At 43.3% G+C, this 121,896-nt stretch overlaps 3 protein-coding genes across 30 annotated transcripts; 1 reads left to right on the top strand and 2 right to left on the bottom strand.

The window, feature by feature from the left end:
• Positions 1 to 2,915: 2,915 nt before the first annotated feature.
• Positions 2,916 to 8,552, bottom strand: Tspyl2 (TSPY like 2). Its single transcript, XM_075957416.1, has 7 exons — positions 7,623 to 8,552; positions 6,446 to 6,523; positions 6,235 to 6,346; positions 6,015 to 6,160; positions 5,793 to 5,887; positions 4,861 to 5,522; positions 2,916 to 3,647 (listed from the first exon to the last, which is right to left on the bottom strand). Exons 1-7 carry the CDS (start codon positions 8,412 to 8,414, stop codon positions 3,502 to 3,504), a joined length of 2,031 nt encoding a protein of 676 aa, XP_075813531.1. The 5' UTR covers positions 8,415 to 8,552; the 3' UTR covers positions 2,916 to 3,501.
• Positions 8,553 to 9,711: 1,159 nt separating this feature from the next.
• Positions 9,712 to 36,851, bottom strand: Gpr173 (G protein-coupled receptor 173). 5 transcript variants are annotated; one of them, XM_075957098.1, is made up of 7 exons: positions 36,384 to 36,851; positions 35,573 to 35,662; positions 35,274 to 35,422; positions 32,824 to 32,885; positions 27,742 to 27,854; positions 25,580 to 25,639; positions 9,712 to 13,744 (listed from the first exon to the last, which is right to left on the bottom strand). In XM_075957098.1, the coding sequence occupies exon 7, from the start codon at positions 13,646 to 13,648 to the stop codon at positions 12,527 to 12,529; it is 1,122 nt and encodes a 373-aa protein (XP_075813213.1). In that variant the 5' UTR covers positions 13,649 to 13,744; positions 25,580 to 25,639; positions 27,742 to 27,854; positions 32,824 to 32,885; positions 35,274 to 35,422; positions 35,573 to 35,662; positions 36,384 to 36,851; the 3' UTR covers positions 9,712 to 12,526. The 5 variants fall into 5 exon arrangements, with proteins under 5 accessions (XP_075813213.1, XP_075813212.1, XP_075813215.1 ...); XM_075957097.1 differs by lacking the exon at positions 25,580 to 25,639; XM_075957100.1 differs by lacking the exons at positions 25,580 to 25,639; positions 27,742 to 27,854.
• On the top strand, positions 36,782 to 87,337 carry LOC142840608 (protein FAM156A/FAM156B-like). Of its 24 annotated transcripts, XM_075957117.1 has the most exons (6): positions 37,398 to 37,450; positions 38,157 to 38,337; positions 44,134 to 44,173; positions 63,080 to 63,134; positions 75,188 to 75,321; positions 85,408 to 87,337. In XM_075957117.1, the coding sequence occupies exon 6, from the start codon at positions 85,531 to 85,533 to the stop codon at positions 86,254 to 86,256; it is 726 nt and encodes a 241-aa protein (XP_075813232.1). In that variant the 5' UTR covers positions 37,398 to 37,450; positions 38,157 to 38,337; positions 44,134 to 44,173; positions 63,080 to 63,134; positions 75,188 to 75,321; positions 85,408 to 85,530; the 3' UTR covers positions 86,257 to 87,337. The 24 variants fall into 24 exon arrangements, with proteins under 24 accessions (XP_075813220.1, XP_075813230.1, XP_075813231.1 ...); XM_075957105.1 differs by lacking the exons at positions 37,398 to 37,450; positions 44,134 to 44,173 and adding an exon at positions 36,782 to 37,027; XM_075957116.1 differs by lacking the exons at positions 37,398 to 37,450; positions 44,134 to 44,173 and adding an exon at positions 36,867 to 37,027 and having other exon boundaries at positions 38,152 to 38,337.
• The last annotated feature ends 34,559 nt before the right edge of the window (positions 87,338 to 121,896 follow it).

Raw genomic sequence — 121,896 nt, 5'->3', positions numbered from 1 at the left:
TGCGGGGAGAGGGTTCTGAGACAGGGTCCCTCTGTGTAGCTGTCCTGGAACTCACTCTGTAGACCAGGATGGCCTCGAACTCCCAGAGATCCACCTGCACCTGCCTCCCAAGTGATGGGATTAAAGGTGTGCGCCACCACCATCCAGTCCCCTTTTGTAATAGCTTGGTTTTCCTTTTGAGGAATATAGACTATATGGAACGTTTCTATCTTGCTCAGGCTGGCCTTGAATTCTGGGCTTAAGCAATCTTGCTGCCTCAGCCTCCTGAGTACTTACAGGTGAGCAGAACCATGCCTGGCTAAGACATTTCTCCCTCCTGAGTCTCAATTCTGTTTACCTTACTCTGACAAGGTGAATCAAGGTCAGAATCAGAGTCATCAGAATCTATATCTCTTCTCCAAAATATTTACCAAGAACAGCTAGAGCGATGTCTAAGCTCTAGCATTCAAGCCATGTCAAAGAAGAGACCCAGAAAGGGAAGGGTCCTTGCCAAGGATCCCACAGCAACCTGGTACCATCTCTATTCCTTTATTCTCTCTCTTACCATAGGTAAAGGCTGTCAATTCCAGTACCCTAAAAGCTGTTATGGAACAGGGAGATTTTTGTGCAATAGAATTCCAGTAAATTTATGTAGGCACTCTCCTCGCAAGTAAAAGGAGCATGAGTCCTCATTTTTTAAAGCAGGGCTACACTTAGCTTCTCTGCAGAGTACAGGACAGGGTGAAAGATTAACTTTAGGGCAGATAAACCTCAGAGGCATCGCCTCAGCCAGGTGATCAAAGTTAAGATCTACAGTGATGTCCTATTGATAGTGTCTACCTTTGATAGGATGCAATGAAAATGGCATGTAACATTTGTGGTCTTTCTCCCTCAGCCCCATAACCCTCTTTAATAAGCAGAAAATAAGAGATAATTCTCAGTCAGAGGACATTCTACAAAATACTGTTCAACTGTTGACAACTCCAGAGTCTCAAAAAACAAGGAAACTGCGAAAGTGCCATAACCAAGAGGAGACTAAGGAGACAGACAAGACGATTAAGTGCAGTGTGGTATTCTGGGTGAGAACTTGAGATAGAAAAGGGCCATAGGTTAAAGCTGAGGAAGCCTAAATAAGATACAGACTTTGGATAATCACAATGTGTTGATATTGGTTCTTTAATTGACTAATGTGAAGTGTAAATAATAAAGAAAATGGCTGTGAGGTAGTCAAGACTTCTCTATTTTTTTGCAGTATTTCTCAAATCTAAAATTGTTCTGAAACTTATAAAAAAAAGGATCTTTTAGAAATGTCCAAATCCCAGCACTCAGGAGGCAGAAGCAGGCAGATGTCTATGATTTCGAGGTCAGCCTGGTTACAAAGTGAGTTCCAGTACGGAGAGAGCTGTTTCACAAAGAAACCCTACCTCAAAAAAAAATCCCACAAACACAAACAAACAAACAAAATTCTGAATTCAGCTGGGACACTCAAGAGGTAGAGCTAGGAGGATCTCTGTGAGTACGAGCGCAGCCTGGTCTACAGAGCTAGTTCCAGGACAGTCAAGGCTACACAGAGAGACCCTGTCTCAAAAACAAACAAAACCAAAACTGAACAAATTTCTAAATTTGTACACACCGTACCACTCTCATCTGAGGTACAGATAAGCCCACTTCCACAGGGCTCTCCTTCTGTGTCCCTGGCAATCAGAAGAGGGCATTTCCAAAAATGCAAATTTGATAAAGCTGTCCTGCAAAATAAGGCTTTGGATGAAAAGTTTGGATGAAAAGCCCACTAGGGTATATACTTAAAAGGCATCTTTGGAGCTTGAAGGATGGTTCAGTGGTTAAGAGTATGTATTGCTTTTCCAGAGGATCAGAGTTTGGTTCCTAGACCACCATTGGTAGGGTGGTGCAGGGAATCTGATACCTCTTGCCCCCTTGGACACCCACTCTTACGTCTACCTATGTACACTACACATAGTTTAGTAAACTAGGGGCCTGGAATGACCCTCGGTGGTTACAAGCACTTACTGATCTTGCAGAAAACCCAAGTTCTGGTCCCAGCATCCAAATGGCAGCTCACAAGCATCTGTAATTCCAGTTCCAGAGGTTCTGATGTCCTCTTCCGACCTCTATGGGCACCAGGAGCGCAATTGGTGTGCATACATATATGCAAGCAGAACACTCACACACATAAAAAGAAATACATCTTAAATAATAAAAATATTTCAAAATTAGTCGCTATTATGATCGAGTGAATATGGTAAACATTTTTGGTGCGTTGAAATGTTAAGCACTTTCCAAGGTCTCCCAGAGAAAGCCAGATTTTAGATTCCCAGCTCTGGCTGGGCCTGTTCGTCTCATCACATGGCTACACGGTAATTTTCCTTGCTTTTTCGTTATTTTCAATGCAAACTGCACGACCTAGGCCATCTTTTTTTCCTGCCTTCCCCACTGGGCTCAAGGCCAGGAACCCTGCACCCCTCCCCCTTCCCCAGACAGGCGAGCACTTCTTCGTGACTTGGTTGTGCTGTCTAGACTGTTGTCGTGACTTTTTTTTTTTAACTATCTGTGAAAAAAGAAAGATAGCTCCCCCACACCCAGCTCCAACTAGGCCTGAAAAATGGTTTGACGCACTGAAAATTAATAGATGAGTCACCAAATTGATGTTCTAGGACGCAGGATCTCTCTGCGCGTGCGCCAGAGGGAAAGGCGTGGGAAGCTCTCTCCTACCTGGCTGGGTTTCTAAGGTCTCTGAGGGTGGGAGGGGGCGCCCTCAACCGCGTCCACTCATTGGCTAGGACAAGCCGCATTGGTCTGATGCAATGCGTTTGCAGTCTCTCAGAGCCTGGAACCGTTCAGTACCACCGTCGTGTCTGGGCGTTTCCTGCTGGCGAAGGGACGGCGCAGTGAGGCGGACAGAAGACTCCAAGTGGCACTTTTAATTTGCTCAGTTTTATTAGGATCGTCAAGGGTCACGGGGAAAGGGGCGGAACTTCTGGGGAGCAGGAATATCACAAAGGCGAAGCTGCCTTGCAAAGACACTGAGGCGGGCTAGCGGTCAGGGCCGGTAAAGGGAAGAAAGCGGTTGGAAAGAAACTTCGGAGAAGGGGGCGGCAGCAGAGTCTCGAGGCCACTGTGCAGTTGTGACGAAGGTCACGGTGGCCCTCCTCACTTACACGATGTGATCACGATGTTTACACAGCACGGGGAGAGAGGGGGGGGGCTTGGGCCTATGCTCACTCACACTAGAAGGGGGCTAGAGGGGCCCTGACCAAGGCATCACAATAAATAAGATTAGCAGCACACAGAAGCCTGCAGGGAGGAGGGCCAAAGGGGAGAGTAATTCCTCCTCCAAATAAGAACTCTGCAATTACTAAACCATAAAAATAAACTTTAAACCCGTGTATTAAGTCGGTCTGCCCCCAGAAGTGCAATGTGGGGCCACACAGCCCTAGCTGAAGAGGAGGACAAATGGGATAGGGTATAGGGGTATATAGAGAGAGCCCCCAAAGGGTAAGACGTTTATCCCATTTTCTCCTTGTTCCCCAGGCTGGTCCAAGCGTTTGGGACCGGCAACACCTCCTGGACATCAGAATCTTCTGAGTTCAGTTCACTTCCTTCTTCCTCAAAGATTTGCTCCTCTTCGTAGCTGTCCTCGCTTAGCACACCTGTGAAGGGGAGGAGGAGGAGCCTGGTCGGACGCCCCTCGGAAAGTGAACAGAGCAAATAGCTGTGGCTTTTGAGGGGCTGGGACCACTTGCCAAGTGCTTTTGCTTGGAACAGGGAGGGTGAGAGAGAGGACACGGGGTTGGGAGCAGGAGGGAGAGGAAGTGCCACTGAGTTGTTTGTATTCAAACCCAAAGGTTAGAGGAGTTGGAGGGAGGCAGGAAAACGGGAACGCAGGAGGCAGAACATTTATCTTTGCCTGCTCAAAATGGACACATTCCTTGAAAGGAGCTTTTTCTCCCTCTGTCCGCCCCCATCCTCCTCAAGTGTGTCTCTTTTTCAGCGAGGCCTTGGGCTTACGTTTATCAGTCACTTTTTGCCCCTAGTGCGACCCAAACAAACTCTAGTTTGTCTTCTTCTGTCCAATTCCCCACCCCCACTCCAGAGCTAGGTAGTCCTGCCTCCCATCCTTGGAGAAAAGAGATGCTATCAGGTAGGAGGCAATGAAGACTGGCAATTCTCTTAGTTTCCCTAGCTTACCCCAAATCTATGTATGTGGCTGGCTGCTCTCTCACTAAATGCTTCACTTTTCTCTGTGCTGGGCACCTTTCTTCACTGGAAGTTTGCCAGGAAGCCCATGAGCAAACCTTCAGTCAGGGTTTCCCCTGTTTTTGACCTCCCTCAGGGGCTCCTCTCTCCTCTGACTGCCCGTAGCCAGTTTCAAACGGGCTCTTTTAGCAGTCTTTCAGGCCAGAACTAAATGGAGGATCACCTTAACTACTGCTTTATCCCTCAGACTTCCATGAGTGTTCCCCAAATGCATACATTGTTGGACAAGAAACATGGTCTGTGGTCAAAAAGTTTGGGAAATGTGGAGTTCTGTCAAGTGAAATATGGCTTTTAAAGGCAGGGTTTTCAGAACTGGGAGAGGGCGCTGTATGCATTTTTTTTTTTTTTTGCCTAATGTATTTACTCAGGAAACCTTTCTGTGAGAAGCAGCTTTCAGAACATTCTAGGTTACTGATCTATTCTGTGGAAAGGGCTCAAATACCTCCTTTCTCTAGCTCTCCCTCTCCTTTTCCACATCTTGAGATGAAATTAACTGCTCTATTCTCTGAGTGTAGAGAACATACATTCTCTTTACCTCACCACTAGTTGCCCAAAGAAGCCTGGGCATTCTCAGAAGAGAGAGGAAGGGGGAGGGGTCTAGCTCACCTTCCTCACGGGCCTCCTCCTCTTCTTCCTGCATTGATTCTTCAGAGATGATTTCGACTTCCTCCTCATAGCCATCCTGGTTGGTGCTGTTCTCCAGAGTCTTATCAAAGACTTCAGTGCCGTTCTTATAGTACTTAATGTCCCTGTCATCATCATCACTGCCCTCGTTGTCACCCTCATTGCCATCATCATCACTGCCCTCACTGTCACCTTCATTACCATCATTATCTTCATCATCACTGCCCTCATCTCCATTGTCACTATCACTGCTCTCTTGGATATTATTACCCTGCTGATTGTCACCATCAGCTTTCTCAATGCTGGAATCCTCACTGTCATAGGTGCTCTTTTCTTCTGGGGTCTCACTGCTGTCATCTGTACTTGCAGCATTGCTCTCTTTGTTGTAAAAGATCTTATTGTAGGGGCCCTCATTACGGTCAGGGTTCTCGCTGTCACACAGGTTCTCATTGACGTCAGTTACCTCATTATCAGTGGTCTCGAAGTAGTCGGTGGTCTCCATGAAGTCAGAGATCTTGATGTCATGAATGGTCTCACTGTCAGTGATCTCATCAATTTCTGAGATTTCACTGAGAATGCCTTCAGTGGCATAAGGGTGATGAATGTCTTCCATGATCACCATTTCATATGCATTCCTGAATTTCCTGTAGGGAAGTTTGAAGCTGAGTATAGGGTTAATGGGAGAAACTGGGAAGGCAGTAGGGTACTAGGGCTTCTAAGAATGGGGGAAAGTCCCATTGCCACTTCTGATTATGTAACCTCAGGCATGATTGCTCATTTGCAAACAATGCATTAGATTATCTCAATGGTCCCTTGCACTTCTCTAAATCCTGTGTGATACTAGCTTAGTCTCTGCCCCATTAAAAACAAACAAACAAAAAAAAAACCCTCTCAGGCACCAATTCTTGAATCACCTGTGCCTTCTTTCATACTTCTTTCTGCTTGTCCTGTAGCCAATTCCTCTCATGTAGTAGCGTACTGGGTTAACCCATAGGTCATTCTTGATAATCTGTTAAGAGACGGGGGAAAAGAGAAAAGAGCCATGAGTATAAGCCCTAGAACCCACCCCCAATTTCTCAGGCACCCAGAGGCAAGTCTGCAAGGCTTTCCTTGGCAATGCCAGAAGGGGGCCTCACCTCAGCAATTCTGTCAGCTTCAGGGAGGCTGTGGTTGGAAAACCAGTTGAAGAAGCTTTCTCTGGTGTCATAGCTCCTGCGATTATAGGCCCGGGGTTCCTGGCCTCGGTGCCAACGTATTGGGGTAGAATGAGACACCAGCCGGCCTAGAAAAAGAGGAAGAGATGAAGTAGAAATGATAAGATGGGGGCCACTGATTTATTCTGGGACTGACGCTTACCTGAGCGATTGCGCTGGAACTCCTTGACGATCACCATGTTTGTAAAGTATGGGTTGGTCTGGAAGTACAGCTTCATCTTGTAGCCCATGGAGATATGTCTGAGATCCTGTACCTGCTCAGGGTGGGGGTAATGGTGGTATGTATCCCTTCCGTGGCCCTTCCCACCCCCCCCTCACCTCTAAGGATCCTTGGCTTTCCTCCTTGGTCTGACCTGAAGATTGGTCAAGTAGCGGAAAATGTCTTCATCACGTTGGTTGATCAAGATTGAAATTTTGGGGTGGTTGAGGAACTAATGAGTGGAGCAGTTTAGGTCAAGGATTTACTATTCAATATGAAAGAGGACAGACCAAAACGGGTCGGAGCAGGAGGGTTCCTTCTGTGTCCGAGTGACAAATGTGGAGTAAATGAGTGGTTATGCAATGCTCAGCCTCAGTGCTAGGCTGCCACAGTTCAGATTTGCTGCGTGTCTGGATGCTAAGGCTCTCTGACCATGTTCATGTGATCCGTGCCTCTTGGTGACAGGTGCTTATGTTCACAAAATGCTGTGTCTGGGAGCTGAAAGCCCAGGTCTAAGTAATAATGTATCTGGTTACCAAGAACCTGTATTTACATGTTACATGGACAGGGGTTGATGGTCAGTATGCACACGATAGATAAATGGTTCTGGTGGTTGGTATGCTTACGCCCTGTTGCCTCACATTTAGGTATGGAAACTGCTGAGGGCCTGTGATCATGTGACACTTTGCATCATGGGCCAAGTATTTCTATCTAAATAAATTCTATTAAAATGGTGAACCTATGCATTTCAAATGTTATATATATATATGTTTCCTGGGGGTGAGCTCAACAGTCCCCAATAGTAGATTGAATTCTTCCTGTTCTATCTTTTCTTTCATTTAACCACTTGACCTCCACATCAAAGTGGTCTTCTGATTCTTCAAGTGTTCTACCCTCTCCCCTCTAAGGGAGGTACTGTGGACAGCTTTGAGGTCTCTATATATCTAAGCAGAGACTCGTGCGTAGAGCCTTTTGTGATTTCAGCACTTTTCATGAAGTTCATTTGCCCTCCCTCCCAATGGTCAGTTCATTACCTGTATCCCCCTTTTCACTATCTGTGATCCTGTTTACCAGTTATGTGTCTTCTCTGTTACCCCCCCCCCCCTTTTACTGTCTGTGATCCATTTTCTTTAATGTTAGGGTGCTACCCTTTTCCTATCTGCAGTCCAGTTTTTATTCTATTTTGTCCTCTTGCCATCCCACTCAATCTAGAATCTTCTAATGGAGATTCATTCCCATCTCCGACCCTCCCCCACACCCCTTGTTTCTCTTCTGCACATCTCCCCTTCAATCATGGGCTTCTGGCCCATGAATATCGATGAGAAGGATACTGCTTTGACCCAGAAGCCTGGAATGTGCTGGATGATGAGGTCTCTGCGCTCCAAAAAGGGTCTTCGCATCTGGATGAATTTGCGCTTGAGACGCAGGAAGGCCTTGCCTGCCTTGATGTTCACCGCCTCCAGGTCCATCTGAATGCTCTCCAGGGCCCGCAGTATGCTTTCCATCCTCTGGGCACTCCTCTCTCGGCTCTCCTTCACCATCCTCTGCTTCCTCCTCCTCCTCCTGCGCCATCGCAGCCGCCTCCTCATACTTTCCTTTTCATCCTCATCCTCATCTTCCACTATGATGATAGCCTCTTCCTTCCTCTTTGGACCTACTAACATCTGGGGCCCCCACCCCCCTAAGCTACAGGTTTCTAGGGCCTTCTCTCCAGCAAGGCTGCTGGGCTCTGCAACCTGAAAGTCAATTTCCACGCTTCCCCCCGAGGTTTCTGAAGAGGGGAGTGTTTCCATGATCCCTGTGGGAGGGGGCTCCCCGAATCCTGAATCCACTGCAGGATCCCAGCCGGGACTCTCAGTATCCAGGGTGAAATACGCGCGGATCCCTCCCTCCTCGAGAATGACATAGGGCAGTGGTGGGGGCACCGTGGGGCCCACCCCCCTCATGTCAGCCAGCACCTGTGCAGCCTCGGTTTCTTCCAGGGGTCTCGGACGCTGCTGGGGTGGAGGCAGGGGCAGTCGCAGGAGCGGCGGGGGTGGCGGGGGCGGCAGGTCGCGCTGACAGGATTCCGAGATGCTCAGGCGGGGGGTCTTGGCCGGAGGCCCCTCATCCGGGCGGTCCATGGTGGCCGCGCTCAAAGCTCAGAGAATCGCACGGGCTCTTCTCTGCTCTCAGATGAGGCCGACGCCACCAGTCGCACTTGAAGCGGAGCCGCCACACCTCACGCGACAAGCTCTGCGCACCACCTCGCTCTGACGTGCCCTCCCACAGCGCCAGTCGCCGAGGCCCCGCCCACTCCGTGACAGGGAGTCTGTTCTGCCCACCATTGGCTGCAGGCCTCGGAGGAGGCGTTAGCGTTCCCTCAACCCCTGCCTTCTCTCACGCAATCCGCTTGCCAACACTACACATCATCGCTTTCTAATTGGCTCCTTTCGCTCCCACCAATCATCGGGCTGACTGCCTCAGCGATGAGAGGAAAACTGCAGGGCGATTGGCTGTGAGGAAAGCTAGGGGAAGAAACCCCTCACCCTCGTTCTTGCAGTGTTTTATCCAATGGGAAAAGTACCAGCGATTCGGAAGACCAAAAGACTAGACCGGGGGCGGGTGGCTGGGAGTGCGCAAGCACCAGGGAACGAGATGTGCTCCAATGAAATCAGAGAGCCTCGCTATGGTTCTCCCCGCCCCGCTCTCCAGATCAACTACGCACTTCTTAAAAATCCGTCCCTTCCCCCACCAGCTCGTGGCGCCGGGAAGCGGGGGGGGGGGGGGGGTCGGGGGGGGGGGAAGTGCTGTAGCCCCTCAGATGCAGGTTGCTTTGATGTACTAGCAATTTAAGTATCTGAGGGCTTTGGTTTGGTGGTCAGGTTTTGACATGGCTTTTTCCATCTCTGCAAAATGGCTCCAGAAATAATCACAGACGCAAAGAAGTAACTTCCTCTGCGTCATAAAAATTGATTGCGATTCAACTAATCTGCTAGATTTTTCTAGAACTTTAAAACTCTTTGTCTACGCAGTATTTCTCCTCCCAGCCTTTCCTAAGTGAATGATGCTATTAATCATACCCTAAGGTTTTATTTTATTTTATTTATGACCAGAGATAGCTGGTCTTTGAGGAGGCATGATGGTGGAGTTTTGGCTTTGGTTCTATCGACCACTGTGACGCTAGCCAAATCACTGCCCCTCTCTGAGGTTGTTTTCCTTTAAGTTAGGCATTCCTGAGGAGAGGAGATAATTGCCCATTGCAGCCTTGCTGTGGTAGCAGAGGGAAGGAACCTAGGAATCCATTACCAGGAGAATGGATAAAATGTGAAATATGTTTTAGATGGACTACTAGAATGAATTTGATCTATGTATAGCAACATGGCTGGATCTCTCCAAAACAGAATGTTGAGTGAAAAAAGAAACAGAACAAGATTTATAGTACAATACTGTTTATGTAAATTAAAACATCAATACCATATATTTTCCACAGATACACCTAAGTAAATAAACGCATGAACGGTGGTTTGGAAGGACACACGTTAAGCACAGAAGAGTGGTGCCTGTGTGGGGAAAGATGGGATCGGGGATGGGTGATGAAGGGGACAAACAATAATAAAAGGACCTTGCATGGACCGATGATGATATAGTGCGCCGAGAATTGAGGAATATGGTCAGCTCAATTCTGTGCAACTGAAGGAATAAATAAATAAATAGTAAATGAACTGAGCGCCTAGGGAGTAGGCCAGCTGGGTAGACCCCCAGACTTGGGCTTTTTCTCCATGTCATCCTTCCTTTTGAATTTAGTCAAAGCTGAACAAAGTCCCAGCTGGATACAGTGGAACCTTAAGAAGAACTCCCAGTTCAGATGGAGCAGTTCCTCTAAAAGCCATTACATTGCAGGGGACCATCTCTTAACCTCATTACCTCCATGTTTGACACCCCCATTCCCAGTTCCTATTTCCATGGTGGTCCAATTTCAGAAATACCTTATTTGAATTTTGGGGTGGGGGCTGAATCTCCAGACATTCGGAAGAGATGAGGTTCTAAACTATTCTCTCCTCACCTGGTGCTCAGAAGCTGGGCCAAGGGAAGACAATCTTATGAGATGGGAGTTGACCCTCTTGACACATACATACATAAAACTTTTCAGGTTCATCTCCTAAGCACTCTATTTCCTGCTGCAGGCACATACTAAGTTTTGTCTCCTCTCCTTCCTGTGTCTCCTCTCTTCCTGTGTCTCTCTGTGTGTATGTGTGTACACGTGTGTGTACTCTATTTCCTCACATATAGGTATTTGCTTATATATGTGTAGCAGGCAAGTTTTCCTCAGGGTTTCCTATTCACACAAAGTCACACAGACACACACTGTCTCACTTAATCATACCTCCCCACACGTGATCATACACAGATAGGACACACAGACACAGACACATACACACACGAGAGAGGGGGGGGGAGAAGGGAGGGAAAGAGAGGGAGAGAGAGAGAAAGAGAAAACATCCAATATAACATTGTTCATTTCAGTTTTTCCATTTACAAAATCCAATGATGAAGCCAGGCAGTTAGAAAAAGGATATGGAGGAAAAGCCTCCTGAATCTACCCTATGTGCCCTCCCACCTTGCTCTTTCCACCCCTGCCCTCAGAAAGGCATTCCTGTCATCATCACTGAGAGTACAGCCCCACCCACAACACATTTCCAGCCTCTCAGCTACTCTGGCCTGCTTTTCCAGGGCCTCTCCACAGCCAGGGTCACCAATATCTTTTCTGTCTAGAGCACCTCCTTCATTGCTTTTGGATCAAAGCTTCCTCAGTTCACGGGCTATCTTGGGGGTAGGGTTGGAGTTTAGGATAGGAGTTTCTAAGGAAAGAAAGGGGATGAGGAGATCACAGCCCCAAACTTAGGCAGAGTTCCAGCTTGGCTCACCAGTCTACGGAACTGGCCTTGAAGTCACTAAGTCCAGGGTGGTCTCTGTCTGTGGAAAAGAGGCTTGGGACCTTCCACCTGTGGAATTGGGTACAGTTTGCTCCACTTTGGGTATAGGTAAGGGTGGAGGGAGGAAAAACTACAGGGAAGGATGTTTGTGGCACGGAAGGACAGCTAAGGAAGGGGCTCAAGGCCTGGGAGACCTAGAAGGGACAAAAAGAGGTCAGGCAGGATTGGACCCAATTCCTGGGTACCTTGAAGTTTGTATCACTATTGGTTACCAAGGCTCCCAAAGAAGTTTTGTTTCCAGAAGAATAGTGTGAGCCCAAGAAACAATTGTGGGGTTGAATTTAGCTCTGACCCCAGGCTCTGGAGTCCAGCCACTCTGGGGAGTTCAACTATCTCCCTCTACTTCCATGGGTGACTTCCCCGCCGGCATGTATCCACATCATCCCTGGTGGGGACAAGCAGAATGCATAGTCCTAGGAAGAAAGGGTGGGGATCCAAGAGAAAGCTTGAGAGAGTGTAGCTAACTTTGGATTTTGGTTGAGGAGCTCATCTACCATTTGACTCTTCATCTAGTCTGGGCACATCATGGAGGCCCTTCTTTGTATGCTCTTGGCTTCTCAAACAGAGCCTCCAGAAACACCAGCAAAGTCTGGACACGATAGGGAGGGATAAGGAGACCAGGCTTGGGATCAAGGTTAAGCCAAAAACAACATTGCACACAACGTAGCAATTTAAACGTCCTTGCTCCCCAGGAGGGCAGGACCCCATTTGGTCCCTCTTGTGTGAAGCCTTAAATCAGTATTTCCTAAACATCCAAGTCTTGCTAAGGGACTCAGAAGGGGAGGGTGAATGGGAACCCGGGGGGCAATAAGATCTCTGGAAATCTATTTTACAGGAGAAAACTTCCATTTCTTGACAATGTCAAAAGGGGGGGGGTGACTTTTAAGCAAGAAAGCTTGTTTCCTCAGCTGTTGTTATTAAAAACCCTGCATTTTCAGTTTGTTTCTTTTACTGAACCGTTACTTTAGAAAGAGGAGAAGGGAGAAGGATAAGGAGGCAGGGAGGCATGGGAAAGAGATTGTAGAAGTGGAGGAGGCTGCGGGACAAGCCCCACAAAACTAGAAATGCCTCTTTCCCAATTCCTCACCCAGTTTCCACCCCTAGGGAGGTGTTTGCAAAATGCCTCAGTTATGGATGGTTTGAGAGCCTGGGCTGAAGCTTAAAAAAGAAGGCTTCTGTGTGGGTCCCACTCTTCCCCTGCTGTTGGCCCCAGTATGGTGATCACAACTTTCCCCCTGCCTATCACCTACTGGCTTGCTTCACATGACACAGTAGGGTTCCCTGGGAGCTGGGGCACCCCCTGTGCCCCAGCAAGGGGCATGAGTCCTCAGGCACTTCTTGAGGTCCTTGTTAAGCAGGAAGCAGACGATTGGGTTGACGGCAGCCTGGGCGAAGCTCATCCAAACAGCAGTGGCCAGGTAGCGGTGGGGCACAGCGCAGGCTTTCACAAACACTCGCCAGTAGCAGGCCACGATGTATGGCGACCAGAGGAGCAGGAAGAGCAGTGTAATCGCGTAGAACATTCGGCCCAACTGCTTTTCACCCTTGACCTCGTCCATGCCCAGTAGCCGCCGGCTAGCTGCATGCCCATTCTGCCGGATACCCAGCAGAGTTGGTGGCATGGGCCCACGGCCAAAGCCAGCGATCCAGTTGGCAGCAGCCTGGCCGGTAGCCCCAGGGCCATGGAATGTCCAGTTTTGGCTGATGGCTGGCACCATCTGCACTGGCTTCATCTTGCGGTGACGGTACTCGAAGAGTAGCAGCTTGCCATAGACAGCATGTGTGGCTGCCATGAGCACAGCCAACATAAGCATAAAGCCCAGTGTGTCATTTGCTTTGAAGTAGCGATGCTCAAAGATGCACTGGTCTTCCTCTCGGATAAACTTGTAGGTGCCCACATCAAAGACAGGTGGGAAAGCCATGGCCACAGACAAGGTCCAGGCCATGCAGATGACAGCTGCGCATGTCCAGAGTGTCATGCGCTTGGCATAGAAGCGGTGGTGGGCGATGGCCATGTAGCGGGTGACGCTGATGCAGAACAGCATGAAGGCCGCATGGAAGCAAAAGAGCACAGCCATGAAGGCCACAATCTTACAACTGAGTGCACTGAAGGTCCATGAGGAGCCATGGCGCACAGAAGCCAGTACAAAGGGGAAGCAGATGGCAGAGCGTATGCCATCAGCTAGGCACAGGTCCAGCAGAAAGTAGTAAGGAGCCTTGTGCAAGGCACGCTCCTTGAGCACCAGCAGGGACAAGATGGCATTGCCTGCCAGGCTTACACACATGATCAGTCCCAGCAGCACCAGCTTCACGTAAGCCGATGCCGATGGCAGGGACAGTGCGCCGCTCACCTCCTCAGGCTCTCCGGTGGTGTTGGCCATACTGAGGGGCAAGGGCTACCCCAACCCTAGGGGGTCGGCCAGTCCGGTATTTGATGTGCCCTGGGGGACTCCATCAGTTGTCTTGCTGAGCTACACCTGCAAATGAGGACAGTGGAGGGAGATAGAGACAGAGAGATGGAGGTAGAAGACAGAAAAATGAGGAGACAAGAGAGGTAAATAATGAGGTTAAAAAAATGGAGGCAAGAATATAAATGGATAGAAAACAACACAGAAATGGAAGGAATGGAATGGGGGGGTTGGAGAAACAGGTGAAAAAGAGACAGAGAGGGCAGATTAGTGTGTCTATGAGCCCTTCCCGCCAACTCCCCAGATATTCCTGCTCCTACCCCTCCTTGCTGGGCATAAGTGCTTTGTCTCCTAATGTCCTCAGGCACCTCTTTCTTTCTCCACTGGTGGGTCTGCAGGGCTGCGGATATTTTCCAGCTCTCCTTTCCTTTTACAAGCCATAAAGCTGTATTCAAGCATTGATTTTTTTTACTGCTACCCATAAACCAGTACACATAGGTGAACGCACACACACACACACACACACACACACACACACACACACACACCCCTCAACTAAAAGTTGCACACAGTACTAATCCTAATTGTAATATACTTATTCATTTCTGTTGTTTTTCATGTTTTATTTTGTTAAACTATTGACAGCCAGCCACTCATTAGATTTCTTCCCACCTTTTGCTCTCTTCCACCCCCTCCACCTCGTACTTTGTTTTTTCTTCTCTCTGGCTTTTCTTCTCACTGTACTGTTTGGAGATTGAATTTACAGCCTCAGGCCTGGTAGACAAGAGGTCTGCCAATGAGCTATATCCCTACACCCTTTAAAAAAGTTACTATTCAAACTTTTAATTTTGTAATAGGGTCTTGTGACGTTGACCAGGCTGGCTATGAACATTTTCCCCAGCCCAGGCAGGCCTTGAACTTGGGATCATCCTGCCTCAGACTCCCATGTGGCAGGATTACAGCTCTATGCCACGGTGCCCAGCAAAATATCTTTATTTGTGGTCAGGAATGTGCGCAGCACGTCTCCGAGCGTGAGAGGTGAGAAGACTGATAGTAAATGGTGTATTTTGGAGACACAATAGTGGGAGATGAAGTCACAGAAGACCAAATGTAGGGCTGTGGATTATGAGAAAGCCTCTGGTTTTTGTTTTGTGTGAATGTAGGATTGTATATGACTACACAAATGTAAGTATGCTTTTTGTGTTGGCTCATTGAAAAAAATATTTCTTTACCTTGGGTCATTCACGGTTTTAGGCACCAAGGATGCAGTTGTGAATCAGACAGATAAAATTCCTACTCTAGTACTTGGGAGGCAGAGGCAGGTAGATCTCTGTGAGTTCGAGGTCAGCCTGGTCTACAAAGCTAGTTCCAGGGCAGCCAGGGCTACACAGAGAAACCCTGTCTCAGAAAACAAATAAACAACAAAGAAAGAAAGAAAGAAAGAAAGAAAGAAAGAAAGAAAGGGATAAAGATTCCTAGTTTTGTGTAATTGACAAATTAGGTAATAAGATGAGACGGGTGAAGTTAGTATAGCAAATGATGACAATAATCTAAAATCTAATCATGGAGTAGGGGAGGAGGATTTAAAGTGTCAGAGGTGAGGGGCGTATTGCAGTTTTTGATGAGCAGGATGGGGAGGGCTTCATGGAGGAGGCATCTAAGCAAACAGGCGAGGATGTAAGCCCTGTGACTGTTTCGGAGTGGAGAACTCTAGGCAGAAAGAACAGCCAGAACAAAGGCTCTGAGATGGAGCTACTTGTGGCACACTGAGAAGGAGCACGGGAGCCATGGTGAGGGGATACTGAGCACAGGGCAAGCATTGGGAGGTGAACTTAGAGCATCAGCTAGGACATATCATAGAGGCCATAGTGAGGTCTTTGATTCAGAATTGCTTGGGAGGGTTTTGAACAGAGGTAAGATGTGATTCACGTTCAGGGGTGAATGTGATTCTACTTGTTGCTGTGAGAACAGGGCATGTTCCATGAAGGTGGGAAAGAGTAGGGTGATTGGGCTGGAGAGAAGGTTCAGAGGTTAAGAGCACTAGCTGCTCTTCCAGAGGTCTTGGGTTCAATTGCCAGCAACCACATAACGGTTCACAACCATCTATGATGAAATCTGGTGCCCTCTTCTGCTGTGCAGGCATACATGCCAGAACACCGTATACATTAATAATAAAATTGAAAAAAAAAGAGTAGGGTGATTAGTGAGACTTCAGTAGTAATCCAAGTAAGTGGTCATAGCATCCCCAAGCCCCTCTCTGTTTTCGCCGGAATCTCTCTCTTTTATCTCTATCATTTACTCTTGAAATTTAGATTATGACCTGTCTCATCCTATCAGAACAGAAGCCCTATAAGGGCAGGGTAGGCTCCCTCTCCTCTAAAAGATCAGTAGTGTGCACACAGCACACAGTAGGTTCCTGGGGAAAAGATACCAAGGGCTCCGTGGAATTTTTCACACTGGATTTGCTGAAAGCACAGCCTGGGGAGTTGGAGAGTGCCTGTGTGTGCATTGTCATGTGGGGTCATGACAAAATGACAGCATTTCCCAGAGGGAGGGCAGCTGGGCTGACTCATATGAAGCGGAAGCAGGGAGGTTGGAGAGACGGCTCAGAGGTTAAGAGCACTGGCTGCTAGTCCGGAGGTCCTGAGTTCAGTTCCCAGCAACCACATGGTGGCTCACAACCATCTGTAATGAGATCTGGCACTCTCTTCTGGCGTGCAGGCACACATGGAGCCAGAATGTTGTATGAATAATAAATAAATCTTTAAAAAAAGGGAATTTAAAAAGCCTCCATTAAAAAAAAAGAAGTAGAGGGGCTGGAGAGATGGCTCAGTGGTTAAGAGCATTGCCTGCTCTTCCAGAGGTCCTGAGTTCAATTCCCAGCAGCCACATGGTGGCTCACAACCATCTGTATTGAGGTCTGGTGCCCTCTTCTGGCCTTCAGGCATACACACAGACTATTGTATACATAATAAATAAATAATTATAAAAAAAAAGAAGAAGCGGAAGCAGGAGAGGTTCAGGATTACCAACTCCTTCCTAGTGAAGTTGTCCCGTTTGTGTTGTTTTCTAGGTCAAAACAGTCACCTAAAAGCAGTCATTTTTTTGACAGCACTAAGAAGTCTCATAGCCAATGGCCTACTGAAATGAGAGGGAGCTAGGGTAGGGGTTGGAGAGAAATGCAGAGCATCTGGTCTCCTTCAGTTCCTCAAGGTCTGATGTCTTCTATCCTTCCCAGAACGCAAACAGCCCTCCGCCGTGTATGTTCAAAGGCACACACACACACACACACACACACACACACTCACACGCGCACACACCATTGCCTTAAGGGGAGTCAGAGGGTAAAGATTAGGCATAGAGACGGAAAAAGTGTAAGAGTCAGATACACAGGGGATGACAGAGAAAAAGAGACATATTTGTGACAGGAAGATGGTGACACAGAAGGAAAGCCAGAAAGCCAGAAACAAGGACAGGGGAAGAGATAGAAATGGAGAAAGAGAGGGGAGAAAGAGTGACTTAAAGAGGCATATAGAGGGGCTGGAGAGAGGGCTCAGTGGTTATGAGCACTGGCGGCTCTTCCAGAGGAGCCCCCTTCAATTCCCAGCACCCCCATGGCAGCTCACAACTACCTGCAATGCCAGTTTCACGGGATCTGATACCCCCCACAGACAAAACATGAATGCACATGAAATAAAAATAAGTCAATTATTTTTAAAAGAGACATATAGCTAACACAGGGAAACAGTGAATGATCAAGGAGGAGACAGAACAGGCAGTTAAGGATAGCCAAAGGGGGGGAGGACACATCTAGAACACAGCTCGTTAAACTATGGGTTGTAACTCCCCATGGGCCTGCATAGCTGAATGTGAGGGTTTCGAGGAAGTTTACAAAATTTCTGGGAGTGTAATGACCCAAAATTAATTTAGAATCAAGGTATGACGACTCGCACATGTTTCTGGCAGCAGTTGCTCAGGTTGCATCATACGCACAATATTACCGAAGCCGTGGTTCTGAGCAATGACACGCGCACTTTGCACTGCACATGCCACCATACAACCCAACGACAACAAATGCTCTCTGAAATACCCTAGCTCAGACTCGAGATGGCCATATGCTGTGAAATGCAAGGTTTCTGTTGTACATATATTTTTTCTTTTGTAAACCTAATGGTTTAAGTACAGAAAATAAAAACTTTAGTACTTCCCTCCTGTCATATAAGTATTAAATTAGCATGCCATTACATTGCATTGTATTAGAATGTTTGCTTTAAAAATGTTGCCATTTCAGGTGGTTCTCTGTGAGTTCGAGGCTAGCCTGGTCCATGTAGAAAGTTCCAGGGCAGCTAGAGTTACATAGATCCTGACTCACCCCCCCCCCAAGTTAAAAAAATTAAAAATGAAAAAAATTGCCTTGAGTTGCTGACTTGAGTGTCCTAAAAAATCATTAGATGAATTTTGGCTTGGAAATAGGACAGAATTTCCAACAATTTTTGAAATGTCTCTAGCCATACTTTCACCATTTTGTATTGTATGTTACATGAAGCGGGGTTCTCAGTATTGACAGTTATAAAATCAAAATACCAGTCAGCTCTTAAAAACATTGAAGATGCCTTATATGTTGCAGTATCAAACATTCAGAAAAGATTTATTTTTGTGTGTGTGTAAAAAAAGCACATCTATCTCAGTATGCAAATTTACCTTTGTCTTTAATGAACAGTAAAATTGTATGTATGCCCTAGAATTGTTTCAGATAAATTTGTTAATTAATAGTAAATGTTTTATAACCCCAGCAGCACAGACATTAAGGGCCTCATTGAATAAATGGGCCCTCCTGAGACTGAGAAGCTTCTGTAAAGCAAAAGACACTGTCACTAAGACAGAAAGGCAACCCACTTACTGGGAGAAGATTTTCACCAACCCTGCAACTGACAAAGATCTGATCTCCAAAATATATAAAGAAATCAAGAAACTAGACCGTAAAAGGCTAATCAACCCAATTATAAAATGGGGCACTGAGCTGAACAGAGAATTCTCAACAGAAGAAGTTCAAATGGCCAAAAGACACTTAAGGTCATGCTCAACTTTCTTAGCGATCAGGAAAATGCAAATCAAGACAACTTTAAGATACCATCTTACACCTGTCAGAATGGCTAAAATCAAAAACACCAATGATAGCCTTTGCTGGAGAGGTTGTGGAGAAAGGGGTACACTCATCCATTGCTGGTGGGAATGCAAACTTGTGCAACCACTTTGGAAAGCAGTGTGGCGGTTTCTCAGGAAATTCGGGATCAACCTACCCCTGGACCCAGCAATACCACTCTTGGGAATATACACAAGATATGCCCTACCATACAACAAAAGTATATGCTCAGCTATGCTCATAGCAGCATTGTTTGTAATAGCCAGAACCTGGAAACAACCTAGATGCCCTTCAATGGAAGAATGGATGAAGAAAGTATGGAATATATACATATTAGAGTATTACTCAGCAGTAAAAAACAATGACTTCTTGAATTTTGCATGCAAATGGATGGAAATAGAAAACACTATCCTGAGTGAGGTAACCCAGACTCAAAAAGAGGAACATGGGATGTACTCACTCATATTTGGTTTCTAGCCATAAATAAAGGACATTGAGCTTATAATTCACGTTCCTAGAGAAGCTAAATAAGAAGGTGGATCCGAAGACAAACATATAGGCATCCTCCTGAATATTAACCTTCAGCAGGTGATGAAAGGAGACAGAGACAGAGACCCACATTGGAGCACCGGACTGAAATCTCAAGGTCCAAATCAGGAGCAGAAGGAGACGGAGCACGAGCAAGGAACTCAGGACCAAGAGGGGCGCACCCACACACTGAGACAATGGGGATGTTCTATCGGGAACTCACCAAGGCCAGCTGGCCTGGGTCTGAAAAAGCATGGGATAAAACAGGGCTAGCTGAACATAGCGGACAATGAGGACTACTGAGAACTCAAGAACAATCGCAGTGGGTTTTTGATCCTACTGCACGTACTGGCTTTGGGGGAGCCTAGGCAGTTTGGATGCTCACCTTACTAGACCTGGAAGGAGGTGGGCGGTCCTTGGGCTTCCCACAGGTCAGGGAACCCTGATTGCTCTTCGAGCTGATGAGGGAGGGGGACTTGTTCGGGGGAGGGGGAGGGAAATGGGAGGCGGTGGTGGGGAGGAGGCAGAAATCCTTAATAAATAAATAAATTAAAAAAAAACAAACAAACAGCCGGGCGATGGTGGCGCACGCCTTTAATCCCAGCACTCGGGAGGCAGAGGCAGGCAGATCTCTGTGAGTTCGTGACCAGCCTGGTCTACAAGAGCTAGTTCCAGAACAGGAACCAAAAGCTACGGAGAAACCCTGTCTCGAAAATCCAAAAAAAAAAAAAAAACCAACAAACAAAACAAACAAACAAACAAACTAAACTAAAAAGAAAACAGAAAAATCTTAATAAATTTCATTTAACCTGAAAAAAAAAGTAAATGTTTGATTTGTATACTTATTTTATAGAACTATATACCGGGGTTGCATAAAAAATTTCTTAGGTGGAAAGGGGTCATAAGTAGAAAAAAATCTAGGGAACCCCGGCTGATCTAGAAGACTAGGGAGAGACAAGAGGGCCGGGAGAAACAGGTAGCCACAGAGACAACACGTAGGGAGGGAAAATATTAGTAAGATGTGTACTGAAGTGTAGCTCAGGGGCTCAGTAAAAGCAAACGTTAAAACCAACTCCCTTAAAACAAACAAACAGCCAATACAGTAACAAGCAAAGCCCCGGTGTTGCTGAGAAAGCTTGAAGAGATTGCATAAATGAGGTCAGGTGCTCCTAAGCACAGCCTAGCAGCCATAACTGAGGCCCAGTGGAGGCAAAAGGTAAGTGTGTGTGCACAGAGCACACATGCCTGTGCCTGGACACCCTTGTGCACAGACCTACATACTCACAGGCGTTTGAAACACACACACACACACACACACACACACACACACACACACACACACACACACACACACACGGTCACAATGTGCATGCACAGATGGAAGTAGTTCTGGTACCCGGTCTACCTGGTCTTAGTACAGGGCTTTGTCCTTTTCAAAGGCATTACTGCCCCCTAGGGGACATTTTGGAAATCTACAGGAATGGGGGAGGGGCTGGATGGGAAGGGGTGTAGGTGACTTCATGTTAGTGCAAAGATGCCGTAATTTTTGCCCTAATATTAATGTAAGATATCTTAATATTCAGGGGTGGAGAAAGGGAGAGAGAGAAAGAGAGAGAGAGCATTAATCACTTAGCCAGATGTGGAGTAGTCTGACATTACTAACACATTGTCCTGTAACTCCTAGAATTTTGAGCTTATAATTAGCTGAGCCTATATTCTCTTTTATTAAGATAAATGAGATTTTCTTTCTCCTAGTTTTAGCATATCCTGAATTATCCAGGAATATGGCTGTCATGTGATCAAGAGGAGACTATATTTTGCTTTTTGGTGCACTTCACTAGTTTGTAAAATCTCAGTATGAAGCCTCTGCCTGCCATTTTCCTGTACTTTGTGAACCTGATTTGTCTTCTAAACTACATTTACTTATTACAAGCACTTACAAGTCTCCAATTATTTTCTTTAATCTCCTGAAGTGTGCCACACCTACGCACTTACATATCCAAATAAAATTATTATAAATCATTCTTATTTGTATTATAGTTAATATAATATGTATATTGTGTAAGTACAGTATGGACTTCCTTTGAAATGACATGTGCAGAAATATTATATTATCGAAAAACTCCATTTTCAGATAGTAAAGGACAAATTTTATGTAACAAACTTGTTACATAAAAGGCACACTAAGCGAGGGCTGAGAATTGGTCATCAATGCAGACACACTGACACACTGTCTCACACATATCACAATCCTGCCTCCCCTTAGGTGCTCCTAGTACACACATACACACACACACACTCACACACACACTCAAACAATCGATGAGTAAACACACAAAGCAAACCTACTGTCATTTTAGACCTTGACTCCCGTATACTCACTGAGCTGATATATCTGACTGTTCAAATACTCCCACATATTAAAAATCTCACAACAGCATATCTATAGCATCACGTATACAATCACTGCTCCAAAACTAACATTCAGATTAAATATCACTCACATCATCAAATTCACAAACCCTTGAAATGTGCTCCCCAGGTATGTATACAGATATAAGCCCCGAGATACCTACAAGTGTATTTGCAGGCAAGCAAAAAGTTGTTTGTATATATGAGTATACTCTACCGCAACGGAACCAACTTGCCTCCCCTCACATAGACTAGCTACACTCAACAATACAGTGCATCCTGGCACACATATGCCCCTCTTCATTAACTGATAAGCTTTCTCTGATAAATAAAAGTGTAATAGCTCTAACATGCTCCCAAAAGAATAGCGAGCGTCACTCTCTCTCACACATTTCAGCAACGTGCAAGCGCAATCAAATACAGAGACAAAAACGCGCTTGCATGTGCAGACACTGGAGTGTAAAGAGACACTTGCACCTGGGCAAATGTGTGTAAGCATACCAATTTGCTCTCACATGCATTACCTGATATACATAGCCAACAGCAGTTATCTACTCGTGTGCACAAATGAGCTAACTCCTGCAGGTATATGTGGAAACCTGAGCAGAGCCGCCCGGCTCGTAGGTGCTTGCCACACCAGGAAACTCAAGTAAGAACAGGTGCAGGAGGCTGTGGCAAGAAGTACACTGTGTTTTAGATGCTTCTTATCAAAACATTCCAGAGAGTTTGATGGTTACCTCCCGCTTATTTATCATGAGGTTTTTGGTTTGGCCGATATCTACATGTGTGGTGTTTGTTTTCTTTTAATTTACTCTTGTTCTTATTTTTCCTCACTGACAAAAGGAGAAAGTTGGGGCCTGGGGTGTGGCTCAGTGGTAGTGCACTTGCTTAGCATCCATAGGCTCACAGGAGGGAGAGGGGAGGGAGGAAAGGGAAGAGGATAGGCAGGAGTGCTATATGAGTATTGTTATGGACTACAGTTGGCTTATCTCTTATCCAAAAATGCTTGTGAGTATCAGATGCTGGACTTTTTCAGATCCTGGAATATTTGCATAGATGCAGATGATGATCTTGGGGATGAGACCTAAATGTAAACATGCATTTGTGTTTTGTATATACCTTACACACAGCATGAAGGTAATTTTATGCAATATCTTAGTGCATCTACATTTTGTCTGTGACCTATCACAAGATGGGAAACTTATTCCTTGTGATGTCATGTTAGCAGTAAATTTTTTTTCAGATTCTGGAGCACTTCAGATTTTTTTTTTTTTTGGTTTTTCGAGACAGGGTTTCTCCGTAGCTTTTGGTTCCTGTCCTGGAACTAGCTCTTGTAGACCAGGCTGGTCTCGAACTCACAGAGATCCTCCTGCCTCTGCCTCCCGAGTGCTGGGATTAAAGGCGTGCACCACCACCGCCCGGCTAGCACTTCAGATTTTTGATTATGTATTTCTTTGGTATTCTTAAATAGAATATAATCATTTAGTTAATTCCCTTGATTGTTATTTCTTTATAAAAAGAACTCTTTATTATAGTTACCTTAAACCTAAAGCTGCAAGCAGGAACATCGCAATGAACCTTGGTGGATTCAATGTCCAGATATACCAATTATGAACTCAGAAGCCAGGCTTCTTCTGCCCATATCCTATCCACTTCTCTTAGCCTTCAGGTTTGTAAACCATATTTATTATTCTATGTCACCCATAGACATTTTGCTATCTGTTTTGAAAAGATGAGGGTCCCTTTGTAAACATCATAACACAACAGTTTTTTAAATTATTTCCTATTCTATTTATCGTCTTACTCACTATTGGTATCTCCTATTAGGAATTAGGCAAATCTGATTCTTGATGGTATTTTATGTTTATGGCCTCATAGTTTTAGGTAAAACTATTTGTTGATGAATCAGTGAAGCCGGATGTTGGTTGTGTTGGTTAGTTTCTTTGTCAGCTTGACACAGCTAGGGACTTCTGGGAAGAGGGAACCTCAACAGAGAAAATGCCTCCAAAGATTAGCTGGAAAGAAAGTCTGTTGGGACATTTTCTTGATTAATGATTGACGTGGGCAGTGTCCTCCCTGGGCTGGTAGTTTTGGGTTGTATAAGAAAGCAAAACTAGGAGGAGCAAGCCAGTAAGCAGCACCCCTCCATGGCTCTGCTTCAGTTTCTGCCTGCATGTTTCTGTCCTGGCTTTCCTTCATCACGGACTGTAAGATCTAAACGGAAACAAACCCTCTCCTCCCCAAGTTGCTTTTGGTCATGGTCCTTCTCACAGCAATAGAAAGCAAACTAAGATAATGGTTTAACTGAATTGACGCATCAAAGATCAGCCTAGGATTTTTATGATTTTTGTCTCAGTATTCCTTTCTAAAAATGTAATGAAAATTCAGTTTCAGAAGCCACAGAGATCTGCTGTCCCCTTCAATAAAAAGATATAAGGGCTGGGCATGCCGCTTAAAGGTAGGTAGAGTGCTGGCTTGACATGTAGGAGGCCTTGAGGGTTGGTGAGGGAGATAGGAAAGGAGGGAAGGAGAAGCGGGGAGGAGAGAGAAAGAGAAAGGGGAAGTAAAGAGGGACGAGTAGAGAGAGATGTTAATTTGGATTTTTTTTAAACCAGGTCTGGGTATCCATGGATGGGCTGGTAGTCACCATAGTCACTACACAGCCTCAGGTGCAGGTGACCTTAAACTCCTAATAATCCTCCTGACTCCTGAATACTAGGATTACAAGCATGTGCCCCCACGTGAGTTAAGATTCATTTTTTTTTAAATTAGTCCCAGCTGTCCTGCAACTCACTCTGTAGACCTAGCTGACCTTCAACTCAGAGATTCACCTGCCTCTGTCTCCTGGGTGCTGGGATTATAGGTATGTGCCACCACTGCCCAGCCAGATTCAGATTAAAAACATTTAAATTTATTTTTTAATTTTATGATCATTGATGTTTTGTCTGCATGTATATGGGGGTGTCAGAAGCCCTGGAACTGGAGTTACAGACAGGTCTGAGCTGCTTTGTGGATACTGGGAATTGAACCTGGGTCCTCTGGAAGAGCAGCCAGTGCTCTTAACCTCCGAGTCATCTCTCCAGCTCCAGATTCAGATTTTTTTAAAAAGCACTTGGGGCTGGAGAGATGGTTCATATTGGAAGCACTAAGTAGACTCTGCGAGTTTTAAAAAAAGAAAGCAAAGGGCTGGAGAGCTGGCTCAGACATTAAGACCACTTGTTGCTCTTGGAGAGGACCTGGGTTTGGTACTCAGCATCTACACTGTGGTTCCAGAAGATCTGACACTCTATTACCTTTGTGGGCACCAGGTATACACAAAGTACTCATACACACACACAGGCAAAACACTTATACATGTAAAATAAATTTTAAATAAATTTTTTAAAGTACTTGGGAGTACAAATGAAGAAACCAAAGCTGGATATGGTGGTGCATGCCTTTAAACTCAGCAATTGGGAGGCAAAGGCAGGCAAAGCTTTGAGATAGAAGTTAGCCTGTCCCAGGATAGACAGAGCTGTTACACAGAGAAGCCCTGTCTTTAAAACAAGCAAACAAGCAAAAACAACAATAACAACAAAAAAGAAAAGAAACCAAGATTTTTTATGAGATGATTAGACTATTCTTATACAGAGCTCAGTCAGCTAGTGACAGCGTTGCAAGGTTAACAAGAAAAGCCAAGCAAAATTTTACATGCTAGCATTCTGCAGAGAAATTGTCCACAATGTGTTTGGGATGGATGAGCTAAAGGAAATAGGCCAAGGGACAGTTTCAGTTATTGCTGTTAGGAGACACACTGGTGACAGGTCAGAGATGGCACTAACCTAAAAACTGTTGAACTGAAAGGAGTTTCACTATATATTGATTTCTGGATGTGTCTGTCCCTGTTAGGTCGATAGTAGTAGTCAGAGACCCTGAAGAGAAATGCCATTAGTACAAAAATAAACTAAGACTAATATATGCAAATTTATCCAAGAATAGTTTGAAGTATTATGGAAATTGTATAGATCTATGGATCGGTACTACTCTTATTTTGTTTTGTTAAGAGACAGGGTCCCATTATGTAGCCTTGACTGACCTGGAGCTCGATTTGTAGACCAGACTAGATGCTGCTGATGCGATGATACCAGACTCACTCGTAAAACTTTGTAAGTCTGATTTCCACAGGAAATGATGAACTAAGTGATGAGTTTAACTAAGTCCAAGACTGTTTCCATGGATCTTTTAGTTTTGTGTGAAGAATTGAAATCATACATGTTTTTCTGTTTTAAATCTAAGTGTGTAGAAATTTTGTAAACAATATGAGGGGTGGTAAGATAGTTCAGAAGGCAAAGGCACTCGGTCTCAAGCCTGAAGGCCCGAGTTTGACTCCTGAGAGCCACATGGTGGAGAGAATGTACTCCTGCACGTTGTCCTGTGACTTCCATATGTGCTTAGTGGCATGTGTGCGCCACCCTTGTCAAATGTTAATTTTTAGAAGGTAGGAGGAGTTAAAAGAAGCACCCAGTTACTTTTTTGTGTGTGTTTCTTGCTTTGCAGATTTAATACTTACAGGCTTCAGCATGTTCCTCTTTGAACACACGAGACTAGGATTCCATAGAAAACAATAGCTATCTGGTTTCTTTTTTCCTTTGTGTAACAGGGTGTTGTGTAGCCCAGCTTGGTCTTGAACTCTAAGTAACTAAGGATAACCTTGAACTTCTGAACCTCCCCATCCCTACTTCGCCAGTACTGGGATTACAGGCGTGTACTACTACACCTGGTTTATAGGCTGTTGGGGATTGAACTCAGGACTTTATGCAGGATAAGTGAGCACCATTCCAGCTAAGCTACATACCCGGCACTGCACTGCACTGCAAACACTCAAAATACTGCATATCAAGGTAGACAGCACTGACATGGCTTACAGGGTCAAAGTAAAATTTCAAAGAAGGAAAACGGTGATTAAGTATGGCTCCTGGAGTTATGTCTACTCGGTGTTGCAATCCGAACGACAGAACATGTATAGAGCCAAGTTTATGTGGACTTAGAAGAAAAGTTTCTTCATAATTTTGAAATACTGAAAATTATGTTAGATTCACAATTCACGAACACTTGTTACAAGAATTTTATGCATATATGTGTGTGCATGGTGTGTGTAGGGGTACATGTGTGTGGTGGTTAGAGGACGATCTTATGGGTCAATCTTGCTTCCTTTTTTTCCACTTTGAGACAAGGTCTTTATTGTTCGTTGCTGTCTGTGCAGTGCTAGCTATCCCTAAAACTTCTGTAAAGTTCTCCTGTCTCCACTCCCTACCTCGTGGAGGTACACTGGGATTCAGTATGCACACTGCTGTGTCTGGCTTCAAGGGGGCTCTGGATAGCTGAACTCAGGTCTTTGTGCTGGCATGGCAAGTGGCTTTTTTTCTAGAAGGCTTTGTTGACCTACAGATTCATAGAGCTGTGTTCCAGACATTCAAGTAGTTGTTGTTGTTTGGAGCTTTCACAAAAACATACAATTGCCTGATGTAGCACCAGCAGATTTAGCAAGTCCAGATTAAAAAATGAGCAAAAAATGAATGAAACAATAAAACAAGCCATGGTAGTAGTGACCAAAGGTTCAAAAAGAGTGGCCACAGATGCTGACCACTGTGGACTCCCATTAGTGAATAAAAAAAGTTATACTCTCAGCTGAGTACTTTGACCCCAGCACTCAGGAGGCAGAGACAAATGGATCTTTATGATTTTTAAAGCTAGCCTGGTCAACATAGTTAGTTCTAGGCTGGCCAAGGCTAAGTAGTGAGATACTGCCTCAAAGTTGTTGTTGTTGTTTTTGTTTTTTTTTTAAATACTGAGAGCTGGGCACATTGCATGCCTGTAAACACAACATTTGGGAGGAAGAAACAATTGTTTGTTTGTTTTTTGAGACAGGGTCTCGCGACGTGGCTCTGGCTGTCCTGAAACTTATGATGTAGACCAGGCAGAACTCAAATGTACAGAGACCTACCTGCTTCTGCATCCCAAGTGCTGGATTAAAGCTGTGTGCCACCATGCTCTGCGAGGAAGCTGCAAGTTTAACGCAAGCCCAGGCTACACAGTGAGCTCTAGGCCAGCAAGATCCTGTTGCAGAAAAAGAAAGAGAGAAAGAAAGGGAGGGAGGGAAGGAGGGAGGAGAGATGTTATGCACTCCTGTATACCATGAACTAATCTGCAAAAAGATTTTATTTGAAAGCTGCATACATTCAATATTTAATAAATCCCCTAAAACTTAGCAATTTTTCCTTATAATTGTATAATATGAAGAAAAAGTAAGGAATTTCTTTTCATCAAGCTCCTATACTGCTACATAGCTTACTCTAATGTGCCGTACAGATTTTACTTACTCTGGATGGTGAGTTGTGTGTATGCCCTAAACCACTCACATCTAATCACATTGCATGTAAACACTAACACACACTGATAAATATATACATATGGGCACAGGACATTCAAGTCTGATCTCATACTCAGAGTTAAATCGACTGATAAATACAATTAGTCTCTCTCTCGAGGAAAGTAGAGATGTGATCTGGTACCCACTTAGCAGCGAATCACTCAAGGATATACAATGCACAGACAGCATAGGCAAAGGCAGAGACACACTCACCATTCAAAGGGCACTTGGAAGACAGATGCGGTGGCACGCACCTTTAATCCCAGCACTCGGGAGGCAGAGACAAAAGGATCTCTGTGAGTTCAAGGCCAGCCTGATCTACAAAGCAGGTTCCAGAACAGCTAAAGCTGTTACACAGAGAAATCCTGTCTCAAAAAAAGCCAAAAAAGGTACATCAAAGGGAACTTGGAGATGCACATATACACAAACTGAATTTCATGGATTTACACTGAGACACAGTCTTGCATGTGCAGGCATAAAAACTGACATTAGACAGGGGTCAAGTTTTGCTCATGTCCTATAGATCTAGACTTTCTCTGCCTCACACCACCAGCTCTTACTGAGACACTGAAGCTATTACGTTTTATTTTTAAAGAATATTTATTTATGTGCTTCCCCTGTGCTTCATGCACACAAACAGGAGTATGAGAGCAGCGTATGGCGTTAGTTCTCTCTGTCTACCATGTGGGTCCCAGGTGTTGAACTCCGGGTGTCTGCCTTGGTGGCAGGCACCTTTTTCCCCACTGAGCCATCTCACTGACCCCAAACCTACTATTTTCTAAAAAGCCACATTCACAAATATGCCCTGGCACACAGTCACTTACATATAGATGGCATAGACATACTTGCAGGCATATTACTCAGTCTTCACAGCTGCACAGAGAAGCAATCAAGCAGATGAAATATTTCAGACTCACGCATCCTCAACCTACATAACCACTGAGGCTTAGAAACATACAAACACAAATCTTCAGATGCCCACACATCCATTCACGCATACACATTCCACCCTCACTGAACAACACAGATGCACACATTCTAATAGATGGCCATATAGACACAAACCCATACCACATAAATGCTTCCACTGCACTCATCACGTACAGCAGCCTTCTGAATTCTACAGATGGAACAGAGACCCTCTCCCCCACGCATGTACATACTGGTAACTAGAAACCTAATTCCCTAATTAGATAAAAATACACTGGCACATGTGTACACGGATTCATTCATGTTCACGCATGTCGATATACCTGCATTCTCACAGATACTGCATTATCACACATATGGGATGTGTGCACTCATACACCCAGAGTATATGAGCAAATATACACAAAAAGCTGAATGCCCTTCCACTTGGCCTTGCGCACATTTTTCCTTACCAGTTTGTGTTTCTATATGAACACTGAGATACTTTATAAACTAATTTTCATGTATAAACATACTCTTACATAAGAAGAGGCCAGGCTCATTTTCTTGGACATACATGTGGGCACATATGAGGCAAATATGCACATGAAAATCTTCTTTGCACTTGTAGATGAATGCAAACCGTTAGCCACCAGGACAGGGATAATTGTAATAGGTATATACACAGGTGATACAGACAGGTAATATACTGTAGTTACTTTTAATAAGCAGTTCCTCACGAGAGGGCTAATTACATGTTAGGCACTGTTACAAGCACTCCTAGTGTATTAACTTTGCCTATCCTAACATTACATGATAGGGAGTTTTATTTCTTCCATTTTATAGACTGGAGACTGGGGCTTTGTTGAGGTTATGTGATTTCCCCCCAACTACACATCTAATAAACACTAGCCGAAAGGCTGTCTCTAGAGACCTTGCAGACCCAATTCACAATTAGAAATATATTCACCCCAGGGGCTGGAGAGATGGCTCAGCCAGTTAAGAACACTGGCTGCTCTTCCAGAGGACCTGGGTTCAATTCCCAACACCCACATAGCAGCTCATGTAACTCCAGTTCCAAGCGATCTGACACCCTCATACCAATGTACATAAAATAAAATTAAGTAAATTATTAAAAAATAAGAAAACAAAGAAATATATTTACCCCAAACATAAATTTTATAATATAATGTATATGCATATATATTATAAAACCATATAGCACTTGCACACACAAGTTAGTTCCCATTTACTAATAAACTTAGGTACAAATGGTCATTCATACCGAGTTATAGACAAGTTCACATTACAGACATTTTACCAGAGATATATATGTCCTAGAAAATATATTCTTGTGTGATCACAATTACAAACTTTGCTCATAAATAACTACACTATTGGATATACCAAACATCTAATACAGCCCCCATAAAACAGCCACATAAATCCATGTTAGTTATCTTTCCAACTGAAATACATGCAAGCACACACTATCCAGATATACCTTCACACATGCTAGATTCACTCTTCACACAAACAAATATTTTCTTTCTCTCACACATACCACTTAGATTCTCTCTTCCCCATCCACCCAGAGAACTGCACATATCCTAGTCAGATATACCCACATTCTCACAAGCCCCAAACCCAGATATACACACATTCATTTTCCTTCTCACACACACTGCTTAGAAACACCCACTGTCACACATATACCCAACACCAATACACCCACACTTTCACACACATTCAATTTCCATACATCCATTCTCATATATAATCACCTCAAATATGCTTACCCTTACAATCACTCTAGCCAATTAATGCCACACTTATACAATCTCTAACTCAGCATACATAACTTAACCCCACCCCAACTTGGAGTCCTCATACCTATCTTAGGTTTACCTACAATCTCTTTCAAATGCACACAATCCCAGAATATACCCAAGGTGACATACGTACCCTCCAAAAGACACTGCACTTAGACACACCCCACCTAGATATATTCACAATTTCTCAAGCCAAATATATGCACACAGAGACACATACATTCATATATCACCCAGATACTAACCTAATTTAGAGAACTCACATTCAAACACAAATTTTGTCCAGATGTGTACATTCATGCTTTCTCACGTTATCCGTTTCCTCTCTCTCTGTCTCTCTCACACACACTTTGCCACCTAAGTATATTCACACTTTGACCTGCTCACTGTTCAAACACATCTACATTCAAATCCTTTTCCAAATGCACCCACATATTGTCTCACGAACAGCCTGAATGTATCCATACACTTTTTCTCATATACCATCAGGATACATCCACATCTCATAAACATGTGCCATCCCAATACACATGCTCACTGAGTCTACTGATGAAAACTGGATTGAGTGTATGAAGAAAGTGTTTAAGGCACATCTGTGTGGGAAGTACTGTGCAGAGTGTGGGTCGGGTACATCCATATGGTGTGGAGGAGATAAAAGCATGGGTGGATTTGGATAGTAGGTTTGTGTAGAGGTATACGCAGATTGTTTGTGTGACAGTTGAAAATATTTGGGTGGGATGTGTGTGTGTATCTTTGTGTTTCAAAAAGTCCTTCCCTCCCTAATATACACAATTATCTCACATGCACACCCTAACCAGAAACACATATAATTCCTTACATATACATACTCTACACACTCATGCCCCCAATACCTACTACTTTCCTAAGATATACTTTCTCCTAAACATATTTCTTAACATCTAGATTTCTGCCTGGTGCCATAATTTGCTGCTGTATGCGAAATGTCCAGATGCTGCACATTCAGACTCTCTCACATTATTTGTCTGTCTCTCTTCTCTCTCTCTCTCTCTCTCTCTCTCTCTCTCTCTCTCTCTCTCTCTCTCTCTCTCTCTCTCTCTCTCACATACACACACACACACACACACACACACACACACACTCCAACCAAAGCTCTAACTAACCCTAGGCACTATTATGATGCCATTCTGCCCTATGCCTTTGGCAGTGGTGGGATGGGAAGGGAGATTTTTATGTTTCAATGTTTTAGCATGTCCCCCAGTGCTCGTTAGCGAGCACGCGCAGAATGCTGTGCAGAAAGTAAGCGCACTCGTGTGGTGTGAGCGAGATGAAAGGTGGGTGGGTTTGGGTAGAAGGTTGGCATAGAGGTCAGTCTGCACAAGGCCAAGGCCAAATCGCATATCAGACAGGCAGAGGCACAAATACCTTTATTTACCCCCCCCCCACAGGCACATTTCCATTGGACTTAGTCCCAAGTACATCCATTTATTCTTTTAAATGTACTATATTCACATGATTTACTCATGAATGACGTGCATTCACTCCCAAACACAAGTACACGGACATACTTTTACATATCTACAGAGATATGTAAAAATATATGGATCATATCTGAAGAGATAATAAGGAAATGGGGGCACAGAAGGGGGGCTCCCAAACATGTATACGTATACACTCAAACATAATCACAGAAGTATATTTGCATGCATGCATACATACAGACATATATGTATAGGTGTGCTCACACATATCTATACCCAGATGTGTCAATGCTTGTAAATGAGATTATGTATACATATGCAGGTATTATAACACATAGACTTGTATGCATAACTGACCATGTACACACACAGCATATTCGTATGTTTATAGACTTGTACATACATTAATTCATTTTTATATGTATACAATGAACTATAGAAATAGATATACTCACAAAAGCACGCGATCACAGTCAGGAATATATACACCATTATGTCCATACACCCTTCTGAGAAGCTACATAAATAAATGAAAGAAGAGTAACTTATATGTACATTGGAATAGAATACAAAAGCATATTTCAATACATGCACATATAGAAGTACTCTCATGTATTCTTGCACATACACCTGTTGATCTGCATAAGGTTTGGTCAACTTATCACATACATACATGCAAAGGTATCTAAATGGATGCACAGACACACATACATACACAAATGTGCTTGTGAACCAAGAATGGCATGCACAGAGATTTATATGCATCATTCTATAACATATGCTTTAGACCAAACAAAGATAAATACAAACATACAAATTCAAACCAGAACTGTGCAAACTGGTACTTCACACATTTGTGTATTCAGACAGGCACACACACAGGCCTATTCAAAGATATACACTTAATTGTGTTTGATCACACATGCCTATGTACAGATATATTCATGTGAATGTATGCATAGTTAGGTATTAACAAATAATAGCATATATATGCACAATCATTCAAAGCATATTCAAATATACAGTCACACTCAAAAATAAAAATCCAAATAAAAACATAGTAAGACACATGCACCCAAGTATTATGAAATGTGGCTACTCATGCATACCATAATCAGATATACACTTACACCAAATTAGACATTATACAAATGAACCTATTCACCTATGCATACAACCTTGTGAGCAGTGTAAAACTCCACAGTCATATTTAAATATGTAGTCCAGTGTGCACACATAAAATATTTTTCATTCATCCACTCTTCCCTTATCTCAGTGTGCCTATTTATACTTACATTTCTTTAAATAGATATGAACACACAGGTCTGTTGAGAGACAGTGGGCATTCAAACATGCACATACAGACACAGACATGATGAAAAATGCTATGAATGAATTTATACAGACTTTCATACATAAGCCTATTCATACAAATATACGGCAGCCACACCCACAACACATATAAGCACACATCCTCTCCTACATGCATGGGACACATGTATGTCTTTATGCTCACACATATTTAGATGAACCCACATTGAAAGGCACATGTGGGAAAACAGGACTATTCACAATGAGATCCAAGTAGGCTTTCATTTACTCATACATATGATCAGATAATGTGTGTTCAAAGACAAATTGATACCACACACACACATAAACAAACATTCAACAGGCCTAATATAGGCTCAGAGAAACACACCAATATTCAATATTTGGGTCAAAATCAAACATGACCATTTGCTTACCAGATATGCAAAACCATACCCTCCAGGAAAGACACAAAGCTATCCAGATACCCACACAATCCCATATGCCATCACATAGTCTGTTCTCTCTTTGTCCCTCTGTCCCTCCCTCCCTCCGTTCCTCCCTCCCTCTCTCTCTCTCTCTCTCTCTCTCTCTCTCTCTCTCTCTCTCTCTCTCTCACACACACACACACACACACACACACACCACACTCCTATACACCTACAGTGCAGTGATGAGACACGGACTATACACTTCTTTTCATGTATATTCTTAGTTTTAGGTCCAGATGCCCCTGGGCAACAGGCTAGATTCTCTCCCTTCCACATCAAATGCTTCTTCAGGAAAGTCTACTCATGTCTAAAGGTCCTGGCCCTTCCTGGCCCTCAGCAGAAATCTGTCTTCAGTCTCTCCGCTCTTGGCTCCTCTGCTGATCTCCATCCCCTTGATATTCTACCACATCTCCCTATCTAGCAACTAGCTGAGAAACTCCAATCTCCCCAGCCCAGGGTCTAGATGGACAAACTCCACTGCAGGTTTGGCTACTGCATGGACCACACCCCAGCTCTACTCAAAGCTATAATCTCAAAAGCTTCAGCCTTGTCTCCCGTCCCTGCCAGCCACTGACCATAAGCCAAACTCTTGCTAATTTTCCCTCAACAGAGGGACACATACTAGGGCCAGGAATGCTGCAGGCTGTAAGCCAGGCCTCTGCTGGCTCACAGTCTGGTGTGTGTGTGTGTGTGTTGTGTATGTGTAAGTGTGTGTACATAAACAGGGACAAATGCAGGAGGGGAAGAACCCCAAGTAGGATGAGAATGACTGCCTACACTACCCATCATTCCTGACAAATGAGAAGTAACAGCAATAATGCCATTCTATTTCCCTCCATCTTTCCACCTGCTGCCTTCTCTAGAGCTCTGCTGAGCCCCTGGAGAAAAGGTGCTAATCCTTTCCCTAATCAATAGCAACACTAATCACGAACAACCAGCAATAATATTGACCCTGAGCTTTGCTGACACTGCTTGGTGCCATCCTATGCACACGTTTAATTATTTGCATGCATCAATTTATTTAATCCCCGCACACACTCACAAAGAAAGGGTTACCAGTCTCTTTGACAAATGGGAAAAACAAGGTTCAACAAGTGACATGCCTCCACTAAAGTTGTGAGCTTAGTAGTTAGGAGATGTGTCCCTAGTAGAATCCATGTTCTCCATATACCAGGTTTTCCTGCACTTCCAGCTACAGGGACCTCTGGCTACTGTGTCATTGATCTGGAGGTCCCAAACACATTATGGGAATCTGAAACAGAAACAGAGAGCCATGTGATAGAAGCCAGGGCCCATAGTGTGGGAACCATTATGCTGTTCCTGTCCCTGTGTATTGTCATGGGGACATGTTCAAGCTCTCTCAGAGCCCATGGTCTGAATGTGCTCCCTACCCCCACCTTACCTTCCTCTATTCCTATAGCAGCTTCCTCCCACTAGCTGGGACACATCTTCCAGGGTGAGTGAGCAAAAGTATATTACCTGTGGGTAGAAACTGGGAAAAGAATAAAGGAAGGAATGAGGGCTGGTCTGCTCTAGAAGCGGCTTTCTTGCCATAGCTACCCACCTGCTTGCTGACTAGGGTCTCTGTCTCTATCTCTCTTACACAGACACACACACACACACAGAGAGAGAGAGAGGGAGAGAGAGAGAGAGATAGAGCGAAAGAAAGAAAGAAAGAAAGAAGGGAGGAAAGAAAGAAGGAAGGAAAGAAAGAAAGAAGGAAGGAAGGAAGGAAAGAAAGAAAGAAAGAAAGAAAGAAAGAAAGAAAGAAAGAAAGAAAGAAAAGAAAGAAAGAGCGAGCTCACACACAATTCTGCAAGCCAAGGAACCTGGAGAAGGGTGAAGGAGGGAGGAAAGGAAGCTGCAGGCATTGTGAGAACAAGACTCACTGGGCACCCAGGTACCCCTTCCACAGCTAGCACACAAGGAATTGTCTTGTGTCTAAATGTGACCACGCGGATAGAAACAGACCCTGTTAGGGGTTGGGGGTGGGGAAACAGGTGGTGGTTCCCTTTCTTACGGGACGGATTAAGGAAGATGGGGAAAGATCAGCACTCCTGGGGCTTGAGTGTTGTCATAGTCAGTGATGAAGCAGAGAGACTAACAGACAGAAAGCATGACAGTGATAGAGACTGAAATATGTGGGGGAACAGAAGAGAAGTCCCAGCTACCCTCCTCCCCGGCTCCTTCACGGAAGGATACAGACTACTTACCTGGGTTCTCTTAGCAGGACCGTCTTGGAATTCAGGAAGGGAACTCACTTGATCTCAAGCAGGATAAACCACAGTCCAGGCCACATTGTGGGACCCTCAGTGATCTGGCAGCCAGTGACACTCCTGCTTCTGTTGCCGTGGATACAGCCTGGTTGGTCTAAATCGCTGGCAGCAGGGGAAGCAGGTGCCAGAGGGGTGCACTTGGTAGAGCTGGAGATGCTGGGGAACACCAGGTGGGCAGCACACAGCTTTGGGGTGCCCAAGTAGTGGGCAGATGGGGGTCCTGGTAGGTGCTTCTCCCGCTACAGACTCCCACCCCCATCTTTATGCCACCACCAGTCTGGGAGGGGGCCAGAGCTAGCTCTGCTACTGGTCTGCCTGCCTGCCTGCCGGTTCCCCCCCACCCCCCACCCAGTCTGCCTGCTGGCCGCAGCCTTTTGTCCTCAGAAGACACGGTCCCAGCGGGGCCTCTGCCAAGCTTCTAGCAGAGGCTCAGGGTCCTGGACTCCTCCCTGGGAGCACACGAGCCATGGCCTGGGAGGGCCCCAGGTTAGGGGCACACTCTCATCCAGGCTAACCCCACTCTCCCGGCCGGGTGAGGATGGAGAAGAGGTGCAAGTCCACAGCCAGAGGCAGCAGCAGAGGTGGTGTTGGGGAGGGGATGGACGCCAGAAAGAGGGGGAGGGGTGGAGGGAGAGAGAGGCTGGCCTGATAGCCGTGTCCCAGGTTTTAGATCCGGGTTGAGAAGGGTGGCTCAGAGCATCCAAGGGGGGTCCTGATGCGAGACGAAGGTATGGTGGACCTGCCGGAAGAACCTTCCTTGCCCGAGAATCACCCCGCTCCACACAAATCCAGGTTCCACGATGCGGGGAACACCTAGCTTGGATAGGGTCTCAGTGAGGAGTCGTGGCCCCTTAGCTGGACCCTGTGTAGCCTGTTGGTCCTCCCCTCTCCTCGATTTGCACAGTCCCTGCCCGAGGGGCGGGTGGAGGAGGGAGGGAAGCAGGGAGAGCAAGGGAGGGAAGAAGGGAGGTTGAGCAGCCGGGAGACTCCCAGCCACCAGCAAGGTCCTCCCTGGGGCGGGGCGGCTGGGGTTGGGGGAGGGGGCTGGCGAGACCAGGAGAACTTGGCTGACTGGCTGACTGAATGGGGATGCTTGGTGTGGTGGTTGTTCTTGCCAGGACAATAGCTGGCTGACAAAATCAGGCTCAGGCCTTTCTGACTTGAGAGAAGCCTGCGTGGAGGTGAGGAGAAGTAGCCAAGTAGCTTAGGCTACTAGTGTAGAGAGGGCAGGACTTGTAACGGTCTGGGGTCTGATTTTGAACAAAGATTTGGTGGAAGTTTCTCAGGCTTGACATGGGAAGGCTTGGAAGATAGGGTAGATAACCTAATTTAGAATGGGGTTTTATGGGCCTGGTCTGGAAGCTAGCTTGGAGGGAGGTGGAGGAGGAGTGTAGACACCCAGCTCAGAACAACCCCTGTCAGGCTATCTCCGATGCTGCTTCTACCTTTTCTGGGCCAGGAGGCAGGATGAATCCATACGTAAGATTGCATTCCCGGACAGAATAAGGCGAAAGATGAGAAGAATGCATGGTGAACAGAAATGTGAAGACCAGGGAATACATTTCTGTTTTGAATCGGTTGAATTGGGACCAAACGATGCTGTAGTGGTTCCTCTAACTCACAGCATTCAACAAATCCAATTCTCTTGATATAAAAAGTGTATTTTATTTGTCTTCTTCCCCCATTTGTTGATTCATTCATTAAGCACAGCTTTATGTAGGTCCAGTGCTGGCCTCAGATGACTCGGGTGGATCAGACTTGCGGCCTGCTCTTATGAAGCCCATGATCTGCTACCAACCTGTGGGCCTGGAAGCCAAGCACCTGCGACTGCATCCCTCTGGGACTTGTGAGATGTAGGTCCCAAGGCCTGCTCCCTGGAAATATAAATCTGGTAGGTGGGAGAGGTGCGAAACATTTTTTAGAAAACCTTTTGGTGGCTATTTTTATATCTCTCAAATTTGGGCACCATGCTTTGAAAAGGATAAAATCCTATGGACTGAACATAAATTCTCAGTGGAAATTAGGAAATGCTTTGGACCGACCTAGAATGAAAATCTTCACCTGAAATCTTGTGAGATTCCTCTAAGGCTGTGTGGAGGGGGGATTTCATAGCTTTAAATTCATATATTTTTAAAAAGGAAGAGCTAGATTTCTGTCTTAAGTTAGAAAAGGAATAGAAAATAGAGCCACACCAGAGAAGAAGATCAATAAAGTTAATGGTTCTTTGATGAATCCTTGAGACATCAGAGAGTAAGAAAGCATGTAAAAAGTGTCAGGAACAAAGGGGTCACTACACCGTATAACACTGCGTTATAATGAGAGGCTATTAGTATTATAATTTTATGCTTGCAAATTTGAAAATTTTGATATGGCAGAAAAATTCTTGGCATATAAAATTTACTAAAAGTCACAGAAATTATAGACGATCTGAGCAATCGTAACTACTAAACAAACCGAATTTATAAGTTTAAAAGGTTTATACAGAGAAATCTCTAGGAGGCCAGGGAGATGGCCTCAGTGGATAAGAACACTTGCTCTGCAAGTGCAAAGACCTGAGTTCAAATCCGTAGCCACCATGTAAAAGTGTGGCATGGCTGTGTCTGCCTGTAACTCTACCATTGGTGGACAGAGGCAAGTGAATCCATAGAATTTGCTGGCCAGCCAGCCTAGCCAAAACACAGTGTGCTTCCAGTTGAGTGAGAGACCCTTTCTCAAGGTGTTTATGTGGAGAGCAATAGACAGAAACATCTAAAGTTCTCCTCCAGCCTCTGTGTGCATGATTGTTCAATGGTAAGTTCTGCAAAATATTCAGAGAGCCCCCAACTTTCTAATTTTATAAAATTCTTCAGGGGATTGGAGAAAAATTATGATTGGTCAACAGGCACAAAAGAAAAGCAACTTAACAAACAAGCAGAAAAAAATCTCATAACAAACTTAAGTTTACTAAGAATTTAAAGAAGGTTATTAAAATACCATGCTTTCAGACTTCATACCTAATGGGGAAATATTGAATGCTTTCCGTGCTGGTTAGCCTTTGTCAAGATACAAAGTAATGTCACCTGGAAAGAGGGACCTTCACTTAAGGAACTGCCTGGAGCACACTGGCCTGTGGGCATGCCTATGGGGCATTTTCTCCTAGGCAAGTGGTCCTGGTTTGTATTAGAAAGCAAGCAGAGCAAGCCATGGAGAGCAGGCTGGCAAGTGGCATTTCTCTGTGGTCTCTGGTCCAGCCCCTGCTCCTATATTCCTATCCTGACCTCCCTCAGTGATGGACGTGGAAATGTAAGACAGAATCAATCTGTTCCTTCTCAACTTGGTTTTGTCCAGAGTTTATTGCGGCAACAGAGAAGCAAAGCTTGGGAACAGGACTCTAATCAGTTTCATTCAAATTGTACTGAAGGTCTTGGCCAGGGCAAGAAAAATATAAATAAGGGCTCAAGATAAAAACTGCAGTGCAGGGCACAGGCTACCTCCCTGTGAGTTTTTAGTCAAGGAAGCCCCAGGTGGCTCCAAACTAACACAGACTATTGCTCTTGCTTGCCCGCGGTTACCCACTATAACTATCCAGAAAGATCCCACCACACACTTTTGTTGCAGGGCATAGAGAAATCAATCTCAAACTGATCAGGAAGCGTTTTCTTCCTTTCTGGCCAGTTTTCGTAGTGCCAGAAGATGCTCACTCGCTGGTAGCTGAGGGAGAAAAGCTATCAGTGGGCTTCCCAAGTGTGAATCTTGCATGCTGCAATTATGACCTACCTGCCAGGCAAGAAGTACCCGCTGGTGCGATAGCGCTACACTTTTTATGCGGTAATGAAGCACTTTCTGACTGGACTTAGGCCTGCTCCATTGAAGGGATTTTCGTTCCAGGTACTGTAATTCGCGTCAAAAGCTCAGGGCTGGGAAGGTCATAGACCCTAGGGTAGAACCTGCTATTGTTATTTTGCTAAATGGTCATGCTGTCCAATTGCTTTCTAAATATGAATATGTTCTACTGCACACATATATATATATGTTTTAAAAATAAAGAAACATTTTTAATTTTAATTTTTATTAGCTCTTTGTGAGTTTCATACACCATGTTTTGATTTGTTTCTTATTCACCCAATTTTGTACCCCTTTGGAAAACATTCCTCAAGACCAATCTTGGAATGTGTAGTCTTTCACTGGAGTGTAGTCGACTAGCTAAGGGTAACGCTCTTAGAGAAAACTTTTTCTCCCTCTTCCTGAAGCTCATAGTAAGAGGTTCTCCCCTAGGGCCTATGACCTGTTTAGTCATAGGTTATTGGCCCAATAATGATGCTAGGTATGCGTTTCATCTTGTGGAGTGGGACTTATATCCAATCGGAAATTAGTTGGTCACTTGCATCATGCTGCTGAAGTCATTACTGGACCAATGGGCGTATCTTTCCAGACCAGTTAGTATTGTAGCTGATAGGGTTCACAGCTGAGCGTGACTGAGGTTTACTTTTCTACTCCGGTAGTATGTATAGAATTTTCCATCACCATGAAAGCTAGCCAATAGGGTGAGGGTTCCAGGTTAATAACAACTTGATTTCTCTATGTTCAGTGATTCAAGTATGTGGTATCTTCAGCAAGAGAAGCTTGCTGTCAAGTTCTGGGGGATAACCAAGAGCCATAGCCATGGCCTGTATTGTTTGTGGGGGTGGTCTGTGGGACCTCACTGGCTAACAACTCTGAATAAATTCCTGACACTGAACATCTTTCATTGTTTTAGTTTGTATGTGTTTATTTTTTAAATTTTTGTTTAAAAATATGTCCTTATTTTAAATTTTTATTTTATTATTATTATCTTTTTGGTTTTTCGAGACAGGGTTTCTCTATAGCTTTGGAGCCTGTTCTGGAACTAGCTCTTGTAGACTAGGCTTGCCCTGAACTTAAAGAGATCCACCTGTGTCTGCCTCCTGAGTGCTGGGATTAAAGGCATGTGCCACCACTGCCTGGCAAATATTTTATTTTATGCACATTAGTATTTTGCCTGCATATATATATATATATATATATATATATATATATATATATATATCTGTGTGAGGGTGTCGGATTCCCTGGAACAGGAATTACAGACAGTTGTGAGCTGCCATGTGGGTGCTGGAAATTTAACCCGGGTCCTCTGAAAGAGTAGCCGGTGCTCTTAACCACTGAGTCATCTCTCCAGCCCCTAAAAATTATTTTCATACAATATATTTTTATCATATTCTCCCCCCTCCCCCAGCTCCTCCTTAACCACACAACTTCATGTGCTCTTTCTCAAAAAAAAAAAAAAACGGAAAAAGCAAAAAACAAACATGAAAACAAAGAAGAAAATCAATAAGAGAAAACCCAGACCAAATCAATACAAAACCCAAAATAAAAAAAAAATGCGCCAAAAATCCATGGAGCTCGTTTTGTGTTGGGCAACTATTCCTGAGCATGGGGCCTGCCCTGCAGTGTGGTTGATATTCCCAGTGATGCTCCATTGGAGAAAACTGATTTTCCCTTCCCAGCAGGTATTGACTGCAAATAGTTTCTTGGTTAGGGGAGGAATTTTGTCTCTACTTCCCCTTCTCAGTGCTGGGTTCAACTTTGTCTGGGTTGAACTTGCATAGGGCATGTACATGCTATCCCAGTCTCTGTGGGTTCATATGTGGATCAGTTCTGCTGGGACTATTTCCTAGGAGCCATCCACCATCCCTGGCTCTTACAATCTTTCCTCCTTTTCTTTCCCACGGATCACTGATCCTTGAGAGGAGGGGTTCAATAAAGACATCCCACTTCGGACTAAATGCTCCAAAGCCTCTCTCAGTGCATCATCCCACTGTAGAGCTCTTGGTTAATTGGTTATTACCTACTTCAAGACGAAGCTTTTCTGATGAGGATTTAGTGATTCTATGCTCTATGACTATAGCAACCTGTCATTAGGAGTCGTTTGATTGCTATGTTCAATTAGCAGAATGTTAGTAGCTTTCCCCTGGGCTCATGACCTGTCTAGTCTCAGGTTATTGGCCACTTTAGCAGTGTCAGGTATGGGTTCTATCACATGGAGTGGGCATTAAATCCAATAAAAAAAAGTGGTTGGTTACTCCTATAACTTTTGTGCCAGTGTTGCACCAGTGTGGCAACAAGTCTCTGTTTTAGGTCACAGGGTTTTTAACTGGGTGAAATTGATGATTGCTTTTCTCCTCCAGTAGCATGCAAAGTATCTTGCAGCACTGTGAATGCTAATAAGTAGGAGTGAAACTTCTCATTAGGCACCAACTTGATTTCTCCCATGTTAGATGACCTAAATCAGTGTTGTCTTCAGCAATAAGGACTTCCCATCAGGTTATGGAGAGTAACCAATAATCTTGACACTAGCCTATGATAGTTGGGAGAGTCTATGAGACCCATTTGGCCAATGACTCAACAAGATGTAACCAATTCCTGGCACTGGAGGTTTTACTTGGTGGCATAAGACATCTAGTTGGGGCATTGTCTCCATGGTGACTCCATTTAAATTCTTCCCACATTTGTGTATATTTTAGGAAGCATCTTTAGGAGTAGGAGCCCATATGGTTTTTCAAGTGGCCTTTAGTGTTAGTTGTCAGTCTCTATATTCCTTCCTTTACCCTGCATTCTCATTCTCCTCTCCATTGAATCCTCCTGTTCTAGTTTCCCCTTTATTTCTTTATAACACTATACTATTTATTTCACATGTCTTAAAAGACCTTCCCTCCCGTGACTACGTACTAGATATTTAACTTCTGTGGTTCTTTGGATGGAAATACACATATAGAAAGTCTAAAAGCTAACATCAGCATTTAAGAGAAAAGTTGCAATATTTTATTTTTTTTGTTTTGTTTCGGTCTGGAGTACCTTAGTCACGATGGTTTTTTTTCTAGTTCCATCCATTTACCTTCAAATGTCATAATTTGATTTTTCTTAACAAATGAATAGCGTTCTGCTGTGTAAATGTAGCACATTTTCATTATCCATTCATCAGTTGATGGGCGTCCAGGTTGTTTCCAATTTCTGGCTATTATGAATAAAGCAGCAATGAACATGCATGAGCAATTATCTCTGTAGTGGGATGGAGAGTCCTTTGGGTATCTGCCCAAGATTGTTAAGAGCTGAGCTTGTGGTAGATTGATTTTCAGCTTTTTGAGAAACCTCCGCACTCATTTCCATAGTGACCATACCAGTTTGCACTCTCACCAATAATGGATAAATTCTCTCGTTCCTGCATTCAAACTACCATGTGCTGTCATTTGTTTCATTGATCTTGGCCATTCTAACTGGGGTAAGATAAAATCTCAAAGCCATTTTAATTTGCATTTCCCTGAAGGCAAAGGATGTTGAGCATTTCTTTAAGTGTTTCTCGGCCATTTGAGTTTCATCTTTTGAGAACTCTGTTTAGTTCTACATCCCGTTTTTAAATTGGGCTATTTATTTTTTTGGTGTTCAGGTTTTTTTCTCCTTGTTTACTCTAGATATTAACCTTATTCCAGTTGTATAATTGGTAAGGATCTCTAGGCTGCCACATTGATAGAATGGTAGTGTCCTTTGCTGTACAGAAGCTTTTTAGCTTCATTAGGCTCCATTTGTTAATTGTTGGGCTTAATGCCTGTGCTACCACTATCTTGTTTAGAATTTCTGTTCCTAATCCTTCGAGTTCAAGCTTATTCGCTGCTCGCTTTTCTATCTGTTTCAGAGTATCTGATCTTATGTTGAGGTCCTTGATGCATTTGGAGGTGAGTTTGGCAAAGTGATAAGTGCAAATTTATTTGCATTCTTCTGAGGCAGCTACTCAGCTGAACCACCACCATTTGCTGAAGATGCTGTCTTTCCCCCTGTGTTTATTTTTAGCTTCTTTGTAAATAATCATGCGTCTGTAGGTATATAAAATTATGTCTGCTTCTTCAATTCTATTCCACTGATCAATGTGTCTTTTTTAAAAATCACATTACAATTCTGTTTTAATTACTATAGCTGTATAGTTTGAAATCTGTGATGGTAATACCTCCAGCAGTTCGTTATTCAGAATAATTGATCCTAATTTTGTTGTGTTTCTCTAAGATTTTGAAGATTTTTTTATTATAAATAATACCATTCAAAATTTCCACTTCCTCCCTTCCTTGCATTTCCCTCCCACTCCCCCACTCATGCTCTCCCCTCCCCCTCCAGTCCTAAGAGAGGGCAGGGTACCCTACCCTGTGGGAAGTCCAAGGTCCTCCCCACTCCATCCAGGCCTAGGAAGGTGTGCATCCAAATAGACTACGATCCCCAAAAAGCCAGTACATGCAGTAGGATCAAATCCCAGTGCCATTATCATCGGCGTCTCAGTCTGCCCCAATTGTCACCCACATTCAGAGGGTTCAGTTTGATCCTATGCTCATTCAGTCCCAGTCCAGCTGGCCTTGGTGAGCTCCCATTAGATCAGGCACACTGTCTCAATGGGTGGACCAACCCCTCCTGGTCCTGACTTCCTTGCTTATATTCTGCTTTCTGCTCTTCAATTGGACCTTGGGAGCTCAGTCCAGTGCTCCAATGTGGGTCTCTATCTCTATCTCCATCCATTGCCGGACGAAGGTTCTATGGTGATATTCAAGATAGTTATCAGTCTGACTATGGGACAAGACCAGTTCAGGCATCCTCTCCTCCACTGCCCAGGGTCCTAGCTGGGGACATCCCCGTGGACACTTGGGAACCCTTCTAGAGCCAAGCCTCTTGCCACCCCCAAAATGGCTCCCTTAATTAAGATATCTTCTTCCCTGTTCCTATAGCCATCCTTCCTCCATCTCAACCATCCCACTCTCCCAAGCTCTCCCCAACCCTCCCCTTCTCCCTTCTCTCCCCCTTCCCCCCACCCCACCCCACCCCTACCTTCATGCTCCCAACTTTTGCCTGGCGATCTTGTCTGCTTCCAATTTGCAGGAGGATCTATATATGTTTTTCTTTGGGTTCATCTTATTACTTAGCTTCCCTAGGATCGCGAACTATAGGCTCAGTGTCCTTTATTTATGGCTAGAATCCACTAATGTGTGAGTAAATACCATATTCATCTTTTGGGGTCTGGGTTATCTCACTCAGGATAGTGTTTTCTATTTCCATCCATTTGCATACAAAATTCAAGATGTCATTGTTTTTTTTACCGCTAAGTAGTACTCTAATGTGTATATGTGCCACACTTTCTTTATCCATTCTTCCATTGAGGGGCATCTAGGTTGTTTCCAGGTTCTGGCCATTACAAATAGTGCTGCTATGAACATAGTCGAACAAATGCTTTTGTAGTATGATTGGGTATCTCTTGGGTATATTCCCAAGAGTGGTATTGCTGGATCCTGAGGTAGGTTGACTCCCAATTTTCTGAGAAACCGCCACACTAATTTTCAAAGTAGTTGCATAAGTTTGCATTCCCACCAGCAATGGATGAGCATTCTCCCTACTCCACATCCTCTCCAGCATAAGCTATCATTGGTGTTTTTTATTTTAGCCACTCTGACAGATGTAAGATGGTATCTCAAAGTTGTTTTGATTTGCATTTCTCTGATAGCCAAGGACGCTGAACATATCCTTAAGTATCTTTTGGCCATTTGAAATTCTTCTGTTGAGAATTCTCTGTTCAATTCAGTACCCCATTTTTTAACTGGGTTATTTAGAATTTTAATGTCTAGTTTCTTGAGTTCTTTATATATTTTGGAGATCAGTCCTTTGTCTGATGTAGGGTTGGTGAAAATCTCCCATTCAGTAGGATGCCTTTTTGTCTTAATGACAGTGTCCTTTGCTTTACAGAAGCTTCTCAGTTTCAGGAGGTCCCATTTATTCATTGTTGCTCTTATTGTCTGTGCTACTGGGGTTATACATAGGGAGTGGTCTGCTGTGCCCATGCATTGAAGACGACTTCCCAGTTTCTCTTCTATCAGGTTCAGTGTGGTCAGATTTATATTGAGGTCTTTAATCCATTTGGACTTGAGTTTTGTGCATGGTGATAGATATGGATCTATTTTCATTCTTCTACAGGTTGACATCCAGTTCTGCCAGCACCATTTGTTGAAGATGCTTTCTTTCTTCTATTGTATATTTTAGCTTCTTTGTCAAAAATCAGGTGTTCATAGGTTTCTGGATTAATATCCTGGTCTTCGATTTGATTCCATTGGTCAGTGTCTCTGTTTTTATGCCAATACCAAGCTGTTTTCATTACGGTAACTCTGTAATAGAGTTTGAAGTCAGGGATGGTAATGCCTCTGGAAGTACTTTTATTGTATAGGATTGTTTTGGCTATCCTGGGTGTTTTGTTTTTCCATATAAAATTGATTATTGTTCTCTCAAGGTCTGCGAAGAGTTTTGTTAGGATTTTGATGGGGATTGCATTGAATCTATAGATTGCCTTTGGTAGAATTGCCATTTTTACTATGTTGATCCTACCAATCCAAGAGCATGGGAGATCCTTCCATTTTCTGGTATGCTCTTCAATTTCTTTCTTCAAAGACTTAAAGTTCTTGTCAAATAGATCTTTCACTTCCTTGGTCAGTGTTGAAATACGAGTGGAGGGCTGCGTCCTGCCACCCGGCTAGCTTTACCTGAAATAATTACACCAAAACTGTATTCTTTTAAACACTCTTGGCCCATTTCTATCTAGCCTCTTCTAGGCTAGCTCTCGCACCTGGACTAGCCCATTTCTAATAATCTGCTATAGCCCATGAGCTGGCTTACCAGGAATGATCTTGACCTGCGTCTGCCTGGAGTGGGAGAATCATGGTGACTCACTGACTCAGCTTCTTTCTCCCAGCCTTCTGTTCTGTTTACTCCTCCCACCTATGTTTTAACCTATGAGGGCCAAGCAGTTTTTTTATTGCTTAACCAATGAAATCAACAGATTGATATATGACACTCCCACATCAGGTCAGAGTTACCCTGAGATACTTTATGCTATTTGTGGCTATTGTGAAAGGTGATGCTTCTTTGATTTCCCCCTCTGCTTTTTTATTCTTTGTGTATAGGAGGATTATTGATTTTTTTGAGTTGAACTTGTATCCTGCCACATCACTGAAGGAATTTATCAGCTGTAGGAGTTCTCTGGTAGAGTTTTTGGGGTCACTTATGTACACTATCATATCATATGCAAATAATGAAAGTTTGACTTCTTCCTTTCCAATTCGAATCCTCTTGATCTCCTTATGTTGTCTTTTTGCAAGAACTTCAAGCACTATATAGAAGAGGTATGGAGAGAGTGGACAGCCTTGTCTTGTTCCTGATTTTAGTGGAATCGCTTTGAGTTTCTCTCCATTTAATTTGATGTTAGATGTCAGCTTGCTGTATATTGTTTTTATTGTATTTAGGTGTAATCCTTGTATCCTAATCTCTCCAAGACCTTTATCATAAAGGGGTGTTGAATTTTGTCAAATGCTTTTTTGCCATCTAATGAAATGATCATATGTTTTTATTTCTTTCAGTTTATTTATATGATGGATTGCATTGATAGATTTTTGTATGTTGAAACAGCCCTGCATCTCTGGGATGAGGCCTACTTGATCATAATGGATGATTTTTTTTTGGTGTGCTCTTGGATTTGGTTTGCCAGTATTTTATTGAGAATTTTTTGCATTGATGTTCATGAGTGAGATTGGTTTGTAATTCTCTTTCTTGGTTGAGTCTTTGTGTGGTTTTGGTATCAGGGTAACTGTAGTTTCATAAAAAGAGTTTGGTAATGACTCTTCTGTTTCTATTCTGTGGAACACATTAAGGAGTATAGGAATTAGCTCTTCTTGGAAGTTCTGGTAGAATTCAGCACTAAAACCATCTGGTCCTGGACTTTTTTTGGTTGGGAGGTTTTTGATGACAGCTTCTATTTCCTTGTGAATTATAGGTCTATTTAAATTGTTCACCTGGTCTTGATTTAATTTTTGTATATGGTATTTATCTAAAAAATGTCCATTTCTTTCATATTTTCCAATTTTGTGGCATACAGGCTTTTGTAGTAAGACCTAATGAGTCTATGAATTTCATCAGTGTTTGTTGTTATGTCCCACTTTTCATTTCTGATTTTGTTAATTTGGATGTTCTTTCTCCGCCTTTTGATTAGTTTGGATAGGGGTTTGTCAATATTGTTGATTTTCTCAAAGAACCAGATCTTTGTTTCATTGATTCCTTGGATTGTTTTCTGTGTTTCTATTTTGTTGATTTCTCAACCCTCAGTTTGATTATTTCCAGTCTTCTACTCCTCCTGGGTGAGTCTGCTTCATTTTTTCTAGAGCTTTCAGGTGTGCTGTTAAGTCTCCAATGTGAGCTTTTTCTGTTTTCTTTATGTGGGCACTCAGTGCTATGAACTTTCCTCTTAGCACTGATTTCATAGTGTCCCATAGGTTTGAGTATGTTGTCTCTTTATTTTCATTGAATTCTAGGAAGACTTTAATTTCTTTCTTTATTTCTTCCTTAATCCAGGTATGATTCAGTAGTTGGCTGTTCAGTTGCCATGAGTTTCCATGAGGCTTTCTGGGGGTGGAATTGTTGTTAACTTCTAACTTTACTCCATGGTGATCTGATAAGACACAGGTGGTTACTCCAATTTTTTTTTTTATCTGTGGATGTTTGCTTTGTTACTGAGTATGTGATCAATTTTCGAAAAGGGTCCACGAGATGCTGAGAAGAAGGTATATTCTTTCCTGTTTGGGTGGAATGTTCTATAGATGTCTGTTAAGTCCATTTGATTCATTACATCTGTTAGTTCTCTTATTTCTCTGTTAAGTTTCTGTCTGTTTGACCTGTCCATTGGTGAGAGAGGAGTGTTGAAATCTTCTACTATTAGTCTGTGGGGTTTGATGTGTGATTTGAGGTCTAGTAATGTTTCTTTTGCATATGTGGGTGCTTTTATATTGGGGCATAGATATTCAGGATTGAGACTTCATCTTGATGAATTTTTCCTGTTATGAGTATAAAGTGTCTTTCTCCATCTCTTCTGATTGATTTTAGTTTGAAATCAATTTTGTTAGATATTAGGATAGCCACATCTGCTTGTTTCTTAGTTCCATTTGATTGGAAAACCTTTTCCCAACCCTTTACTCTGAGGTAGTGTCTGTCTTTGAGGTTGAAGTGTGTTTCTTGTAAACAGCAGAATTTTGGATCCTGTTTTCATATCCATTTTCTTAACTCATGCCTTTTTATAGGTGAATTGAGTCCATTGATATTAAGCGATGTTAATGACCAGTGGTTGCTAACTTCGGTTATTTTTTTTTGGTGATAGTGTTTGTGTGTTTCCCTTCTTTGAGTTGTGTTGGTGGAGAGTTGTGTCAGGTGTCTGTGTTATTGTGGGGGTTGTTGGCTTTCTTAGGTTGAGGTTTTCCTTCTAGTACTTTCTGTAAGGCTGGGTTTGTGGATACATATCGTTTAAATCTGTTTTTGTCCTGGAATATCTTGTTTTCTCCATCAATGTTTAAAGGAAGCGTTGCTGAATAGTATAGTTGTCTGTTCTTGCATCCATGGTCTCTTAGTGTCTGCAGCACATCTATCCAAGGCCTTCTGGCTTTCATGATTTCCATTGAGAAGTCAGGTGTAATTCTGATAGGTTTACCTTTATATGTTACTTGACCTTTTTCCTTTGCAGCTCTTAATATTCTTTCTTTATTCTGTATGTTTTGTGTTTTGATTATTATATGACGAGGGGATTTTTTTTTGGAGCCAGTCTATTTGTTGTTCTGTTAGCTTCTTGTACTTTCATAGGCATATCCTTCTTTAGGTTGGGAAAGTTTTCTTTTATAATTTTGTTGAATATCTTTTCTGGGCCTTTGAGCTGGAATTCTTCTCTTTCTTCTACCCCTATTATTCTTAGGTTTGGTCTTTTCATGGTGTCCCAGATTTCCTTGATGTTTTGTGTTAAGAATTTGTTGGATTTGCTATTTTCTTTGATCAATGAGTCTGTTTCTTCTATAGTATCCTCAGCACCTGAGATTCTTTCTTCTATCTCTTGTATTCTGTTGGTTATACTTGTCTCTGTAGTTCCTGTTCATTTACCCAGATTTTCTATATCCATCCATCCCTTGGTTTGTGTTTTTTTTTATTACCTCCATTTTGATCTTCAAGTCTTGAACTGTTTCCTTTACCTGTTTGATTGCCTTTTCTCGGTTTTCTTGGGTGTCTTTGTGGAATTTATTAATTTCTTCTAACTTTTTGTTTGTCTTCTCTTCCATTTCTTTAAGGGAGTTTTTCACTTCCTGTTTAAGGGTCTCCATCATTTTCATAAGGTTACGTTTAAAGTCAATTTCTTCTATTTCTTCTGGGTTAGGATGTTCAAGTCTTCCTGTTGTGTGTTCGCTGGATTCTGGTGTTATCATGTTGCTTTTCAGGATGTTGGAGGAATTTTTGCATTGGTGCTTGCCCATCTCTTCCTTCAAATGAGGCCAGCAGAGTCTTAGCATCTTAATCCAATCTTTGCTGTGGCTGACTGTGTACTTGGGAGTTTTTCTTGGTCTGCCCTCTCTTAGGTCCCCTCAGCACTAGAGCAGGCTCTCAGATCCCCTCCACCCTAAAGCAGGCTGTTCTGGGGTATCTCAGGACCCCACAGATGAAAAGGAGTTCTTGGGGGCAAGGGGACTGGGGTAAAGAAAGCCACCATTCAGGAACACATCCCACTGGACAGCCAGAAAAGCTTAGGAAATTGAAGGGGATCCTCCCGCCGTGCGACCACTCACTCACCTCTCTGGATCCCCTCAGCACGGGAGCAGCTGAAGATTTTTTTAAAAACAATATCTGTGAAGACATCTATTGAAATATTGATGATGATTGCATTGAATCTATAGATTGCTTTTGATGGGATGGTCATTTTACATTATTAATTCTATTGATCCATGAGCATGGAAGATCTTTTCATCTTCAGGTGTCTTATTCTATTTTTTTCATCTTCAGGTGTCTTATTCAATTTGTTTTAGTGTCTTAAGTTTTTATTATACAAGTCTTTCATTGCTTGATTAGAGTTTTCCCAAGATATATTATTTTTTGAGGCTTTTGTGAAAAGCACCATTTTTCTGATTTCTTTCTCTGTTTGTGTTTAATATTTATATAGGAGGACTACTGATTTTTATGTGTTAATTTTGTAAATTGCTACTTTTCTGAAAGTGTTTATCAGCTGTAGAAGTTTCCTGGTAGAGTCTTTGGGGTCCTTTATATGTAAAATGGTATCTTCCTCAAATAAAGATACTTTGACTTCTTTCTTTCCGATTTGTATCCATTGATTTCTTTCAGCTGTTCAATGGCTCTAGCTAAGATTTCAAGTAGTATATCCAACAGGTGTGCAGAGAGTAGACATTCTTGTTATGTTTATGATTTTAGCAGAAATGCCTTGAGCTCTCCATTTAGGATGATGTTGGTTATGGGCTTGCTGTAAACTCCATTTATTACGTTGAGGTATGTCCTTTGAATTCTCAGTCTCTCTAAGGCTGTTATGAAGGAATGTGGGATGTTGTCAAAGTTCTTTTATCTATCCAATAAGATGATCATGTGGTTTTTGTCTTTTAGTCTCTTTATGTAGTGTGTTACATTTATTGATTTATGCATGCTAAACCATCCTTGTATCTTTGGGATGAAGTCAACTTGATGATAGTGGATAGTATTTTTCCCTTTTATTGAAAATAATTTTTTCTCATATAATATAACCCAATTAAGCTTTCCCCTCTGCTCCTCCCAGTTCCTTCCCCATCTGGGTCTATTCCCTTTTTGTCTCTAATTAGAAAAAAACAGGTTTCTAAGGGATAATAATAAAGTAAAATGAGATAAAATGAAGCAAAATAAGATAAAATAAAAGAAAAACTAACACATTGGAATCGAACAAAATAGAAAAAGAGTCCTGGATAAGGCGCAAGATTCAGGGACACTCATTTCCACACTCAGGAATCCCATTAAAACATTCAACTGGAAGCCACAATATGTACGCAGAGGACATGATGTAGACTCATGCGAGCCCTGTGTAAGCTGCCTCAGTCTCTGAGTTACATGAGCTTTGCTTGGTTGATTTAGAGGGCCTCATTTTCTTGGTGTCCTCCATTCCTTCTGGCTCTTACGGTCTTTTTGTTTCCCCTTCTGCAAGGTTCACTGAGCCCCGAGGGGAGGGATTTGATGGAGACATTCCATTTAGGACTGTGTGTTCCAAGGTTTCCCACTCTGTATAATGTTTGCCTGCATTTTTTTTTGTATTTGTTACCCATCTGCTGCAATAGGAAGCTTCTCTTATGATGGCTGAGAAAGGCATTGGTCTGAGTATAGCAGAATATCGTTAGGAGTCATTTTATTGCTATTTTCCTTTAGTAGAACGATAGTTTTCCGTTCTACCCCAGGTTTCTGGGCTGTCTAGTCTCAGGTTCTTGGTCCCCAAAGCATTGATGCATGTGGGTTCTAACTGTGGAGTGGGCCTTAAGTTAAATCAGATATTGGTGACTCCCACAAATTTTGTGCTTACTGCACTAGCCTATCATACAAGCAGGGCACTGTTGTAGATCAAAGGCTTTGTGGCTGCATTGATGTTTATGTTGTTCCTTTGGTGGTGTGCAGAATACCTTCCTGTATCAAAGTCACTAGAATGTAGGGGTGAAGACTCTATGTAGAAATGAGCTCAGCTTCTCCATGTTCAATGAGTAGTGTTAAGTGTTGTCTTCATTAATAGGACCTTGCTGGCAGTTTGGAGAGTAACCTGTAGTCTTGGCAACAGTCTGGGTTGTTTGATGGGAGCCCTGTGGGAGCCCTTTGACCAACAACTTAATTAGATGTAATCCAATCCTGGGACTGGAAGCTTTATTTGGTGATAAGATATCCAGCTGGTGCTCTGTCTGTCCATTATTTGGCAATTTCATTTAGATCACCTTCATATATGTATATATATGAAAGTTTCTACTCTATTAGGTTTCCATGCTACTCCACAAATGGCCCTTAATTTTAGCCATCTCTCCCTGTATTTCCTTCTTCATCCCACTTGCTTTTCCCTGTATTTCCTTCTTCATCCCACTTGCTTCTGCCCTAGTCAACTTGATCTCCTTTTCCAGCAACCACCACCCATCTGTAATTATCTATTCTATTTCCCTTTCATAGGGAAATCTATCTGCTCCTTCCCCCAGTCCTTTATGTATAACCTCTGCGGTTCTCTAGAGTATAGCTTGGTTATCATTGACTCAACAGCTAATTTCCACATATAAGTGATTACATGCCCTAGTTGTCTTTCTGGGTCTGAGTTACCTCACTCAGAATATTTTTTTCTAGTTCTTTTCATTTATGTGTGACTTTCATGATTTCATTTTTTAAAAAAAAATGGCTGAGTAATATTTCATTGTGTAAATGTACCACATTTAAAAATCTATTCATCTAGATGGTTTCCAATTTCTGACTATTATAAATAGAGCATCAATGGATATGGTTAAACAAGTGTCTCTGTGGGAGGATGAAGCATCCTTTGGGTATATGCCAGAGAGTTGTGTAGCTGGATCTCGAGGTAGGTTATTTCCTTTCTTCCTGAGGAACTGCCACACTGATTTCCATAGTGACTGTACAATTTACACTCCCAGCAATGTGCTAGTGTTTCCCTTACTCCACATCCTCACTAAATGAGCTGTCACTTGTGTTATTAATCTTAGTCATTTTGGCAGGTATAAGATGAAATTTCAAAGTAGTTTTGATTTTCATTTTCCTGATGGATTCAGAATGTTGAACATTTCTTTTAGTGCTTCTCAGCCATTTGAATTTCCTCTGTATAGATATGGAGAACAGATATGAATAGATGTGGAAAGATTGAACTTCCTTGGCTTGTCTTTATTTTTGTTGATGTTGGTCATGAGCTTGCTGGACACTGCTTTTTATGTTGCAGTATGTCCCTTGTTTCCCTAATATCTCCAGGACCTCTATCATGAAGGGGTGTTGGACTTTATCAGAGGCCCTTTCTGCATCTAATGAGATGATCATGTAGGTTTTGTCTTTCAGTATATTTATATTTCATGTATTTTTCCTATTTCTTTGATTTCAGTCTCAGGTTTAACTTTTTTCTTTCCATCTAATCTTTTTGGAGTTTATTTCCTCTTGTTCTTCTAGAGCTTTCAAATGTGTCATTAAGTTATTAATATGGGAACTCTCCAGTTTTTTAAAATATAAGCACTTAGTGATATGAATTTTACTCTTAGAACTTACTTCACTTTGTCCTTTAGGTTTGGGTATATTGTATTTTCATTTTCATTCAATTTAAAAATGTTTTAAATTTCCTTCTTGATTTCTGTCTTAACACAGTTTTCATTCAGTGATGAGCTTTTTCAGTTTTTGTGAGCTTGCATACTTTCTGCTATGTCCACTCTTCTTATGGTATGGGTATCATTATGAGTATAATTTTAATTTTTTTAAAAAATATGTCTTGAGACTTGCTTTGTGTCCTAATATGTAGTTAGTTTTTAGTATGTTCTATGGGCTGCTGAGAAGAAAGTATATTCTTTTGTGTTTTGGATGTTCTTTAGGTGCTTTAGGTGTCTGTTAGGTATCTTTGATTTATTATCTAATGCCACGATTTCTCTGTTTATTTTGTCTACATGACCAGTCTATTGGAATGAGTTGGGTATTGGGTATTGAAATCTACCAGTAACAGTAGGTGAGGGTCAATGTGTGATTTAAGCTGTAGTTGTGTTTCTTTTACAAATGTGGGTGCCCTTGGGTTTGGTGCATAGATGTTAAGAACTGTAACCTCTTGATGGATTTTTTTCCTTTGATGAGTATGTAGTAGCCTTCCCTACCTCTTCTGATTAGTTTTGGTTTAAAGTCTGTTTTGTTAGATATTAAAATGGCTACAACAGCTTGCTTCTTAGATCCATTTGTTTGGAATATCTTTTTCCAACCCTTTACCCTGAGGTCTTTCCTTGATGTTGAGATGTGTTTCTTGGATGCAGCAGATGGATAGACCCCAGTTTTGCATCCATTCTGTTAGTCTGTGCCTTTTTATTGGGGAATTGAGAATGAGCAGTGTCTATTTCTTTATATTATTTTGTTTTTGTATTGTGAATTTTTCACTCCCTCTTTTTGATTTACTGCTCTTGGATTATTTATTCTTTGGGAACTCTTGAGTGTAATTAGACTCTTAAGACTGAAATTTTCCTCTAGCTTCTTCTACAGAGATGCATTGGTAGATAAAAATTTCTTAAATTTGGTTTGCTCTCGAAATGCTTTTCCTTCTCTGTTAGTTGTGACTGATAGCTTTTCTGATTACAGTAGTTTGGACTTGCGTCTGTGGTCTCTCAGAGCCTCCATTGAGAAGTCAGGTGTAATTCTAATAGGTTTGCCTTTATACGTGATTTTATCTTTTTCCCTTGCAGCTTTTAATATCCTTTCTTTGTTTTGTACATTTAGTGTTTTGATTATTATGTGCTGAGTGGACTTATTTTTCTGCTCTTGTCGATTTGGTGTTCTGTATGCTTCTTGTACCATGTTAGACATTTCCTTTGGTTAGAAAAATTTTCTTTTATGATTTTGTTGATAATGCTTTCTATGCTTTCTACTTGGATTCCTTCTCCTTCCTCTAAACTCACTTGTAAGTTTGTAGTAATATGGAGCTGTGGCGGGGCTGCGTCCCCAACACCCCAGCCGCCTGCTCGGCTAGCTTATGCCCTGAAATAATTACACAGACACTGTATTCTTTTAATCACTGCTTGGCCCTTAGCTCTAGCCCTTACTGGCTAATTCTGATATCCCAATCAACCCATCTCTAATAATCTGTGAGCACCGGTCTTACTGGGAAGATTCTAGGTCAGAGCTTCATCGCGTGTGTCTGCCCGGGATTGGGGCATGGCGTCTCTGCTGAGGCGTCTGCTCCCGAGAGGAGAGCTGTGGAGTCTGAGCTCACTTCCTCTTAGCGTTCTGTTCTGTTTACTCCTCCCACCTATCTCCTAACCAATGAGATGGGCCAAGGCAGTTCCTTTATTAGCCAATGACCTTCCTCCATCATAAGTTTGGTCTTTTTATAGTGTCACAGGTTCTCCAGATGTCTTGTGCCTGAACCTTTGTTTTGATTTAACATTTTTTTGTCTTACCTATCCATTTTTTCATCTACAAACATTTTTATTTTATTTATTTATTCTTCTCTCATACAATACATCTCCACCACAGTTTCCCCTCCTACCATTCTTCCCAGTCCTCCCCTTCCACCTACCCTTTCCCCAAGATCCACTCCTCCTCCATTTCCCTTCAGAAAAGAGCAGGCATCCCAGGATAGCAACTGAAATATTGCATAACAAGTTACAATAATACTAGGCACAAACACTCATATCAAGGCTGGACAAGGTAACCTAATAGGAGGAAAATGGTCCCAAGAACAGACCAAAGAGTCAGAGACACTTCCCATTTGCACTGTTAAGAGTTTCATAAGAACACCAAGCTACAGAATCATAACATACATGCAGAGGACCTAGCACAGGCCCGTGCAGGCCCTGTAGTTGCCGCTTCAGTCTCTGTGAGTCCTTATGAGCCCTGCTTAGTTTATTCTGTGGGCCATGTTCTCCTGATGCCCTTGACCTCTCTGGCTCCTACAGTCTTTCCTCCCACTTTTCTGTGGAGTTCCCTGAGCTCCACGTAATGTTTGGCTGTGGGTCTCTGCATCTGCTCCCATCAGCTGCTGGCTGAAGCCTCACTGATGACAGTTGGGCTAGGGACAGTCTATGAGTATAGAAGAATAGCATTAGGAATCTTTCATTGACTTTTTCTTTTTAGCCAGTTGTGTTTGGTTCTATCCCAGGTCTCTAGGCTATCTAGCCTCTAGTTCCTGGCCCTTCAGACAGTGTCAGGAGTGGGTTGCCTCTCATGGCATGGGTCTCAGGCTGGACCAATCATTGGTTGGACAATCCTACAAGTTCTGTGTTACCTTTACCCCAGGACACCTTATAGGCAGGACAAATTGCAGATTGAAAGTTTTGTGACTGATTTGGTGTCCCGGTTCCACCACTGAATCCTTACCTGGTTACAGAAGATGGCCTTTTCAGGCTCCATATCCCCCACTGCTAAGGGTTCTCTCTGGGGCCACCCTCATAGATTCCAGGGCATTTCCACTACACTAGATTTCCCCTACCTGATCTCTTCTGTTCCTGTCCCCACCCATCCTCAGTCCACCTGCAAAATCTATTCTATTTCTCCTTCCCAGGGATATCCATGCATCCCCACTCCCCACCTCTATTGCCATGTTCCCATCCCCAACTCAGGCAGATATCCCCTGCTCAAATGCAGGCCATATCAGTCAGAAGAACAGGTAAGCAAACTCAGAGAGAGATTCCCTGCTGGACTAGAGGCCACGCCTCCAACTCCCAGAATTCCAGATGGTCCCCCTGCCCACTGACCTCCACTTTCTCAGTGTCTCCTCCTGACACTATCCTTAATCCTCCCTTCCCTCCCCTTCGCCATATCCAAGGCCCTGCTTAATCTCTGACAAGAAACCCCCAGCTCAATCAGATGCCAGGTAGGCCTCTAACCCAAGAACCTCCCCCCCAGCTCTTATAGTACTCCGTCCCTATCCCCAGTCCTCTCTCCCCTCATTGTCACCTTGTCTTAGCCCTCGCCCCCAACTTGGGCAGAGACTCCCTGCTCAACCACAGGCCACACAGATAAGAAGACCAGAGAGGAAACAGAAAACAACGGGATCTAGGTATCTGGAATTTGAGGCTTGAGGTGTTCCTTAGAGTACATATCTGGTCTTGTCTTTATTGGGTGGGTGTTTGTTCTTTTGTTGGTGTTGCCCACTCTGGATCCTAGCCAAGTGTAGTGGCTGTGGGCTCCTGGTAGAGAATGTTTTTGTGTGTTGGTAGGTGACACAAAGAAATGACAATGGGCTAGGAGAAATTACTGAGGGCACTGTGAGAAAGAGCTAGGGAGACCCTGGGTCCACACTCAAGAGCCAGAGTCCTCAGAGAATGAAGGTGAGTGGAAGGAAGGGCCCCCACAGTCAGGCCGCAGTGGGCATGAGGGTATTTCTGGAGAGATGGGAATGCATGACAAGAAGGACAGTGAAAATCGCCTACTTCCCAGGGACATCAATTAAACACAGCATAGCAAGATACAGCAAGACTAGATACAAACCCAGGAGTGGATCTCGGGTAGAAAGGAGATGGGGGCAGGGAGGAGTGGAAGGAGGGGAAACTTCATTTGGGATGTATTGCATGAGAGGAGAAAAAAAATTGCCTACCTGAGTCCCAACCCAGTGTGGTTCTTGAGGGTCCCTGGTAGAAAGTGTTTCTGCAAGTTGGCGGGTGACCCAAAAGAATGAGATTGAGCTAGAAGGGATGGCTGAGAGTGTATCAGGAAATAGCTAGGGGACCCTGGGGTCACAATAGCAGGTGGAGTCACCCTGGGGTGGAGGGAGGTAGTAAGAGGGACTCCTGCAGGCATATTAAGGCTGGACTAAGAGTAAGTTGGGAGATACTAGAATGAAAGAACTCATTATCACACCATTCCCCCTTCCTTTTCTCCTTTTAATCTCCCATATGTTCCTCCTTGCTTCTTCTCAAATTTATAGCCTCTTTCTATTTAATTCACACACACACACACACACACACACACACACACACACACACACACACTGCTGAGTTTGTTTAGTGTTACTTGTATATGTTTCAGAGCTGAGCACTTGGAATTGGATAGCCAATTAGGGGTCATTCCTTGGGAAATCGAATTCTCAGCAGTCCTTAGTTGCCTTCATTTCTTTGTATAGAGATGGGGCCCCTTGAGATTTTCCCCTTCCATGTCAGCATGCCTATCAATATTGTACTTTTTCATGTTTTATTTGTACAGCCATATTGTTGATGTATCGGGGGTGATGCTTCCCTGTCATTTCTAGGAGATACAATCTTTCAGCAGACTTCCCAGTTCTCTGCCTCTTAACAACCTTTCCTCCCTCGATTCCTCATTGTTGTCTATTTTTAAGCTGTGAGGAATGTGTTAGAGTTGGGGCTGGGCACTCTGTGATCAGCTGTTCTCTGCATTTTGACCAGGTATGGCTTTCTGTAGTGGTCTCTGTTGCAAAGACAAGCTTCTTGGATGAGGGGTCTGGAGCTGTACTTTCTCTGAGTATAAGGATAAATATTTAGGATGCAGTTAAGAATTGTTCTGGCAAATAATCCAATTAAAAATGGGGTACAGACCTAAACAGAGAATCTCAAAGGGCTAAAATACACTTAAGAAAATGCTTAACATCCTTAGCTATCAGAGAAATGCAAATCAAAACAACTCTGAGATTCCATCTTATACCTGTCAGAATGGCCAAGGTTAAAAACACTGATGACAGCTTATGCTGGAGAGGATGTGGGGTAAAGGGAATGCTCCTCCATTGCTAGTGGGAATACAAACTTGTACAGCTACTTTGGAAATTAGTGTGGCGATTGCTCAGAAAATTAGGAAACAGTCTACCTCAAGACCCAGCAATACCTCTGTTGGGTATGTACTCCAAAGATGCTCAGTCATATCACAGGGACATGTGCTTAGCTATGTTTATAGCAGCATTATTTGTAATAGTCAGAACCTGGAAACAACCTAGGTGCCCCTCAACTGAAGAATGGATAAAGAAAATGTGGTATATTTACACAATAGAGTACGACACAGGGGTAAAAATATAATAACATCTTGAAATTTGCAGGCAAATGGATGGATCTAGAAAAACTGTATTGAGTGAGGTAACCCAGACTCAGAAAGATAAATATAATATATATTTACTTATAAGGTGCTTTTAGACATAAAGCAAAGAAAAACCAGCGTACAATCCACAACCCTAGAAAACATAGACAACAAAGAGGACCCTAAGAGAGACATACATGGATTTACATAAGAAGGTGAAAAAGACAAGATCAACTGAGTAAATTGGGAGCATGACTCAACTGGTAAAAGTACTTACTGCATAAATATTATGAGCTGGATTCAGTACCCAGAACCCACATAAAGGTGGGAAAAAGGGAACTGACTCTACAAAGTAACTTCTTTTAACAAAGTAACTCTGTGACACGTATGTGCCAATGCACAACACACACACATACTATAACAATACATAACATCATTTAACTGAAAGTTTGGAGGCATCTGAGTTATAGTTTCCTGTGATGGTATTTGGTTGCTATATGTCATTGGGATATTTGGGGGAGTAGTGACCAATAGTGGAAGTATATTTGAGTGTCTTTGTTTATAATATGACCTTTTCTGAGCTAATGGGAGATCAACATCCCAGAGTGAAGCCTGGTCTGTCTTTGGTTCTGTATCTCATGTCTTGAAAGGTCTGAGCCATATGGTGGTCACATCACCAAGACCAGACATGAGGGGTCTGTGATCCTCTCCAGATGTTCTGATCTGACAAACAGTCCAGAAACACGGAAAAGTCTCCCATAGTGGCCCAACTATGAGCCTCTTCCTAAGGGTTTCATAAACCACTACAGTATGTTCACAATTTAACACATCAAAAAGTAACTTGAGAGAACAAAGCCACAATACTAACTAAATTGAGATTTCTTGAAAGTAAGAACCCGTAGTTGGAAACAAAGGCAGGTGTCCTTAGCAGGTTCCTAGAAGCTGTCATTGGCAGAGGGTGAGGCAGCAGCGGACAGACAGATGAAGCAGCACCACAAAGGGAAAAGAGATTGCCCCCAGGCTCTTAGTCTAGTGGGGATGCAGACAGACACCTCCCTTTCTGTCACATATGCTTATCCATGCCTTACACTTTGGTAATCAGACAGAAATCCCCAGGCTGGGCACCTGCACAGGTCCAAGCCAGTGAAGGCCCCAGTGCTGAGAGGGGCAAGTGGACACAGACCCCATTGCTACCTGAGAAGCTATCACCAATTGACATCCAGTTGCAAAGGAAAAATTAGTTTTCTCCAATGGAGTCTCACGGTATATTAGTCACACAGGGCAGGTCCCCTGCCAATCAGTAGATGGCTAACACAAAATGAACTCGTGGTATTTTTGTAGATTTTTTTTTGTCTCATATCACTTTATTTGGGGATTTTTTTCATCTTAATGATCTTTTGCTTGTATATTATGGTTTCCAATTTTGCATTTTTATGGGTTCGTGTGTGTGTGCGTGTGTGTGCATATGTATACATGTATGTATGCATGAATGTGTGTTTCTTGTTCTTTGTTATTTTTTTAAATTATGCTTTGTTTTGCTGTTTTCCTGATGTTTTTAAAAGAGAGAGAGAGAGAAGGCATAGAGTTGGCGGATAGGGACGAGATGGAAGGAGTTGGGGAAGGAAAAACCATGATAAGAATATATTGTGTAAACATTATTTTCAGTTAAAAATAAAGTAAAAAGTATCCTTATAACAGACAAACAAAAAAGGAAATATTTCAGGAAAGCTTTCCTGGACCTAAAGAAAGAGAGACCCACATATGTTTTTTTTTTGTTAGAGTATTGCTAATTGTTAAAAATATCTGCTTGTTGCTATATAGATGCAATCTGAGATCTTAAAAAAACCATCAATGTGTCTTGTGGAAGACAACAAGCTCATGCTTTAAAATATGAGAGTTTTTCAGCAGGCTAATTCAAATGTTAATATAAAAAAGAAAACTGGAGAAAAGGAAAGAATTTCCCATTTCCCAAATGGGAAGTGGAAGGTGGCAGATGACAAACTCTCTGGCAAGCTGCACAGTACAGTTGATAGTAGGGATGTGGGAACTGAGAACAGAAAAGAGGCCAGCAGGATGGCTTAACCAAGTCTCATGAGCTTAGTTTGATGCCCAGGACCCAAATGGTGGAAAGAGAGAACTGGCTATGGAAGTTGTCTTCTGGTCTCCATGTGCATCGCGTGCAAGTGCGCGAGCACCCACCTGCATAGAGACACAGACTCAAAACCAATTTTAAAAATGCAATTTAAAAAAAAGAAAGAAGGAAATAGAAAAACTGTACCAATTGTGGTAACAGGATGGAAAGTTTGGGTAGGAAGCGAGTGAGCTGCAGGTTGGAATCCGTAGCAGAGTGACCAGAACAACCAGCACGGAGAAAACTATTTTCTGACATCAGTGTGAAGGAGGAGTCAGCCAAGTGGATGTCTGGATATGGGGCTTTCCTGACAAAGGGAGCATCTGGGGAGGAGAGGGTGAATAAGAGCCCCCCAGGCACATGGAGGACACCATGGCAGTCAGTAAAGATGAGAGCTGAAGGGAAGGGGGAGGCACCCAGGGCACTGGTGGAGATGCTTCTGCTTGGTTAACCTGATAGAAAAAGACAACTGAGGGTCACAGATGCTGCCAACAAGTCTGTGCAGGGCTGCCGGGGCCAGACAAAAGAGGGACACATGGAACAAGTAGTCAGCAAATTGGAATGCTTGGGCAATGAGCTAGTACTTCAATCAGGTGAGGATCTGCCTTCCTGCTCTTGCACCAGGAGGCATCTGCATTGTAGCTACAGACTAATGTGCTCAATTGGTCAGCCTGAATTTGCTCACCAGCCTTCAAATTGAAGCCATGTTTGAGAGGCTGACTGTGTGCACTGGCCCCTGGGCACATGGATTGATGGGTGCAACTTTTCTGTGAGGCCAGCCGGATCTGAGCCTCAGAGACTATAAGAGATTAGTTGGCTTGTACTACAGAAGTTTGTATCCTCTTTTAAAAATTATTTTTATCTTTATGTGTATGACTGTTTTGCTCGTTTGTATGTCTTGTATATGTCGTGCATCACATGCATGTAGTGTCCACAGAGGCCAGAAGAGGACATCAGATTCCCTAAGGACTGAAGACACAGATGTGAGTTACCATGTTGGGTCTGGGAATTGAACCTGGGTTCTCTGCAAGAGCAGGAAGTGCTCTTAACCTCTGAGCCATCTCTCCAGCTCCTATATCCTCTTTTAGTAAGAGCTCCAGAATTAGGTATGAGATGAAAGATGCAATTCTCCTCTCAGTCCAACTCAAAGAATCCGATTATAGAGGTTGTAATTCTCTTGTCTGGTCCACCTTTCTGAACCACTTCTACTGCACAAGTAATTGCAACAATTGACAGCTACCTACCATTACCATTGGCCAAGTACTTCAAATTACCATCTTTCAATCACTGAATAAGCAAGCATCTTTGAAGCTCCTGGTGAGTAGCTCATCTGTAGATGCAGGACCCGGAGGAGAATTGGGGATGATTTAGACCACATCCTTGCAGGATGATGCCCCCACTCTGGTGTGTGTGAGGAGAATGATACTAAAGTTTAAGAAGACAGCTCCTGACCCTCCTCACCTGGGGGGAATGTGGGAGGGTTTTCACAGGACAGACCTGTGGGATGGAAGGTTTATGTGGGTAGCTACATTAGACATGCCACAGAGTCAAGACGGGTGAAGGCAGTGATCTAAGGCATTGTTGGGTTTCCATCTTTGGCCTGGCAGGTCCCATACCACCTCTGGGGTTTGCACAACTCTCTGTAGAGTGATGTGCATCTCTGTAGTGTAGATGTGCTGTTGTCAATAGAAGGGCCTCTTCTGGTTCTGTTGGGTCCCGCATTCTTATCTCTCAGACAGAGACTGAAACTGAAAAGTGACACATAAAGTGGGCTTGGAGGTGGGTCGTTTAAGTGCCTCTGAAACGGCATTGCCTCCCCAAAGAAAACTCAGCAGTTGTTTCTGAGGCTAGCATTACCCACCAACGGACTCCAGGGATGTTGGGTAAGGGCAACATTGGGGAAGGCCAACAAAGTATTGTCCTAGAACCTTTCAGAGTGGTTTGCTAGGATGGACATTTGCCTTTCACATGTGGACATAGTGTTGCGATGAAGAATATTCCACTGGTGTACAGTGTTGCCATCTTACCAAGTGGAATGTAAGCAAAGGGTGTCAGTGTGACTGGAAAAACAGCCTAGCATGTCTTTCCTGAGCAAGCCCTTATACACTCGCTGTAGATGAGGAGGGTATGGAGCTCTCCTTGGAGAGCCTCTTTGGTTGGAGTCAGGCCGACTTGGGATGTGACTTCTCGATTCACCCTTTTCTGCATGAGATACCAAACATCTCCCAGTTTGTTTCTTCTCTTCATTACTGGCCCCAAATGTCAGTGATCTTGGTGCCTATCTCTCAAGTGTTACCATTATAGGCATCTCCCACCTAGCCAGGCATTGTTTTCTTGTAGTTCAAATACTTATTTCTTTGGGACTTAGAGTTTTTTGTTTTGTTTGTTTGCTTGTTTTTGCATGAGTGGGAATTGAACTCAAGGTTTCATATCTGCTAAGTAAGTATTCTATCACTGGGCTATGTTCTTAGTCTCTTGGACCTCTGTACATTAAAAACTATATGTATGAGTAATAGCTAGGCTCCAGGAAGAGTCATCCTGATGTGTCTAATGTGCTTCTCCCATTGGGCTACTAAAAAGTAACATGTTACTATAGAGGACATGATGCTGGGGCCTCAGGGAAACTAGCCATACCTCAAGCCATATTTGAGTTTGGAGTGGCAGTGGTGGAACTAGTAACACTCCAAACTTTTCTTTTGCTGTTCACTTGTTCAAAATACTCTGATTGTGGTGTTTGTTTGCTTTTTTAACCTCATTTCTTTCTCAGTGGTATCTAGTAGTTGTCAGACCATATATTCTACTTGGAGGGCCAGTAGACTATATCCAGAACACATTCTGACATTTTCTAAAAACAAGCTTAAATTTTACAGAAAAGCATGTGTGCTTGCCTATGTATATGACTTTAGGGTACACATGCCCATGTGTAGGCATGGGCATATGTGTAGAGATAAGAGGTCAATGTCAGGTTTCTTTCTGAGTCACTCTGCAGCTTTCTTTTTGAGATAGAATCTTTCTGTAAACCAGGAACTTGCTGATTTGGCTAGGCGAGGCTGCCTGGCTACTGAGCTCCAGGAATCTGCCTGCCTCCCCAACTTTGGATTTGCAGATATGTGCCCCTGTGACCATATTTTTGTGGATTGGTGCTGTGGATTAAAGTCATGACCTCATGCTTGTATGACAAGCAATTTAATGACTAAGCCCACTCCCCAGTGGCCAGGACATAGATTACATCTCATATTTAGGCATGTTGTGCTAAGTAAGAAGAGTTAGAGTGGACTACAGTGCATGGAGATAAACTTTACATGTGTCTCAACATTTTCTATTGCTGTGATGAAATACCGTGACCAGAAGCAACTTGGGGAGGAAAGGGTTTATTTAATGTTACCACTTGTAGTGCATCATCTAGGAAAGTCAGCACAGAAACTCAAAGCAGGAAACAGGAGGCCATGGAGGAGCGCAAGGAACATCCTCTCACTGTCTGTGGTACCCATTGGGTGTGTTAAAAAGACTGTCGAGTCCCTTCCAGGCTCCCTGACTGGGAACATGGCTGACCTCTACATCCATGTAGATTCACAATGGCCAGCCCCTGTGCTAAAAGATTCCAAGTCAGTACAATCTATCAGTGGCACTAATCTTGCAGCAAAGAATTATTTCACCAAAATGCAGTCAACAAAGAGGACCACTCACTCCTGTTTAGTCCTTGTACAGGGATGCCATGAAGTGACACAGTCTATCTACATTTCTGCTGCTCTCTCTTCCCAGTGAGATATGTCCTTAGCCTGGATACTGCCATAGCAAAGAAGATTAGGGACAGAATTCTCACTCCAAATTCAAAGGCTGCAGCAGGCCCATGAGAATTAAGGGAAGATCTATGCTATATGTATCCTACTCCTTCTCTGAAAGTCCTTTAAATGCATATGTTTATTTTTATGATATTGATTTTTCTAGTATAAACTACATAATGTGGTGTTTTGCATGACAGAGAGTGAAATAATGGCTCCATTCAAGAAAGTTCTCTTTGTACCTCTCTGTATTCTACCTTCCTTTAAGCGTTAATCAGAAAACCTTGCTCTGAGATTCTACTCCAATTAGTCAGTCCACTTGGGGAATTTTAACAAATCACCATCACTTGCCCCTCAGTCGAAATATCAAAACTTTTGAGTTTGCCTTCTTATCCAGCCACACCCTATGTAAGATGGAAAGCCGGGAGTTTAACTGCAAGTCAGGCAGCAGAAGTGAAGAGGTGCATGACAAAGGAAATGTCACCTGTCAGGCTGTGGAAATCATAGGGAGATGTACAGGGCCTTTAGTCCATATAAAGGATTAAAACCAACCAGATAATTCCTGTGTACTGGTTAGAGTTTAGACGAGGGTGCAGCAGCAGGAGAGGTGTTGTATGGAGCTGCGGGCCTGCTTTTCATCCTGCCCGGCTCCCGCACAGCTAGCTTTACACCAGAAATAAAAACACACAAATTGTATTCTATTAAACACTGCTTGGCCCATTATATCTAGCCTATTCTCGGCTAACTCTCGCACCTGGACTAGCCCATTTCTAATAATGTGTGTAGCACCCCAGGTGCGCTTACGGGGGAGATTCTAGCCTACGTCCATCGTGGGTCGGAGCTTCACGTCTGCCCGGGAGAGGGGAGCATGGCCTCTGAGCTCACTTCCTCTTCCTCTCAGCATTCTGTTCTGTTTACTCCACCCACCTATGTTTTAACCTATCAGGGCCAAGCAGTTTCTTTATTATAATTAACCAATGAACTTCCTCCATCAGAGAGGTATGCTGCAGATGAGGGTTAGACAGGGTAGATGTGCCTTGTCAAGGAGGAGGGGCATTATTCGAAGTGTAGCAGGCAGCTTCTCCAGAATCTGGCAGTTGTGACAATGTGACCTTATTAGTAGGTGGAGTGGTCCCTCCTGTCAGATTAGAGAATGAGTGGCAAGGCGCCAAGACTGCTGGCAGGAAGAGAAGCTATGAATTGATGGTTGTGGTGGTTTGAATAAGAAGGACCCACATAGGCTCATATAGTTGAATGCTTAGTCACCAGGGAGTGACACTAATTAAAAGGATTAGGAGGATTAGGAAGTGTGACCCCTGTTGGAGGAAGTATGGGATAGGGGATGAGCATTGAAATTTCTTCATACCCAGCCTATTCTCTTTCCCTCTCCCTTTCTCTCTGCCTGTGGGTCAATAAGTAAAGTTTCAGCCCCAGGGCCACGTCTACATGCATGGCACCATATTCCTCACCATGATGTAATGGACTAAGCCTTTGAAACTATAAGCAAGCCCCAATTAAGTGCTTTGCTTTAGAAGAGTTGGCTTGGTCATGGCATCTTTTCACAGCAATGAAACACTGGTTAAACAGTGGTGGGTGTGAAGGGCAGACAGGAAGATGAGTAGACATGGGCGATGGAGGCATGGACTCTTAACCTTTGCCCGAGACTTTTATGTGACCCTGCATATGGAAGTATAGAAGTGCAACATTTACTGAGAGGAAATCATACAGAAATGTATTATATAAACCCTTTTGATACACGCTAAAATAGGACTGCAGATGTGTCGGTTACAGAAAGTAGATGGCACAAACTATCCTTATTGGGGAAAAGGGCCATGAGACCATGATTGCATCTTAAAGTGTGAAAGCATTAAAAAGACATGTTATCTTATACTACAGCAACAATGAATGGGGCCTTAAAGGGAAAGAGAGGTTTCCCTTCAAAACCTGGAGAGAATATCCATAAAATGGGTAGCTTAAAGCAGACATAAAAGAAAAAGCCATCATGGATAGATACCAGAGTGGACATGAGGCTTCAGAGAAATCTCCACAAGAGAAAATATCTGAATTTTATTCCCTTTCAGAGGATGGCAGGATGTTATGTACCACATGATTTTGTTCAATGTAGCCCATGTGACAAAGATCAGAGTAGGGCCAAGTAGAAGCATAAATTAGAAGCTATAAAATTGTGCGTGTGTGGGTGTGTGGGGGACCTCTGCAATCACCATGGCCAGTAGAGTGTCACACTGAATGAGGCAGGAAGGAAGTTCAGTTCAACATGACTCAGCAGCCAGTGTTGATTCAAACTTCTAGAGTCTGATACTGGGCAATTTAATTTAGGCATATTTAAATAGAGTGCAATTTGGAAGAAAGTGTCCCATTATAACACAATTTCATATGCACAATAAAGCTTAAGGCATAATTACATTGAAACTCATTTCAAAGTACATGTCACTTTTTCCATAAAGATGGGATTGATAGATGGACTGCATGTGTCATCTTAAGAGATTTTGGGGGGATCTAATGTGGTCTCAGTCATAACGATAGCGCAGAGGTCACCTAGCCTAGTAACTAGCTCTGGTCCTGTTCGTAAGACTCTGGGACAACCAGATATGGTCTGGCCCTACATATAGTACAGACGTCACCAGGCTATTAACCACATTCATTCCCTGTAAATGGAGACTGCTCGCTTGTTTCCTGGCTGCCCTGACCCTAATAATTACACAGAAACTATATTTATTACATCACTGCTTGGCCAAAAGCTTAGGCATATTCCTGGCTAACTCATATCTTATTTCTTAAATTAACCCATTCCTATTAATCTGTGGATCGCCATGAGGCTGTGGCTTACTAGTAAAGGTTCTGGGCATCTTTTTCCTTCAGCAGCTACATGGCATCTGCCTCCTTTGGCAGCTACATGGTGTTTCCCTGACTCTGCCTACTCTTTTTTTTAAATTTTTTATTGTTTTATAAATAATACCATTATAACTTTCCACTTCCTTCCCGCCTCCCATTTCCCTCCTGCTCCTCCACTCACCCTCTGCCATCCCCCTGCAGTCCTAAGAGAGGGCAGGGTACCCTGCCCTGTGGAAAGTCCAAGGCCCTCCCCTTCCATCCTGGCTAAGGAAGGTATACATCCAAATAGATGAGGATCCCTATCTGAGGCCATAGACTGAGGCCAGTACTTGCAGTAGATACAAATCCCAGTGCCATTATCATTGGCTTCTCAGTCTGCCCCAATTGTCAGCCACATTCAGAGAGTCCCTTTTGATCACATGCTCATTCAGTCCCAGTCCAGCTGGCTTTGGTGAGCTCCCATTAGATCAGGAACACTGTCTCAGTGAGTGAACCAACCCCTTGCGGTCCTGACTTCCTTGCTCATATTGTTCCTCCTGCTCTTAAATGGACCTTGGGAGCTCAGTCCAGTGCTCCAATGTGGGTCTCTGTCTTTATCTCCATCTGTCACTGGACAAAGATTCTATGGTGATATTCAAGATAGTCATCAGTCTGACTACAGGGACAAGGCCAGTTCTGGCACCCTCTCCTCCACTGCCCAGGGACCTAGCTGGGGACATTGATCCAAACAGCTTTATTCATCAACAATAAAAGCAACACATATACAAAAGGATATCACACATCAATTCCCAGCTTTCTGTGTAGAAAACAGGTTATAGGTTATACATCTCTTTGAAGAGACAACCCTGTGTGTTTAACATTTTTAGTTTCTCTGGTGCTCACCTGTGAACACAAGGACCTGTGTCCACAACATAAAACCACAGCACAACTGGCTTCTTAACTCTTGGTTACAGAGTGGTCGAGGGCATGGGGTGATTTCTTCAGGGTGTGAGATCTGACTAACTTACAGTGTCCAGCAGCTTAGGAGTGCAGATCCATGACGTCACGATAGGCAGATAATTTCACCATCTATTCAAGATGCAAGCAAATTCACATAATAATGAGACGGAAGTGCTTGTTTATCTTTACATACAGAATTAAATCTTGATCTGCAAGACTTAGAACGTTTTCAACATTTCTCAGAGTTGACTGACATTTTGATTTTTTTCTTTTTTTAGATTTCTAGACAGGGTTTCTCTGTGGCTTTGGAGCTTGTCCTGGAACTAGCTCTTGTAGACCAGGTTGGCCTTGAACTCACAGAGATCCGCCTGCCTCTGCATCCAGAGTGCTGGGATTAAAGGTGTGCACCACCACCACCCAGTGTCAATTTGATTTTATAATAAATGAACTCAGCTTCATATACATATGTAATATAAAATGGCAAAACAGAAGTATGCTTAGAACCATTTCACAAATTGTTGAAAATTTTATCTGAATCTCAAATCAAAATTCATTATTCCATTTAAAAAATTAACCCAAGTCAGCAACTCAATCATATCAAAATAATTATGTATTTGTTTCTTACAACCTAACTGTTATTTCCCGTTCTCTCCACCAAGTCCTTCTACCCACCCCTACCCCCATCCACTCTTCCATTTCTGTTTAGAGAAGGGCAGGCCATGGATATCAACCAAACACGGCATATCAACTTGAAGGTTGGGTGTGGCAAATCTAGCATTTTAACCCAACACAATCAAAAGACATCTGGTCCTTTAGTGCTGAGTAATGATGGGAGGAGAAAGAAATGCCTTTGTTTCCCGTGTGTGTCTATAAGAGCAGAGAACTCTGTACACACAGCAAAACACTTTAATTCATGACATGATGACTCATGAGAGTGTTGATAGCCCGAGGTGTTCCAAGTATTTCTGATGGTGCAGCACAGCATGGAGCGGTGGCACATGCACAAGGCACAGATTGTGTGTTCACAACTAAGGCTGTAGTGATGTCACACAGTGCACCTGGAGCAAAAGCTGCCAGAATTATCTTATATATATTACACATTTGATTTCAAGCTCAATTTCATTGTTGAATGTTCATTTTTTTTCTGTTGCCACATGTGTACAGCTCCTACATTATGTGGACTAGGGAACCAATAGTGGTGGCAGGTATAAAGACTTGTAAAGATCTCCCACAGATAGATATGGTGGGTGGACCTGGCTAGTCTTCAGGCTTGTGGGGCTGGTGGAGAGAAGCACCTATGAAGGATAGCTTCAAATCTATATACTAGTGGTTCTCAAACTTCCTAATGCTGTGACCCTTTAATACAGTTTCTCATGTTGTGGTAATACCCAATCATAAAATTATTTTTATTGCGACTTCCTAACTGCAATTTTGTTACTGTTATGAATTGTAATGTAAATATCTGATATGCAGGATATCTGATATTTGGCCCCCAAATGGTCCCGACCTTCTGGTTGAGAACCACAGCTCTAGCCTAAACAACAGGGAAGAAGCGGGTGCCTGACAGGGAGCAGTGAGGGAGGGGGAGTTGTGCAGAAGGTGTGGGCTGATGGCTGATGTTTGGATTAATCTTGTGGAATTCAAGCACTCGGGGGGGGGGGGGGGGAGAGAAGCTGCTTCTAAACTACCTGGGCACAGAGATTAAAAAAATCCCCGCACAGCAAACAGCCTGAGAGTTCAGTTCCCCTGATTCCTCTCCCACCTCATATGCCACCACAGCCAACGTCTCAATCATGAAACTGCAAACCAAACAGCAAATTCACCTAGACACTCGATCCCCATGTCTGGCAGCCTTGGTGCAACTCATTTACTTCATTGGTTTTTCTTTCCCCATGAGCGCAGGCCCTCACTCAAAGACAACCAGTAAACTCAAGGAGCAGAGACTCATCTTTCCCTGACTCTGTGGACCCCAGCTGACCAGAGCATCCCAGAGCAGGCAGCTCTCAAGAAGGCTCCTAGACTCCCTGGAGCCCCCACGTGATGCCACCTCCGCTGCCCACAATCTCTTCCCCTGACCCCAGGGAGCACCCCACGGTGGGGAGGTGCCTGGAGGCGGCTGCTGCCTACTGTCCCTTCGTCGGGAGAGCGGTCTCCATAGAGACCGCAGGTCCCTGAGCTGGACAGTGCGGGCCGCGACGACCTATGCACCACTGCTGGCGAGAAAATCGCTGCCATCTCCCCGGAGATTCGGGCTGCAGCAGAGGCAGCTAAGGAAGATGCCTTTTCTCTAAAGTCTTCCTTGCCTGGGAGACACCAGCTGGGCCTGCACTCCCTGCCTGCAGCGCCAAGGCCTCTCTAGCCTCTGGAGGACCGCTCCTCTTGATGGTCTTAACCCTTGCTGTCTGAGAGCCAAGCCGCATTTCCAGGGTTCAGCAAAGGAAGTGGTACTCTGGCCGCCAGACTGCTGCACCTGTTTCTCAGAGGAAAACTCCAGGAGACAGCAAGAGACCCAGAGAAAGAATAAGAGTGAAACAGTGAAGGCTTCGTGAGAGGTTCAGAAAGAGGGCATGAGGGTTCTGTGGAGATGGAGGGAGGGAGAGATGTGGGAGCAACAGGCAGAAGAGGGAAATGGGAACCGGTGCGGGGAGGGGGTGGGAGAGGAGGAGGGAGGCTCCCTGGGATGGACCAAGTTGATGTGAATCCCAGAGAGAAGCTTCTAGAATGGGGCTTGTGTGCCTGTGGGCTAGACCAGGATCCCTCCTTGGCGCTCCAGCATGGTGCTTTCTGAGAAGCATCCTTGTATTTCTCAGAAGGCATTTCTCTCCAGTGTTAGAATCATGGTTGAGCTATCTCTGTGGGATGGATTTCTCTTTCTCTCCCCGGGGATTGGGAGTTTACAGGGAGAAGGGACCACCATTTCCTGTAGTTACCATTAGGCCCGTGGGCTGTCGCGGGGCTCAAGTCTGTGTTCAAGCTCACAGATGACTTGTTTCCTTGGCATTGCCAGCCGCCCACACCATCTATCTGCCGCCCTACAGTGTGAGACAGAGTCCCTGAAGAGTTACTGTTTTCAATGGAGACAACATTAGCCAGATAGAAACGTCAGAGAAACTCTCCTTGAGATTCCTGACAAACATGAGGACCAGGACGTGACTTAGAAATAGACAGGTAAAAAATTGAGCTCTGTGATTCCTGTGTCAGCAGCAAGTACTTGGACAGATGTCCTCAGATGCCAGCTGCATCAGAAGATACTCAGAGAGAAGGCCCAAGTGTTGTCCCGGCTTCTGGAGGACAGCTGATTTTGGCCAGGAGACCTCTGTGGGGTGGGAGGTTGCTTGTTATGATTGCACAGGTTTCCATGCCTTCCCGATATGGTTTCTCTAGATTGACTCACGCTGTTGGCAGAGTATGGATGTGTGTGCTGACCTCTGTGTGGGCGCTGGTTCCTTAGTCTTGTCCAAAAAGATCAAGTGAGGGTCCTTCTGTGGCTGAGCCTCACGAGCAATAGAGAAGGGTTCCTATATTTTAATTGCTCAACAGCTCTCTGTCAAAGAGGCAGTGTCTTCACCTACAATACTTTGGCATCTAAGAAAATGTTTTCTCAGTAGCATTTGTGAGGAAACACCTGTCAGTTACTGTGAAATTTGTACATGGGATTGCACGAGATAGCTAGGTTAAGACCATGGCCTCTGCCCATTTTCTTTAGTCTGCCTGAGGGTGGAAAGGAAACCCGACATCCTCACTCAGGGCTGGGATGGGCAGCCAGTTGTGTATTGCGAGGACTAGCTGCCTTCTCAAGTGATAGTCCTTTACTGAAACAGAATCTGTGTCCAAAATTTATTTACCAGATGGTGAGGAATTAAAGGTAGGGAGACCTCTGTAGCTAGAAGATGGTGGATGCAAATTCGAGCCTAGATGGCAGGCCTGAGAGTTTAGATTACTGATGCTACTAGTAAAGACAGCCTGAAAAGAAGTGGCCACCATCAAAACCTAGCTGTGTGACCACCAGTGAGTGGCTGAGCTTCTTTGATGGCCAGCTGCCTCATCTGCAGGGAGGATAGCAACACTGTTTGAACAGCCCTAATGTGAGCCTGCCAAATCCAAATGCCCCAAGTCCTGAGACTTTCCCGGCACCACTTTGAAACTAGACACAAATTCCAGAGCTGACCTCCTCCTGGCAGCTTGTTACAATGGAAGCAAGAGTGGGGAGGTGTCTAAGTGGTCCAGCGTGTGCTCTATATGCCTGGGGATCTGCGTTCAGTCTGAGCATGCACACAGACAAATAGAAAGACAGAAATACACGGGGATGCTTTAAATGTGCATGAATTTTATCAGTATAAAACTGTATAAAATCACCTGTAGGTTTTGTGTATATGAAGAGGAAATCAATTTTACTTTTCATAGCCCTAAGATATCTCATGATATATATGCATATATCATTTACTCAGAAAGAAAACGCAGTGTCAGGGAAGGGCTACCCAGCCTGTACAACAAAGCCCTCCACACCCAGGCTAAGCCCTTCGTGATCATGGAGCCCCAGAATCTCCTCTGTGTTTCATTCCTCTCTGCTGACACCATTACAGGTCTTGCTGGCATTCTCACATCCGGTCCTGCCCTGCAGTTTAGGAGTCTCTGAGCAAAGTGATCTTGCAGGATTTGTGTGTGAATACAGGAAGTGTCACAACTTATTGTTCCGTTCACCCAGAGAAAGCCTGCGCCTTTTATCCCTGCAGTGTCCAGCGTCTAGAAGTGTGTGTTATCAGGGCAGCGGCTACACAACCCTCCGCGTTCTGCAGTGGTATCATGTCAGCTGTTTTTAGTGGAACCGCCTCTGTTTTGAATGACCATGGCACATTTAATCTTGAGTTTCTGTTCCTTTGGGACGATGGCAAGTATTGTGTCTTCTCTCCCTACTCTTCCCGAGGGTCTAGCAGCCGTGCAGACCCCAGTGTCTTCCTTTATGTGTCACAGAACTTTGCTTCACCACACTGGCCTTGTTCTGAGGGTTGGGATCCACTGGTCATGTAATAGATGGATCCACTGTGTCCATAGAAGAGACATACACGCCTGGCGAATGTACTCTGGCTAGTCTGGTGGTGTCGACTTGTAGGAGATGTGACGGTGTCACACAGGCCGTGGGTGGCAGGATCTATGCTGTAATCACAGAGATTAGTGACTGTGGTGGCCAGGAGGGCTTGTCACTGGTGAGCAATGACTCTCTTCCCCCTGGTGCTTGTCTCTGTCCTCTGCTCTCCCCTGAGTCCTTCTTTTCAACTTCCAGTGCAGCTCACATCTCATGTCGACGTCTTTACTCCCCCATGCAGGAGCTCCCCAAGCTGATAACTGTGCTCAATGTCCTGCTTGTTTCGTCTTTCACGCTCATACTTGGGCTTCACTCAGCGTCCAGTGACTTTGATGTTCTTTTCTAGGGACACTGCTAAGAAGACTTTCTTCTCTTCCAGGCCTGGTGAGATAGGATCTACCCTGATAGGCACAGACAGCAGAGAACTCCGGTGAGTCAGGACCTGGACAACTCACCTGTCTGTGCGGTGTTCCTTGCTGGAATCCAGGCTCACCCCTGCTGCCCTTTTACGTGGTAGGTGGCCACTCTTCAGCACCCGTTTCCTTGCACAGATGTGATATTTGGACATTTTTAGCAAAATTTCCTGATATTATTTAAACAAATGGATTAAATAAATTCTATTTTCCTCAACTGAAATAAATTCATTTCCTAAGTGTACTTTATTACAGATGGGAAGGTGGGAAAGATAACATTTAATTTTCAAAGTGAACAACCTCTATTGGTAGCATTGATGGCCTCCACATTGCAAGCATTTGCTTGTTTAGCCACTTATTAATCCTCGTGCACACTGCGGTGCACATGAGGGAGAGAAGGAGCCTGGCCAGGTTTCTTTGGGCTTCATAGACTGGCAAGGTTTGTTTGGCAGTCACCAGATCCTGAGGGCACAGCATGGCCAGAGTGCAGGTTGCTAAGTGTGTGCCACACCACTTAACCTGCTCTGGGCTCCCACTAACTTCCGTGCCTTCCTTGTCTGAACACTGTGTCCCAAGAGAATCTCTAACTCAGACCTCTGGGGAGACTTAGAATCCGAATAGGTACTGCTCCACCACCAAAGAGCAGACATCTCGAGTCAGGCAGACCCAGGCCGGAATTCCATTCTCTGTGATTATGTGATCTTTAGGCACATTACCCAGGTGCTCAGTGCTGGGGCTCTCCTCCACTGCAATGTGGAAAATACCGATTCTAGGAGGCTGACAGTCTTACATGTTTATCAAATGCCCTGAGTTCTCCACAATTCTTATGATAGAGGCTAGTGTACATTTACTAGGGTCAAGGTGATGTGAACGGTGACCAGGGACTCTCACTGGCCACTCACTTGGCTCCCGGACTAGTAATTTAGGTGTACAGATAACCACGCCTTGACCACTGAATAGGCTGTGGCTGGGGTAGTGAAAATACAGGGTGCTGTTGGAATCTTAGGAAGGTCCCCAGACCAAATGGTGGGATGGAAAATGGAGAAGGCCTTGTGGAAGACGTCCTGTGTAAGCTGAGCTCTAAACCGTGGATTGCAGGTGAAAATTTTCTTGGTTTGTAACACCTATGCCAAACATTTCCTCAAAGCCTGCCACCATCATCTATCCCACTGGCCACCATTTGCCAGAGGAATGGGTGAGTGACCCACAGGTGACCAACATGAGTGGAAAAGAATACCTGCTGGGGGCTTTGGGGATATCTGCTCTCAAGAAAGATACAGAAATAAAAAGTTCTCTGCTACACTAGGCTTGTGGCTTCTGTAGATTTCAGGAAAAGACTGGTGGTCCTCAATGGCGTCAGTAGATCACAGATTGTACCTGACCTGCATCCAGCACCCTCCCTACATCCTCCTGACTGTTTACTGAAGCGGGAAATTGCTCTTCCTTCGTGAGGAAGGGTTCTCTTTACTCACGGCCACGGGCAGACTTTCTTACATGATGAGCACTGTGTATCTTTGTGCTTATATATTTGAGTGAGCAATGTGGTATGTTAGTTCAGGACAAGAGCTCTAATTCTTGACAAATTCCCAAATAGCACAGATCTCTGTGCCTTTATTTATCATCTATGTGCCATGTGCCTATATATCATCCTGAGAGAAGTTCTGTCTTACCTGTGAAATAAGTTTGTTATTAAGAACCAAAGTAGGGTTCTATGATGGCTCATGTGTGTAATCCAAACACTCACAAGGGTGAAGCAGGAGGATTGACATGTTTGAGAAGAGTCTGAGCTACAGAGAAAGACCCTATTACAGAAATTTAAGAGTGAAGGAGGAGTAGAATTGCATAGCCACGTCAGAGTGTTCTCTGAGCAGATGGGAAATGTGAGGAGGGAAGGAAGCAGGAAAGAAAGGGGCACGTTTCCTGTCATGACTTCCCCTGCTGCTGCTGGGGGATATTTGGGAGACAGACTTTCCACTCACCTTGTGTCTTTCCGCAAGAAACACAGGAGTTACGCTAGACTGCTCTGAGGGGTCAGTGGCATTTCTGTGTCTGCCCTTTACCAAGCCTTATGGATGGTCCTTGATCAGAATGCTGGCTCTTTTCCTGTGGGTTCCTCCTCTGTCGACTACACATATGCATTTTATATTGCATGGGAATTTCTAATTCAGTTTTAGCCTCCCCTTAGGCCAGTTGTTGTCTCTTCTTGGTTGGTGGATACCACAGGACAGGTGACAGGTGACTTTGTTTGGATCCTTCGTGCCATTGGAAGCTGCCTGAGATGTTGCCTTGCTCCACTATCCAAACCTGTCCCATTCCGCATCTTATTAAACAGGTTTCATTGACACCAGATGCCAGGTCAGACCCAGCCACTGGTCTCTCTGTCCTTAGTATTCAAGTTTTGTGTTTGTGAAATGACAGTCTTTCTACCTACTTCAGGTTTCTGGAGTGAACCTAGTGAAGGATGAAGGGAAGACTCTAGCACGTATTTTGTGTTTGGGGGGCAGTACTACGTGTATGGAACCTGTTCTCTGTCCCATGTTTTCTAGTCTACATCATTTGACGTTTGGCAACACAATGGCTCAGCCAATGTTTTCAAGCTGTTCTGCAGGAAGGTGTGCCATGTTGTGGCTGTGATTTGTAGAAGGAGCAAGTGGGCTGTATTGCTGCCACCTGGTTCCCGGCTGCCTGGCTAGCTTATGCCCTGAAATAATTACACGGAAACTGTATTTTAAACACTGCCTCGCCCGTTATATCTAGCCTCTTCTTGGCTAACCCTCATACCTTGCTTACCCATTTCTAATAATCTGTGTGGCACCACAAGGTGGTGGCCTACCGGGAAAAATTCTAGCCTAATTTGTCTTTGGTCGGAGAATCATGGCGTATTCCTGAGGCATCTGCCTCACTGCCTTCTTCCTCCCTGCATTCAGTTCTGTTTACTCTGCCTACCTAATTTTCTGCCTTAACAAAGGTCCGAGGCAGTTTATTTTTTTATCTTTTGTTTTTGGTTTTTCGAGACAGGGTTTCTCTGTGGCTTTGGAGCCTGTCCTGGAACTAGCTCTGTAGACCAGGCTGGTCTCGAACTCAGAGAGATCTGCCTGCCTCTGCCTCCCGAGTGCTTGGATTAAATGCGTGCACCACCATCGCCTGGCCTGGCAGTTTCTTTATTAGCCAACGAAAGTAACACATAGACAGATGACCCTCCTCCATCGTTTCCCCTTTCTCTGTTTAAACAAAAAAGAAAGGCTTTCACTTCAACATAGTAAAATTACATATAACAAAACAGTTATCAAATCAGAATTATAGTTACAATATTTATATCTATTTTATCTTTTATCATAACTAAGGAAAACTATAACTATCTATCTATTCTTCAACTCCATCAAAGACTCCAGAAGGATATAATATTACTTAAGTAAATGAGAAGTAAGCAACTTTCAAAACTCTAGAAATTACAGAGACATCTCACTGCCTGGACAGTCACCCAAAGTTCCTCTATACCGTTGGGGCATCTATCTTTGGCCTACACGCCCCCAGTTTCCAGCAGACATTTCGATGAGGCAGGAAATTTCAAAAGCAGTTCAGTCAATTTCTGCTGTGTCCTGCAGAATGTCTCGCAGACTCTTTCATAAATCAGGAACCGCAAAAGATCATCTCACCTTTAGGCAAGTTCAGCAGTCCTCTCTCTGCGGGTTCTTTGTGTCCAGTTCATGCAACAATCCAGGAAAGAACATTTTTTGCCCAAATGGCTAACCAACTCTATAAGGAGCCTCTTCGATGCCCATCTTCCTCTTGAAGTAGATTGGTGCTGCCAGGAGCAGACGTGTCTCATTGTCATGAAAAGCCCTAAGTTATTAAAACATTAAATGCCTTATTCTGTAGTCTTTGAAAGATATGAAGAATGCCTATTTAACTGAAATATATCTCTATAAATCTAGAAAATATAACTAACATGACTACAAGCTTGTCTATTATTGATGATTATTTATTAACAACCTATATTTCCTACTTATACATTACATTTTAAATGAACTACACAATCACAATACCTTAATCAAGATCAGAAATACATATACATATAACAAAATTGACCTTAAATTTAAATCACTAAAGCATATCAATGCAAATTATCCATATCTATATCATATCCCCCTTTAAATGTAAAAGAATATTTATAAACAATATTTGGGAACATGGGCGCAGTTTTTTTCTCTCCAAACTGCTTCCTGCTGAATGGGGGTGCTGTTAACCAGATTTTTTCATGGTGTAACCATGGTGTAACAGCAGTTGAGTGAAGTAATTTTTTGAAGGTGTTCACAGCAACCTTTCAGGAGGGTGTGGTCTATCATACCATATTGGGGTAGAAGCAATCCACAGGGTCTCATCCTCTGTGAAAACAAAAGGACTTTTCCAAAGCATTATAACCTTAGATCCAAGTATTTTCAAAATATCTATCATGGATGAGTTCAGCAGCATTTATAAACAAATATCTTTTAGCAGCTGTTGCTCCTTCCTCAGCATTCAAACAATTCAAAGAGAGCATAATAGCATACAGTATCAAGATTCTCTGTGTATTTTCCATATTTGTGCAGCTTTATTTTTTTTTAAACTTTTAATGATTTATTTAACTTTATTTTATGTGCATTGGTGTGAAGGTGTCAGATCTTGTGGAACTGCATTTTCAGACAGTTGTGAGCTGCCATGTGGGTGCTGGGAATTGAACCCGGGTCCTCTGGAAGAACAATCAGTGCTCTTAACCACTGAGCCATATCTCCAGCCCCTGTGCAGCTTTATTTTAACATCTATTTCATATATTTTTACTTTTATTTTTTGAGACAGGTTCTCTGTATATCTTTGTCCTGGAATAACTCTGTAGACCAGGCTGTCCTTGAACTCTCAGAGATCCTCTCTATCTCTGCCTTCCCAGTGCTGGGAATAAAGGTGTGTGCTACCACACCTTGAAGTCACAGAGGTCAATCTACCTCTGCCTCCCAAGTGTTGGGATTAAAGATGTGTACCACCACACCCAAACTGTCTTTCTTTCTTTATCTTTAAGGACTTTAACCCCTTTTTAAAGCCTGTATATATTTTTAACAAACTGTAAACCATTTAGAAGTTTTTTTGAATCTCTCTTCACTGTATATCTCTCTTTTTCTGACTACATGAGTCTTTAAGGAGAGGGTTAAAGCTGTGACTTTGATGGCTGGATCCAGCCCATTCATTAGCTTTCCAGCCTCATGGCTAAGGTACTGACTGTAGCCATGTTTATTGCCACAACTCTATGGCATTTCAAGGTCCCTGAGAGCAAGCAAGCTGCAGCATTCTGCTCATAGACCACACTCAGTCAGGCTGACTGCCTGAAAGAGTCAGAGTTTTGCACTGGCAAGACAGCCCAGAAAGCCTGTGTTTTAAAATGGCACAGCTTTTTTCCTGTTATGGCTGAAAACCAAAAAGCATGTGTTCAGCTTTTCGTCAACACCATTTAAGTGTTTAATGGCAGGACCTCTTAAAAGAGCTGCAGGGTTTTGTAGCTAAAGCTGAGTCAGGAAGCCTCTCTTAGATGAGAGAGCTTGCCTCTAGCAAGCAGAGCAAACCCAAGAAATTGCTACTACCAAGAAAACATGCTTTACTCTATTCTTTCCCAAGCTTTCTCAGGCTTTCTGTTGATTCAGTTGTTCACGTCTGGGGGCCATTTGTAGAAGGAGAAGTGGGGTGCATTACTGCTACCCGGCTCCTGGCCGCCTGGCTAGCTTATGTTCCGAAATTATTACACGGAAACTGTATTCTTTTAAACACTGCCTGGCCCATTATATCTAGCCTCTTCCTGGATAACTCTCATACCTTGCTTTAACCCATTTCTAATAATCTGTGTAGCACCACGAGGTGGTGGCTTACTGGGAAAAATTGTAGCCTACATTTGTCTTTGGTCGGAGAATCATGGCGTATTCCTGAGGCATCTGCCTCACTGCCTTCTTCCTCCCTGCATTCAGTTCTGCTTACTCTGCCTACCTAATTTTCTGTCCTATCAAAGGGCAAAGGTAGGTTCTTTATTAACCAATGAAAGTAGCATATAGACAGATGACCATCCTCCATCAGTGATCCGTAGAGATTCCCCAGAGAAACCATATCAATCAGAAATCTATGTCATTTCTGTGCCTTTCTGCATATCCCTGTCTAGTGCTAGAGTCCTGCATTTCAAGGCATTGCCTGCACTAGAATGTGAACTCTGGCAAGTACAGATTCTGGAGGGCTGGTGTCATGGCTGGATATGATTCATGGAAGAAGTGATGTTGTAATTTTGAGCTTTAATTGGGCAGGCCAACTGGAATGCTATAACTCAGGCAGGGTTTGTGTGCTGGGGACAGGAAACTGCATTACCTCAACCCTGGGAGGGGCTTCAGACTTTGCCTGACTTGATGAGGTCCATTTACACAATCTAACATGTGTCTCTTAAGGTTTAATTGTAGTAGGCTGGGCATTGTTGGCAGTAAAATTTCTCCCTCTAGAAAGAACTTCATAGAAACATTTAGGCTAGTGTTTGATTAACCAGGCACCACAAACTACCCGTGGTGACACATAATAGTGACCACTACTGTGGGGAAACATTACACTCCCAAACAGAAGCTTTGACCAATAAACATCTTGGGTTTGTTCTTCTTGTCCAGTCATTGTTTCTCTCCACTCTTCATAAGATATATGAGATGATTATAGCAATGGTGATGGTGATGTTGGTGGTGGGAGTGGTGATGATGGTGGTGATGGTGATGATTGTGGTGATGGTGACCATGATGGTGATGATGATGGTGGCGATAATGTTGAGGGTGTTGATGATGCTGGTACTGATGATGATGGTTATGGAGGTGGTGAGGATGAGGGAGGAGGAGGAAACAGAAGGTTGCCTTATTTAAATGATAATGGTGATGATGTTGGTGCTGGTGATGATGGTGATTGTTTTGATGATGGTGGTGGTGGTAAGAATGATGGAGGTGGAGGAAACAGAAAGTTGCCTTGATTTCAACTGATGTTTGATGTATGATTTGTATCCCTCTGAGGCAAGAGACAGTTGATGAAGTCAGATGAAGGATGGAAGTCATATCTATTTCCCTAGCTGCTCTCTGTATCCAAATAGGGGAAATTTGTGGGCCGCCTTGTATTTAATCTCTAGAGAGGCTCATGAGTAGCTTCATGAGCATTTTTTGTGGCACTAAAGGACAGGAAATAGTTCTCAGGAGTGTGGGAGAGAAGGAGAGCAAAGTGTGGTTAATTGCTAGTTTGTTCTGTGATTTGATGTTATTGAAATCCAGGCAATTTCTTGATTAAAGGTCTTTGTGAGACTTATTTTCTCCATGTGAGAATTAGCATTCTAAATGAAGAAATATACTGGGAGTGTCTCTGTGACATGGAAAACTGATCAGATGTGTGAATCTCTAGTGACAGTTGATTCTCAATAGGGAGTTCTCGATCTCAAGATCCTGCTCTAGCTGGGCAGTGGTGGTGCACGCCTTTAGTTCAGCCCTCAGGAAGCAGAGGCAGGAAGATATTTGTGAGTCTGAGGTCATCCTTGTCTACAGAGTGAGTTCTGGGGTAGTCTAAAGTACACAGAGAAACCCTTTCTTGAAAAAAGAAATAAAAAAAAATAATCCAGCTCTACATGCTTCACACCTAAGGGTTTGCGAGGGGTGGTGATGGCTCTCAGGATTTACCCGAACAAGCCTGAGGTAATAGAGTTTTCAAGGACGGAATTGTTAAGAGTCCCCCTTCCTAAGACATTTGTTTTTAAGTCTTATAAAAAGTAAGTCACACGGCTTGATAGCTTTCTAATATTGTTCTGGGTTTCCTATGTTTATAACAAGTTCTAAGTATTTGGTGTGTATTGAATAAACTACTGATGTGTAGAATTCCAAATTTGCTGAAATAACAGGGCCAGAGATACCATTCTTACAATTTAATTTAGCAATTTAAAGAGGGAATGTGAGGTGGGCAGAGAAAACAGGTTGTTTTGAGATTCATCCAATACAGGTTTACTGAAAAAATAAGGAAAGATGTCCATTTAATATATACCATTTGGAGTTCTTAGTTAGCATAGAGTGAGTTGACATATTTCTTTTGAATTCTCATTTTAAATACTGATTCCATTTTGAATTAAGCTATGCACATCTGTGTGCATGTGGATTTGTGCATCATGCTTTTGGTTTAAGACTTATTTATACCTATTGTTTTGTCCAGAAGGTGTTTTTATGCATTGTCTTCTAGAAGGGATATTATTATACCACCAACGCTTTTTTTCTGAAATCTTTGATTTACTGCATATATAAATTATGAGATTGGAGTTCATAGCTTTGCATATGGTTATGCAGGGATTTCTGTTTGTTGAAGATTCACCGTTCTCTGATTCCCTTTGTGCTTTCCGTGTCCAGACTCATTTGTAAGGGGCATTTGTTGATTGTTTCCTTTTGTGCATCAGAGTGTCCATCATTCCCATGACAATAGTCTCACTGATTGCTGGCTGGTTTTGTGTCAACTGACACAAGCAAGCATAATTTGTGAAGAAGTAGATCAACTGAGAACAAACTTCCACCACCCTGGCCTATGTGCAAGCCTGTGGTTGTTTTCTTTTATTAAATTGGTTTTATTGAGCTCTCTCTCTCTATATTTTTTTTCTGCTTCCCTCCCTTCCTCCCCCCTTCTACCCTTTCCCATGGTCCCCATGCTCCCAATTTACTCAGGAAATCTTATCTTTTACTACTCTGTGGTAGTTTTCTTAACTAGTAATTGAGATGGGGTGGCCAGTCCATTGTGAGTGGTGTCCTGGGGTGTATAAGAGGGCAGGGGGAGCATTTCTCAGGGGGCAAGTCAGTAAGCGGCATTCTTCCATGGCCTCTGCATCTGTTCTTGCCTGCAGGTTCCTGCACTGGGTTCTTGCCCTGACTTCCCTCACTGGGAAACTGTGATATGGCAGTGTAAACTAAAGTAAGCCATTTTCACCCCCAGCTCCTTGTGGTTATGGTGATTCGATCATAGCAGTACAAAACACCGCAAAGACACGGCACTTACAATAAGGCTTCAAAGTAGATGACGTGATTTATCCAAATTCATTCCTGTGTTTCAAACCTTGGAAATTCTACATAGGATGTAGGCTCATCTTTCTCTGAAGAAAAATATTGTTCCAGGATTTTGATTGGCTTTGGATTAATACATTAATTCAACCTGGCAAAACTTTCAACCAGAGCATGCATTTGGCTATGTTTAATGAGGCCTTCTTTCATTAGCGGTTTTGATAGTGGTCTATACACCAGACCCTGGGTATGTTTTTCTTACTTCACAATACATACATACATATATAGACATATATATTTATATCATGTGTGTAGCTGTTATTTTTTGTTATCTGTGTTATTTTTCAAATTTAGTTTTATTCTGTTTACTTGGTCATTTTTCATGTGCAGGCCTTAATTTTTGTCTCGTTCTTGCTGTTTTCTCTGTGTGTGACTTATGTGTGCAGTGAGCATGCGGGTGCATGTGAGGTCTCTTCACCTCAGAGCCACCTTCCAAAAAGTCTCCCCACCCCTTTACGCTGGATAACATCTATTTGTAGTCCCCATTCTCGGGTGTGTGATATCACTCCGGGCTTGTCCTTGTCTGGTGCGGGAGAACTCTCTGTATTCTGCCAATCATGTTACCAATAAACGCTGATTGGCCAGGCAGGAAATATAGGTGGGAAAACCAGACAGGAAATAGAAATGATGTAATGAGAACAGAATTCTGAGAAGGAGGAAGCTGATTCCTCTCTCTCCTGCCCAGAGCACGGAAGCAACAGGATGAGATCTGATCTGCTGAAAAAAAGGTACTGAGCCACATGGCTAACATAGATCAGAAAAATGGGTTAATCAAGATGTGAGAGTTAGCCAGTGAGAGGCTAGAGATAATGGGCCAATCAGCTTTATAATTTATGGAGACCTATGTGTGATTTTATTTGTGGCTAAACAGTTGTGGGGAACCTGGCAGGACAGAAAACCCAAACAAACAAGCAAGCGCACTTGTCTCTGTCATTTATTCGGAAACTCTGTCATTAGTTCTGGGAATTTATACAGAGTTAGCTTTTGCCTTCTAGTAAGATGCCGAACAGAAAGCTGAAATACAATGACTAACCCCGGGCTTTTCTTTCTCCCCTTGTCTCCTTTCGTTACAGTCTGGCTGCTTCTGGCTGAACATATTCGGCCCCACTACCTTCTCATTATCATTAAATCCACCACCTGCCCCTTCCTATTGAGACCCCGGGACTATTGTGGCCTCCAGCTCAAACTAGCCCCTCATGGATCCCCTCCCGAAATGGGAATCAGCATTAACTTCCGCGTCTTCTCAAGTGACCATTGTGCAGTCCTCCCAGAATGGCTCTGCACCTGCTCATCTCATAGCCTTAGAACAGCTGAGGATAGGCCTCCGCAGCCTGGCCCCCACCCCTGGCTCCGGCACCCCCACATCCTTGGCAGAGGGGATGCTCCAGCAGCAGTATGTGGAGCCAAAGAGCTTACTGGAGAATCGCTGGGGAAGGCTGGGTTTCCCTCAGAAAAAAGCCTTCCTGGGCAAGCTGAGGCGCAGGCACCGAGATCATAGGTCACCTTACCCAGTGGATAGGGACAGCAGAATCTTCCGCTCAGGCAACAAAACTCAGAATTGGTTCCGATGTGAATGCCTCTACTGCCAGACCCGTGGGCAAAGTATTTCCGGGGAAAGGGATGGGAGCACCAATCCTTCCTCCTGGGATACTCTAGTGCAGGGACTAGGTGGCCTTACCCTCAACCTGGGAGCTGACAGGCCGGGTCTCCTGCCAGAGGGGGCGCAGCAGCAGCAACAGCACTTTCAGCAGCAGCAGCAGCAGCAGCAGCAGCAGCAGCAGCACCTTCAGATGCAGCAACAGCACCTTCAGATGCATCAGCAGCCCCCACTGCTGGCTCATCAGGAGCCAGAGGGGAGGTGCCAGCAGGAAAGCAAGGGCAGGTTCCAGAGGCTGTTCAACGAGTGGTTTGAAGAAAACTGAGGTCTTCGTGGGATCCAGAGACCTGAAAGGATTCACACAGAGCTTCACTGCCAGCTTTGCGCTTAGGCTCCTTTGTAGGACAGACAACTCAGCTGTCCATTGCGGGGAGTCCCAACACCTGCACGTTCTGACCAACATCTTCCAGGCATGAGATCTGACCCATTCCCAGGAAAGACCTCAGCTTTCCGGCGTCTTATCTGTGGAGTACTGTGCCGCGTCCTAGTGCAAAGGAGACTAGAGACCCCTGGTCCTCACCTCCTCTCCTCTGCTCCCGTGATGCATGCTGACGCTCCCTGCCTGGATCTCTGCCTTTCCTCCCTACTTCCTTATTAGTAGAGTGAGGGTGTCTATGGCCTTGTGAATGACCACGTGCTTCTGTGCCATTCGATCCAGGGGGAAGAATCTGCAGCTGTAGAGTGTGAGGGGACTATGGGATCGGACCATGGTGGCTCACCATTTGACCTTCTGTATAAAGAAGATATGACTGTGACAGTTAGCTGTACGTTCATGCGGAGCTGTTTCTTAACAGTTGAGGACTATTCTCCCACAATGGAATTTCTGATGGAGTACCTCATTGTCAATACCAAATAATAACCATGCTTAAGAAAGGACAGTGACTTAGAACTCAGGTTGCTGGTATTTTGTTTATTGTCAGAGCTGGAAAATCCCTGACTGGTAGGCAAGATACAACAGGAGGATCTCAGCCCAATGGAGATTCGGAAAGCAGGGTGGAGTGGACTGGCATGGGACTGGAGCGGGACGGTGTAGTGGTTTAAATGAGACGGACCCCCATTGGCTCATATGGTCATATTCTGGGTTCCTGACTGGAATATTTGGGGAGGATTAGGGGATGTGACCCTGTTGGGGAGGCGTGTCACTGGGAGTGAGTTTTGAGGTTTCCAAAGCTCAGTCCATTCGCAGTTAGCCCTCTCTCTGCCTCTTGTTTGTGCATCTGAGGGAAGATCTCACCACTGTCCCAGCACCATGCCTACCTGCATGCTGCCTTGCTCCCTGCCATGATGGTAAGGGAATCAAACGCTGTGCAGATATGAGCCTAAAATTAAATGCTTCTTTAAAAGTTGCCTTGGTTGAGTGTTTCTTCATGGTAACAGAAAAGCAGCTAAGACAGCACAAGGAAATCCAGTCCAGTTCTCTTTGGAGCACTGCACTCCGTGGTACTAACATCCAAAACGGCCAGGCTGTAAGCTTGGAAGTGGATGCTCTTGTCCCCAGAAGAGAGAGTCCCAAGTGTCATTGGGACCTGGCTGCAGCTCGGGTGGGTTGTCATTGATGTGCTGGCTGAGGGGGGCAGTGGCCGTTCCTTAGAGGTGTGTGTGTGTGTGTGTGTGTGTGTGTGTGTGCCAATGAACATGGGCAGCAGCCGTGTGTGCCGCATGAGAAACAGAGCTCCACTGTATTATCTCAGAGTTGTGTCAGTATCTAGACACATTCTTTTCAATTCAAGAGACCGGGATGTTCAAACTTACACTGCCCCATAAGGGATCCTGCGATGCAGCCCCAGTCAGAGACCACTCTACTCCTGGGAGCTGAAAACAAACCGTGCTTTGTGTCAGTGTGCCCTTCAGGAGAGAACCCAGTGTTGCCTTGCTGCAAAAATCCACCTGTCTCCTGGCAACAGAGGCAGCCTGAGAACATGTGAGATTCTCAGCTCCCGCACTTGCTGATATCTCATCCATGGTACAGAATTTAACCGAGCATTTCAGAATTACCTGCCAACTCCTGAGAAGAGCCAAAATAAACGAGGGCTTTTCTTTGTTGAAGTCACAGGCCTGAATTCAGAATGGTGAATTCAGAATGGTTTAGCACATGGCAGTGCACACTGGCAGTTTCTTTAGTAGGCCTAAGACAATATTCTGTGTATTCTTCTACACTCCCTCTTCCAGCCTCTCTCATAGAGCCATCATTTTAACAAGTGTTTGTTTTTAATGCAGTGTTGCTTCCTTGTTATGGACCTAGGTATGGTCGCACAGAGAGCAGGAGACCGAGCTGGCACACAAGCCTGTGCAGTCTGCTTTCTAGCGGCCCCTCCTTTCCAGTTCCCCTCTGTGATGACGGGAGTGAAGTGCAGAGACCTCTGGACACCTCCTGCTTCAATGGATCACGTCTTTGTATGATGCTCTGTCGAATCCGCACCACTGCTCATGGGCAGGCATAAGTACTCCAGCTTCACAGAGGGTTTTTGTAGGTGCGAAACGGTAGCCAGAGACAATAGCCTTTGTCTGACTCCCGCACAAACCCCTGTGCCCTGTAGACACTCTTTGTCTGTCTGTGGCCACCCAGGCCCCTTAAGCTACCGTCAGTCATTGAACCTACCGCCAGCCTTTGTTTCCCCTCAGTTTATCCCTCCTCTATTCTTTGCTGAGCTGGCTCCATGGTGAGGGTAGGAGAGGAATTGTGGGGGTTTTCCTTGTCCTGACTTGGTGATCATTTCATCATGGAGGAACAACTGACATTGACTCCCAGTTCATTTCTTACTGTTAGAATAAAATGGCCAGGACTGGGTAAATAATGAGAGCAGAAAGTTCCTTTGTAACTAGATCAGGGTCCATAGAGCCATTCACTAAGGAAATCATCCAGCAGAGACGGGAAGTTACTGTTTTAAGTTCTGCTCCTCTTAGGAGAGCTGAGAAGGGGACAGAACAACTTTCCCAAAACAGCAACAGAACGCCCCACGCTGCCTTACATCTCGTCTCCATCCTAAGTGTTCTGGAGACCAGGGGGATTGATGAGATCGGGCAATCCTTCTGGAGCTCTGTCTTGCCCCTCTGATTAGGCACATTTCTGAGGTTGGTGATGTCTCTGCTCCTCTTGCTAACATCCTCCTCATGATTCCGGCATGCTCTTGGTGTCTGGCTTCAGGCCTGTTTTGAAATAATACAGAGTCTAGTTAGTTCCTGCTGATATCAACGTTGTGGTCCTCCAGGGGCTTCAGGGCTGGGGTGGTGGCAGGATTAGCAAAGAACAAGCAAACCAGTAACCATGCATACGTATTCAGCTACTAAGCAGAAGCATGAAGATTCCTTTCTATAATATGGAGATCAAACTCTTCTATATAATGCAGCACAAATGGATAGGTGTCCCCATCCATCCTCCAGACCCATCCCTTCTCACAGTTCTGTAGTCCAGGAAGAACAACACTGAGGAGCTGTCTTCTCCTGCATCAGTAGGGACTCATTTGCGTGTCCTCCAATGGCTGAGTGCACCAAGGCTCGTGGACGTGAATTGTTTACTCACTGGGCTCAGAGGCAAACACACTCACAAAATTCGTTTAGTTTGTTTTCCTGTGTTTCTCTTTGTGTGTGTTGTATCCCAGCATTTGGCCAGAGCTTGGCACTGATGTCTTTCTTGTCCACTCTCCACTTTATTTGCTGAGTCCTGTTCTCTCACTGAACACAGAACTAGCTAGAGATTTCCTGTCTCTTCCTCCAGAGTGCAGGGATTACAAGAGCTCACCAGAGTCACGTGGTTTAACATGGATGCTGAATCTTAACTGTGCTTGTCCCGCTTGCCTGGCAAGCACTGTACCCATTCAGCCTGCTTAGCATCCTGACCACCCTCTTCACGGTCCTTTTGCTCCACCCACTATAGGAGAGCCCTCCTAACCTAAATACCTCCTTCGGTTAATTCTCCCCTCCAACATTAGTTTGCTGTGTTTCTACACTATGACAGTTTTGTTTTGTTTTGTTTCTTTGAGAAGGCTCATTCTTAAATAGCTCAGGCTGTCCTGGGACTCCCTATGTAGACTAGGCTTAGCCTGATGGGATCTCGTCCTGAGACCACTATTACCTTTAGTTCTGCAGCATTGGGCTTTGCTTTAAACTTTTTAATCTCTTTGAGCACTGGACTTAGCTCTCATAAACTTCCTGGTGCTCCTTTTCTCCTCTCACTTCACATTTTGCATCTCTCCTTCTCCAGCATTCTTCTTTCCTGTGTGCACCTGGAACTAAAGAGTGACCACTAATTGTTACCCAATACAGGCCACACTAGAGGGTCTTGAAATCTCCCCTTCCGGTGCTATTAATCTAAAGTTCTTCGTGTTAGCATCAGGCAGATGTTATGAACCATGGCAATATGCAGCAGCAATCTTTTTGAAATATCACAAGACCACATTTACTGATACTCTTCTCCCCTGAAAGCTCTTGATCTGGGCACTCACCGCCTATGTGGGTCTCAGGATCACATTCTTCTAAAACTCTTGCAGTATGGTTTATTAATCTGTGCTTAAAGTGGTTGACTGCGTTCCTGCTCCAAAGTCCATATTCGGCTCAGAAGAAGCATATCTGCCACAGCAATGTGCAGCTGGCTAGGGGCTTAGTCACTGCTCTGTTGCTGTGCAGACAGACCATGCTCGTGCAACCTTCATGAGAGCAAGCATGTAATTGGGGCATGCTTACAGTTTCAGGGGTTTAGTCTACCGACATCATGATGGTAGACAGGGTGCTGGAGAAGTAGTTGAAAGTTCTACATCCAGAATTGCTCACTGCAGGAAGGGAGGGAGAGAGAGAACGAGAGAGAGAGAGAGAGAGCCATTGGGCCTGGCTTGAGCATTTGAAACCTCCAAGCCCACTCCCAATGAGCTGCTTCCTCCAAGAAGACCACCAGGACTCCAACAAGGCAGCATCTCCTAAGCCTTCTGAGAAGTACTACTCCCTGATGACTACGCATTCAATCTTAGAGCCTATGTATTTGTGTGGTTGGGGAGCCATTCTTATTTAAACCACTACACACACTGAGATTGGAACATGCTGGCTTGGACTTCCTCTATGGAATTCCTTCTTTTCAGCACTTGGTGGCATGAAGGGGGTGTTGTTCAAAGGGCACAGGATCAAATGCTAATCCTCCTATGGTGATCACCATTGAACAGCCTATGGGGTTGACAGTCAAATGCACGATGATGCTTAAGCAGTAAGTTAAATGGGATATTGCTGTGTCAGGGACTATAAAATGGTTTAAATACCTGAAAATGCTACTGCAGACTTTTCACAAACCAGACAAAGGGCCAATGACGCTTAGACAGACTTCGGAAGTAAGTTAGTTATACAACAATCTGAAAAAGACTTTCCCATCTAATCTCAGAGACCTGTTATCTAAAACGTTAGTCTTTGGCAAGGGTAATGGAGAACATTGCCAGATTTGAAGGACATTAACGAGGTTTTACAACGTATGGAAGCCTTCAAACCGGGCTTCGTTTTACCTACTATTATTCTAACGATTGGCAATGGAGAACTGCAGATCTAAAGGATGAGTTTTTCACCATCCCCTAACTTCACAAGAACGCAAAAGACTTCTTTTGCCATAGAAATACTAATATTAGATTCACCTGTGAAAAGATATTAATAAAAAGTGCTAAGTCAAGGTATAATTAAACAGCCCAAATAGATGTTAGTTATATGTTGGCTTTCTTTTGGCTCCTGTGAAAAAAGCTGTTCCCTCAGGCACACATTACCCATGCTATAGATGGGAATCTGATTGCTGTCCCTGAGGCACAACTTTAGAGAACCTCAGGCAAGAGAAGATTTGTATTTTCTCATCAAAGCTGTTCTTGACCTAGCAATGGATGGTTGGTGAAATTAGGGTCTGCCTACAACAGAAATAGTTTATTGGAATCCACCAAATCAACAAAGGGCAGCATTTCATGCCAATTTCATTTCAGCCTCAATTTGATATTCTGCAGTAAAATATCTGCTAGTTGAGCCAGGTAGGATGCCAGCCAGTGGGGATGCTTAGGATGATGTCTCACACGTGTCCGCAGACCTCTCCTTGAGCAATCTGGTGTCTGAACCAGCTACAAATCTCATGGTTACCTGGAGTAAAAGCCACAGGCTGTTTGATTGATCTGAATATTCTTGTATGAAGGGGGTATGTTCAACCACATAAAAGTTGAGAGGGAAATGCATTTCAACAGATCCACGTGTATAACGAAGGGAAAAATGAATAAATGCTATTCCAGCTCTCAAGTTCACTCCCACTTCCACGTCAGTTGCTTCACTGTGAAAACTAGCTTTGTCCTGCCCAATCTGAAGGATGGCTCACGAGAGTAGTTTGCTTGTTAGGAAAGGGAATGACTGTGTTCAAAGTGCTCTTGTCCAAAGTAGCCTTCAACATTACTGACAGCTCCGATTTGATCAGGCAGTTTTCTGGTCCCTAGGTAGTAGTCTCCTTTAAAAACCTGCCTCCATGCTTCGATCTATTAAAACAGAGATAATTGTGGGTTTATAATTTAAAAAGCAACTGTTTAAATCATACTGCTTATTTTTTCCTCACTTAATAATTTTTTTGAAGATTTTAGGCATGAAAACAATCTTCTCAATAAATAAATTCAATTGCAGAGTTTAGCAGCTTATGTGATTTCTTTCCCTGTACTAGACCTGGGGCTAAGTCATTTCGATAGACACAGCCCCTTTTTCCTGATTAATTTGTTTTCTAAATGTTCTCTTGGGACTCACAGGTTAAGATCCTGGTTTTACCGAAGCCAGGTTTTTGCACCTGTCTGTGGTAATGGACTGTAGATTTGCGTGAACCCCTTTTGGGTTAGTCCTTACATGAGGAAGATGATAGCCTACTTTGTGCTCCTCAGCCAGCGCCCTAGTGAAGTGTAATGACCCAAGCTGTTCTGACTACTTGTGTTCTTGATCTAGCTGCTGTTTAAGCTGTGAAAAGGTTTATCGTATTATCTTTTCTTCTCATTAAACAAGGGCCTGAACTTTTTTTTTTCTAAAATAAGGGTTTTCATAGGTTTTCCTTTGTATAGACTGCTAATTGTATAATAATATAAAAGTCAGCCAGGTGGTGGTGGCACACACCTTTATACACAGTACTTGGGAGTCAGGGGCAGGCATATCTTTGTGAGTTTGAGGCCATCCTGGTCTACGAAGTGAGTTCCATGGGACCTAGAATTGTTACCCAGGAAAACGCTGTCAGGAAAACTAAACGGAAACAAACAAACAAAAAAAAACCAAACAAACAAAAAGAAAGTAAAATCCATTACTGTTCTTTTCTGGGTTATTTTTTGGACTTCTGAGGCAAAAAAAAAAAAAAAACAAAAACCTATATAACCTGGGCATTTTGAAAACAGAACCCAGTTGATGTGTTTTTTAAAAATATTTATGTTTTGAATTCTTTTTACATTGCAACCAAGGTTCCCCTCCCATCAATGTGTGTTTGTTGCAAAGCTGTGTAAAATGTTAACTGAAGAATAAATTCTGACCATGCCGTTCACGGAGGACCCTTCCATTTGCAGTACAACGTGTTCCGCTAACACTTCTCTTTTGCCCATTTGCATTGTTACAAATAATGCTTATTTAATTTTCAAATATTTGAAAATGAAATTGTCAACAATGAAGACCTTTCTGAGCTCACACTACAAAACTTAGTTTGTTAACTGATTGATGTTTGATCTAACTTTAGGAAGTCTTCTTATTTGTCATCATCGTAAAAGCCAGGTGGTCTCCCTTTTCAAATCTGCTATTGGACCCTTCCCAAAGCTGCTCTCACTTGTCTCATTGAGGGAGCGTCCTACCTACTTTCCTGTTGGTACCAGTCTAGGACAGGCAGCCAAGGCTGGACCAATCATGAGGCGTTTACAGACGACCTTTTCCTTTATTCAACACAACAGAATGTTCTCTGTGCTGTGCAGATACTGCTAAGGATGTTTCCACCTCACGTCATCTGCCTGCTTTTCAGTATGGTACAGCTTCTTGCTCACTTTTACAAACAGCTACATTATACAAAGGGAAACTGTGGAAGCCCACAATTATGAGCTTATTTCCTGTTGACCAAAGGTCAGAGAGTTGGGATTTACCTCTAGTTCCCTCAAGGTCATTGTGCTTCTACCTCAAACAAAGGTCCTACCTAGGTGTAGCTCAGAGAATTCTGCTTTCTCACGGTTATTGTCAACAGGTGAGGCTAATAGCCAGACCTTGTGCTCCAGGAATAGAAAAGTAGATACATTTTCACCTCAAACAAGAGTCTAAGGATCCAACTAAGTTCCAGTTCCCTTGAGGAGATAACTTGCGATTCCACCTCGGTAGTGATTTGCCTACAGAATGTGCTGGTCTAGTATGTGAGCGTGACTTGTTTTGTTCTAGCAACAGAATGTTAAACTATGAATGTAGCCTGTGGCTTTTAGTTGGTATGTTCATTTCCTTGTATCATGCTAAGGCAGTCTTTTGTCTAATTCCTACCTTTAGGGTCAGGTGTATTTAAAGCAATTGGAAATTACACGTGGGTGAATTTCAGTACTCACTGGAATTCACTCCCGATACTATTCTATGTTTCTCCAGTTTATTATTTTCATTCAGGCTCTCATATTCTTTATTATATTTTCTAAATCTCCAAGCCCTTGCCCTGGCAAGAGGTATTTTTGTCGAGACTAGTCCCCAACAAGAAACCAATCGTATCTCTCTGATATGTTTTCAGGTTCAACATTAGACAAGACAAGAAATCCATCCTACATATGTTCCTCCTACCAGATCTCATGCTGGGGCTATGGGTCCCCATGGAAAGGGGAATGATCAGGTAGATAAGTTGCTGTGCTGTTACTATTGTAGCTGAGGTAGTACTATAAAGACTGAGAACCCACCCTTATATGCTAGTGCTCACCTTGATTCTCAGCTGATTGTCACATTAAACATGTAACAGAAATCCCTTAGAACTCACAGGGCCAAGCCATAATTAAACACAAACATCATATCATCAAAATGGTTTCTGAAAAGCATACAGGGGAATATCTTACACCCTCCAGCATTTTCTCATCTCTTACTCTATACTGTATACATTTAAGATTTTGGATGAGCATGCAAGCTCAGAAGAACGGCAGTGTTGGGAGGAGCCAAATGCTGCCATTTGCTCTTTGACAATTTGATACGAAGAGGAAGCTGATGATGCTCAGAAGCCTGCCCTTGCTGAGGGGAGGGGTCAAGAATGTGCTTGTGTTTCCACAGGAGAAAAGGGCATTTGGCTGCTGGCACTGAGATTAAAACATCATCAGGAAACAACTTAACTTTGGTTATGTCATTCAGATGGATGCACATGACCATCCCTAAAGAAAGCACGCCTCATACACAGCAAGCATCCCGCACACTGGGGACTATTTACAAACTCACATAAGAGGCTGGCAGCTTTATCCAAAGAGCAAGACACGTTGTCACCCTCTGGCCATGTTCCGCATGATGTTAGTTATTGCTCATGTAAGCACTGTACGAGGGACTCTCAGCCATCTGCTGCCATTGTGGGTTCAGTTGGAATTTGTTGTCCACTGCTGTGAAAATATTCTGTCCTATGTAATGAAGCTGTTGTTGGCTCCATGACGGTGTACAAGGATAGGTTAGAGTCTTTTGGATAAAATTACATAAGACGTCCTTGAAAAAAAATATCAGATGAAAGAAATAATGTTAATTTTGATATTTTAAAAGTCCCTACCTCTATGTCTGACACAGGGAATTATGCTTGTTCCAAAAGGGCAATCTGGACACTTTTATACTAATGCAACTTTAAAAGTAGACTTCTTGTTAGCGTCCACTGTTGCTCTAACCAACAAAATTTTGCCTTAGATACCATGAACAAAACTCCATTTTGTGTTCAGGAGGGACAACCTGTTCATCGTCTACTCTCAGAAAAATCTGGTTGGGTTGTCAGTAAGCTATGAGGACTCTGTGAATGTCACAGGTGAGGATGTCACTTCACAGGGTGATCCAATCATGACTGCCATCCAGCCTTCCCAATGCATTGCCTTTCGTGCATGTTCACCGTTTATGCTCTGACTGTCCTACTATGACTATGGACCCCTCACTCCACTGTGGAAAGAGATATCTCCTTGTCCTTCTGGGCAATGCTCTATCTCCTTCTGGTACCTTTTCTATAATCACACAGCCTTTCATGCATGGCCTGCCCATTCGCTAATTCTGTTGTCGGCAGAACTCATCCACACTTTCTGTCTGTAGCTAACACCCAGAGTGACCACACATCGTCTTGTGATGACAAACTGTACTCCTTATGTCAGAGTCAAACTGCCGTCATGGCCGCCTTCCAGTCTCTGGATCTGTTAGTGCACCTTCAGCAGGAAATCTCCCAACTAGCCTGTGTCTTCAGCAGCACTACCAGTGCCCCAGCTACTATCTTAGGAAAACTAAATACCGACAAGAAGGAACTTGCTGCTGCTGAGGTTTTGCTGCTAAAATGTCATGTGTTCTATGAACAGTGGCCTGGTATGTATTGCTTCAATAATACAGAAAGCTTTCCTAGTCCAAGTACTGCTGGATCAAGTCCTCGAGGAGATCAATGAAATCCCAGCCTCCTCCCTGCGTGGGGCTGGCCTAAGTGGTTCTCTTGGCTTCTTCCGTTTCTGGGACCACTGGCAGTGATTCCAACTTTGATTTGACTTTTACCCTGCAGTTTTCGATTCCTCGTGAACTCCATATAGCATCTTACTCACTGCTATGCTCTTTCTATTGCTCTCGGTGAATTCACAGGGAAGAGGGTGCCATGCGGGTTAGTGGACATTTTCCCCCTTCCTACTCTTTACACTCTGTCTCCTGAGAACTTTGCTTAATCTCCTGGAAGGTAACCCTACTTCTCCCAGGACTGCTTCTGACAAGATGTTTCTGTAGTGATGCTTTATTTGTATTTAATAAACAAAGTTTGCCTGAAGATCTGAGTGCAGGGCTACACCACCAGTGGCCAGGGAGTGGTGGCGCACACCCTTAATCCCAAATCCTGGAAGACAGAGCCAGGTGGATCTCTGTGAGTTCATGGCTGCCTTGGGCTAAACAAGATGGATCCAGAAACAGATCCAGGTTCTGGTGGCTCACAGCTTTCACACACCTTGAATTCCAGCACTAGGGAGGTGGAGACAGGAGAGATGAGGCTGGGTGGAGAGAGGCATATAAAGGGGAAGAGACAGGAACTCAGTGGAGTGTGGAGTCTGAGGTTTGGTGGAGACACAGTGCAGTCAAGGCAGTCTGAGGAATCGCCCCTTTGGTCTGATCATTGGTAGAAGTCAAATCCCTCTCTAGTGGCTTCCTGCTCTGCTTCCCTCATCTTCAGTTTAACCCCCATAGCTGTCTCCGCGTTTTTGTTATTCGCACTACCAGTTTCCTCTGCTCTCCTTAGCAGAGCAGCTTCCAGCTTTCAAGGACGTTATGCAAACAGCCTTCTGTGTCCTGAGCACCTTGCTGACAGGGATGAGAAGCACTTGGTGTGGTTTTCACTGTTTCTCTGTTCCTATTCTGGACCCTGAGCTAGCCACATAAAAGCTTCCCAGAATGCCAGTGAAGGCGCCTTTGAGCAGCATGGCCTTGAATCCTCTGGTGTGTTTGAATCTCAAGTTCATCTTCAGTGTCTCCACATCTGATGGTGACAGTCACCTTCACATATTTATCGGAATGTTTTTCCTTTGGAAATATTTTGTTTTTGTTTTTTCTGCCTTTAAAAAAGTGTTTGATGAAGTCTTTTTTCTTATTTTCTTGCAAGATTCTTCTCCACATCTATTCTCTCTTTTCTTTTTCTTAACATTGATAGAAACCCCCTTCCGTTTTCTTCCTTCACTGCCTACTCCTTTTTTGTCTTCTGTTATTTCCATATTGAGTATGAATGCTTTCTAACCTTCCAAGCACAATCTTTTTCCTTTTCCCAGCCATGGATTTGTGAGCTGTAATTAAATTTAAGTGTGTTTCTGTGCCTTGTGTGGTTGGATGTTAATGTTGAAGTTTGTTTTCTTCTCGTGGAGTGCTATCAGGGAAGCGGGCCTTTGGCAGTACTGTGGTGATCTCAGTGAGAGATATTCCCAGAGCTTCAGGTATTTGTCCACCTGTTTGCCAGTTGGTAGCATTGTATATGGAAGTTTTGGTGGTGCAGCCTTGCTGGAGCAATTATGTCTCTGGGGGAGGCTTTGAGATTAAAGCCCCACCATTTCCAGTTACACCCGCTGCTTTGTGGTTCAAGACTCGAGCTTTTGCTCCCTGTTTCTGCTCCGTGCCTGTTACTTGATGCCATGCCCCCACTCTGCCTTCGTGGACTCTTTACCTCCTGGAGCCATAAGCCAAACAAACCCTCTCTTCTATAAATCACCTTTGCTCAGTGTTTTATCTCAGAAACAGAAACCGAACTCATACAAGGAGGTTTCTCAATAAGAAGATCTGTCTCTGATAGATAATATTAATATCGATATTGAACCTTACAGGATCTAGAACCACCACAGTGACCTCTAATAATGAGAAAGATTTTTGTAGATTAATTAATTGAGGTGGGAAGATCCACCCTAAATATGATCCCCACCAGTCCCTGGGCCTGGACTGTGTGAAAAGGAGAAAGCAAGCTAAGTGTAAATACTCATCTGTCTCTGCCTCCCCATACCACACGGCCAGCTGTGTGCCAGTCCTACCGACATGGCTTTCCTTCCCTTCAATTGTGAGCCAGAAGTACACTCTTGCTTCTTTCAGGGGTGGCACCACTCTCCAGGCGGGGGTTTAGAATTGTCTAAGGAGGGGACAGAGAGCTGTGCCCTGGCTGTATGCACACTAATTCATTGCTCTCTGCTCTGGACGGTGGTTGCCAGGAGACTCGCTCTTCAAGTACATGTCATCTTGACCTTCACGCAGTGATAGACTGTAACCTGGAATTGTAAACCATTAACCCCTTTCTCTCTTAAGTTACTTTTGCTAGGGCACAGCAGGAGGAATGGAGTTGAGAGCGGTGCAGTAAGTGGGAGGAAGCCGAGAGCAATTACGCTAAAGCAGGAAGGAGGTCGTGATGACCCCTCACTGCTCCTACTCAATACTTTGCTCATGGTCTTAACTAGATCAATAATGAAAAGAAATAAAAAAGCTCTAAATAGGAAAGGAAGATTTAAAATTATCCCAATGTCAGATAGAATGACCCTAAATAATCTAAAAGGAGATTCTAAGATGTGGCTATCACTTTTATCAAAGTAGCAATATATGAAATCAAAATGCAAGACCTAGAAGCATTTCTATATGCCATAGGAAACTTGCCAGGAAAAAATGGGAATAGGTGTAGTAGTCTATTCTGTTCCTTAAGAGAGAAGCCATGCCCACTCCCTCCCTGTCTGCCTAGGTAAGCTGATTTTCAGCTTCCAGCGAGTCCCTTCTTCTTCTTCTTCTTCTTCTTCTTCTTCTTCTTCTTCTTCTTCTTCTTCTTCTTCTTCTCTCTCTCTCTCTCTCTCTCTCTCTCTCTCAAATAGGGAGCTTCTGTCTCTCCCTTCTTTCCACTCCTCCCATTTTCCCCTCTTTCTCTCTCTCTCTCCCCCCTTCTCCCCTTCCCTTCCATAACCCACTAAATAATATTCAACCTCACTCTGCATGGTGTGCCTATTGGTTTGTCTCTTGCCCTCAGTGTGGCTTCCGGCCCAGGTCTGGTCATCTTTGGAGACCTGCTGCATGGTCTCATGGCGTGCCCATCCATCTGTCTCTCCTCGTGGGACTGGCTGCCCAGTCAAGGTCTCTCACCCACCACGCAGCTCCCTGCCTGTGACCCACTGCCCTTCATGACCCACTGCAGCCACTTGAGGAACTGCGCCATCCTTGCCTGGGACTGGCAGCTCTTGGACCTGCAGCCCTACCTGCCGCCACTTTGCAAACCTGTGGCATGGTCTTGGGGCTTGTTGCCAGCTGCCTGCCCCTTGGGTAACCTGTAGCATTTTTACTTTTACAATAACAATAGTATTCCTTTATTATAGCCTCAAAAAATGACTAATAATAAATTTAAACAAGGAAGTGAAATACTTTTTTAATGGAAACTTAAAGGCACCAAATGAAAACAGAGAAAGGGACACAAGACAGTGGAAAGCCCTCCCATGTTCATGGATTTGCTCAATCAATATTATAAAAATGTCTGTTTATGAGAAAATGGGATGGTCAAGTTGTGGGAGGAACAGAGAGGGAGAGCAAGGGAAGAGATATATTGATAAAGGGATCCATTACGGGGTTAGGGATAAACCTGGCATCATGAGAATTCCTAGGAATCAACAAGGATGACCCCAACTAAGACTCCAAACAATAGTGGAGAGGGTGCCTGAACTGGTCTTCCCTTGTAATCAGATTGATAACTACCTTAATTGTCATCATAGAACCTTCATTCAGTAACTGATGGAAGCAGATTCGTAGGTAGGCACTGGGCCAAGCTCCCAGAGCCCAGTTGAAGAGAGGGAGAAGCAATAATATGAGCAAAGGGGCCAAGACCATGATGGAGAAACCCACAGAGACAACTGATCCGTGCTAATGAGAGCTCACTGACTGTGGACTGACAGCCGGGGAATCTACATAGGACTGAACTAGTGCCTCTGAATGTGGGTGAATGCTGTGTGATTTGGGCAGTTTGTGGGGCCACTGACAGATCAGGATTTATCACTAGTGTATGAACTGGCTTTTTGGAGCCTATTCCCTGTGGAGGGATACCTTGCTTAGCCTAGATTTAGGGGAGATAACCTTGATCCTCCCTCAACTTGATGTGCGAGACTTTGTTGACTCACCGTGAGAAGCCTTACCCTTTCTGAGGAGTTGATAGGTGGTGGGGTGGGGGAAAAGTTGGGAGAGAGGGAGTAGGGGAGAAAGGTGGAACTGAGATTGGTATGTAAAATGAAAAAAGATTGTTTTCAAATTAAAAGAATAAATTAAGTGAAAAAAGAATAAATTAAAAAACAAACAACAAAACAAAAACATCTGTAGTACTAAAAGAGACCTACACATTCACTACACTCTCCATCCAAATTCCAATGACATCTCCTAACACTGGTAGGAAAAGGAATTCCTAAACTTCATATGGAAACATAACAGACTTGAAATAAAAAAACAATTCTGAGAAGAGAGGCAATTGCTGATATCTGATCACAATACCTGATCTCAGACTGTACTACAGAGGCACAGTGGCCAAACTGCATGGTGCTGATACAAAACCACACATGTAGACAGATGGACTAGGAAGGAGACTCAGAAACAAGCTCACATAGACACATTCCCTAATTTTCACCAAAAATGTAGGGTACTGAGAGAACTGTATATCTACCTATAGAATAATGAAACTCAATCCTCGTCTTTCTCCCTGTGTAAAAAAACTCAAAATCAATCAAGGATTTTCATGTAAGTCAGGAAACTCGAAATTGCTAGAGAAAGAAATCTATAAATGCTTCAAAATACAGACATAAAGAAGAGCTTTCTGAAGGATACCCAGGAACACAAGAAATAACACCACAGACTGACGGTTGTGAGTACACGAATATGAAAAACTTCTGCACATCGATGGGAACACTGACCAAAGTGAAGAGACAAAAAAATAGGAGAGGGAGCAAATCTTTTGCCAATTATACACCAGATATGGGATTAATGTATTGTGCCATGGACCGGCTCAGGAGAGCCACTCAGACCGTGGGAGAAGCAGGGTCCTGGTAATAGGAAGGCACAAGTTCGGCGAATGACAGACAGACACAACACACAAGAGAGTGGTTGGAATCTGCTGCGATTTTACTGAATTCATGTTTTCATTATATAGTATTCCAACAAAGAACAAATCAGAAGGTCATGTGTCATTGGTTGGCACAGTATGAAAGCTTCTTTCAGTCACATCAGCAATATTTAAGAAAAGTACATTATCAGGAACAGGTGTTAGACATAAAGCATCCTTAGAAGAGGAAATCTTGTCCTAGGGACTGTAAACCTCAGACAAGTGATTTCATCTTATAAATAGAAAGTTTCTGTCTCATTATCGCTATCATGGCCCTTACTCTTCCTAACCCTTTATTTCCTCTAGTGACCAAATATACCTAATCAGTTCTCTGCACCTGTTGAACTATACTTTTTAGTACCTTCTTATGCAGGAGACATCATGGGGGTTGGGATCTAGCAAGCCTATCCATAAAGTTCAAAGTATAATAGTCTTTGCCCATCAACATTAACCCATCTATTCCCTTGCTCATCATACATCCTGTGTATGACAAAGGTTCTGCTGTAGTCTTATACATTCCCATACTGTTCTTCCTTATCCCAGAGCTGTTCCTGAAGAGAATGATCCTTGTCTTGTATATATAAAGACTATCATTATTATGAAAGAAATTGTGCAAAGCTCATATCCCGCATAGCCAGCTACTCGAGAAACACGTCTATGCCTCAGTGTTAGCCAATACCGGGCCGTCTGCCATTGACCTCCAGGAAGCCTAGTCCCATAGGACACATAGCTCCCGTCCGGTATAATGACATATGTCGTGTCACACAGACGACACTGGAGTTGGTGTGGCAGTATTGAATATATGATGTACTGCAGGAATTAAACATCAAATCTCCGCAAATCAGCCATTCAATAATTGGGCCAATGACTAGGACAGACAATTCCCAAAATAAGAAATAGAAATGGGTGATAAATCTTTGAAAAGGTGCTCATAGTCATCATTGGCCTCCAGGAAAATAGACACATGAGAGTCTACCTCAATCTAGTCAGAACAGCTGTCATCAAGAAAACAAATGACAGCAAGTGCTGGCAAGGATTTGGGAAACTGGAGCCTTTGCATGCTGCTGCCAGAAATGTAAACAGGTGAAGCCAACATGGAAGTCATTGTGGAGGTTCTTCAAGAAAACTAAAGGTAGACCACATGACTCAGCTCAGAGACTCTTAGATAATACCTGAAATGTTTAATACTGGCATAGCACAGAAATATGCGTACATATTCATGTTCACTGATGTTCTATTCACCATTACCAAGACAAGAAATCAACCTAGATATCCATCAGTAGATGAACAGACAAAGAAATGTAGCACACAATGCACAATGGAATTTCATTTGGACACACACACACAAATGGAATCATGACATTTGAAGGGAAATACATGCAACTGAAAATCCCAATGTCAAACAAAATAAGCCAGACTCAGAAAAATGCTATGTTTCCTTTCATATGTGAATTCTGCATTTAAATACATAGCCATCTATGTGGAGGGCATCATGAATGTGGTTGGGGGACCATGCAAGAGGAGGAAGAGACTTTAAGAGAGGAGAAATGTAGGGAGGATGAAGTAATTGACAGTATGAGCCATTAAATCAAAAGGTGGTGTCTATTTGGGGATAGCATGGGGAAGTGGGGGGAGGTGAGGGATAGTGGCAGAGGGGATTAGTAAGAACGAAGTATAATGACATAAATGTATGAAAAAGCCACAATAAGCCCTATCACTTTGTATGCTGGCTTATAAATAAATTTATAAGAATTAATGAGTTTAATTGGGGTTGTTACTCACTAGAGCATGGGCAACTTTCAGGAAGCTATGCCATACTCTGAGGGATTCTCCCCACCTACTACTATTAATTAATCCTCTTATATATTCTTGGAGAAAGGATTTAATCCTCTTATATATTCTTGGAGAGAGGATTTATGACCCAATTGGTCTTTTCTCACTCCACAAGCGAATTTTCATGAGTTCGATCTTGGGAGAATCTCCTGCAGATAATCAAAGCGGTTCTAACTTCAAGACAGCACTGACCGTATCATTATTCCTGTAGGATGTAGTTCCACACTAATATTCTATAAAGGCCAATTACACTGCAGTGCTCCATGTCTCCTTGCTTCTTTCTGGTCCATCTGAGAACCCTGCTAACAAGAAGCCCTTTTTTGAGGGAACGGGATAGTCAAGAGGAAGAACAGAGACAGTGAACAAGGAAAGAGATATTTTTTTTTTTTTATTTTCGAGACAGGGTTTCTCCATAGCTTTTGGTTCCTGTCCTGGAACTAGCTCTTGTAGACCAGGCTGGCCTCGAACTCACAGAGATCCTCCTGCCTTTGCCTCCCAAGTGCTGGGATTAAAGGCGTGCGCCACCACCGCCCGGCGGAAAGAGATATTTTAATTGAGGGAACCATTATGGAGTTAGCAAGAAATCTGGCACTAGAGAATTTCCCAGGAATCCACAAGGATGACCCCACCTAGGACCCTAAACAGTAGAGGAGAGAGTGCCTGAACTGGCCTTGTCCTGTAGTCATACTGGTGAATATCTTAAATATCACCATAGAACCCTCATCCAGCAACTGATGGAAGCAAAGAGACCCGCAGTGAAGCACTGGGCTGAGCTCCCAAAGTCCAGCTGAAGAGTGGGAGGAGTGAGAATATGAGTAAAGAGGTCAAGACCTTGATGGGGACACCCACTGACACAGCTTACCTGAGCTAATGGGAGTTCACCAACTCTGGCTGTATAGGAAAGGAACGAGCATAGGATCAAACTAGCCCCTCTGAATGTGGGTGACAGGCTGGGGCAGACTGTGAGGCCACTGGCAGTGGGACCAGGATTTATCCCTATTGCTTGTATTGGCTTTTTGGATCCCATTCTCTTTGGAGGGATACCTTCTTCAGTCTAGATATAATAGGGAGTGCCTTGGTCCTTCCCCAAAATAATGTGCCTTACCCTCTCTGGGGAGTGGATGTGGGGTGAGGATAGGGGGAAGGTGAAAAGAATGGGAGAAGGGGAGGAGTGGAAACTGGGATTGATATGTAAAATAAAAAAGATAGTTTTTTAAATAAAATAAAAATAGAAAAAAGAAGCCCCTTAATCTTAGACAAGGATCATAAACCAAAACAAATGTTTATACCTTATCCAGTGTGTTTGTGATTCCATATTATTGGAAACAGTGAACAGACAAAGACAACATGTGTTCTGGTGGTCATAGAAACATTATTCATGATAAGCCCAAAGTGGAAATGAAATATATACCAGTTGGTGAGGGGATAGAGGAAAGGTAACATATCAATAATGAAGAATATTACTGAATGATGGACATAGAAACCACTGATGCTGACACTATAACATGTATGAACTTCATAAACTTAACATTGTGATCATTTATTCATTTTGTGTATTGGAAGTGTTGTATATTCTGAAGCATGTATGCTGATATTAGAGGACAATTTCCACTCTATGGGTCTTGGGGACCAAAAGCAAGGGCCTTACCGACTGAGTCATTTTAATGGTCCAAAGCCTTCTTGCTAAGTATCAAAAGACCACTTACTATGTGTGTCACTTTAAAGAAAATGCTCACAAAGGGCATTATACAAAATCAGGATATGGATTATGGATTGTCTGGACCTGGAGGTGATCACTGTCTGCCACATTATTTTTGAGTGATAGAAGTGTTATAAATTGGGATTCTGGTGACAGTTACACAGCTGTGTAAATTTACAAGTACTGTACACATAGTTTCATAATTACGCCTCACTAAAGCCATTTTTAAATGTAAATGGACATGTGAAAGTCGTGGAGGAAAGGGTATATAATTATTTTTTGCCACCATCCCCCAACAGTAAGGAACACTCTCTTTCCTTGTTGTGAGTCCTGCCTGCTTCTTCTGCTTCACTGCCTGCTATTTCACATATCATGCTCTAGTGAGATAGAGTTTCTGTGCACATATGAACAGAAAGCATGCTGGTGAGTTTCCACAGTGTGTGTGGGGGGGGTGTGTATGTGTGCGTGCATATGTGTGTGTATGTGTGCGTGCATGTGTGTGTGTATTCTTGTTTGCATATGCACATGCATCAGAAACAGGTACTCTATACGAATGCAACTATCAGCTTGCAATTCTAATATCTATAGATAGATTCCTATTATCAATCTTGTGCACTAAATTTCATGTAATTTTCTCTTCATGAATCTCAAATACCTGTCTTTGATCTCCTTGGAAACCAACCTCAGCTCTCAACTTCAACCTCTTTTCCCAGGAAGAAATCAGAGTGGGGAGGGCCATTGTCTCACACTACAGCCTTCTAACTGAGCTAGTGACCCATTGGGGTTGAGAAGCAGAGTGGTTTCCATGACAACAGCATTCAGCTGCCTTCCCACCTGTAAAGTCCTTTCTCTCTGCCTGCCAGGCTAACAAGTGGGAAAAGGGACAATGCAGAATGAACAGACTGAATCCTGGAGATTGCTTTAAATATGGCTGTAGATAAATATCTCAAACATAGCTGTCCAAAGAGAAAGCACATTATCATTAAAAAGAAAAAACTGACAGCAAAAACTAAGGCCATGGAAGCTGTGTTGGTTAGTTTTTGTCAGCTTGACACAAACAGATTTATCTGGGAAGAAGGAATCTGAGTTGAGGACTTGTCTCTATCACATTGTCATATAGCAGTGGTCCTCAGCCTTCCTAATGCTGTGACCACTTAATACAGTTCCTCATGTTGTGATGACCCCCAATCATAAAATTATTTTCATTGCTACTCCAAACTGTAATTTTGCTACTGTTATGAATCATAATGTAAATATCTGATATGCAGGATGCAACCCCCATGAAAGGGTTGTTTAACTCCAAAGGGGTTGTGACCCACATGTTGTGAATCACTGTCCTATGGGCATGTCTGTGAGACATTTACTTGATTATAATTGGTGTGGGAGGACCCAGCCCACTGTCGGTGGTGCCACCTCTGAGCAGGTGGTCCTGTGTGATATAAGAAAGTCACCTTAAAACCCCACGAGGAACAAGGCATTAAGTAGCATTCCTCCATAGTTTCTGCTTTAGTTCCTATCTCGAGGCTCCTTCATTTCTTGAGTTCCTGTCTTGGTATCCCTCAGTGATGGACTGTGATTGAAATATTGTGGTGGTTTGAATAGGAATGACCCCATAGACTCATGTGTTTGAATGCCTGGCCATAGGAAATGGTACTATTAGGAGGTGTGTCCTTGTTGGAGTAGGCAGGACTTTGTTAGAGGAAGTGTGACACTGGGGACAGGCTTTGAGGTCTCAAATGCTCACTCAAGCCAGGCCTAGTGTGGCTCACTTTTTTTTCCTGCTTCCTGAAGATCCAGATGTAGAAATGTCAGCTACTTCTCCAGCACCATGTCTGCCTGCAGGGTGCCGTGCTTTTTGCCATAACAATAACGGACTAAGATTTTGAACTGTAAGCCAGCGCCAATTCAATGTTTTTCTTTATAAGGGTTGCTATGGTCATGGTGTCTCTTCACAGCAATAAGACAGACGTGTATACCAAATAAACCTTTTCCTCCACATGATGCTTCTGATCAGAGTATGCTATTTTAGCAACAGAACAAACTAGTCAAAGAAATATAGCACGGAAAGCTAACACAAAGTCCAAGATTGCATTTGAAAACAAGACAGGTAAAATGGAGTGTATGCTTGTGTTTCTTTTTTTTATATAAATTTATTTATTTATTAAAGATTTCTGTCTCTTCCCCACCACCGCCTCCCGTTTCCCTCCCCCTCCCCCAATTAAGTCCCCCCCCCAGCCCCGAAAAGCAATCAGGGTTCCCTGTCCTGTGGGAGGTCCAAGGAACCCCCACCTCCATCCAGGTCTAGTAAGTTGAGCATCAAAACTGCGTAGGCTCCCACAAAGCCAGTGCATGCAGTAGGATCAGAAACCCATTGCCATTGTTCTTGAGTTCTCATTAGTCCTCATTGTCCGCTATGTTCAGAGAGTCCGGTTTTATTCCAGGCTTTTCCAGACCCAGGCCAGCTGGCCTTGGTGAGTTCCCAGTAGAACATCCCCATTGTCTCAGTGTGTGGGTGCACCCCTTGCGGTCCTGAGTTCCTTGCTCATGCTCTCTCTCCTTCTGCTCCTGATTTGGACCTTGAGATTTCAGTCCAGTGCTCCAATGTGGGTCTCTGTCTCTGTCTCCTTTCATCACCTGCTGAAGTTTAATATTCAGGAGGATGCCTATATGTTTTTCTTTGGGTTCTCCTTATTTAGCTTCTCTAGTATCACTAATTATAGGCTCAATGTCCTTGGTTTATGGCTAGAAACCAAATATGAGTGAGTACATCCCATGTTGCTCTTTTTGGGTCTGGCTTACCTCACTCAGGATAGTGTTTTCTATTTCCATCCATTTGCATGCAAAATTCAAGAAGTCCTTGTTTTTTATTGCTGAGTAGTACTCTAATAAGTATATATTCCATACTTTCTTCATCCATTCTTCCATTGAAGGGCATCTAGGTTGTTTCCAGGTTCTGGCTATCACAAACAATGCTGCTATGAACATCGTAGAGCATATACTTTTGTTGTATGATAGGGCCTCTCTTGGGTATACTCCCAAGAGTGGTATTGCTGGGTCCAGGGGTAGGTTGATCCCGAATTTCCTGAGAAACCGAAACACTGCTTTCCAAAGTGGTTGCACAAGTTTGCATTCCCACCAGCAATGGATGAGTGTACCCCTTTCTCCACAACCTCTCCAGCAAAGGCTATCATTGGTGTTTTTGATTTTAGCCATTCTGACAGGTGTAAGATGGTATCTTAAAGTTGTCTTGATTTGCATTTCCCTGATCGCTAAGGAAGTTGAGCATGACCTTAAGTGTCTTTTGGCCATTTGAAGTTCTTCTGTTGAGAATTCTCTTTTCAGCTCAGTGCCCCATTTTATAATTGGGTTGGTTAGCCTTTTGCAGTCTAGTTTCCTGAGATCTTTATATATTTTGGAGATCAGACCTTTGTCAGTTGCGGGGTTGGTGAAGATCTTCTCCCAGTTAGTGGGTTGCCTTTGTGTCTTAGCGACAGTGTCCTTTGCTTTACAGAAGCTTCTCAGTCTCAGGAGGTCCCATTTATTCAATGAGGTCCTTAATGTCTGTGCAGCTGGGGTTATACGTAAGAAGTGGTCTCCTGTGCCTATGTGTTGTAGAGTACTTCCCACTTTCTCTTCTATCAGGTTCAGTGTGTTCGGACTGATATTGAGGTCTTTAATCCATTTGGACTTGAGTTTTGTGCATGGTGATAGATATGGATCTATTTTCATTCTTCTACAGGTTGACATCCAGTTTTGCCAGCACAATTTGTTGAAGATGCTCTCTTTTTTCCATTGTATACTTTTAGCTCCTTTATCGAAAATCAGGTGTTCATAGGGTTGAGGGTTAATGTCAGGGTCTTCTATTCGATTCCATTGGTCGACTTCTCTGTTTTTTTTTAATTTTTTTATTGATAAAAGGAGGATAAAGAAAAGAAAAAAAACAAATTTCCACCTCTGTTTTTATGCCAATACCAAGCTGTTTTCAATACTGTAGCTCTGTAGTAGAGTTTGAAGTCAGGGATGGTAATGCCTCCAGACAATCCTTTGTTGTATAAGATTGTTTTGGCTATCCTGGGTTTTTTGTTCTTCCAAATAAAGTTGATTATTGTCTTCTCCAGATCTGTGAAGAATTTTGATGGGATTTTGATGGGGATTGCATTGAATCTATAGATTGCTTTTGGTAGAATTGCCATTTTTACTATGTTGATCCTCCCAATCCAGGAGCAAGGAAGATCTTTCCATTTTCTGGTGTCCTCTTCAATTTCTTTCTTCAAAGACTTAAAGTTCTTGTCAAATAGATCTTTCACATCCTTGGTCAGAGTTACCCCAAGATATTTTATGCTTTTTGTGGCTATCGTGAAAGGTGATGCTTCTCTAATTTCCCTCTCTGTTTCCTTATCCTTAGTGTATAGGAAGGCCACTGATTTTTTGGAGTTGATCTTGTGTCCTGCCACATTACTAAAGGTGTTTATCAGCTGTAGGAGTTCTTTGGTAGAGTTTTTGGGGTCGCTTATGTATACTATCATATCATCTGCAAATAACGAGAGCTTAACTTCTTCTTTTCCGATATGAATCCCCTTGATCCCTTTATGTTCTCTTATTGCTATTGCTAGAACTTCAAGCACTATATTGAAGAGGTATGGAGAGAGTGGACATCCTTGTCGTGTTCCTGATTTTAGTGGGATGGCTTTGAGTTTTTCTCCATTTAATTTAATGTTAGCTGTCGGCTTGCTGTAAATAGCTTTTATTATATTTAGGTAGGACCCTTGTATCCCTAATCTCTCCAAGACTTTTATCATAAAGGGGTGTTGAATTTTGTCAAATGCTTTTTCAGCATCTAATGAAATGATCATATGGTTTTTTTCTTTTAGTTTATTTATATGCTGGATTACATTGATAGATTTGCGTATGTTGAACCAGCCCTGCATCTCTGGGATGAAGCCTACTTGATCATAATGGATAATTTTTCTAATGTGTTCTTGGATTCGGTTTGCTAGTATTTTATTGAGAATTTTTGCGTCGATGTTCATGAGTGAGATTGGCCTGTAATTATCTTTCCTGGTTGGGTCTTTGTGTGGTTTTGGTATCAGGGTAACTATAGCTTCATAAAAGGAATTTGGCAATGACTCTTCTGTTTCTATATTGTGAAATACATTAAGGAGTATAGGTTTTAGCTCCTCTTGGAAGTTCTGGTAGAATTCTGCATTGAAACCATCTGGTCCTGGGCTTTTTTTGGAAGGTAGATTTTTGATAACGGTTTCTAGTTCTTCGCGACTAACAGGTCTATTTAGATCGTTCACCTGGTTTTGGTTTAGCTTTGGTATGTGGCACTTATCTAAAAAAATGTCCATTTCTTTTGCATTTTCTAGTTTTGTGGCATACAGGCTTTTTTAGTAAGATCTAATGAGTCTCTGAATTTCCTCTGTGTCTGTGGTTATGTCCCCCTTTTCATTTCTGATCTTATTTATTTGCGTGTTCTCTCTCTGTCGTTTAATTAGTTTGGATAGGGGTTCGTCGATCTTGTTGATTTTCTCCAAGAACCAACTTTTTGTTTCATTGATTCTTTGGACTGTTTTCTGCGTTTCTATTTTGTTGATTTCTGCCCTCAGTTTGATTATTTCCAGTCTTCTACTCCTCCTGGGCGTGTCTGCTTCTTTTTTTTTCTAAAGCTTTCAGGTGTGCTGTTAAGTCTCTGATGTATGCTTTCTCTGTTTTCTTTAAGTGGGCACTTAGTGCTATGAACTTTCTTCTTAGCACTGCTTTCATAGTGTCCCATAGGTTTGAGTATGTTGTCCCTTTATTTTCATTAAATTCAAGGAAGACTTTAATTTCTTTCTTGATTTCTTCCTTGACCCAGGTGTGGTTCAGTAGTTGAGTGTTCAGTTTCCATGAGTTTGTCGGCTTTCTGGAGGTAGGATTGTTGTTGAATTCTAACTTTAATCCGTGGTGATCTGATAGGACACAGGTGGACACTGATATTTTTTTGTATCTGTGGAGGTTTCCTTTGTTTCCGAGTATGTGGTCAATTTTCGAGAAGGTTCCATGGGCTGCAGAGAAGAAGGTATATTTTTTCCTATTTGGGTGGAATGTTCTATAGATGTCTGTTAAGTCCATTTGCTTCATTACCTCCAGTAGTTCTCTTACTTCTCTATTAGGTTTCTGTCTGATTGACCTGTCCATTGCTGAGAGAGGTGTATTGAAGTCTCCTACTACTAGTGTGTGTGGTTTGATGTCTGCCTTGAGTTTTAGTAATATTTCTTTTACATACGTGGGTGCTTTTATATTAGGGGCGTAAATATTCAAGATTGAGACGTCATCCTGACAAATTGTTCCTGTTATGAGTATGAAGTGTCCCTCTCGATCTCTTCTGATTGATTTTAGTTTGAAGTCAGTTTTGTTAGAAATTAATATGGCCACACCTGCTTTTTTCTTAGGACCATTTGCTTGAAACACCTTTTCCCAACCCTTTACTCTGAGTAGATGCCTGTCTTTGTGGTTGAGATGAGTTTCTTGCAAACAGCAGAATGTTGGATCCTGTTTTCGTATCCAATCTCTTAGCCTGTGCCGTTTTATAGGTGAATTGAGACCATTAATATTAAGTGTTATTAATGACCAGTGGTTGTTTATGCCGGATATTCTTATTGTTTTTGGAAGTAGAATTTGTGTGTCTCCCTTCTTTGAGTTGTGCTAGCGAAGGGTCGCTAGATGCCCGAGTTATTGTAGGCAGTGTTGGCAATGTTGGATTCCTTGGGTTGCGGTTTTCCTTCTATTACTTTCTGTAGGGCTGGGTTCGTGGCTACGTATTGTTTAAATTTGTTCTTAACCTGGAATGTCTTGATTTCTCCATTTATAGTGAATGAAAGCTTGGCTGGGTATAGTAGTCTGGGCTTGCATCCATGGTCTCTTAGCTTCTGCAGTACTTCTATCCAGGACCTTCTGGCTTTCATTGTTTCCATAGAGAAATCAGGTGTAAGTCTGATCGGTTTACCTTTATAAGTTACTTGGCCTTTTTCCTTTGCAGCTCTTAGTATTCTTTCTTTAACCTGTATATTTTGTGTTTTGATTATTATATGGTGAGGGGATGTTTTCCTTTGATCCAGTCTGTTTGGTGTTCTGTATGCTTCTTGAATATTCAAAGGAATGTCTTTCTTTATGTTGGGAAAGTTTTCTTCCATAATTTTGTTCAAAATATTTTCTGGGCCTTTGAGCTGTGACTCTTCTCCTTCTTCTATTCCTATTATTCTTAGATTTGGTCTTTTTATTGTGTCCCATAATTCCTGAATGTTTTGTGATGAGAATTTGTTGGTTTTGCAGTTTTCTTTGATCAGAGCGTTTATTTTCTCTATGGTGTCCTCAGAATCTGAGATTCTTTCTTCTATTTCTTGTATTCTATTGATTATGCTTGTTTCTGTAGGTTCTGCTCATTGACCTAGATTTTCCATATCCAGCTGGTCCTCGGTTTGTGTTTTCTTCCTTGCTTCCATTTCAGTTTTCAATTCTTGAACTGTTTCCATTACCTGTTTGATCGTTCTTTCTTGGTTTCCCAGGGTATTATGTACGTATTTACTCATTTCTTCAAATTTTTGGTTATACTTCTCATCCATTTCTATAAGGGCATTTTTCACATGTTGTTTAAGGGACTCTACAGCTTTCATGAAGTCAATTTTTTCCACTTCTTCTGTGTTAGGGTGTTGGAGACTTTCTGTTGCAAGATCATTGGGTTCTGGTGTTTTCATGTTGTTTTTCAGATTATTGGGTGAATTCTTTCCTTGGCGCCTACCCATCTCCTCCTATCGATGCTGTCTAAGGGGTCTGTTAAAACTAGTTCAGGTTTCCCTGCTGGCCAGGGGCTCCTCTTACAAAATGCCCTTGCTCTGTTTCCTGGTTCCTGCCGGGGGGGCCAAGATCCCTCTCACCCCTCAGAAGGGTCTTCAGGAATAGGACCCAGCTCCTCCTTTGCCAGGGACCTCCCCAACCGAAGGCCTACCTCTTTGGTTTAATTGTAGTGGGGCGATCTGTTCTCGGTGTTGTGCGCGGTCCCTGCTGCCTGCTTCTGCTGCTGGGAGGGTTCCCGCCGCCAGCAGCCTGTGTCCTCTGCTGCTTCTCCAGTCCTAGCCGGTACCAGGCTGTCCCAGTCGGCCCCCGCCGGATGTGCTGGGCGTCCTCCGGAGATCCGGCTGCCTTCCGCCGCCCGGTGATCCGGCCGCCTTCTGCCGCCCGGTCTATGTTTGTGTTTCTTAAACTCAGATGCGCATAACCTCAGGTATCCCTCCCATAAACTAGTTTTAGGAACTCTGTCCATAGAGATCATGATTTGGTCAGTCTGAATGTTTCCTCACGTGCCACTTAAGAAAGCCTGGACTACAGCAGTAGAAATTGATCTGTGTTTATAAAAAAAACCCACAAATCAAACATGTGAAGCCCATCTTTAAAAAGGAAAGATTTCGTTCATTCACTGATATGCTGGGCAGACTTAGGAAAAGAAAGAAGGAAAATACTTTGAACTAAGTGTATGTTTTCAAAACTACACTGTCCTTGCTACTCTCTACAGTGCTGAAATCATGAGTTTGATGTTAAAACCCTACATTTGTGAATAAAACATATGGCTTTGCATTTCTTGGTACAACTCTTTTTAATGCTTTGTTTTTAAGGTTAGCAAAACAGTGAGCAGATACCTTCATGAAACCTAGAGCAATATCTTTTTGAAAATTGAAGAAGGCTCAGATTTGTATCCACTGCTGTGCAGGGCTCAGCTGGGTAGGCATATTTAATATATATGTTGAACTGTATTTTGATCCTATGACAATGTTGCCAAACTCATTCATCTATGTGCTTTGATAGAATGACAAATAGTATTAGAAATTTATAAAGAAAAATAAAATCCTGATATCCTTTGTTTTATGCATACCCCAGAATTTCTCTTCTGAATGGTCATCTCTGTTTTTCCAAATAACTGAATTTACAATATGTTGTTAGAAATTACCTGTCGAGAGTTTTAATTTGTTTATATAATTTAAAAAATGGTGCCAGGCACTAAACCTAAGGCCTTCCATAAGATTTACCACTGAACCCCAGCCTCAGCCCTATCTGTTGAGTGCTTATTGCAACTGAGAATTCCAATCACTAAGATATATTATTACAGGCCACAGGTCTTCTGTGTGGGTTTCATGTTGGGGACTACCCGAACATCTGCTTAGGATGTAGTCAGAGAATCTCAGACAAGAATGAAACCCTCCCAGGAAACCCTGCTGTCTCTATGTTGTCATAGAGTTCACAGATGGCTTTTTCCAGAGCATTGTAGGGAAACAGTATGATCAATGACAAGTAGAGAAAATTTGAGATAAGATGGCAGGCTGAAGACTACCTCTATGTGAGCTGGTAAAGGAAAGAACTAGTGTAAGAATAAATACACCTTTTTTGAGATTTATATAGCTTTATTTAATGTCCTGGAAAATTATACATAGGCAATATGTTTAAACACTCATTCCAACAAAGGTCTATAGAAAATTAAACATCACTCATCCCTTATGAAGGCACAGTTAGAGATTTATAAAGCATTTCTTCCCCATATCATTTACATTCCCATTTCTTTCCATTTCCATTACCAACTCTTTCTTATCCTTAACCATTGAGCTTAGGAATTGTTTTCTGCTGTCTCATCATCCCAAACTCCCACAGCCCATGCATCTACCAGAGCAGGTGCTGTGTGCAATTGAACAGATTTGTGCAAATATAATCCATCATCTCCAAAATAGAACCTCCACAAAATCAGAAAGCAAAATCATCTTTCCCCATGAGTCTTTAAATATATTTCTTACATCGAATTCTATAAGAGTTCTTTTTGAATTCCTGATGAAATTAGCAAGGAGCATGAGTATTATGGACTACCTAATAGTATATGCAGATACCTACCTTCCAATTACAGTAAACAAGGAAGGATGACCCATATGATCTCTAAGAATAAATACACTTGTTATCACAGAGAAATAAGAGGAGGAGCTTTGTAAATCCACAAGAGAAGTAAAAAGGGAACAGGAAAAGAGCAGAAAAATATGGTATGACCCAGGGAAATAAGCTGGTAGAGAGAGGGGAAAGAGAGCCGCTTACAAAAGACAGACAGAATCTAGGCAGCCCTACCCTCAGAAGAAGCCTCGGTCCTCACAAGCCTCAAGTATACTAGCAGATTTTTTTAAGAGTGGGTCATCTGGCAGATGGGTGAGTGGTGGAAAGAAATGCCATTTTGTCATTCTATATGACTTTGAGTGCAGTGGCCAGGAACCATATTAAGGGTGAGCCTATTGTTCAAAATTGAGCTACCCCCAAGTGGGGATGGATGCTAAGATGGGGGATCATCTAAAAGTGAGGAAGCCTCAAGTTGGCCTGGACAGACCCTGGGTGAGGGGAATCTCAGAGAGGCAGTTATGAAGATAGGAAGACTAAATACCACAAACCCTTTAAAGGGTGCCGGTAGCAGGCTCAAGATGAGAGTGCATGGGGAGAGACAGCCCTGCCTTTGGTGGCTTGGGGAACAGACCTCATCAACTGCAAACAATTCTGGAGTTTGAAAGCTCTGAGCCTGAGGCTGTAGAGTGGATCAGAATCTGGAGCCACCCACCTGCCCATCATTGCTCTTGGGCCAGAAAACTCTGAAGTTCAAGTGAGGTACCTGGTGCCCACAGCTGCATCCCTCACATCAGCAGAGTGATTTAATACTGAAGAGATCTGGGAAGAGCAAGGACAGGTTCTCGATCTGAGCCTAGCTCAGTGCGTTGTTTGCTTCCCATACTCCAAATGCACTTGGGAGCCATCCGCCATCTAAAACACTAGCCACTCCAGGGCATGTATAGTCTGGGAGTCTCAGGGCACTGAGAGATCTTCCCAGTCTACAGAATGAAAAGCTAAATGTGGTTTTTTTTTATTTAAAAGTTTTTTTTCACATTACATACCAACCACAGTTCCCTCTTCCTCCTCTCTCCCTCCTCCCCCATATCTTACTCCCACTCAAACCCCTCATCCACTCCTCAGAAAGGGTAAAGCCTCCCATGGAAAGTCAACAAAAAAGAGTCTGGCACATCAAGTTGAGACAATGCAAAGCCCTTTACCCCTCTATCTAGGCTAAGCAAGGTATCCCTCTAAAAAGCCAGTTTATGCACTAGGGATAAATCCTGGTTCCATTGCCAGTGTGTCCCACAGACTGCCCAAGTCACAGAACTGTCACCCACATTCAGAGGATCTAGTTTGGTCCTCTGTAGGTTTCCCAGCTATCAGTGCAAAGTCAGTGAGCTACCACTAGCTCGGGTCAGCTGTTTCTGTGGGTTTCCCTATCATGATCTTGACCCCTTTGCTCATATTATCGCTTCTCCCTCTCCTTGACTGGACTCTGGGAGCTTGGCCCAGCGCCTACCTATGAATCTGCTTCCATCAGTTACTGAATGAAGGTTCTATGGTGACAATTAAGGTAGTCATCGATCTGATTACAGGGGAAGGCCAGCTCAGACACCGTCTCCTCTATTGCTTGGAGTCTTAGCTGGGGTCATCCTTGTGGATTCCTGGGAATTTCTCTAGTGCCAGGTTTCTCCCTAACCCCATAATGGCTCCCTCTCTATCAAGATATCTCTCTCCTTGCTCTTCCTCTCTGTCCTTCCCCCAACTCAACCATCCCATTCTCTCATATTTCCCTCCCACTTCCCCTTCACCCCTCCGAATTTACTCAGGGCTCTCCTCTATTTTCCCTTCCCGGGGACATCCATGCATGTTTCTTTCCTTGTTACCTAGCTTTTCAGGGGTTGTGGATTGTAGCCTAGCTATCCTTTTATTTATGTCTAATATCCACTTATGAGTGAGTACATACTGTATTTGTCTTTCTGAGTCTGGGTTATATCACTCAAGATTTTTTTCTAGGTTCATCCATTTTCCTGCAAATTTAAAGATGCCCTTATTTTTTTTTTACCACTGAGTAATACTCCATTGTGTAAATGTACCAATTTTCTTTATCCATTCATCAGTTGAGGGGCATGTAGGTTGTTTCCAGGTTCTGGTTATTACTAATAATGATGAAAAATTGAATGTGAATAACAGAGCAGATCACCCTACTATGTAAGGGAGGGAAGGAACTAAAGAGGAAGATGGTGGACTTCAGACACTCATGCAATGCACTCCACAACAGCATAAACCACAGGAACGACAAGAACATGCAAGTTTAACTGACTATCCCCAATTCCCATGATAATTGGAAGTATCCAATGTTCAAAGACACAGAAAGAAGCTGCTCATCTTTTTTTTTCCCCCATATGATTTTTTTTGTTCCTCTTATCCCCTCCACTGCATTTTATAAGTTTTTCAGGCTTTCATGTATTTCCCTTCATATAGTTTATGTGCTTTTTCCATTTGCTTATGCAATATCTGAGTTTGCTTCAGTTTTGATTGAGGAATTGCCAAGATTAGATTGGCTTGTGACCACATCAAAAAGAAACGGTCTTGGCTGATGATTGAGGTGGGAGGGCCCAGCCCATTGTCTAGGCAGGTGGCCCTGGGCATATAAGAAAGCTAACTGAGTAAGTGAGAAAACAAACCAATAAGCAGTGTTCTTCCATAGCTTCTACTTCAGTTCCTGCCCTGACTTGCCTCAATGGTACATTGTGGCTTGAGCTGAAATAAAGCCTCCCCACCTCCAAGTTGCTTTTGGTCAGAGTGTTTCATCATGGCGACAATGAAACTAGAAGGTGAACTTTTTCTATGGTGGAGGAGGAATATTTTTCTTTTCTTCTGTTTTGCTTCTTTATATTTCCTGGGAGTATTTTGACTTGACTGTGTTGGTCATAAGGAATTGAGTCAGGCTGTACTGGGAAATGTCTTCTAGCCATAAAGAATTGTTTGGACCAAGCCTGACTGTTCTGATCAACCTGTAGAAACAATATGTCTGGCTATAGAAAACAAGCCACCCTGCTTCTAATCAAAACACAAAAGAATAGATGTAACTTCCTGCACGCACGCACGCGCGCACACACACATACACACACATACACACACACACACACGTACATACATTGCTCAGGCCCTCTAAATGTGCTCAACCTTCATCCCACAGAAAGTTTGGGACCTCTTTTTGTTCCAATAAAGTAGTTTCAGCCTGTTGAGATCAAGTCTGTCTGCTTCTTTGCCTCATTTTTCTTACATCTGGTGCCAAAACCCAGGATACTTTTCAGGCCCTCTGGGCAGAAATCCCTCCCTTCTTTTTCCTAAGGGTCATTCCTTCAGGAGCACAGATACCCAATAACCCCACTGTGGCAGTTTGAATAAGAATGGGTCCCATAGGCTCATAGATTTGAATGTTTGGTCACTAAAGAGTGACACTATTTGAAAGGATTAGGAAGTGTGGCCTTGTTGGAGGAAGTGTGTCACTGGAAGTATGCTTTGAGGTTTCAAAAGCCCTTGCCAAGACAAACATCATTCTCTTGGCCAGTGATCAGGAAGGATCTCTCTCAGCTCCTTCTTCAGCACCATGTCTGCCTGTGTGCTGCCACTCTTCCTTTCCCACCATGGTGACGTTGAACTAATCATCTGAAACTGTATGCAAGCCTCAATTAAATGCTTTCTTTTAGAAAAGTAGGCTTAGCCATGGTATCTCTTCACAGCAACAGAACCCTGACCAAGACATTCAATATATAGGCTGAACAGTCACCAGTCCTCCCTTCTTCGTGAGTAGTGCAAGTCCTGTGAACAAAACCACAAGTTTTATGAATGAAATTTTAATTCTTAGGACTTTGTTGTTGTTCTGTGTAAACGCAGATTGACCCCAATCCCCTTCTCTCCTCTGGATCCTCCCTACCTATCTTCCTCTGACCCTCCCTCTGATGTCTTCCTCTAACATTCTCTGACCTTCAGGCTGAGAGGCCTTTCACCGTTTGGTCACTGCTATCCACACACACAAATTCTACAGGGCAAAGTTGCCTTCCATCTGGGTCTGATTCAGAGGTGTGCTGACCACACCCCAGAAGCTCTGAGAACTTCCCATTCCTTCTCTGGATCACAAAGCCTTGGAGGTTCCAGGAACCTCTCACAATTCACTAACATTGAGAACTCTAGTTTTATGAGTGTGGGGACACTCCCCAACTCTTAGGCTTATTTTCATTTTTTTCCTTAAACCTGGGGATGCCTTAGGCAGTAGGATATGACTTTCTGCCTGTTCTGCCTATCATTTAAAATTCAAACCAAATTTTTCAAACAGACTTTAAAAGCTCCAGTTTAGTGAACTCCAAACCACAAGACTCATTTAGTTATCTACTCAAATTTGGCCACAGTGCTCTTTCAATGACGGCCACTGCTGGCCCCAATCTGAAACTTTCAATTTTGACATTCTTACACACCTTGACAACCTTCTCAAATGACATGGCAGAGGGTTTGAGGACTATCCACCATGTGACCCTCCCCCCAGATCATTTTAACCCTTCTCATTCCTATCACTTAGCTCACACTTACTACCAAACCGAGACTCTAAACTTGGAAGGAAGCTGGAATCTACACTGGGCCCTTAACGTCTGTTCTTTCTACTGGGTCTCCAAGACTGCTTTTCCTAACTGAGATAGAATGATTTTTTTTTTGTTCTTGGGATTTATTTGCCTTATGTCTTTGGTCTGCCTTTGTTTCTGCCCCACCAAACTTGGGTACTCTTGCTTTTGTTTCTACTTTTCAGGTGTCTGTTAAGTCTTTTCAGGCTGTCTGCCCCTTCTGCAGACACACACAAACTGGTTATGGAGATCATTTGGTTCAGTCTTAGAGAAATTCAAATATCTTTGGGTATGCATAATATTGAAAAATTGCCATAGGCTATTTTATTTCACTAAAAATCTGGCTCTGGGGGTAGAATTTGGCCTGCTTCCTTCAGCCCAAAATTCATTTATTGCCATTTCCTGCAGAGCTTCTGTCCTGGGTCAGGCTGGCCTCCTGACTCTGTGACAGAGAGAAGAGAATAATAGAAGATCCCAGGAAAAAGACATTATGTGCTTTGAAACAGCTAAAAGGTTAATTATTTCTAATACAGGCTATTATTGTTTATCTCATGGTACAAAGATGTCTATAATAAAGCCAGCTAACAATATACTCATACATGGAAAGGATAAAAGAGGCCCTCTGTCTAAAATCTCTCAATTTCCAGCATCAGAGTTTTAACCAGGATCCTTTAACTAAATTCTGTTAGATAATGTAAACGTAATTTCAACAATACTATGATTTTAAAATTCTACATGATGAATAACTTATAGAGGTTGTCTTACGTTTTTATAAGGTTTACCAGAAAACTTACAAGGCCAATTAGCTTAACAATCTGCACATATGTAATAGTAATTCACTGTGCTCTTCTATGTGTGTAATTTAGATTCTACCTCCTTTTATTAAGGTGACATTATACAATACCTTCTAAGATAAGCAGCTGTTGTCTTCAGAACTCCAGTTGTGCCTGCTTGAAATAATTACAGCTAAACTAGTTAAACGTTAATATTCCTTCAAATAAGGAGGATATGGACAAGGTTATTGGACTTTCTCCTGAGTACCCAGTCACATCTCCAAGCTGGCTTTATGCAATTAGGACCTTAATTATATGAGAACTCAAGGTTTTCTAGGTGTACTGGATATAAACTAAAAAGGAGGAGGTCCACCTATGAAGCTCTAAAAATACCTGTTACATATATTAAGGGACCCAAATGTTGCCTAACACATCCCCTTAGAAAAATTTCTTAAAGCAAATGATCAATTTATTTGTTGCTCTTAAACCTCATGTTATTTACATTTTTTAATCAAGAGAGATTCACATCTAAAAGTTAAAATGTCTAAACTGCCTAGATCCCTGTGTACTCTCTCCCCAACACACTTCTTGGTTCTTGCTTAGGAAAATGTTCCCCCTTTCAGGATCACAGATATCTTTGAAGCTCTTGCTCAAATGTAAACTTTATCTCAAGATCTATAGGCCTATTATGAGGGCAGTTTAAAAAAGTTTTAAAATTCCTATAAAAAGTTAAATTAAAACCCACAACAAAAGAGGTTAATAGTTAAAAATCCATATACAGGTAATCTTAATTTGCTACAGTATGTATGCCATGTATAAATTTCTATGGCTATAATGGTCTAGTCATGCTAACAAAATCTGACTTAAAGATGTTTATCTAATCACTATCTCTTTGCTAACTTTGCTACGATTTAGCTATTTGAAGAAACTAAGTAAAAAAAAACCTGTGATATTTTGTGAAAGTACATTATAAAAGGGTCAGAAAAATGAGGTTCACAGTCTCTCTACGGACAATATCTATAGTACAAAGTTTATTTTAATAGTAAAAGAATTTCAGTCTAAAATTTCTAAAGAACAACACAAATAAATACTGTTAAATATCTTAGCACAAATAAAATTATAAAGTCCTAATCTTATGAGAGCTACAAACTTACTGTAAACTGATTTATTTGTGTTTATTTGCTTGTTTTTCAAGACAGGGCTGTAGAATGGAGCTGCGGGCCTGCTTTTTGTCCCGCCTGGCTCCCGCATGGCTAGCTTTACACCAGAAATAACAACACACAAACTGTATTCATTTAAACACTGCTTGGCCCTTTAGCTCTAGCCCTTACTGGCTAATTCTGATATCCCGATC

This window comes from Microtus pennsylvanicus, chromosome X, assembly GCF_037038515.1.
Source record: "Microtus pennsylvanicus isolate mMicPen1 chromosome X, mMicPen1.hap1, whole genome shotgun sequence".
NCBI classification, from domain to species: Eukaryota; Metazoa; Chordata; class Mammalia; order Rodentia; family Cricetidae; genus Microtus; species Microtus pennsylvanicus.
The sequence above is the reverse complement of the archived record's forward strand: the minus strand, read 5'-3'. Positions and strand labels throughout refer to the sequence as shown.

Excerpts from the sequence above, each read along its gene's own strand:
- Tspyl2 (XM_075957416.1), bottom strand. The coding sequence starts at position 8,414 with ATGGACCGCCCGGATGAGGGGCCTCCGGCCAAGACCCCCCGCCTGAGC. Across the intron at positions 5,523-5,792 it reads AAGTATGAAAGAAGGCACAG|GAAATTCAGGAATGCATATG; the intron begins GTGATTCAAGAA and ends ACTTCCCTACAG. Across the intron at positions 3,648-4,860 it reads GGAGGAGGCCCGTGAGGAAG|GTGTGCTAAGCGAGGACAGC; the intron begins GTGAGCTAGACC and ends TCCCCTTCACAG.
- Gpr173 (XM_075957098.1), bottom strand. The coding sequence starts at position 13,648 with ATGGCCAACACCACCGGAGAGCCTGAGGAGGTGAGCGGCGCACTGTCC.
- LOC142840608 (XM_075957105.1), top strand. The coding sequence starts at position 85,531 with ATGGATCCCCTCCCGAAATGGGAATCAGCATTAACTTCCGCGTCTTCT.